Raw genomic sequence first — 138,355 nt, 5'->3', positions numbered from 1 at the left:
TGTCCGGTGCTGACCCGGGGCTGCCGCCGCAGGTCCCCGGTGTGTTCGGGGCTGTCGGTGCCCGGTGTGTCCGGTGCTGACCTGGGGCTGACTCGGGGCCGCCGGTTCTCGGTGTGTTCGGAGCTGCAGCCGCCGGTCCCCGGTGTGTGCGGAGGTGACGCGGGGCTGCCGGTGCCCGGTGCGTTCGGAGCTGGGGCTGCCGGTGCCCGGTGTGTCCGGCGCTGCCGGTTCCCGGTGCGTGTGGGGCTCCTGGTTCCCCGTGTGTCCGGCGTTGCCGGTTCCCGGTGTGTGCGGGACTCCTGGTTCTCGGTGTGTTCGGTGCTGCCGGTGCCCGGTGTGCCCGGCGCTGACCCGGCGCTGCCGCCGCAGGTCCCCGCTGCGTTCCCCGGTGCGCTCGCTCTCCTCCCGCGCCGCCTCCCGCGCCCTCGTGGCCGCCGTGGCCGCCGCTGCCCGGCGGGTGAGCGCCCGCTACGAGCGGTACCTGGAGAGGAGCTGGCCCCGCTTCTACCTCCTGCACAGCACCTTCAAAAACGGTCAGTGCCCAAAGGGGGACCCAAAATGGGGACCCAAAAAGAGGGGGCAGAAAGGGGGGGGTCTAAAAAAGGGGAGGCTCAAAGGGGGTCTAAAAAATTGGGGAACTGAAAGGGGGGTCCCAAAAATGGCGGGCTCAAAGGGGGTCCTGAAAGGGGAGGTTTCAAAAAGGAGGGGACCGAAAATGGGGGTCCCAAAAAGGGAGTGCTCAAATTGGGGTCCTAAAAATAGGGGGCTCAAAGGGGGTCCCGAAAAGGGGGGACTGAAAGGGGGAGTCCCAAAAATGGGGGGCTCAAAAGGGGGTCTGAAAAGGGGGAGCAGAAAGAGGGGCCCCAAAAAAGGGGATCTGAAAAGGGGGTGCTCAAAGGAAGGCCCCAAAAAAAAGGGGGTGGTCCCAAAAGGCAGGGTCCCAAAAGAGGGTCCTAAAAAGAAGGGGGGGTCCCAGAAATGAGGGTCCTGAAAGAGGGGGGCTGAAAAAGGGGGGGTCTAAAAAAGGAGGAACTGAAAGGGGGGTCCCAAAAATGGGGGGGGGGGGGGGGCTGAAAGAGGGTGGGGTGTTCCAAAAAGGGGTATCCCAAGAAAGAGGGGTGCTGATTTTTGGGTCCCAAATGGGGGGTCCGAGGGGGTGGGTCAAGAAAAGGGGGTGTGAAAAAGCCACTTTTTTTTTGGGGTGTTCTAAAAAGGGGTGTCCCAAGGGATGAGTGCTGAAAAAGGGGAGCACAAACATCTGGGTCCCAAATGGGGTCCTAGGGGGTGGGTCCAAAACAATGAATGGGTCTGAAAGAGGGTGGGATGTTCCAAAAAGGGGTATCTTTTCCAAAAAGGGGTCCCAGGGGGTGGGTCAGGAAAAGGGGGTGTGGAAAACCCACTATTTTGGGGGTGTTCTAAAAAGAGGTGTCCCAAGAAGTGGGGAGTTCAAACATGTGGTGGTCCAAAAAAGGGGGTTTGAAAGCTCCAAAAAGAGGTGTCCCAAGGAAAAGGGTTGCTGGTGGGGGAGTGTGAATGTCTGGGTCCCCAAAGAGGTCCCAGGTGTCAGAAGGAGGAGTTTTGGAGTGGGGCAGTGGCTGCAGCAGCCACCCCTGCCTGGGGGCTGTGCTCCTGAGGGAGCCCTGTCCCTGCAGGGGTGCAGGCGCTGTTCCTGGAGGTGCAGGAGATCAGGAGGATCAGGGCCAGGATGGCCCAGCTGCAGCTGAGCCCGCAGCAGCTCCCGTACAGGGACATGGAGCGCCTGCGCCAGGTCAGCTGGGACCCCTGCACCATCTCTGCTTCATCTCTGCTTCATCCCTGCTTCATCCCTGCTTCATCCCTGCTTCATCTCTGCTTCATCTCTGCTTCATCTCTGCACCATCTCTGCTTCATCTCAGCCTCATCTGCCCTCTGCCTCATCCCTGCCTCATCTCAGCCTCATCTCAGCCTCATCTCTGCTTCATCTCTGCTTCATCTCTGCTTCATCTCTGCTTCATCCCTGCTTCATCTCTGCTTCATCTCTGCTTCATCCCTGCTTCATCCCTGCTTCATCTCTGCTTCATCCCTGCTTCATCCCTGCTTCATCTCTGCTTCATCTCTGCTTCATCTCTGCTTCTTCTCTGCTTCTTCTGCCCTCAGCCTCATCCCTGCCTCATCCCTGCCTCATCTCAGCCTCATCTCAGCCTCATCTCAGCCTCATCTCTGCCTCATCTCCCCTCAGCCTCATCCCTGCCTCATCCCTGCCTCATCCCTGCCTCATCTCAGCCTCAGCTCAGCCTCATCTCAGCCTCATCTCAGCCTCATCTCTGCTTCATCTCTACCTCATCTCCCCTCAGCCTCATCCCTGCCTCATCCCTGCCTCATCCCTGCCTCATCCCTGCCTCATCCCTGCCTCATCCCTGCCTCATCCCTGCCTCATCCCTGCCTCATCCCTGCCTCATCCCTGCCTCATCCCTGCCTCATCCCTGCCTCATCCCTGCCTCATCCCTGCCTCATCCCTGCCTCATCCCTGCCTCATCCCTGCCTCCCCTCAGCCTCATCTCTGCCTCCCCTCAGCCTCATCTCTGCATCATCTCAGCCTCATCTCCCCTCAGCCTCATCCCTGCTTCATCTCTGCCTCATCTCCCCTCAGCCTCATCCCTGCCTCAGCTTCCTCTTGCCTCTCCTCTGTCGCATCTCTGCCTCCCCTCAGCCTCATCTCTGCCCCCTTTCTGCCCCACCTCTGCCTCCTCGCCCTTCTGCCCCATCCCTGCCCCATCCCTGCCCCATCCCTGCCCCATCCCTGCCCCATCCCTGCCCCATCCCTGCCCCATCCCTGCCCCATCCCTGCCCCATCCCTGCCCCATCCCTGCCCCATCCCTGCATCCCCTCTGCCCCATCTCTGCCTCACCTCCCCTCTGCTTCCCTTCTGCCTCATCTCTCCCTCATCTCCCTTCTGCCTCCTCAGCCTCACCTCCCCTCTGCCTTCTCTCTGCCCCACCTCAGCCTCATCAGCCTCCCCTCACCTTTGGCTCCTCTGTCTCAGCCCTCCCCTCTGCCCCATCTCTGCCTCATCCCTCCTCTGCCTCACCCCTGCCTCCCCTCTGCCCCATCTCTGCCTCATCCCTCCTCTGCCTCACCCATCTCACCCCTGCCTCCCCTCTGCCTCATCTCTGTGTCACCTCAGCCTCCCCTCTGACCCCTTTCTGCCTCCCCTCTGCCTCATCTCTGCTTCATCTCTGCCCCATCTTCCTCTCTACCCCATCTTCCCTCTGCCCCATCTCTGCCCCACCTCAGCCTCATTTCTGCTTTATCTCTGGCTCCCCTCTGCCCATCTCTGCCCTCTTTTTGCCTCCTCTCTGCCCCATTTCTGCCCCATCTTCCTTCTGCCCTCCCCTCAGCCTCATCTCTGCCTCATCTCCCCTCTCTCTCACTTGTGCCTCCCCTCACCTCTGGCTCCCCTGTCTCAGCCCTCAGCCCTCCCTCCTGCCCCATCCCTGCCCCATCTCAGTGTCACCTCAGCCCCATCTCAGCCCAATCTCTGCCTCATATCCCCTCAGCTTCATCCCTGCCTCCCCTGTGCCTCATCTCTGCTTCATCTCTGCCTCCCCTCAGCCCCATCTTTGCCTCATCTCACCTCAGCCTTCCCTCTGCCCCATCTCTCTCTGCCCCATCTCTCTCTGCCCCATCTCTCTCTGCCCCATCTCTGCCCCCTTTCTGCCTCATCTCTGCCTCATCTCTGTCTCATCTCCCCTCGGCCTCATCTCTGCCTCACTTCTGCCTCCCCTCACCTCTGGCTCCCCTCTCTCACCCCTCAGCCCCATCTGCCCCATCCCTGCCCCATCTCAGCCTCATCTCTGCCTCATGTCAGCCTCGCTCCCCTCAGCCCTCCCCTCAGCGTCATCTCTGCCTCCCTTTTTGCCTCCCTTTTTGCCTCCTCTCTGTCCCATGTCTGCCCCATCTCCCCTCAGCCTCATCTCAGCTTCCCCTCAGCCTCATCTCAGCCCCCTCTTTCTGCCCCCCATCTTTCTGCCCCCCATCTTTCTGCCCCCCATCTTTCTGCCCCCCATCTTTCTGCCCCCCCTTTCTGCCCCATCTCTGCCCCATCCCTGCCCCCTCTGCCTGCAGGCAGCGGCTCCAGCCCCTCTGGGTCCCCTTCCCTGCCCAAACCCAGGCACTGGCAGCTGCACCCAGCCCCCGGGGAGGGGGAATTTGGTTTTTTTGGGGTTTTTTGGAGGCGGGTGCTGACGCTGTCCCCCTGCCCCCGGGGCAGTTCCGCAGGGACGTGCTCAAGGCCATTCCCATCGGGATCATCGCCATCCCCCCCTTCGCCAACTTCCTGGTGCTGCTGCTCATGTGAGTACCTGAGCCCCAAATTTTGTGTCCCAATCCCCAAAGCTGGCGTTTTGAAAGGCAGGAATCTCTCACTGTAAGAACAAATCCCAAATTCCCTGCAGTTGGGGTTTTTAGGGGCAGAAATTGTCCTGATATGACTATCCAGCCCTGGGCTCCCCGAACCCCAAATTTTGTGTCCCAATCCCCAAAGCTGGCGTTTTGAAAGGCAGGAATCTCTCACTGTAAGAACAAATCCCAAATTCCCTGCAGTTGGGGATTTTAGGGGCAAGAATTGTCCTGATGTGAGTACCCAGCCCTTCCTGGGCTTGCTGAGCCCCAAATTTTGTGCAGTTGGGGTTTTTAGGGGCAGGAATTGTCCTGATGTGAACACCAGGGTGCCCTGAGCTCCACATTCCCTGCAGTTGGGGTTTTTAGGGGCAGGAATTGTCTTGGTGTGAGTACCCAGCCCTGGGCTCCATGACTCCCAGATTTTGTGTCCCAAACCCCAAAGCTGGTGTTTTTAAAGGCAGGAATCTCTCACTGTAAGAACAAATCCCAAATTCCCTGCAGTTGGGGTTTTTAGGTGCAGGAATTGTCCTGATGTGAGTACCCAGCCCTCCTGAGCCCCAAATTCCCTGCAGTTGGGGTTTTTAGGGGCAGGAATTGTCCTGATGTGAATACCCAACCTTCCCTGGGCTCACTGAGCCCCAAATTCCCTGCAGTTGGGGTTTTTAGAGGCAGGAATCTCTCACTGTAAGAACAAATATTGTGGGAAATCTAGGACTCCTGAGCAAGTAACCAATATGATCAAGCAGAAACCATTTATTGCTTACATTACAGACATTGTAATTACACACAATTACACTTCTGGATTGCTGCCTTTGTCTTGTTCCCTCATTTTCTGCCTGCATTTCTCAGATTGAAGTGATTGGTTACAGTCCAAGTGTTTCACAGCCCTCTGTTATCCAGTTCTTGTGGTCCTGGGATTCTGTTTCTCAGCATCTTCTTTCATCATTTAGCACAATTTGTGTTTTTAATATCTTAATATCTAGAGACACAGATCTTACAATCTCTGTTATCCACTTTTTGCTGTCCTGGTATTCAGTTTCTCAGCCTCTTCTTTTTAATGTAGCACCATTTGTGTTCTTAATATTTAATATCTCCATTATCCAGTCCTTGCAGACTTGGTATTCAGTTTCTCAGCCTCTTCTTTCTTGATTTACCATAATTTATGTTCTTAATATTTTAATATCTTAATATTTTAATATTTCTGTTATCCAGTTCTTGCTGTCCTGGTATTCAGTTTCTCAGCCTCTTCTTTTTAATTTAGCATAATCAATGTTCTTAATATCTTAATATCTCTGCTATCCAGTTCTTGCTGTCCTGGTATTCAGTTTCTCAGCCTCTTCTTTCATAATTTAGCACAAATTAAAAAAATTAAAACACAAATTATGTTCCAATGGCCTTGATGAGCTCAGTGCTGGATTGGCAATGCCAGCTCTGGGAGCTGAGTGCTGGATTCAGGAGGGTCTAGGAACTCCAAGGAAATCAAGGACACTCCAATTCCTGTGGCAGCTCCACTCACTGCCACTCCCAGCTCACATCCAGCCTCATTTCATGAGGAAAATTTCTGGATTAATGCAAATTCAGGGAGGGCAGAAATATCTCCAGATTAGAAAGAGCGAATCCCCCAGAATCCCCTGGAACCCCCTGCTCTGCCTTTTCCTCCCTGAATCCCCTCTCCTGCCTTTTCCCAGATATTTTCTTCCCTCACCAGCTCCTGATCAGGCACTTCTGGATGCCTGAGGAGGAGATTCAGGAGGGTCTAGGAACTCCAAGGAAATCAAGGACACTCCAATTCCTGTGGCAGCTCCACTCACTGCCACTCCCAGCCCATATCCAGCCTCATTTCATGAGGGAAACTTCTCCTGGATTAATGCAAATTCGAGGAGGGCAGAAATATTTCCAGATTAGAAAGAGCGAACCCCCTGGAAGCCCCTGGAGCTCCCTGGAACCCCCTGCTCTGCCTTTTCCTCCCTGAATCCCCTCTCCTGCCTTTTCCCAGATATTTTCTTCCCTCAGCAGCTCCTGATCAGGCACTTCTGGATGCCTGAGGAGGAGATTCAGGAGGGTCTAAAAACTCCAAGGAAATCAAGGACACTCGAATTCCTGTGGCAGCTCCACTCACTGCCACTCCCAGCCCACATCCAGCCTCATTTCATGAGGGAAACTTCTCCTGGATTAATGCAAATTCGAGGAGGGCAGAAATATCTCCAGATTAGAAAGAGCGAACCCCCTGGAAACCCCTGGAGCTCCCTGGAACCCCCTGGAAGCCCCTGGAGCCCCCTGGAACCCCCTGCTCTGCCTTTTCCTCCCTGAATCCCCTCTCCTGCCTCTCCCCAGGTATTTCTTCCCTCGGCAGCTCCTGATCAGACACTTCTGGACGCCCAGGCAGCAGCTGGAGTTCCTGGATGCCTACGACTGCCGCCGCAGGGCCTCGCACCTGGCCGTGCTGCGGGCACTGGCGCGGGCAGCGCGCTCCCTGCCCCAGGCACAGCCCCAGCAGCTCCTCCTGCAGCTCTGTGACCAGGTCTGTGCCCCCACCACTGCCACACTGCGTGTTCTGGTTTAAAGGAAAACCACGGAGAGACTCCTGGTCAGAAATAGGATTTATTAGGAAAAGGGGAAAAAACACAAAGTAGGTGCGATAATGCAAAAGAAGAACCGCTGACATAGTTACACCCAGGATGAACCCAAAATGGTCACAAGATGAACCCAAAATGGTCAAAAAATGAGCCCAAGATGAACCTAAAAATGGTCAAAAAATTAACCCAAAATGGTCACAAAATGGGCCCAAAATGGTCACAAAAGAAAAACCGCTGACAGAGTTAGTTACACCCAGGATGAACCCAAAATGGTCACCAGATGAACCCAAAATGGTCACAAAATGAACCCAAGATGAACCCAAAATGGTCAAAAAATGAGCCCAAGAGGAATCCAAAATGGTCAAAAAATGAACCCAAGATGAACCCAAAATGGTCAAAAAATGAACCCAAAATGGTCACAAAATGAGCCCAAAATGGTCACAAAAGAAAAACCATTGACAGAGTTACTTAAACCCAAGATGAACCAAAATGGTCGCAAAATGAACCCAAAATGGTCACAAAATGAACCTAAGATGAACCCAAAGGTTCACAAAATGAACCCAATGTGGTCAAAAAATGAACCCAAAATGGTCACAAAATGGACCAAAATGGTCAAAAATGAACCCAAGATGAACCAAAATGGTCACAAAATGAATGCCCGGTCACGGGGTCTCTCACTTTTATAAGTTTTGCTCTGTTTGCATATTGGAGTTAATTGTTCAATTACAGCTTTAGGTTATGAGGTCCCATTCTTCTTGGTTTTTTCTCCTCAATTCACCTTTATTTATGCTCCCATAAATTTATATTCCCATTCTTCTTGGTTTTTTCTCCTCAATTCACCTTTATTTATGCTCTTGGGCCTGAGATTTGGATTATTTGTCCTTGGTCCCCAGCTAGAGCAGGAATTGTTTTGTCTCCCTGCTCTGGCGAACAGAGCTCCCCATCCCATAATATGAAGCTCAGACCCATCCACTAAAGCAGCACAGAATGTGAAAAATGCCTCAAACCTGAGGCTTTGACCTGTCTGAGTGTCACCTGTGCTCTCCTGGGGCTCTTTCAGGTGCAGGGAGGTGCCCGGCCCCACCTGGCCCAGCTCCTGGCTGTGAGGAGTTTGTTCTCGGGCTCTCTGCTGGTGCTCAACAGGCTCCAGGTGGATCACGTGGTGAGTTCAGGTGTTCACCTGCTCAGGCGTGCCCCAAAACCAGCCCAGGGGCAGAGGGAAAGCTGCAGAGGTGCCCTGGGCTGGGTGGGATCTCCATGCCTGGGGGTATCTGGGGTCCTGGGCACTGTGGCAGCAGGTGAGGGGGGCTCAGGTGAGACCCCATCTGCAGCTGGGGGTGCCCCTGGCATTAGGAGGATGTGGAGCTGCTGGGAATGAATCCAGAGGGGGATTTGGGGAAGGAATTTCTCCCTGTGGAGGTGGGAAGGCACTGGGAGGGATTTCCCCATCCATGGAAGTGTTCTGGGATGGGTTGGAGCCAGGTGGGCAGGTGGAAGAGGCTGAATGGGCATTCAGGGGGTAATGGGATCATCTGAATGGGCTTCTGGTGGTCAGTCAGCTTCCAGAAGCTTCCATCTAACAATAGAACAGCATGGTCCAAAAAATGGTCAAAAATTGAACCCGAGATGAACTAAAATGATCAAAAAATGAACATGAGATGAGCAAAAATGGTCACAAAATGAACCCGAGATGAACCCAAAATGGTCACAAAATGAACCTGAGATGAGCCAAAATGGTCACAAAATGAGCCCAAGATGAACCAAAATGGTCACAAAATGAACTCGAGATGAACCAAAATGGTCACAAAGTGAACCCAAGATGAGCTGAAATGCTCAAAAAATGAACCCAAGATGAGCTAAAATGGTTACAAAATGAACCCAAAATGGTCACAAAATGAACCCAAGATGAACCAAAATGCTCAGAAAAGCACAGGGTGCTTTGTTTGGGTTTTTTGAAAGACGTGCTGCAAGCAGCAGGTTTAAAAAGAATATTTCACACTTTCTGCAGAGATTCACTGCAGTGTGGTAAAGGTACCAAAAACCAGCAAAAAATTGAGTGATATCAGAAGCTCACAACTTCATGGCAATTGTCTTGGTTTGAAAAGCCAGGTGTCTGCTGAGGAAGGCAGGAACCTCTCCTGGAATGGAAAATGGAAACCCTCTCACTCTGAATTGTTATAATTTTGAAATTAAGGGGCTCCCAGGCAAAGAGAGGGGAGCAGGAATAACAGTTCTTTATTAGGGAAGAAAATTAAAATTTAAAAAAAAATTAAAAATGAAATAAAATAAAATCAAAATTAAAATAAAATAAATTAAAAAAAAAACAAATTAAAATAAAATAAAATAAAATAAAATAAAATAAAATAAAAAGTGCAGTAATAGAAACCAACCCTGCCAGAGTGAGACCATGCCCTGCCCCCTGTGTGTCAGGGTGGTGGCACAGCCCCATCCCATGGGGGCTCAGCCCTCCTGCAGTGCCAGCTGTGGTTCTGCTGAGGCAGGGATCCTGCACAAGGGGGGAGTTTTCCTCTGCAGCTCCAGGGCTGCTGGAGATGGATGCTCCAGGTAATACCAACCTCAGCCCATCAGGTGTTTCAGGCAAAAAAAACCAGGAGAAAAGACAAAAAAAATTTGATTTAAATAACACCAGGGTGGGATCCAGGTGTAGCAGGTCCTGGCTCAGGTGACACCTGTGACAGTCTGGCCAATGCAGGGGGGCAGCACCACCCCAGAACTTCCCAGAACATTCTGGGAATGCAGTGGAGGAGAAAGCTGCTCCTCTGGGAATGCAGGGGGAAAGGCTGCTGGGGTGTCCCAAAACCTCAGATTGTATCCAGGTAGGAATGTTTGAAATCTCAGATTGTGTCCAGGTAGGAATGTTTGAAATCTCAGATTGTATCCAGGTAGGAATGTTTGAAATCTCAGATTGTATCCGGGTAGGAATGTTTGAAATCTCAGATTAGATCCAGGTGGGAATGTTTGAAATCTCAGATTGTGTCCAGGTAGGAATGTTTGAAATTTTAGATTGTGTCCAGGTAGGAATGTTTGAAACCTCAAATTAGATCCAGGCCAGAATGTGTGAAATCTCAGATTCTATCCAGGCAGGAATGTTTGAAAATTCAGATTATATCTGGGTAGGAATGTTTGAAACCTCAGATTGTATCCAGGTAGGGATGTTTGGCTCCTCCCCTGGGTGGAGCATCTCCCAGTGGGATGATGGAATTTTATCAGCCATGCAGGGACCCTCCCTGGCCCATTAACAGAAGGTAATTAATAATTAATGGCCCATGAACAGGAGATATCTCCCCGGAGGGAGGATTGGTTGTGGAAGACATAAAGAAAACTGCCCAATGAACAGAAGAGAACTCTCCTAGCTCTAACAGATATCTTCTGTTCATGGGCCATTAATTATTAATTACCTTCTGTTCATGGGCCAGGGAGGGTCCCTGCATGGCTGATAAGAATTACAGCATCCCATTGGGAGATGTGAGCCCAGGGGGAGGAGCCAAGCATTCCTACCTGGATACAATCTGAGATTTCAAACATTCCTGCCTGGATACAATCAGAGGTTTCAAACATTCCTACCTGGATACAATCTGAGGTTTGGGACACCCCAGCAGCCTTTTCCCCCTGCATTCCCAGAGGAGCAGCTTTCTCCTCCACTGCATTCCCAGAATGTTCTGGGAAGTTCTGGGGTGGTGCTGCCCCCCTGCATTGGCCAGACTGTCACAGGTGTCACCTGAGCCAGGACCTGCCACACCTGGATCCCACCCTGGTGTTATTTAAATCAAATCCTTGGCTTTTATTGTCTTTTTTCCTGGTTTGTTTTTTTTTTTTGCCTGAAACTCCTGATGGGCTGAGGTTGGTATTACCTGGAGCATCCATCTCCAGCCCCCCTGGAGCTTCAGAGCCTTGTGCAGGATCCCTGCCTCAGCAGAACCACAGCTGGCCCTGCAGCAGGGCTGAGCCACCACTGTGACACTCAAGTTTCTAAAATTTCGGATCTGAGCTTGCTGTATCAAAAGCAATCCCTGTGCTGTTCATCATTTAAAGGGAGGGTCGCAGAGATTTTATTTCAAATTCCCCCATCCACCTGGGGAAGGACACTGTGCTGGGTGGGAAGGTGAGTGAGGAGAGCTGCAGGCACCCACAGGTGCCCTCCTTGTCCTGCACAGAGCCAGGTATTACCTGGAGCACCCATCTCCAGCAGCCCTGGAGCTGCAGAGGAAAACTCCCCCCTTGTGCAGGATCCCTGCTCCAGCAGAACCACACCTGGCACTGCAGGAGGGCTGAGCCACTATTGTGACACTCAAGTTTCTAAAATTTCAGATCTGAGCTTGCTGTAGCCCTGTGCTGTCCATCCTTTAAAGGGAGGGTGGCAGAGACCTTGGGCATTGATTTTATTTCAAATTCCCCCATCCACCTGGGGAAGGACACCGTGCTGGGTGGGAAGGTGAGCAAAGAGAGCTGCAGGCACCCACAGGTGCCCTCCTTGTCGTGCACAGAGAGCCCTGAGCCAGGTATTACCTGGAGCACCCATCTCCAGCAGCCCTGGAGCTTCAGAGCCTTGTGCAGGATCCCTGCCTCAGCAGAACCACAGCTGGCACTGCAGCAGGGCTGAGCCACCAATGTGACACTCAAGTTTCTAAAATTTCGGATCTGAGCTTGCTGTATCAAAAGCAATCCCTGTGCTGTTGATCATTTAAAGGGAGGGTGGCAGAAATTTTATTTCAAATTCACTCCTCCACCTGAGGAAGGACACCGTGCTGGGTGGGAAGGTGAGTGAGGAGAGCTGCAGGCACCCACAGGTGCCCTCCTTGTCGTGCACAGAGCCAGGTACTACCTGGAGCATCCATCTCCAGCCCCCCTGGAGCTTCAGAGCCTTGTGCAGGATCCCTGCTCCAGCAGAACCACAGCTGGCCCTGCAGCAGGGCTGAGCCACCATTGTGGCACTCAAGTTTCTAAAATTTCGGATCTGAGCTTGCTGTATCAAAAGCAATCCCTGTGCTGTTCATCATTTAAAGGGAGGGTCACAGAGATTTTATTTCAAATTCCCCCATCCACCTGGGGAAGGACACTGTGCTGGGTGGGAAGGTGAGTGAGGAGAGCTGCAGGCACCCACAGGTGCCCCCCTTGTCGTGCACAGAGCCAGGTATTACCTGGAGCATCCATCTCCAGGACCCCTGGAGCTGCAGAGGAAAACTCCCCCCTTGTGCAGGATCCCTGCTCCAGCAGAACCACAGCTGGCACTGCAGCAGGGCTGAGCCACCTTTGTGGCACTCAATTTTCTAAAATTTCAGATCTGAGTTTGCTGTAGCCCTGTGCTGTCCATCCTTTAAAGGGAGGGTGGCAGAGACCTTGGGCATTGATTTTATTTCAAATTCCCCCATCCACCTGGGGAAGGACACCGTGCTGGGTGGGAAGGTGAGTGAGGAGAGCTGCAGGCACCCACAGGTGCCCTCCTTGTCGTGCACAGAGCCAGGTATTACCTGGAGCATCCATCTCCAGCAGCCCTGGAGCTTCAGAGCCTTGTGCAGGATCCCTGCCTCAGCAGAACCACAGCTGGCACTGCAGCAGGGCTGAGCCACCACTGTGGCACTCAAGTTTCTAAAATTTCGGATCTGAGCTTGCTGTATCAAAAGCAATCCCTGTGCTGTTCATCATTTAAAGCGAGGGTCGCAGAGATTTTATTTCAAATTCCCCCATCCACCTGGGGAAGGACACCGTGCTGGGTGGGAAGGTGAGTGAGGAGAGCTGCAGGCACCCACAGGTGCCCTCCTTGTCCTGCACAGAGCCAGGTACTACCTGGAGCATCCATCTCCAGGACCCCTGGAGCTGCAGAGGAAAACTCCCCCCTTGTGCAGGATCCCTGCTCCAGCAGAACCACAGCTGGCACTGCAGCAGGGCTGAGCCACCACTGTGACACTCCAGTTTCTAAAATTTCGGATCTGAGCTTGCTGTATCAAAAACAATCCCTGTGCTGTCCATCCTTTAAAGGGAGGGTGGCAGAAATTTTATTTCAAATTCACTCCTCCACCTGGGGAAGGACACCTTGCTGGGTGGGAAGGTGAGTGAGGAGAGCTGCAGGCACCCACAGGTGCCCTCCTTGTCGTGCACAGAGCCAGGTATTACCTGGAGCATCCATCTCCAGCACCCTTAGAGCTTCAGAGCCTTGTGCAGGATCCCTGCCTCAGCAGAACCACAGCTGGCACTGCAGCAGGGCTGAGCCACCATTGTGGCACTCAATTTTCTAAAATTTCAGATCTGAGCTTGCTGTAGCCCTGTGCTGTCCATCCTTTAAAGGGAGGGTGGCAGAGACCTTGGGCATTGATTTTATTTCAAATTCACTCCTGCACCTGGGGAAGGACACCGTGCTGGGTGGGAAGGTGAGCAAAGAGAGCTGCAGGCACCCACAGGTGCCCCCCTTGTCGTGCACAGAGAGCCCTGAGCCAGGTGCTGTTCCTGACCCCTCACCTGCCCGCCTTCCTCCTGCGGCGCCGCCTGCGCAGCCACGTCCTGGAGATCCAGCACCTGGACCATGCCCTGCTGCACCTGGGGCTGGCACAGCTCTCTGAGGAGGAGCTCCGAGCGGTGAGCGCGCCTCAGCACACCCGTGCCAGCCTTGGGGCACCCCAGGTGGCACCTGCAGGGCCTGGGGCACGAGGCTGATCCAGTCTGGGGAAGGGTTTTTGGTGCTGGGGTCACGCCTGGGGTGGGGAAGGGTCCTCACTTCTCTTCCTGTTGGTTTCTCTGGCCCCTTGAGATGGTAGTTCATGTTTGGGCTCAAGTTATTATTTATTATATTTATTATTCTTCTTTATTATTTCTTAAATTATTATTTCTCTATGATTTCTTCTTTATTATTTCAGTAAAACAGTCTCACTACTGTGAGTTCAGCAGAAAGGCACAAAATGGCCACCAATGTTTTGTTACAAGGTCTTTTAAGACTAAATGATCCAATTAAGAGCTGACTCCTGGATTATTTTCCCTTTTAACCCAAGAACTGATCCCATAGAACTGATCCCCTTTTGATACCTTGATAATTTCTCTTTTTTACCCAAGAACTGATCCCAAAGAACTGATCCTCAGGCCACGAGGTTGATCCCTTCTGGGGAAGGGTTTTTGGTGCTGGGGTCACACCTGGGGTGGGGAAGGGTTCCTCACTTCTCTTCCTGTGCACTTGAGATGGTAGTTCATGTTTGGGCTCAGGTTATTATTTATTATATTTATTATTATTGTTTATTATTTCTTAAATTACTTCTTAATTATTTCTTGTTTATTATTCCTTAAATTATGATTTCTTTATTATTTCTTGTTTATTATTCCTTAAATTATTATTTCTTTATTATTATTTCTTTATTATTATTTCTTTATAATTTCTTCTTTATTATTTCTTAAATTATTATTTCTCTATTATTTCTTCTTTATTATTCCTTAAATTATTATTTCTTTATTTTTTCAGTAAAACAGTCTCACTACTGTGAGTTCAGCAGCAAGGCACAAAATTGCCAACAATATTTTGTTACAAGGTCTTTTAAGGCTAAATGATCCAATTAAGAGCTGACACCTGGATTATTTTCCCTTTTAACCCAAGAACTCATCCCAAAGAACTGATCCACTTTTGATACCCGGATTATTTCCCCTTTTAACCCAAGAACTGATTCCCTTTTGACACCCGGATTATTTTCCCTTTTAATTCAATAACTGATTCCCTTTTGGCACCTGGATTATTTTCATTTTAACCCAAGAACTGATTCCCTTTTGACACCCGGATTATTTTCATTTTAACCCAAGAACTGATCCCCTTTTGGCACCTGGATTATTTTCATTTTTAACCCAATAACTGATCCCAAAGAGCCCCCAGTGCAGATTTTTCTGCCCAATTACAAAATCCCACCCAAACCCATGAAGAAGCAGCCCAGGATGCCACCCTGTGCCCTCCATCTTGCCCACTAAAAATCCCCAAACCTCAATTTCTCACCTACCCCGCTCTCTAGAATTTATTTCACATTTTTATGGGTTCCAGTCTAGCTTGAAGTTTAGGAAACTCTCCATGAGTGAGGGTCAAAGTCAGGGCAGCCCAGAGCAGACAGAGGAATATTCCCAGTGGGTTTCCACATCTCCCCCTCCCTCAGGGGTGCCTGGTGTCTGTGTGTCTGTCCCTGACCGTGTCTGTGTGTCCCCAGGCCTGTTTCCACATCTCCCCCTCCCTCAGGGGTGCTGGGTGTCTGTGTGTCTGTCCCTGACCGTGTCTGTGTGTCCCCAGGCCTGTTTCCACATCTCCCCCTCGCTCAGGGGTGCTGGGTGTCTGTGTGTCTGTCCCTGACCGTGTCTGTGTGTCCCCAGGCCTGTTTCCACATCTCCCCCTCCCTCAGGGGGTGCTGGTGGGTACCTGGTGTCTGTGTGTCCGTCCCTGACCGTGTCTGTGTGTCCCCAGGCCTGTTTCCACATCTCCCCCTCCCTCAGGGGGTGCTGGGTGTCTGTGTGTCCGTCCCTGACCGTGTCTGTGTGTCCCCAGGCCTGTTTCCACGTCTCCCCCTCCCTCAGGGGGTCCTGGTGGGTGCTGGGTGTCTGTGTGTCCGTCCCTGACCGTGTCTGTGTGTCCCCAGGCCTGTTTCCACATCTCCCCCTCCCTCAGGGGTGCTGGTGTCTGTGTGTCCGTCCCTGACCGTGTCTGTGCGTCCCCAGGCCTGTTTCCATGTTTCCACATCTCCCCCTCCCTCAGGGGTGCTGGTGTCTGTGTGTCCGTCCCTGACCGTGTCTGTGTGTCCCCAGGCCTGTTTCCATGTTTCCACATCTCCCCCTCCCTCAGGGGTGCTGGGTGTCTGTGTGTCCATCCCTGACCGTGTCTGTGTGTCCCCAGGCCTGTTTCCACGTCTCCCCCTCCCTCAGGGGGTCCTGGTGGGTGGTGCTGGTGTCTGTGTGTCCGTCCCTGACCGTGTCTGTGTGTCCCCAGGCCTGTTTCCACATCTCCCCCTCCCTCAGGGGGTGCTGGGTGTCTGTGTGTCCGTCCCTGACCGTGTCTGTGTGTCCCCAGGCCTGTTTCCACATCTCCCCCTCCCTCAGGGGGTCCTGGTGTCTGTGTGTCCGTCCCTGACCGTGTCTGTGTGTCCCCAGGCCTGTTTCCATGTTTCCACATCTCCCCCTCCCTCAGGGGGTGCTGGTGTCTGTGTGTCCGTCCCTGACCGTGTCTGTGTGTCCCCAGGCCTGTTTCCACGTCTCCCCCTCCCTCAGGGGGTGCTGGTGGGTGCTGGTGTCTGTGTGTCTGTCCCTGACCGTGTCTGTGTGTCCCCAGGCCTGTTTCCATGTTTCCACATCTCCCCCTCCCTCAGGGGGTGCTGGTGGGTGCCTGGTGTCTGTGTGTCCGTCCCTGACCGTGTCTGTGTGTCCCCAGGCCTGTTTCCACATCTCCCCCTCCCTGAGGGGGTGCTGGTGGGTGGTGCTGGTGTCTGTGTGTCCGTCCCTGACCGTGTCTGTGTGTCCCCAGGCCTGTTTCCACATCTCCCCCTCCCTCAGGGGTGCTGGTGTCTGTGTGTCTGTCCCTGACCGTGTCTGTGTGTCCCCAGGCCTGTTTCCACATCTCCCCCTCCCTGAGGGGTGCTGGTGTCTGTGTGTCCGTCCCTGACCGTGTCTGTGTGTCCCCAGGCCTGTTACCTGCGTGGGCTGAACTCCACTCACCTGGGCAGGGCCGAGTGCCAGGCGTGGCTGGAGCAGTGGCTCAGGCTCTCCTGTGAGCTCCAAGGTACCTCTGGGAGGGGGAGCACCCCAAAAACCTTCCCTGGGCACAGGAGTGGCACTGCTGGGCTGATTCGTCACCATCTGGGCTCACCCCCCTCGCCTGTGCAGAGTCTGTGCCCGTGCCCATCCCAGTGCCCATCCCAGTGCTCCCAGTGCCCATCCCAGTGCCCATCCCAGTGCTCCCAGTGCCCATCCCAGTGCCCATCCCAGTGCTCCCAGTGCCCATCCCAGTGCCCATCCCAGTGCCCACCCCAGTCATGCCCTGTGCCCATCCCAGTGCTCCCCAGTGCCCATCCCAGTGCCCATCCCAGTGCTCCCAGTGCCCATCCCAGTGCTCCCCAGTGACCCCCTGTGCCCATCCCAGTGCTCCCCTGTGCCCATCCCAGTGCCCATCCCAGTGCTCCCCAGTGCTCCCCAGTGACCCCCTGTGCCCATCCCAGTGCTCCCCAGTGCCCATCCCAGTGCTCCCCAGTGACGCCCTGTGCCCATCCCAGTGCCCATTCCAGTGCTCCCTTTGTGCCCATCCCAGTCCCCATTCCAGTGCTCCCTTTGTGCCCATCCCAGTGCTCCCAGTGCCCATCCCAGTGCCCATCCCAGTGCCCATCCCAGTGCTCCCCAGTGCTCCCCAGTGATGCCCTGTGCCCATCCCAGTGCTCCCCAGTGACCCCCTGTGCCCATCCCAGTCCCCATCCCAGTGCTCCCCCTGTGCCCAGTTCTCCCCCCATGCCCATCCCAGTGCTTCCAGTGCCCATCCCAGTCTCCATTCCAGTGCTTCCAGTGCCCATCCCAGTGCCCATCCCAGTGCCCATCCCAGTGCTCCCCCTTGTGCCTATCCCAGTGCTGGCCATGCCCATCCCATTGCTCCTTCCATGCCCAGCCCAGTGCCCCCAGTGCCCATCTCAGTGCCCCTCTGAGTGCTCCCCCAGTGCCCATCCCAGTTCTCCCCCATTTCCATCCCAGTGCTCCCCATTCCCATCCCAGTATTCCCCCTGTGCCCATCCCAGTCCTGCCCCAGTACCCATCCTAGTGCTCCCCATTCCTATCCCATCCCAGTGCCCATCCCAGTGCTCCCCATTCCCATCCCATCCCAGTGCCCATCCCAGTGCCCCCTCATGCCAATCCCAGTGCTCCCCATTCCCATCCCATCCCAGTGCCCATCCCAGTGCTCCCCAGTGCCCATCCCAGTGCTCCCAGTCTGCCAGGTTCCTATTTCAGTGCTGCCCAGTCCCCCCAGAATCCCCCAGTGCCCCCCACAGGGCTCCCAGTCCACCCAGAACCCCATCCATGCCCACCCCGGCCCCTCCAGTGCCCCCAGTGCCTGTGCCAGTCTCTCACGGTGCCCCCCAGTGCCACTCCCCTCCTAATCCCAGCTCCCCCAGTGCCCCCAGTGCCAGTCTCTGACGGTGTCCCAGTGTCCCCAGTGCCCCCAGTGCCCCCGGTGCCCCCAGTGCCAGTCTCTCAGGGTGTCCCCAGTGCCCCCAGTGCCAGTCTCTCACAGTGTCCTAGTGTCCCCAGTGCCAGTCTCTCAGGGTGTCCCCAGTGCCCCCAGTGCCAGTCTCTCACAGTGTCCCAGTGTCCCCAATGCCAGTCTCTCACGGTGCCCCCAGTGCCCCCAGTGTCCCCAGTGCCCCCAGTGCCAGTCTCTCAGGGTGTCCCAGTGTCCCCAATGCCAGTCTCTCACAGTGTCCTCAGTGCCCCCAGTGCCCCCAGTAGCAGTCTCTCACAGTGTCCCTGTGTCCCCAGTGCCCCCAGTGTCCCCAGTGCCAGTCTCTCACAGTGTCCCTGTGTCCCCAGTGCCCCCAGTGTCCCCAGTGCCAGTCTCTCACAGTGTCCCCAGTGCCCCCAGTGCCCCCAGTGTCCCCAGTGCCAGTCTCTCAGGGTGTCCCCAGTGCCCCCTGTGCCAGTCTCTCACAGTGCCGCCAGTGCCCCCTGTGCCAGTCTCTCACAGTGTCCCAGTGCCCCCAGTGCCAGTCTCTCAGGGTGTCCCCAGTGCCAGTCTCTCACAGTGCCGCCAGTGCCCCCTGTGCCAGTCTCTCACAGTGTCCCAGTGCCGCCGGTGCCAGTCTCTGACGGTGCCCCTGTGTCCCCAGTGCCAGTCTCTGACGGTGCCCCAGTGTCCCCAGTGCCCCCAGTGCCAGTCTCTCACAGTGCCCCCAGTGCCCCCAGTGCCAGTCTCTCAGGGTGTCCCCAGTGCCAGTCTCTCAGGGTGTCCCTGTGTCCCCAGTGCCAGTCTCTGACGGTGCCCCTGTGTCCCCAGTGTCCCCTGTGTCCCCAGTGCCAGTCTCTGACGGTGTCCCTGTGTCCCCGCAGCCTCGGAAGCCTCTCTGCTGGCGCACAGCATGGTCCTGCTGGCCCTGGACCCCCGCCAGCCCCCGAGGGACATCCCCGAGGGACACCCCGGGGGGTGACAGGTGGCACCTGTGTGTCCCCCCCTCAGCTGGTACTGCCACAGTGACTCAGTGACTGGGGGGGTGACAGGTGGCACCTGCGTGTGTCCCCCCACCCCAGCTGGTACTGCCACAGTGACCCTGGGGGTGACAGGTGGCACCTGTGTGTGTCCCACCCCAGCTGGTGCAGTGACAGTGCCCTGAGTGACCCAGGATGTGACAGGGTGGCACCTGTGTGTCCCCCCCAGCTGGCACTGCCACAGTGACTCAGTGACTCTCAGGGGGTGACAGGTGGCACCTGCGTGTCCCCCGCCCCCAGCCTGGGCTGTGCCCCCCTGTGCAGCCCCTGGCACAGCTGGCAGAGGTGGTGGCTTTGCTGGTCAGTAATTAACTGTGTCTTGTTAATTGTGGGGGGAGAGAGCGGCTCCCGGAGCTGGGGCTGTTCCTGTGGGACCTGCTGGAGGTTCCTGTGGGACCTTTTGGGTGTTCCCATGGGATTTTGTGGATGCTTCCCATGGGGTTTTTGGGAGGTTCCTGTGGGACCTTCTGGATGTTTGTGTGGAATCTGCTGGATGTTCCTGTGGGATCTGGTGAATGTTCTCATGGGATCTCCTGGACGTTCCTGTGGGGTCTGCTGGAGATGCCTGTGGGATATGTTGGATGTTCCCATGGGATCTGCTGGATGTTCCTGTGGGATCTGCTGGATGTTCCTGTGGAATTTGGTGGATTGCCATGGGATCTGCTGGATGTTCTTGTTGGATCTGCTGGAGGTTCCTGTGGGATCTCTTGGATGTTCCTCTGAGATCTTCGGGATGTTCCCATGGGATCTTCTGGGTGTTCCTGTGGGATTTGGTGGATGCTTCCTTTGGGATCTTCAGGATGTTCCTGTGGGATCATCTGGATGTTCCCGTGGAATTTGGTGGATTCCCATGGGATCTGCTGGATGCTCCTGTGGCATCTGCTGGAGGTTCCTGTGGGATGTGCTGGATGCTCCTGTGGGATCTGGTGCGTGTTCCTGTGAGATCTTCTGGATGTTTCCGTGGAATTTTGTGGATGATTCCCATGAGATCTTTGGGATGTTCCCATGAGATCTTCAGGATGTTCTTGTGGGATCTGCTGGAGGTTCCTGTGGGATCTGCTGGATGTTCCCGTGGAATTTGGTGGATGCTTCCTATGGGATCTACTGGATGTTCCTGTGGGATCTCCTGGATGTTCCTGTGGGATCTTTGGGATGTTCCCGTGGGATCTTTGGGATGTTCCCGTGGGATCTCCTGGATGTTCCCGTGGGATCTTTGGGATGTTCCTGTGGGATCTTTGGGATGTTCCTATGGGATCTCCTGGATGTTCCCGTGGGATCTCATGGATGTTCCTGTGGGATCTTTGGGATGTTCCTGTGGGATCTCCTGGATGTTCCCGTGGGATCTTTGGGATGTTCCTGTGGGATCTCCTGGATGTTCCCGTGGGATCTGCTGGCCCTGGCTCCCTCCTGGACACTTTTCCCGTTTCTTTTCTCCACTGAACTGTCTTTAAATGTCCCCGCCCTCCCTTGGGGGTTGAGCAGCACCCTGGAATTCCCACCGACCTCCCAGGCCCCTGTGGGATCTCCTGGGAGCCCTTTGGGATCTCCTGAGAGCCTTTTGGGCTTTCCTGGGATCCTTTTGGGATCTCCTGAGAACTGTTTTGGGGTTTCCTGAGAATCTTTTGGGGTTTCCTGGGAGAATTTGGGTTTCCTGAGATCCTTTTGGGGTTTCCTGAGAACCTTTTGGGGTTTCTTGAGAACTTTTTGAGGTCTCCTGAGAGCCTTTTGGGATCTCTTGAGAGCCTTTTGGGGTATCCTGAGAGAATTTGGGGGTTCCTGAGATCCTTTTTGGGTTCCCTGAGAGCCTTTTGCCATTTCCTGAGAACCTTTTGGGGTTTCCTGGGAGAATTTGGGTTTCCTGAGGTCCTTTTGGGGTTTCCTGAGAACTTTTTGAGGTCTCCTGAGAACCTTTTGGAATCTCCTGAGAGCCTTTTGGGATCTCTTGAGAGCCTTTTGGGGTCTCCTGGGAGCCTTTTGGGGTATCCTGAGAGAATTTGGGGTTTCCCGAGAGCCTTTTGGGATTTCCTGAGAACCTTTTGGGGTTTCCTGGGATCCTTTTGGTGTTTCCTGGGATCCTTTCGGGGTCTCCTGAGAACTTTTTTTGGGTTTCCTGGGATCCTTTTGGGGTTTCCTGGGATCCTTTTGGGGTTCTGGGGTGGCTGGAGCTGCCTCTGCTCCCCCCAGGGCTGGGCAGGGCCTTTTTGGGGTTCCCAGGGCTGCGCCCCCAAATTCATCCCCCTTGAAGCCCCTTTGTCCTTTCCCCCCTTCATTTCCCACTCCAGCAACTTTAGGGTTCAGCTTTGGGGCCGGAGAATTCCTGGGAATTGACCCCAAACTGGGGGAACTGGGGGCTCCAATGGCTTTGGGGGTGACCCCCCCCAAGAGGACACGGCCATGGGGACACCCCAAAAATTCCCTTTTTAAAGCATTTTTGGGATTTAAAGGGGTGGGAGCCACCCCCTTCCTCACCCTCCTGCTGGGTTTTGGGATTTTCAGAGCCCCCCCTTGAGAAATTCACTTTTCAGCCACAATTCAATCGAATTGAATCTTTTATTTTTATTTTTCCACCTCAATATTCTCCTTAAATTCTGCATTTTTGTGAATTTCAAAGCCCCATTTTCACCCACAATTCACATCTCATTTTACCTTTTTTTAAAATTTTCCACTTAAATATTGCCCTTAAATTCCACATTTTTGTGAATTTCAGAGCCACTCCTCGAGGAATTCACTTTTCAGCCACAATTCAATCGAATTGAATCTTTTATTTTTATTTTTCCACCTCAATATTCTCCTTAAATTCTGCATTTTTGTGAATTTCAAAGCCCCATTTTCACCCACAATTCACATCTCATTTTACCTTTTTTTAAAATTTTCCACTTAAATATTGCCCTTAAATTCCACATTTTTGTGAATTTCAGAGCCACTCCTCGAGGAATTCACTTTTCAGCCACAATTCAATCGAATTGAATCTTTTATTTTTATTTTTCCGCCTCAATATTCTCCTTAAATTCTGCATTTTTTGTGAATTTCAAAGCCCCATTTTCACCCACAATTCACGTCTCATTTTACCTTTTTTTAAATTTTTCCACTTAAATATTCCCCTTAAATTCCACATTTTTGTGAATTTCAGAGCCCCTCCCTCGAGGAATTCACTTTTCAGCCACAATTCAATCGAATTTAATCTTTTATTTTTATTTTTCCGCCTCAATATTCTCCTTAAATTCTGCATTTTTGTGAATTGAGAAATTCACTTTTCAGCCACAATTCACATCTAATTTTACCTTTTAAAAAAAAATTTTCCACTTAAATATTCCCCTTAAATTCCACATTTTTGTGAATTTCAGAGCCCCTCCCTTGAGGAATTCACTTTTCAGCCACAATTCAATCGAATTGAATCTTTTATTTTTATTTTTCCACCTCAATATTCTCCTTGAATTCCACATTTTTGTGAATTTCAAAGCCCCCCCCTTTGAGAAATTCACTTTTCAGCCACAATTCACATCTAATTTTACCTTTTTAAAAAAATTTTTCCACTTAAATATTGCCCTTAAATTCCACATTTCTGTGAATTTCAGAGCCTCCATCAAAGAATTCACATTTCACCCACAATTCACATCTAATTTTACCTTTTTTTTTTTGGTTTTTCATTAAATATTGCCCTTAAATTCCACATTTTTGTGAATTTCAAAGCCCCTTTGAGAAATTCACTTTTCAGCCACAATTCATGTCTCATTTTACCTTTTTTTAAATTTTTCCACTTAAATATTCCCCTTAAATTCCACATTTCTGTGAATTTCAGAGCCCCTCCCTCGAGGAATTCACTTTTCAGCCAGAATTCAATCAAATTTAATCTTTTATTTTTATTTTTCCGCCTCAATATTCTCCTTAAATTCTGCATTTTTGTGAATTGAGAAATTCACTTTTCAGCCACAATTCACGTCTCATTTTACCTTTTAAAAAAAAATTTTCCACTTAAATATTCCCCTTAAATTCCACATTTTTGTGAATTTCAGAGCCCCTCCATCAAAGAATTCACATTTCACCCACAATTCACATCTAATTTTACCTTTTTTTTTTGGTTTTTCATTAAATATTGCCCTTAAATTCCACATTTTTGTGAATTTCAAAGCCCCCCCTTGAGGAATTCACCCATTTTCACCCACAATTCACGTCTCATTTTAGCTTTTTTTAAATTTTTCCACTTAAATATTCCCCTTAAATTCCACAATTTTGTGAACTTCCGAGCCCCTCCCTCGAGGAATTCACTCTTCAGCCACAATTCACATCTAATTTTACCAATTTTTTTTCTTTTTCCACTTAAATATTCCCCTTAAATTCAGCATTTACCAATTTTTTTTCTTTTTCCACTTAAATATTCCCCTTAAATTCAGCATTTTTTTAGGAAAAATGAGCCCATTGTTAAATTGCCCATTATTTTTGGGCATGGTTGGGAAAAAAAATAAAATTGTAATATTGAAGAGAAGCTTTGTATTCACAAAATTTGGGAAAATAAAAATGAAAAATCCATTGGGGGGCTTGGAGGAATTTGAGGGGACATCTGGATTTAGGGGGAGACTCAAGGACCAGGATCTGGTGGATGAAGTCAAATAAAAATTATTTAAAAAATGGAAAAACGCCCTTGAAATGACTGAGATTTGGTAAAAGTGAATAAAATCTGGGAGTTCTGGGGGGTCACAGCTGGGGTCAGATTTGGGGTCACATCTGGGGTCACATCTGGGGTCACCCCCAGGCCAGGGTGGGGGAGCAGGGGATCTGTGGGGATCAAAAATACGGAAAATGGGGATTGTGACCCTCAGTCCTGTCACCCCTCAGTCCTGTGTCACCTCTGAGCTGTTTGTCACCTCTGTGCCCTGTGTCACTCTCACTTCTGTCACCTCCCAGCCTTGTGTCACCCCTGTGTCACCTGTGAGCTCTTTGTCACCCCTCAGTTCTGTGTCACGTCTGTGCCCTGTGTCACCTCCCAGCCCCGTGTCACCCCTCAGCTCTTTGTCACCCCTCAGTTCTGTGTCACCTCTCAGCCCCGTGTCCCCTCTCAGTCCTGTCACCCCTCACCCCGTGTCACCTGTGTCACCCCTCAGTTGTGTCACCTCCCAGCCCCGTGTCACCTCCCAGCCCCGTGTCACCCCTCAGTCCTCTGTCACTCCTTTGTCACCTCCTGGCCTTGTGTCACCCCTGTGTCACCTCTCAGCCCCGTGTCACCCCTCAGCTGTATCACTCTCACTTCTGTCACCTCCCAGCCCTGTGTCACCCCTGTGTCACCTGTGACACCCCTCAGTTCTGTGCCACCTCTGTGCCCTGCGTCACCTGTCTCAGTTCTGTCACCCCTCACCCCCGTGACACCCCTGTGTCACCTCAGCCCTGTCACCACATCCTGGGTGGTGGCACAGGGACAGTGCCAGCCCTGGGTGGTGGCACAGGGACAGTGCCAGCCATCGGGGGTGACAAAGGGACAGTGCCAGCTCTGGGGAGTGACACAGGGACAGTGCCAACTCTGAGGGATGGCACAGGGACAGTGCCAGCCCTGGGGACATGACACAGGGACAGTGCCAGCCATGGGGACATGACACAGGGACAGTGCCAGCCCTGGGTGGTGGCATAGGGACAGTGCCAGCCATGGGTGGTGGCACAGGGACAGTGCCAACTCTGGGGGGTGGCACAGGGACAGTGCCAGCTCTGGGGAGTGACACAGGGACAGTGCCAACTCTGAGGGATGGCACAGGGACAGTGCCAGCCCTGGGTGGTGGCACAGGGACAGTGCCAGCCTTGGGGACATGACACAGGGACAGTGCCAGCCTTGGGTGATGGCACAGGGACAGTGCCAGCTCTGGGTGATGACACAGGGACAGTGCCAGCCTTGGGTGGTGGCACAGGGACAGTGCCAGCTCTGGGGGGTGGCACAGGGACAGTGCCAGCCTTGGGGACATGACACAGGGACAGTGCCAGCCATGGGTGGTGGCACAGGGACAGTCCCCGGCCTCCAGGGCAGAGCCAAAGCTGCTGGAGGGAAACCAGAAAGTAAAACCGGAATTCTTTTCTTTCTCTGCTTTGCTTTCTTTATTCTATCTCTTAAAAACTGACAATAAAATTTTAAAAATTAAAGCCCCCAAACATCTTCAGCATCATTCCCCAAGCAAAAAAGTAAAAACCAGAATAAAAAGAAAAAAAACGAACAGATACAAAAAAATTCCCTCATCCACAAAACCATCTACACCCACCCCTAAAGCCCCTCCTAAATCAATCAAATTGAATTGGATTGAATTGAATTGAATTGAATTGAAATGAATTGAATTGAATTGAATCGAATCTAATGTAATGTAATGTAATCTAATCTAATATTAATCTAATCTAATCTAATATTAATCTAATCTAATATAATCTAATGTAATCTAATATTAATCTAATCTAATGAATGGAATGGAATGGAATCTAATCTAAAATCTAATCTAATCTAACCTAGTCTAGTCTAGTCTAATCTAATCTAATCTAACAAATATAATCTAATCTAGTCTAGCCTAGTCTAATCTATCTAAGCAATCTAATCTAGACTGTTTCTAGTCTAATTAATCTAATTAATCTAATCTAATCTAATCTAATCTAATTTAATCTCCCATCTCTAATAGAGCCGTAAAGGGGCCAGAGAGTCCCAATCCATGAAGTTTCCGGCCTCCTGCTCGCTGGGGATGCAGCTGGGCAGGTTCCCTCTCATCTCCTCGTGCCACGCGGCCTCCAGGAACGCCGTGGCCATCAGGGTTTCATCCAGGCCTGGTTTAGCAGGGCTGGGCTCAGCGAGGGCCTGGGGCCAGCCCCGTGCCCTGCTGGGGTGCAGGGGGAAGGTTCCAGGCTGCCCCAGAGCACAGAACTCCCCCTGCTCCGCGGGGGCATCCAGCAGCGCTTCCCACTCCGTGCTGCTCTTCAGCTCCGTCAGCTCGCCCGGCCCCTCCTGGCACCCCTGGGCACCGCTGGGCGCCCAGGGCGCCTCTGCCCAGGGCTGCTGGCTCTGCTGGGCCCCTCGCTGGCAGCTCTCAAACTCCTCGAACTCGCACAGCAGCCGCTGCAGCTCCGCGCCCACCTCGAGGCCGCCGCGGGGGACGGAGGCGGTGGCGGTGCCGGCGGGGCTGGGGACACACCGGGGGCCCTGCTGGGCTCTCCTGGAGGCTGGGACAGGATCTGGAAGGGCCCTGTGGGACAGAGCTGTGTCACCGTCGTGTTTGGTGAAAAATCCTCTTTGCCCAGGGTGCTTCTCCTGGGAAGCTGAGAAGGCTCAGAGAAAAAGGAAAACAATTCGGGTCTCATTTGCTTCTCCTGTGTTTTGCTGCTTTGGAATGTGGTTGGAGATTGTTCCTCCAACTACATCTGCAAACAGGTGATTGTTTCATTGGTTTCTGCTGTGGACATTGGACACTGTTTGCAGGTGATTGTTTCATTGGTTTCTGCTGTGAATTGTTTGGAATTAATGAATTAATGGCGCCAACTGGGGCCAAGATGTGTCGGACTCTGGAAGGAGTCACGAGATTTCATTATTATCTTGTTAAACCTTCTGTCTGTATCCTTTCTCTGTTATTTAGTGGAGTTTAATATAGCATTCCTTTATATAATATAAAATTATATATAATATAAAATTATATATAACATAAAATTCTATATAACATAAAATTATATATAACAAAATTATATAAAACATAAAATGACATATAACATAAAGTTATATATAACATAAAATTATATATATAAAATTGAGGAGAGAAACTTCTGGGCTTTTTTCCCTTTTTTAGGAGACAAAGGATAATTTTGTCACTCTGTCAACAGCAGGGCACATTCCTACACTCCAAAATTTCCCTTGAACTTTGAAACTTAGAGGGTGACCTGAGAGTTGTCTCTGTACAAGGATTAGCTTCAAGTTGTTAAACCAGTAAAATGAATATGCATGAACCTATTATGAGACCTTATGCATATGTACAACCAAGGGGGGATAAAAAAAATGTATATTATAATATATATAATATAAAATTATATATAACATAACATAACTATGAGCCTTCTAAGTACATGGAGTCAGATTCATTCCTTCCTGCCATGGGGGACCCCAGAAAATACCACATCTAATAATGACTTTCATTCCTAATAATGACTTTCTTTCCTAATAATGACTTTCATTCCTAATAATGACTTTCATTCCTAATAATGACGTTGTTTTCTTTCCTTGGCTCAGCTCCAGAGCCCCACTGAGGGGTGTTTTACCAGGAGCAAGGACCTCTTGCCCTAACTAAATTTTTTCTCTGTAAAGAGTTTTGTTATTTTGCCCTTTATTAAAACTTTTCTGTTTCCAATACTGCCACAAAAGCCATCCTGCTGATTTTTTCCATCTGAAATAGCTAAGCTATCTCAAACATCACCAAAATCTTATAAAATCTAGCTCGAAGAGACCCATATATCACTGGATTTGGGGTTTTTTCCCTCTTGCACCTAGCTCAGTTTACTCTATAGAGTTTTCTTATTTTGCTTTTATTAAAACTTTTCTGTTTCCAACACTGTCACAAAAGCCATCCTGCTGATTTTAACCATCTGAAATAGCTAAGCTACCTTGAACATGATACAAATCACCAAAATCTTATAAAATCCAGCTCAAAGAAACCCATATATCACTGGATTTGGTATTTCTCCCTCTTGCACCTAGTTTGGTGTACTCTATAGAGTTTTGTTATTTTGTCTTTTATTAAAACTTTTTATTACAACTTTTCTGTTTCCAACACCACCACAAAAGCCATCCTGCTGATTTTAACCATCTGAAATAGCTAAGCTACCTTGAACATGATACAAATCACCAAAATCTTATAAAATCCAGCTCAAAGAAACCCATATATCACTGGATTTGGTATTTCTCCCTCTTGCACCTAGTTTGGTGTACTCTATAGAGTTTTGTTATTTTGCTTTTATTACAACTTTTCTGTTTCCAACACCACCACAGAAGCCATCCTGCTGATTTTATCCATCTGAAATAGCTAAGCTATCTCAAACATGATACAAATCACCAAAATCTTATAAAATCCAGCTCGAAGAAACCCATATATCAGTGGATTTGGTTTTTTTTTTCTGCAAATCACCTGTGTCCTTTGAGGGTGCTGCTCTTGAGCCACTGGGCATATTGGGGGTGAAGCTTCCAGAAGGCTCCTCTGCCCGGCTCCCCCTTCTCACGGGGCACCTTGACAAAGCGCTTGTTGATGCACAGGTTGTGCCTGATGGAGCTCTGGAGGCAAAAAAAAAAGGAACAAACTTTTCAAATTTCAACATTTTAATAGTAATAAAATGGTTGTATAATGGTTGTATATAAAATAGTAATATAATTAGAGTAAGAAAAACTTGGACAATTAGGATTTAGGACAAGATGAGACAATAAAAACAAAGAGTTGTGGATGGTCTCAGTACCTTTTGCTGGGCAAAATAAGCCCAGAAAACAGAGGATTAACCCTTAAAAGCAACGGCCTGTTGCATATTCATACACCTCATGAATGATTCATAAATTCCATTCAAACTCAGGATTGGGCAGTGTCAGCTTCTTCCTCTGAATCCTGAGGTGTCTTCAGGGCTGAGCAAGGCGGGAATGTGAAAAATGCCAATCACTTGTTTTTAAAATTTTAAAAGTTTAATAGTAATAAGATAGTTATAAAAATAGCAATATAATTAGAGTCATAAAAATTTGGAAAATTATGATTAGGACAATATGAGACAATAAAAACAAAGAGTTACAGATGGTCTGGGGACCTTTTTCTGGGCAAAATAAACCCGAGAAAGGACCCACGTTAACAGAGAATTAACCCTTAAAAACAACAGCCTGTTGCATATTCATACACCTCGTGAATGATTCATAAATTCCATTCAAACTCAGGATTGGGCAGTGTCAGCTTCTTCCTCTGAATCCTGAGGTGTCTTCAGCACTGAGCAAGGCAGGAATGTGAAAAATGCCAATCAATTCTTATTAAAATCTTAAAAGTTTAATAGTAATGAAATGGTTATAAAAATAGTAATATAATCAAAGTAATAAAAATTTGGACAATTAGGATTGAGAACAATATGAGACAATAAAATGGATGGTTCAGGTACCTTTTTCTGGGCAAAATAAGCCTGTAAAATGACACACATTAATAGAGGATTAACCCTTAAAAGCAACAGCCTGTTGCATATTCATACACCTCATGAATGATTCATAAATTCCATTCAAACACAGGATTCTGGCTGGGCAGTGTCAGCGTCTTCCTCTTAATCCTGATGGCCAAGGTGGGAAGAACTCGATAGAAAAGCAATAAATTCTCTTTCTCTGAAAGATTCAGGTGTCCTGTGGCTGCTGCCTCGGTGGGAGTCCTCCCCAAAAAAAGAATCCTACATAGCATCATTTCTATTTTAATATTATGCTATAACGTAAAACTATATTTAACACACTACTTAAGAAAATTAATACAACACAACTTTCTAACATAACACATATAATATTCATTTGAATATTTGTGAAAAGCCAATCATAAAATGCACATTTTCCACAATATTTAACACACCACTTAAGAAAATTATTACAGCACAACTTTCTAACACAACACATACAATATTCATTTTAATATTTGTGGAAAGCCAATCACAAAATACGCATTTTTCACAATACTTAACACACTACTTAAGAAAATTAATACAACACAACTTTCTAACATAACACATAAAATATTAATTTCAATATCTGTGGAAAGCCAATCATAAAATGCACATTTTTCACATCCAGGACCGGGGGCTGTGCAGAGCCCTGGGTGGCCATCGAGGGCTCCAACATCCTGTCCCAGGTTATAAAGCAAATTGGATTCTGTTTTTCATCTGTATGGCAGTTGTCTCCTCCTCAATGGGCAGATTTCCTTATCTCTTTCACACCCACTCCTCCCTCCAGGGGGGACATCTGCTGATAAGGGGCCACTGAATGTCACTGCATGTCTGATAAGAATTATTGTTTATTATGATATTTTCTGAAAAATCCTCTTTGCCCAGGATTTTTCTCCTGAAAAGCTGAGAAGCCTCAGAAAATAATGAAAACAACAATTATCTGATTGCTTTGGAGATTTGGAGATCGTTTACCAACAGGTGCATGTTTGATTGGTTCCATGTGAATTGTTTTAATTTAATGACCAATCACAGCCAGCTGTGTCAGACTCTCTGAGTCAGGAGTTTTTATTATTCTTTCTTGTTAAGCCTTCTGGTGTATCCTTTCTCTATTTCTTTAGTATAGTTTTAATATAGCATTGTATAATGTAATGTAATGTAATGTAATATAATATAATATAATATAATATAATATAATATAATATAATATAATATAATATAATATAATATAATATAATATAATATAATATAATATAATATAATATAATATCAATGATATCATAAATATAATTTATATAATATAATAGCATAAATTCTATATAATAAAATACCATGATATTATGAAATATAACAATATAATATCATAATATATTATCATTATAAATCAGCCTTCTGAGAACAAGGAGTCAGATCCTCATCTCTCACCTCGTCCTGGGGACCTCACAAACACCACAAACTACAGCATCCCATTGGGAGATGCTCCACCCAGAGGGAGGAGCCAAGAATTCCTACCTGGAAAGAACCTGAGGTTTCAAACATTCCCACCTGGATACAATCTGAGGTTTCAAACATTCCTACCCAGATATAATCTGGAGATTCTGGAACACCAGCACAGCTTCTCCACTGGATTCCCAGAGGAGCAGCAGCTGCCTCTTCCACTGGATCCTCAGAGGAAGATTCCACCCTTTCCTACAGGATCCCTGCTCCAGCAGAACCACCCCTGACACTGCAGGAGGGCTGCAGCCACAATTCCAATGGGACTGATACCAACACCCTGACCCACAGGGTGTCAGGTTGGGTTCTGACTCTGGCAGTGTTGTTTTAGTTCACTGCATTGTTTATTTTATCCTTTTCTTTTCTTCCCTATTAAAGAACTGTTATTTCCTGCTCCCATATTTTTGCCTGAAAGCCCCTTAATTTAAATTTTATAACAATTCAGAGGAGTGGGGAGGGTTCACATTTTCCATTTCAGGGGTGGGTCCTGCCTTCCTTAGCAGAAACCTGTCTTTCCAAACCAAGAGAAACTGTTATTTCCTACTCACATATTTTTTTGCCTGAGAGCCCTTAACTTAAAATTTATAGTAATTTGGAGGGGGGGAGATTTAAATTCTCCATTTCAGGGGAGGGTCCTGCCTTCCTTCCTTAGCACACACTTGGCTTTCCAAACCAAGACAAACTGTTATTCCTGCTCCCATATTTTTAATAAAAAATTTATAGCAATTCGGCTGAGGGGAGGGTTTACATTCTCCATTTCAGGGGAGGTTCCTGCCTTCCTCAGCAGACACTTCCCAAACCCAGACACCTCCTCCTACCTGCCAGCTGGGGTGGGCACGGCGGAAATAGCAGAAATTATCGCTGATCCACTTGCAGATGGCAGCCAGGGTGAGCTTGGGCTGCTGGCTGGCTTCCATGGCCATGCAGATCAGGGTGGCATAGGAGTAGGGTGGCTTGACGTGGCTGTTTGTCCTGTAGTCGATGTCCCCTGGGGGTCCAGGCGGGGTCACAGCCCGGGGCAGGCTCGTGGTGACCAGGGAGGGCGCGGGCGAGCGCGGGATGTCGATGTAGTGGCAGAGCTCCTCGGAGGTCAGGGGAAAACCCGGGCTCTGGAAGTCCACCAGGCTCACCAGGTTCTCCCAGATGCTGCAGCGGTCCTCGGGGTCCTGGGAGATGGGGGCCAAGCCAAGGTGGGCGCCCGTGAGGTCGGCCAGCCACAGCAGGTCGGGCTGGGCACCGCGCCGCTCCTCCTGGCCGGAGCCCTGAGCTCTGGGCACGGGGCTGGAGCACACCATGGCTCACAGCGCTGGGTGGATGCTGCAGGAGACAAAGGGCAGAGTGAAATAAGAGATTTTTTCATGGCTCACAGTGCCGGGTGGATGCTGCAGGGGGAAGGGGCACTGTGACCGTGTTCACAGGGGTCTTATGGTGAGGGAAGAGATGAGGATCTGACTCCAAATTACAGAAGGCTGATTTATTATTTTATGATATATATTACATTAAAACTGTACTAAAAGAATAGAAGAAAGGATCTCATCAGAAGGCTGGCTAAGAATAGAATAGCAAAGAATGATAACAAAGGCTCTGTCTTGGACTCTCTCCGAGCCAGCTGGGCTGTGATTGGCCATTAATTACAAACAAGCACATGAGACCAATCACAGATCTATCTGTTGCATTCCACAGCAGCAGATAATCAATGTTTACATTTTGTTCCTGAGGCCTCTCAGCTTCTCAGGAAGAAAAAATCCTAAGGAAAGGATTTTTTATAAAAGTTATCTGCGACAGGGCACAGTGAAATAAGAGATTTTTCATGGCTCACACCACTGGGTGGATGCTGCAGGAGGTAAAGGGCACAGTGGATTAAGAGATTTTTTGTCGCAGACATCTTTTATGAAAAATCCTTTCTTTAGGATTTTTCCTCCTGAGAAGCTGAGAAGCCTCAGGAACAAAATGAAAACAATAATTATCTGCTGTTGTGGAATGCAACAGGTTGATCTTTGATTGGCCCATCTTAGATGTTTGTAATTAATGGCCAATCACAGCCCAGCTGGCTCGGACAGAGAGCCAAACCACAAGCCCTTGTTATTCATTCTTTGCTATTCTATTCTTAGCCAGCCTTCTGATCAAACCTTTTCTTCTAGTCATTTAGTATGGTTTTAATGTAATATATATCATAAAATAATAAATCAAATTTTCTGAAACATGGAGTCAGATCCTCATCTCTTCCCCAGTCCAAGAACCCCTGTGAACACGGTCACAATTTTTCATGGCTCACACTGCTGGGTGGATGCTGCAGGAGGAAGGGGCACAGTGGAATAAGAGATTTTTGGAGTTCACTTGTGTGACTGTGTTCACAGGAGTCTTAGGATGAGGGAAGAGATGAGGATCTGACTCCATGTTTCAGAAGGCTTGATTTATTATTTTATGATATATGTTACATTAAAACCATACTAAAAGAATAGAAGAAAGGATTTCATCAGAAGGCCAGCTAAGAATAGAATAATAAAGAAATTATAACAAAGGCTCTGTCTCAGACTCTGTCCGAGCCAGCTGGGCTGTGATTGGCCATTAATTACAAACATCCAACATGGACCAATCACAGATGCACCTGTTGCATTCCACAGCAGCAGATAATCATTGTTTACATTTTGTTCCTGAGGCTTCTCAGCTTCTCAGGAGGAAAAATCCTAAGGAAAGGATTTTTCATAAAAGATGCTTTTGACACACTTGAGTTAGCAATGTGAATTAAGTGTTTTAATTTTTAGCTTGTAGAATTATGTGTTGAGTTTTAACCGTTTTGCTTAAGTACTAAGGGCATAGGAAAATGCAAATTTCTGAAGCTTCTTGCATAAAGAGCAACACGGGGAGAAGACCAAGTGTCACTGACATATTTTATGAAAATCCTTTTGCTAGGATTTTTCTCCTGAGAAGCTGGGAAGCCTCAGAAATGAAATGTAAACAATAATTATCTGATGGCTGTGGAATGTGGTCTGGAGATGGTTTACCATCTTTGATTGGTCTCATGTGATTGTTTTTAATTAATGACCAATCACAGGTCCAGCTGTGTCAGACTCTGGTCAGTCACAAGATTTTATTATTCATTCCTTTCTAGCCTTCTGATGTCTCCTTTGTCTTTCTTTAGTATAGTTTTAATAGCATTCTATAGCATTTTTAATATAATATTATAATATATAATAATAGCATTTTTAATATAATATATATAATAAAATAATAAATCAGCCTTCTGAAACATGGAGTCAAGATTCTCATCTCTTCCCTCGTCCTGGGGACCTGCAAACACCACCACAACCAAGGGATGCAAGGAACCCAGATAAAGGGGCTGATAAAGGGGTGCCTCTGTCTCCAGGCTCATCAAGACCAACAGACGTACCCAGATCAGCACCAAGGGACCAAAAACACAAAGGAGAAAAGTTCAAAAGTTCAGTCATGAGGAAGACCACAATCTCCAGCCTCAGAGATTTCAAACATTTCTGCCTGGATAGAATCTGAGATTTCAAACATTCCTACCTGGATACAATCTGAGGTTTCAAACATTCCTACCCAGATACAATCTGAGGTTTGGGACACCCCCAACAAACTTTGCCCAGTGCATTCCCAGAGGAGCAGCTTTCTGCTGCCCTGCATTGCCAGAGGGAGCCCAGGCCCATCTCCAGCAGCCCTGGAGCTGCAGAGGAAAACTCCCCCCTTGTGCAGGATCCCTGCTCCAGCAGAACCACAGCTGGCACTGCAGGAGGGCTGAGCCCCCATGGGATGGGGCTGTGCCACCACCCTGACACACAGGGGAGCAGGGCCTGCTCTGACTCTGGCAGGGTTATTTTCTATTACTGCATTGTTTATTTTATTTTTATTTTCTTCCCCAATAAAGAACTGTTATTCCTGCTCCCATATCTTTGCCTGAGAGCCCCTTAATTTCAAAATCAAAATAATTCAGAAGGAGGAGGTTTCCATTTTCCATTTCAGGGGAGGCTCCTGCCTTCCTCAGCACACACCTGATTTTCAAACCAAGACTGGGTTGCTGCTGGGTTTTGGCTGACACGGCTGGGTCCAAGCCCCTCCTGGCTTTGGAGCTGTGGTGCCAAAACTCCAGCACCAGCTGGGGGTGGCTGGGGCAGCTGAGACATAAACTTTAAGGAATTTGGAGATTTTAGAGGAGCTAAGCTTTTAGTTAGAGATAAGCTTTGTTTGAGTTAATTTAAATAAATGGGTAGGCCATGATGAGGTTAAGAGTTAGTAGTTAATTAATAATTGATTGCTTGTCAGCACAATGTTTGGTTAGCTGGGTTTCTAATGGAGAATACAGAAACTGATAAATGGCTTTTAGGAACATCAGACAATTGTAGGGCTCCTCTGTTCTGAAACCAATTGAAGACGGGGAATGGGAGTTCTACCAAGGGTTCATTTGTCAGATTTGCATTGAAAGGGTAGAAAGGTCAGAACGAGGAAGACTTCATTTACTTCCTCATTTTGGGACCCCTCCCCATGAAAGGGACCCCATTTCAAGGGACAAACTGCACATGCTTAATGGCTTTTGAACTAATTACCATGCTTAATGGCTTTTGAACTAATTGCCATACAAAGAGGGGAATGGGATGTACCAGAGTTATGAATATGCATTTGTATTTTGGGTATTCAATATTTGTATAGTTAAAAGGACTCTGTGATCACCTGTAAATTGCAGTGGTATTTGGGAATTATCCTGCAATAAACATCCACTTTCTCACTCTAAACTGTTAGAGAGTTTTTGGATATTGGTACTAGATCAATATCAATATTGGGAATGGGATGTACCAAAGTTATGAATAAGTGTTTGTATTTTGGGTATTCAATACTTGTATTGAATTGATATCAATGGACCTCAAAATCCATAGATTTTGGATATCAAAATCCAGTGATCAATATCCATATTGGGAATGGGATGTACCAAAGTTATGAATATGTATTTGTATTTTGGGTATTCAATATTTGTACAGATAAAAGGACTCTCCAATCACCTGTAAATTGCAGTGGTATTTGGGAATTATCCTGCAATAAACATCCACTTTCTAACTCTAAACTGTCAGAGAGTTTTTGTCTGTCACAGTTGGATATCGGCACTAGATCAATATCCATATTTTTTAATAAATCAGTGGAGTCTATTTATTCTGTATATCGCTTCAAGAGGGTTGAGGTTCTGCGAGGTGCAGCCGCTGCCTGACACCCAAACAGGAGTTCCTGGAACACCTGGGGCCTGGCTGGGTGACACCTCTGGGTGTTGGACACGGAGCTGCCTGCCCTGGGGGGTTTTACAGCCCCGAGCCTCGGGAAATTCCCTCTAAGCCCCCTAAACCCACCAGGCTGGCACTGCCCAGCGAGGTTTTGGCAGGAAAGAAATCAGCATCCCCTCCCCGCCCTTAAACAACACAAACCCAGTCCTGCATCCCACAAGCGAGGTTGTTCCTCACAGGTAGCAGAAAGCTCCAACACCCCAACACATCGCAGGGTCCAACACCTCCACCCTAAAAACCTCATCCATCCCCCTATCCCGTCCCTGCCACCAATTTCCTCCCCTTTGCTGCCATTTGTTTGCCATCTCTCCCATCCCCTGGTCCCCAAAACCAACCCGTAGCAGGGAGCGACCCCAAGCCCAGCGTCCCTCCGAGCGAGCGGCAGCTTCAGCCTGCGGGGAGCGGGGATGCTGCGCTGGTTCCGGCTCCGGGCTGCAAATCCGGGATGTTGCCGTGGCTTTTGGGCCAGCAGAGAGACAGGGAGGGAGGGAGAGGGAGCGGCCGGAGGGCAGCAGCGGCCGCTGGCCCGGCGGAACCGGGGCGGAACCCGGGGCGCGCGGGGGACGCCGCCGTTTGGGGCGGGCGGCTCGCGGGCGGCTCCCGGGAACGGGCATTCACTCGCCCCGTGGCCAAACGGGCTCTCTGGATACTTGCCAGGCTCAGCGGAGCGGCGGCACCGAGCCCCGGTAGCGGGGGAGCCGCGGCATCCCCGGAGCGCTCCCTCCTCGCCCGTTCCTGCAGCCCCGGGAGAGGCGAGCGAGCCCGGCCGGGAGGGAGAGCGCGGAGCGTGGAAGGGCAGGAGCGCAGGAGAGACGGAAACCGGTGCGGGAAAGGAGGAGGAGAAAGAGCAGCGAGACCGGGAATGGTGCCCGGGGGTGCCGGGGGACCCGCGGTGCCCAGAGCGGGGCAGCGGCAGCGGCCCCGAAGGCGATGTCCAGCCCTGTGTCCAGCCCTGTGTCCTGCCCTGTGTCCTGCCCCCTGTCCTGCCCTCTGTCCTGCCCTCTGTCCTGCCCTGTGTCCTGCCCTCTGTCCTGCCCTCTGTCCTGCCCTGTGTCCTGCCCTGTGTCCAGCCCTGTGTCCTGCCCTGTGTCCTGCCCTGTGTCCTGCCCTCTGTCCTGCCCTGTGTCCTGCCCTCTATCCTGCCCTGTGTGTGTCCTGTGTCCTGCCCTGTGTCCTGCCCTCTGTCCTGTCCTCTGTCTTGCTCTCTGTCCTGCCCTCTGTCCTGCCCTCTGTCCTGCCCTGTGTGTGTCCTGTGTCCTGCCCTGTGTCCTGCCCTGTGTCCTGCCCCCTGTCCTGCCCTCTGTCCTGCCCTGTGTGTGTCCTGTGTCCTGCCCTCTGTCCTGCCCTCTGTCCTGCCCTCTGTCCTGCCCTGTGTCCTGCCCTCTGTCCTGCCCTCTGTCCTGCCCCCTGTCCTGTCCTCTGTCCTGCCCTGTGTGTGTCCTGTGTCCTGCCCTGTGTCCTGCCCTCTGTCCTGCCCTCTGTCCTGCCCTGTGTGTGTCCTGCCCTCTGTCCTGCCCTGTGCCTTCCCCTCTATCCTGCCCTCTGTATGACCCGCGCCGTGTCCTCCCCTGCGTCCTCCCGTGTCCTACCCTGTGTCCTGCCCTTTGTCCCATGCTGTGTCCTGCCCTGTGTGTGTCCTACTGTGTGTCCTGCCCTGTGTCCTCCCCTCTGTCCTGCTCTCTGTGTGTCCTGCTCTCTGTCCTTCCCTGTGTTCTCCCCTGTGTCCTGCCCCCTTGTCCTGCCCTGTGTCCTCCCCTCTGTCCTGCCCTCTGTCCTGCCCTCTGTGTGTCCTGGTCCCTGTCCTACCCTGTGTGTGTCCTGTGTGTTTCCTGTGTCCTCCCCTGTGTCCTGCCCCGTGTGTCCTACCCTGTGTCCTGCTCTGTGTCCCATGGTGTGCCCTGCCCTGTGTCCTGCCCTCTGTCCCATGCCGTGTCCTGCCATGTGTGTGTCCTGCCCCTCTGTCCTGCCCTGTGTCCCGCCTTGTGTCCCCCGCTCTGTCCTGCCCCTTGTCCTGCCCCCCAGGAGCACCTTCAGCCCTTTGGCTGCTCCCCGTGCCCCAACCCCGATTCTGGCTCCTCAAGCACCACCCACAGGCCTGAGGGTAAAGCTGGGGGGACAGGGGCGCGGGCAGAACCCCGAAATAAAGGGTTAAAGGGGTGTGCCCTGGTTGAAATCACAAAATCACAGCCAGGGGTTTGTAAGAGAAATCCCCCACTGACCCCTGGGTCACCCGCGAGTCTGGAATTCACTCGAAGGTTTGCAGGAGAAATGTTTAATACTAAAAATCCTCTCGTTTATGGACAGATTCGACACATTCTACTTGATTGGCTGACTAACAAAAACATCTTTTCACAAACAGTCCTTGAGAAGAGTAGAAAAACAGAATAGGAAAACACCTGATGTAAAAAAGCACAAAAAGGGAAGGGAAGGGAAGGGAAGGGAAGGGAAGGGAAGGGAAGGGAAGGGAAGGGAAGGGAAGGGAAGGGAAGGGAAGGGAAGGGAAGGGAAGGGAAGGGAAGGGAAGGGAAGGGAAGGGAAGGGAAGGGAAGGGAAGGGAAGGGAAGGGAAGGGAAGGGAAGGGAAGGGAAGGGAAGGGAAGGGAAGGGAAGGGAAGGGAAGGAAAGGAAAGGAAAGGAAAGGAAAGGAAAGGAAAGGAAAGGAAAGGAAAGGAAAGGAAAGGAAAGGAAAGGAAAGGAAAGGAAAGGAAAGGAAGGGAAAGGAAAGGAAAGGAAAGGAAAGGAAAGGAAAGGAAAGGAAAGGAAAGGAAAGGAAAGGAAAGGAAAGGGAAGGGAAGGAAAGGAAAGGGAAGGGAAGGAAAGGAAAGGGAAGGGAAGGGAAGGGAAGGAGCAGCCACACGGGGCCGCTGCGCCTTTGCAGAGGAGGCGAACGCGCCTCGCTCGTCTCTGAATCACCCAACGAGTGCGCCAAGGTGTCGGGTTAGGGTTGGGGTTGGGGTTGGGGTTCGATGTTTGGTCAGGGTTAGGGTTATGGTGAGGGATTGGGTTTGCTCTTGGCTTGGTCTTTTGTTTTACCTTTAGGGTTATTTGGGTTATTATTCAGGTTTAGGGATTTTTTTAGGATTATTGTTAGCATTGTATTTAGGGTTAGATTTTGGGTAAGACTTGGGGGTTTTTTGGATTACGTTTTTTTTAGCTTTAGGGTTATGGTTTTGGATTTGGTTTTTGCTTATAGGTTAGTGTTGGGTTGGGGTTAGGGTCACAGTTAGGACCAGGGTTGATTGTTTGGTCAAGGTTATGGTGAGGGATTGGTTTTGCTTTTGATTTGAGCTTTTGTTTTTGTTTTAGTGTTATTTGGGTTTGGAATAGGATTCAGGTTTAGGGATTTTGTTCGGATTATTGTTAGCATTGTATTTAGGGTTAGATTTTGGGTAAGACTTGGGGTCTTTTTCGAATTAGGGTTTTTTTAGCTTTAGAGTTATGTTTTTTGGATTTGGTTTCTGCTTATAGGTTAGTGTTGGGTTAGGGTTAGGGTCAGAGTTAGGATCAGGGTTGATTGTTTGGTCAAGGTTATGGTGAGGGATTGGTTTTGCTTTTGATTTGGGCTTTTGTTTTTGTTTTAGTGTTATTTGGGTTTGGAATAGGATTCACGTTTAGGGATTTTGTTAGTATTATTGTTAGCATTGTATTTAGGGTTTGATTTTGGGTAAAACTTAAGGATTTTTGGATTAGGGGGTTTTTTTTAGCTTTAGAGTTCTGTTTTGGGTTTGGTTTTTGCTTATAGGTGAGTGTTGGGCTAGGATCAGGGGTTGGGGTTGGTGTTATGATTAGGGTTAGGTCAGGGTTAGGGTTTAGGGATTGGGTTTGCTTTTGGTTTTTCTTTTACCTTTATTGTGTTTGGTTATTTGTGTTTGGTTTCGTATTCAGGTTTAGGGATTTTGTTAGGATTATTGTTAGCATTGTCTTTAGGGTTAGATTTTGGATCAGACTTGGGAGGGTTTTTTATTATAATTTTTTAGCTTTAGAGTTATGTTTTTTGGTTTGGTTTCTGCTTATGGGTTAGTGTTGAGTTAGGGTTTGGGTTAGGATTAGGGGTTGGGGTTAGGGTTCAGTGTTTGGTCAGGGTTATGGTGAGGGATTGGGTTTGCTTTTGATCTGGGCTTTTGTTTTTGCTTAAGTATTATTTGGGTTTGGAATAGGATTCAGGTTTAGGGATTTTGTTAGGATTATTGTTAACATTGTCTTTAGGGTTAGATTTTGGGGGAGACTTAGGGGTTTTTAAATGAGGGGATTTTTTACCTATAGAGTTATGTTTCTTGTTTGATTTCTGTTTATAGGTTATTGTTGGGTTAGGGTTAGAGTTAGGGTCAAAGTTAGGGTTCAATGTTTGGTCATGGTCATGGTTTCAGATTGGGTTTGCTCTTGATTTGGGCTTTTGTTTTACCTTTAGTGTTATTGCTTTGGGTTTGGGTTAGGATTCAGGTTTAGTAATTTTTTAGGATTATTGTTACCATTGTCTTTAGGGTTAGATTTTGGGTAAGACAGTTTTTTTAGATTAAGTGGTTTTTTGCATTAGGGTTTTTTTACCTTTATAATTATGGTTTTTGTTTAGTTTCTGCTTATAGGTTAGTGTTGGGTTAGGTTAAGGTTAGGGCTTTAGGGCTAAGGTATTATTTTTAGGGGATTTGGGTCCTGGCAGCTTTTTCTTGGAGCAATCCTTGAGCTATTGAATTTTGGAGCCGACATTTAAATTTCTGCCACGAGCTCCTGCAGAAGAATTACTGATCCTTTCCACATAATGAAATCATTTAGCCCCAGTGTTTCAGGTGCAGATTTGGGGCTGCCTGTTGTGTGTAACAACCAGCAAAACCCTTCTGTGCTGCCACCAGCACCTGGGCACCCACGCCAGCACCCAGCCCTGTCTTTACATAAGGGCCTCAGAGCCTCCTGACTTTTCCAAGCTGCAGATTACGGCACATGGCTGCCAGGGTGACTCCTTAAGCCCTAAAGCTGCTCCCTGAGGTAAGGCAGAGCATGAGGCTGCCAGGAGGTGTCACAGCAGGGTGAGGCCGCGGTGACCGCGCTGTGCCTGGCATCTGCACATTCAGCATCAGGACTCTGCTCTTCAGCATTGGCATCCTCATCAGGATCTGCACCTTCAGCACCAAGATCTGCACCTCCAGCACCAGGACCTTCATATTCAGTGCCAGAATATTCATATTCAGCACCAGGGTCTTTATATTGAGCATTAGTATATTTATATTCAGCACCAGAATATTCATATTCAGCAGCAGAATATTCATATTCAGCGCCAGAATATTCATATTTAGCACCAGCATTTTCATATTCAGCACCAGCATTTTTATTTACAGCACCAGGATCTTCATGTTCAACACCAATATCTTCATATTCAGTGCCAGAATATTCATATTCAGCACCAGGGTCTTTGTATTCAGCCTTAGTATATTTATATTCAGCACCAGCATTTTTATATACAGCACCAGGATCTTCATATTCAATACCAGTATCTTCATATTCAGTGCCAGAATATTCATATTTAGCACCAGCATTTTTATATTCAGCACTAGTATATTTATATTCAGCACTAGTATATTTATATTCAGCACCAGAGTTTTTATATTCAGCACCAGTATTTTTATATTCAGCACCAGGGTCTTCATATTCAGTGCCAGAATATTCATATTCAGCACCAGAATCTTTATATTCAGCATTAGTATATTTATATTCAGCATCAGGGTATTTATATTCCAGCACCAAAATCTTCATATTCAGCACCAAGGTCTTTATATTCAGCACCAAGATCTTCATATTCAGCACCAGCATTTTTATATTCAGCACCAGAATATTCATATTCAGCACTAGAATCTTTATATTCAGCACCAGTGTCTTTATATTTAGCACCAGGGCCTTTATATTCAGTGCCAGAACATTCATATTCAGCACCAGGATCTTCATATTCACTGCCAGAATAATCTTATTCAGCCCCAGTATCTTTATATTCAGCTCTAATATATTTATATTCAGCATCAGGATCTTCATATTCAGCACCAGCATTTTTATATTCAGCACCAGAATCTTCATATTCAGTTCCAGAATATTCATATTGAGCACCAGAATTTTTATATTCAGCACCAGAATATTCATATTCAGCACTAGAATCTTCATATTCAGCACCAGAATCTTCATATTCAGTGCCAGAATATTCATATTCAGCACCAGAATATTTATACTGAGCACACCAGCATTTTTATATTCAGCACCAGGGTCTTTATATTCAGCACCAGGGTCTTCGTATTGAGCACCAGAATCTTTATATTCAGCCCCAGGATTCCCAGCTTGTGCTTCCCAGCATGGAGGGAACAGCTGGAATCCTTCCTCTGATCCATATTTTTCATATATTTCACATATTTTCATGTGTGTAGCAAAGTGCCCTCTGCCCTCTCCCACGATTTGCCTTGGCACCAAATTCCTGCCTTTTTGGCAAGAAAACAGCAGATCCAGGGACTGGGAATGCCCTCTCAGAGTCCAGCTGGTCCTTGAACTTCAGGAAACACATAAAAATCTCCCTCAACACACAGCAACAACAAAAAAAACCCTTTAAAGCTGAAGAGAACAGTCAGGCTTCATGTGGAATTTAGGAAAAACAATTTTTGCCAGTCTTGGGCCGAGAGCTTTGGAATTCATTCCCAGGGGGGCAGGAGGGATGGAAACTCCAAGGCAGCTTCAAGGGGAAATCACAGAGTTTGTTGAATGCACGAGTACATTTCAGATGTCCAAGCCCTTGACTGGAGCATGTTAGAAATGACCAGGCCAATATTCAAGCAGCAATCAATTTATTAATTAACATGGCAAAGTGTGAGCAATACACGCTGGGTACAGTGGGGGAATTTTCCCTCCAACTGCACACCGATAATTGAGGGTTACAGGTATTTATAGGGGTGCTCATCAGCTTTCTCAGCGGTTTCTATCCCAATTTTTACTTCACAATTCTATACACTACTTTGATTTAGTTTTTCTCAGGATGTATCCCAAAAGGAGCATCCCCAGATGGTGGTGGTCCAGTTTCCAAAAGAAGAAAGATGAATCCCAACTGGTGAAGTCCAGTTTGCTATAAATGAGAAGCTTGACTAGACCAATATTCAAGCAGCAATCAATTTATTAATTAACATGGTAAACTGTGAGCAATACAGTGCTGGGTAAAGTGGGGGAAGTTTTCCCTCCAACTGCACACCCATAGTTGAGGCTTACAGGTATTTATAGGGGCACTCATCAGCTTTCTCAGCAGTTTCTATCCCAATTTTTACTCATCAGCAGTTTCTATTCCCAATTTTTACATCACAATTCTATACACTATTGTGATTTAGTTTTTCTCAGGATGTATCCCAAAAAGGAGCATCCCAGATGGTGATGGTCCAGTTTCCAAAAGAAGAAAGATGAATCCCATCTGGTGAAGTCCAGTTTGTTATAAATAAGAAGCTTGACCAGGCCAATATTCAAGCAGCAATCAATTTTTTAATTAACATGGTAAAGTGTGAGCAATACACTCTGTGTAAAGTGGGGGAAGTTTTCTCTCCAACTGCACACCCATAGTTGAGGTTTACAGGTATTTATAGGGGCACTCATCAGCTTTCTCAGCAGTTTCTATTCCAAATTTTTTACATCACAATTCTATACACTATTGTGATTTAGTTTTTCTCAGGATGTATCCCAAAAAGGAGGATCCCAGATGGTGATGGTCCAGTTTCCAAAAGAAGAAAGACAAATCCCATCTGGTGAGGTCCAGCTCCCCAGATGTGGGTCCACCTTTTAATTGCAAGGACTATAAATCTCATAGCAGTGATGTTGGTTGAAACTATAAATCCTTGAGGTGATGTTCATCTTCCTTTCTCAAGCTGCTTTTGTTAAGGCCTGAGATAAGCAAGTTTCCTTTATATATATTCCAAAGCTATAGTTTCAAGGATACAAGCAATATTCTAAAATTACACTTCAAAAGGTTATTATTGCAGAGCTCTTTAAGGATTAACTATAAGCAAAGAGCAACATCCTTTAATTCAAATGTTCCTAAATCAACCAATTGCAAACAAAGGCTCAAAGGGTTTCTTCCATGCTTTACTTTCCTCAGGAATTATTAGAATTCAAAACTGTCCCATTGTTGTTGTCCAGGTATATCACAATCACAAATCCACACGTTGCCTGTGTGTACCTGACATGAAACACAGCTTTGTATTTCACAAGCAGAATGATCTGCTCAGCCAATTCCCGGAATTCCCAGAATTACCTGCTCAGCCAATTCCCCGAATTCCCAGAATTACCTGCTCAGCCAATTCACCTGGCTAGAAAGTCAGGTGCAAGGAGTTTTTCTGGGCTTCCAGCTGAGCCTGTGGGGCTGCTCAGGCTGTATAAAAATATAAAAATACAGCCCAGGGCTCTCAGCAGCTCCTCAGCTAAAGACACTAAATCCCGTCCTGATCCTGCTCAGGATGGATGCAGCCATTTAAAGCAACAATTTAATTTAAGATCTCTTGGGTAGCTGAGCCCCACGTCAACGTGCAGGTTGTCACAGCTTTGGTGCCAAAAAGCCACCTCAGGCACAGGGCACAAACCTGGTTTTTCCCTGCAGAGGGGACACAGGGACATTCCAGGGATGCCCAGGGAGTTTTTCCTCCTGGTTGTGGCCAGGATGCTGCCCAGCTGAGGAGGGAGCCACGGGAAAGAGCTGAACACCCCCAGGGAGGATCCAGGTGAGAGGAATTTCCCTCCATGCTTGGGAACATCTGAGGGGAGGGGAATTTGGAATTTTCCTCCTTTCATGGCACCCATTAATGAATTAATTAATTAATTGATGGCTTCTGCTAAGAAGGGAGAGGGTTTGATGCCGGAATTCTGTGTCCTGGGGGAGCCAGAAGCTGCTGTATTCAGAGATTGAAAATTAAATTTAATGGAATTCAGAGATTAAAAATTAAATTAAATTAAATTCCTCATTAATAGAATTCAGAGATTGCAAATTACAAACTGTAGTGGAGGAATAAATTCCTCATTCATGGCATTCAGAGATTAAAAATTAAATTAAATTAAATTCCTCATTAATGGCATTCAGAGATTAAAAATTAAATTAAATTAAATTCCTCATTCATGGAATTCAGAGATTGCAAATTACAAACTGTAGCGGAGGAATAACTTCCTCATTAATGGAATTCAGAGATTAAAAATTAAATTAAATTAAATTCCTCATTCATGGAATACAGAGATTGCAAATTACAAACTGTAGTGGAGGAATAAATTCCTCATTCATGGCATTCAGAGATTAAAAATTAAATTAAATGCCTCATTAATGGCATTCCGATATTAAAAATTAAATTAAATTAAATTCCTCATTAATGGCATTCAGAGATTAAAAATTAAATTCCTCATTAATGGAATTCAGAGATTGCAAATTACAAACTGTAGTGGAGGAATAAATTCCTCATTAATGGAATTCAGAGATTAAAAATTAAATTAAATTCCTCATTAATGGAATACAGAGATTGCAAATTACAAACTGTAGTGGAGGAATAACTTCCTCATTAATGGAATTCAGAGATTAAAAATTAAATTAAATTAAATTCCTCATTCATGGAATTCAGAGATTGAAAATACAAACTGTAGCAGAAGAATAAATTCCTCATTCGTGGAATTCAGAGATAAGAAAAGCTGGCTTAGAAATGCCACGGAATAGGACAGGCATTGCTGGGAAGGAAATGGAGCTAAAATCAGGGTTCAAAGGGTGCAAATCAGATCAGATATTTTGGACAAACAGAACCATAAAAGATGCATTTTAGTAGGAGCCACAAGGGGTAATTTTACATAATTAGCTTTAAGGCATCTACACCATGGTGTGGCCAAAGCTGACAGGCCAAGAAATGCTAATAATGTATTGTAATTAAGAAATAATTAGCTTCTAATTGTGATGGCATTAATTGTAACATCTGTATTGTCCCACCCTTCGCATGGCACTGAAAATGGAATTAAAAATTTTTTAAAACACCTCTCAGTGACCCCACCTCTGGCTCAGCAAGGGGTTTAATCCAACAGGGTGTCCCCCTGTTTTTCCCACTGTGCCATGGGGGCTGCTCCTTTCTGAGGGTGTCACAGCACCCAGACACCCCCATGGAAGAGGGGACAGGGGAACGGGGATGGACCCTGGGCTGTGCTGGAGGCAGGTGAGGATCCCCAGCAGGATCAGGGACCCCAGAACGAGGGGAGAGATGAGAAAACTCCAAGTTTTCAGAAGGCTGATTTATTATTATATTATATTACATTACATAACATTACATTATATTATATTGTATTAGATTGCATTGTATTACATTACATTATATTACATTATGTTATATTGTATTGCATTATATTAGTTATATTATCATATCATATTTATATGATATTATATCATATTTATATTATATTATATTACATTACATTATATTATATATTATATAATATATAATATATATAATAATTATTATATAATTATATAATTGTATAATAATTATTATATAATATATAATATATATTACAATATAATATAATATAATATAATATAATAATATATTATATAATTATATAAATATAATTATATAAAATATAATTATATATAATATATTATATGACATATAAAATATGTATATTATTATATATACTAAATATGTAAATACATATACATATCATATTATATCATATTACATTAAAATTATACACTAAAACTATAGTACAGAAAGAGAAAGGAGACATCAGAGGGCCAGATAAGAATCATAATAAAAACCTGTGACTGACAGAGAGTCTGACACAGCTGGACTGTGATTTGCCACTAATAAAAACAATTCACATGCTGGCTAAACAATTCTCCAAATCACATTCCAGAGCAGCAAAACGTGGAGCAGCTGAAGCTTCCCAGCTCCTCAGGAGAAAAAATCCTGGCAAAGGGACTTTTCATAAAATATCCTGGTTATTGGGATAATTACCAGTATTGCTGGATGGGGCTTGCCTGAACTTGTCTGGCTCTTGCTGCTTGACCAAAAGGCGGCAGCTGTGGTGACTTCACTTCAGAGACACTTTTGGGTAGCTGGATGTGTGGGGTTTTCACCCCAGAGACACTTTTGGCTGGCTGGATGTTGCAGCTGGGCCCTAGAGACAATTCCAGGCATGCAGGAGCTCAGGTTTCCCTCTGCTGGAGAAGCTTTCAGGCCATGGTGAAGGAAAGGAGTCGGTTCTGCTGGAGGGTTTGGATCCAGAGCTTTATTCTGGCCTCTGAATGCAGCACCAGCTCCAACAGAACTCCCTGAGCCCGTGGCTGCTGCTCCTTTGAACCCGGGGAGAGGGACAGGGAAGGGGCAGGGAGCCCCCAACCAGGCACAGGAGGGGAGGGACAAAGGGACAAAGGACACCTGGGTGGCCCAATGTCCTCCAGGGGTGGAAAGCATCTTTTGAATTTTGACAATCACTCAATGCCCTCTGGAATTCCAGGATTGACAGAGAGTGCTGGGAGGGACTGTCTGTCAAAATAGACCCAAACCAAAATGGAGCCAAACCAAAATGGAGCCAAACCAAAATGGAGCCAAACCAAAATAGACACAAACCAAAATAGACTCAAACCAAAATGGAGCCAAACCAAAGTAGAGCCAAACCAAAGTAGAGCCAAACCAAAATAAACCCAAACCAAAACGGACCCCAACCAAAATGGACCCCAACCAAAATGGACCCCAACCAAAATGGACCCAAACCAAAATGGACCCCAACCAAAGTAGAGCGAAACCAAAACGGACCCCAACCAAAATAGACCCAGACCAAAATGGACCCAGACCAAAATTACCCAAACCAAAATAGACCCAAACCAAAATAGACCCAAACCAAAATAAACCCAAATCAAAATAGACCCAAACCAAGGGAGGGGAAAGGAGGGGGAGGGAGAGGTGACTGACACACCTGGGGAAGAAATCTTCAGGGAGAAACCCGAGGTATCTGAGGCAAACCATGGCATCACAGCTGGTGCCACCCCCTCTGTGCCTGCACAGGGCAGTGACAGCCCCGAGTGCCCCCTCGGCCACCCGGGCAGGGCTGGGCCGGATGACAGATGCCTGCAGTGGAGCAGAACCTGCTGCAGCTCCCAGTGCCAGCCTGGATGCCTCTGACCCGGAGCTGCACTATGAGGAGGAGGAGGAGGAGGAAGAGGGAACATCCTCAGGATCCTCAGAGCCCTCGGACAGCAGCAGCATCTTCTCTGATGACTCAGTGTACCCCTGCTACGAGGCGTCCCCCGAGGCTGGTGGGGATGGGTTCCTCAGCCTCTACCAGTGCTGTGCCAGGAATGATGCCAAGCTGGTGTGGGAGAGGCTGGAGCGTGGGGTGAGCCGGAGTGAGGCCACGGAGCTGGACATCAACGGGAGGGTGAGCACCTGGGCAGGGTGGGGTGGGATCCTGCAGGGCTGGACCAGGGTCCTCAGGGAAATCCTGAAGGCCGGGGGCTGCCAGAGCAGGTAGGGCAGGAGGGTGGGGTGGATCTCCTGGGATTGATCCAAACTGTGGAGCAGAATGTGGATTTTCAGGCAAATCCTGAAGGCTGGGGGTTGCTGAAGCAGGTGGGGCAGGAGGGTGGGATGGGTGGGATGGGTCTCCTGGGATTGATCCAATCCTTGGGGCAGAACGAGGATTTTCCAGGAGCAGGCAAATCCTGAAGGCTGAAGGTTGCTAAAGTAGGTGGGGCAGGAAGGTGGGATGGATCTCCTGGGATTGATCCATACCTTGGAGAAAATGAGGATTCTCCAGGAGCAGGCAAATCCTGAAGCCTGTGGGTTGCTAGAGCAGGTAGGACAGGAAGGTGGGATGGATCTCCTGGATTGATCCAATCCTTGGAGCAGAATGAAGATTTTCCAGGAACAGACAAATCCTGAAGGCTGGGGGCTGCTAGAGCAGGTAGGATAGGAAGGTGGGATGGATCTCTTGGATTGATCCAATCCTTGGGGCAGAACAAGGATTTTCCAGGAACAGACAAATCCTGAAGGCTGGGGGCTGCTAGAGCAGGTAGGGCAGGAGGGTGGGATGGATCTCTTGGATTGATCCAATCCTTGGGGCAGAACAAGGATTTTCCAGGAACAGACAAATCCTGGAGGCCGGGGGCTGCTAGAGCAGGTAGGGCAGGAGGGTGGGATGGATCTCTTGGATTGATCCAATCCTTGGGGCAGAACGAGGATTTTCCAGGAACAGACAAATCCTGAAGGCCAGGGGCTGCTAGAGCAGGTAGGATAGGAAGGTGGGATGGATCTCTTGGATTGATCCAATCCTTGGAGCTGAATGAGGATTTTTCCAAGAGCAGACAAATCCTCAAGGCTGGGGGTTGCCAAAACAGGTGGGGCAGGAGGGTGGGAGAGGCCTGGGTGGGATGGGTCTCCTGGATTGATCCAATCCTTGGAGCTGAATGAAGATTTTCAGGCAAATCCTGAAGGCTGGGGGTTGCTGAAGCAGGTGGGGCAGGAGGGTGGGATGAATCTCCTGAGATTGATCCAATCCTTGGAGCAGAACGAGGGTTTTCAAGGAGCAGGCAAATCCTGGAGGCTGGGGGTTGCAAGGGGGCAGGAAGGTGGGATGGATCTCCTGGGATTGATCCAAACCTTGGAGCAGAATGAGGATTTTCCAGGAGCAGACAAATCCTCAAGGCTGGGGGTTGCCAAAACAGGTGGGGCAGGAGGGTGGGAGAGGCCTGGGTGGGATGGATCTCTTGGATTGATCCAATCCTTGGGGCAGAACGAGGATTTTCCAGGAACAGACAAATCCTGAAGGCTGGGGGCTGCTAGAGCAGGTAGGATAGGAAGGTGGGATGGATCTCTTGGATTGATCCAATCCTTGGGGCAGAACAAGGATTTTCCAGGAACAGACAAATCCTGAAGGCTGGGGGCTGCTAGAGCAGGTAGGATAGGAAGGTGGGATGGATCTCTTGGATTGATCCAATCCTTGGAGCTGAATGAGGATTTTTCCAAGAGCAGGCAAATCCTGAAGGCTAAAGCAGGTGGGGCAGGAGGATCTCCTGGGATGGATCTCCTGGGATTGATCCAGACCTTGGAGCAGAACCTTGTCTTTCCTCCCATCCTGCTCCAGCCTGGTTTGGGTGGGGGACAGTTTGGAATGGCCGTGGGATGCCCGTGGTGCTGAGTGCTGCTCCCTCTCCAGAACGCGCTGATGGTCGCCTGCTGCAAGGGCTTTGTGGACATCGTGCCCCTGCTGCAGAAGTGTCCCTACATCAACATCAACCAGCAGGACAACGATGGCAACACGGCCCTCATGATGGCTGCCCAGGCAGGTCAGCACTGTGCCCAGCCTTGGCACAGGCAGCACCCTCAGGAAGGGATGGGATCCCCTGGGCTTCCCCCAAAAACCCCAAAAGGGTTTTTTTTCCTGTCGTGAAAGCCGTGCTCCCAAGGGATGTGTGACATCAGCTACATTTGGGGTTCAGCTCTGCTTTAAAAATGATGAGGAAATGGAGATTCCTGCAGTGGTGCTGGGGCGAGTGGCAGAGCTGGGCTGGAGCTGTCCCTTGTGCCCCCGGAGCCACAGGGATTTATTTACCTGGCTAAAGGCTCCGAGCCCAAACCTCCAGCCTGGCTCCCTCCCCTTGATTTATGAGGAGGGGAAGGAGAAGGGTCTCAAAGTGGGGATCACCCTTGATCCCCATTGTATCCTTGCTAGAATTCATAATTTTCTGGGTTTTTTCCCATTTTTGGAGTCTTTCCTGTGTTCTCCACTAAAGCAGCTGGTTCATCATTGGTGTTCCCTCCATGCCCAACCCAAAATAAACCCAAAAATGGACCCCACCCCAAACAGACCCAAGCCAAAATGGAGCCAAACCAAAGTAGACCCAAACCAAAATTGACCCAAACCAAAATGGACCCAAACAAAATTGGACCCAAACCAAAATTGAGCCAAGTCAAAATGGAGCCAAACCAAAATTAACCCAAACCAAAATGGACCCAAAACAAAACAGACCCAAAACAAATAGACCCAAACCAAAATAAGCTCAAACCAAAACAGACCAAAACCAAAATAAACCCAAATCAAAATGGACCCAAACCAAAATGGACCCAAACCAAAATAGACTCAAACCAAAATGGACCCAAACCAAAGTGGAGCCAAACCAAAGTAGACCCAAAGCAAAATAGACCCAAACCAAAATGGACCCAAACCAAAATGGACCCAAACCAAAATAGACCCAAACCAAAATGGACCCAAACCAAAGTGGAGCCAAACCAAAGCAGACCCAAAGCAAAACAGACCCAAACCAAAATGGACCCAAACAGACCCAAACCCTTTCAATCCTGACCCCTCCAATCCCCCACACCTGCACCCCCACGGAATGCAGCTGCTGAATTCTCTGTCCAGCCGTGGTCCCCGGGTAACTGTGGGAACTCTAACACAGCTCCTCTCTGGCTCTTAAGGACACATCACCATTGTCAACTACCTCCTGAATTACTACCCTGCCCTGGAGGTGGACCAGAGGGACCCACGGGGGCTGACGGCGCTGATGAAGGCGGCGGTGCAGGGGCGGGAGGACTGCGTCACCGCCCTGCTCCTGGCAGGTGAGCGTCCCCAGAGACCCTGGGGGTGGCAATCACATCTCCTCTGGGACCCCTGGGGGTGGCAATCACATCTCCTCTGTGATGGGACCCTTGGTGTGGCAATCACATCTTCTCTGGAACCTTAGTGTGCTAATGACATCTCTGAGACCCTGGGTGTGCTAATCACATCTCCTCATGGACCCTGTGTCTCGGTTTGGAAAGCCAGGTGCCTGCTAAGGAAGGCAGGAGCCTCCCCAGAAATGGAGAATGTAAACCCTCCCCACCCCTCCAAATTACTATAAATTTGAAATTAAGGGGCTCTCAAGCAAAAAATATGGGAGCAGGAAATAACAGTTTGTCTTGGTTTAGAAAGACAGGTGCCTGTTAAGGCAGGAGCCTCCCCTGAAATGGAAAATGTAAACCCCCTCCCTCTGAATTGTTATAAATTTTATATTAAGGGGCTCTCAGGCAAAAATATGGGAGGCAGGAAATAACAGTTCTTTAATAGGGAAGAAAAGAAAAGGATAAAATAAGCAATGCAGTGAACTAAAACAACACTGCCAGAGTCAGAACCCAACCTGACACCCTGTGGGTCAGGGTGTTGGTATCAGTCCCGTTGGAATTGTGGCTCAGCCCTCCTGCAGTGTCAGGGGTGGTTCTGCTGGAGCAGGGATCCTGTAGGAAAGGGTGGAATCTTCCTCTGAGGATCCAGTGGAAGAGGCAGTTGCTCCTCTGGGAATCCAGTGGAGAAGCTGTGCTGGTGTTCCAGAATCTCCAGATTCTATCTGGGTAGGAATGTTTGAAATCTCAGATTGTATCCAGGTAGGAATGTTTGAAAGCTCAGATTGTATCTGGGTAGGAATGTTTGAAATCTCAGATTCTATCCAGGTAGGAATGTTTGAAATCTCAGATTGTATCCGGGTAGGAATGCTTGGCTCCTCCCTCTGGGCTCTCATCTCCCAATGGGATGCTGTAGTTCTTATCAGCCATGCAGGGACATTCCATAGCTGCTATCAGCAGATGTCCCCCCAGAGGGAGGAGTGATTGTGAGCACTCCGAGAGAGATAAGGAAAAACTGCCCACTGGACAAAAGACAACTGCCATACAGTTGGTAATAGAGTACATCTTGCCTTGCAATCTGGAAAACCCTGGGTGTGCTAATCACATTTCTGGCACCCTTGGTGTGCTAATCACATCTCCTCTGGGACCCTGGGGGTGGCAATCACATCTCTGGGACTCTTGGTGTGGCAATCACATCTCTGGGACCCTGGGTGTGCCAATCACATCTCTGGCACCCTTGGTGTGCTAATCACATCTCTGGGACTCTTGGTGTGGCAATCACATCTCTGGGACTCTTGGTGTGGCAATCACGCCTCCTCTGGGGTGCTGAGTGTGCTCTCTGCTGTCCCCAGGAGCTGACCTGCAGGCTGTGGATGCCGTCAAGGGGAAGACAGCCAGGGAATGGGCGACCTTCACCGGCCGCTTTGAGACCACGGTGCGCATCCGGAGCCTCCTGCGCCGCCCGCGCGCCGAGCAGTTCACGGCCCACTACCGGCCCGAGTGGCCAGCGCTGGCCGAGCTGGTGGCCAAAGCCCTGAGCCCCAAATCCAGGAGCAAGAGGCTCTCGGAGAAGATCAGATCCATCTTCACCTTCAACATCCCGCGGAACCCCGAGGAGGACGGCGTGCTGGACCACATGGTGAGGATGACCACGGCCCTGGGCAGCCCCTTCGTGGCCACCGCCTGCCAAACCGTGTGCCCCGACAGCCCGCCCGAGGTGGGCAAGCGCCGGCTCTCGGTGCAGGAGATCCTCGGGCAGCACGTGGTGGATCCAGATGAGGAATCAGAGCTGTCCTCAAGGCCCAGCACGGGGGGATCCTCCTGTAATGGTCAGGTTGTGTCCGAGCTCCGACTGCCGCCGCCGCCACCCAGGCGGTTCCTGAGCTTCTTGCCGCGGTGGCTGCGCCGGGGGAACAGCGTCCTCCCCTGGGAGCCCGTGCCCAAAATCAAGGTCAGCAAAGCTTCTGGGTCATCCACTGGGGAGAGGAAACCACGTGTGAAGGATAAGCACCTGCTGCAGCCACCACAATGGAGGTACAAGGTGCTGAAGGAGGAGAAGAAAGCGGCTGAGGAGGCCAAGAAAGGGGAGAAGGAGAAGGAGAAGGAGAAGAAGAAGAAGAGGAAGAAGAAAAAGAAAGGCTAAGGAGGGAGGTGGTGGTGGGGTGGGGACAAGGTTCTTGTTGTCCCCTTTTTTGCTGATTTTTCTGGCACGGGGGGGTTTTGTTCCCGGTGGATGGGAATGGAATATCCCAAAGGTTCCCAGGCCCCTGCCTGGCCTCTCGTCCTCTCCACCCCAAGGGTGGCCACCCTAGCATGGGACATGTCGTGCTGGGCACTGATGTCCAGAGACCCTGAAGCTCCAGGAATGCCAGGGAGTGGGACTGTGGCGCAAGTCCTTCCTATTTTTCCTTTTTTTTTTTTTTTTCCTTTTATTTATTTTCTTTTCTTTTTTTTTTTTTTGCCTCTCTGATTTTCCCAAGCTCTCGATGCATTGGAATGTGGCTGAGCAAATTAAAATGGAAGTGGTTGCCATGTTAACAGGATTGCTTCCGTGAATAAAGCTCAGGGCTGCTGTGGGGCTGGCAGGAATTCTCCCCCTCTGCTGCCAGCGTCCCCTGGCTGCTCTGTCCCCTCCTCAGTGACATTCCCCACTCCTGTGTGTCCCTGGACACACCAAGGCTCAGCACAGGGAGCAGCTCCGTGCTGTGGAAGGAGAACCAGCTGCAGGCACAGGCTGGAAACACTCGGGATGTTCCTGGGCTCCATCCCAGCTGCTCCCAAAGCTCCAATGCTGCCAAGCAGCAGCAGCAGGGCGCTGGTTGTAGGAGCAATGGGGTTAGCACAGTCGGGATGGAGATGAGAGATCTCTGAAGCCAGGTGCTGGAACTTGGGGTTTATTGCAAAGGGACAAGAGCAGGGCCCTGCTGGGAGCTGCCAGGCACAGCTGGAGCAGGACTGAGAGAAGAGAGGGGGAGAGAGGATGAGAGGGTGAGAGCATAAAAGCATAAGAGAGTAAAAGGGGTAAGAGAGTAAAAGGCAAGGGCAAGAAGTTCCTGTTACAATACAATAAATCTTCTTCTGTGTTGAATATTCTGATTCTCACTAACCAATCCAGTACAATACACAAATCCCTACAGCATTTCCATACAGCCTATAAGAATCATTACATTACCATACTGGGTTACATTTTAAACCCTACAAACTCCTCTTTGGGCCCCTTCTGCCAAGCTGTAGGGTCTGCTCTGCCCCTTGGGCCTGTCTGCAAGCAGAGGGTGTTGTTCCATCAAAAGGGGATCACCTTCAGCAGCCACACCATTGTTTTCCTGTTGTTCAGTAACTGAGGGATCTCAAAGCTTGCTTTCATTTCAATCTCGCTTATAGTTTCTATATTCTCAAAATCAATCATATTTACAAGGCTTTCCTGTTTCATCTCCCCCAACACTTCACCTGTCTGTCTGTGTGTCTGTCTGTCCATGATCCCTCCTGGCTCACCTAAACTTGCTTTCATTCCAATCTCGCTTATAGTTTCTATATTCTCAAAACCTTTTGCCAGACAATCATATTTATAAGGCTTTCCTGCTTCATCTTCCCCAACACTGGTGTTCCCAGGTTTTTCAAGATATTTCAAGATCACCTCAAGCCCAGCTCCACCCCAGGGTGCAGGAACGTGAGGCTGAGCTGCTGGCTCCTACACCATGGGCAGAGCTTGACCCTGGCAGGGCAGCAGGCAGTGCCACAGTGCTCAGACCAAAAGCCACCCATAAATAAATAATAATAAATAACAAATAAATAATCCTTGGCCAGGTGTGGAACCCCCTCCTGTCGCTGTAGGACACGAAAAAACACAAGCACACACCGCTGCTCTCAAGGTGAAGGAAAAGGGAAGTTTATTTTCTGACTCTAACATTTATAGTTTTCCAAGAGTGACAGTGGATTGGAGGGTGACAGTGCCACCTCTCCAATGACACTGGTCAAACCAACAGCCCATCAACTTTTTCCTCCTCCATAAAGGAATGCAAAACAATGAGTTATTTACAGAAAGTGTGTGAGAAAGTTCATTACAAGAATGTCAACCTCAGAAGGTTTAGAAAATCTTAAAAAACCAAGGTGACATCCTCCCTGCAACACCCCCTTTTTTGGGGGGAACAGGAGTCCACACTCCCCCTTTGAGGCTGCAGCTCTGTCAGAACCCAGGAAATTCCTCTGTTTGCTCTGGAGGGCTCAGAGACCTTGGCACAGAGCCCAAGACCCCTGGGCCTTTGATTTAACCCTTGGAAAAAACAATTAACAACCTTTACATGAAGAATTACAAGTCAAAAGAGTTTAAGTAGATTAATAGTTAGTTTGTCACGGGGTGAAAAATAGATTTTTGAGGTTTTTAGAATGGGGGCTCGGGGTCCCAAGATGGAGGAATTTGGGTGTGCCTTGTCCTTCTTTCTCCTTCCTCCTAGCCTCAATCTTCTGGGTGGTGTTGGCACTTTTAGATTGGTTTAGAGTAGAAGCTCACTGTCTAACATAGGTGATAGGTACTGGGAATTATTGTAAATAATGTACAGGTAGTTTTTAGTATAAAAAGACAACACTGCCTCTGAGGCCTCAGATCAAAATGCAGCGCTCTCCTGGGAGTCAGAGTGTGTCACAGAATCACAGAATCCCAGAATGAATCACAGAATCACAGAATCACAGAATCACAGAATCAATCACAGATTCAATCACAGAATCAATCACAGAATCACAGAATCAATCACAGAATCAATCACAGATTCAATCCCAGAATCCCAGAATCACAGAATGAATCACAGAATGAATCACAGAATCACAGAATGATGAGGTTGGAAGAGATCTCCAAGATCATCGAGTCCAACCTGTGCCCTAACACCTCACCCAGACTGTAGCACCAAGTGCCTGTCCAGTATATTTTTAAACACATGTGTCAGCACAGAAAGTCTAAAATCCTCAGCAACCAGAGCTCCAACATCTGCTCTTTGGGCCAGCCCAACCTCAGCCCCCACTTCTCCCTCCAGCTCCACCCCAAGCCCCATCCCTGCCTTTCTGCCTGCTGGATTTTGGCAGAAAAGTGAAATCACACACTTCTAATCAACTGCACAGCCATAATCTCAGTGCTAGCAATCAATTTTGGAATTCTTCTCCACGGCCTCAGGTCAAAATGCAGCGCTCTCCTGGCAGTCAGTGTGTCAGCACAGAAAGTCTAAAATCCTTCAGCATCCAGAACTCCAACATCTGCCAGCTGTTTCCCTGGCACGGTGCCCCTCTCCAGCATTTCCAAAGAGGTGGCAGGACCTGATTTTCCTCCCCGCTGTCGTTGCACCCCCAGCCCGATTTCATCCCGAACCCGTCCGGATCCTCCCGGAGCGCCGGGGGCACCGCGGCGGCGGAGCTTTGAGTCTGGCCAGCCCTATCAGCCGAGATCTCGGAAGTTCAAACAAACAAAAGCACAAAACCAGGATAAAACAGGCAGGACCTTCAGCGGTGACTTTGCCCGTGCTGGAGCCCGGGGGGAAGTGGGCAGTTTCCATCTGATAGGAGGAAAACGATGCCTGCAGACTCCTTATCTCCGTGACCATCTTTGCTCCACCAGGCGGCTCGCAGCGATCCGGCCCGGCCGGATTTTGGCCCCTCCCGGGGTTATTCCTGGGTGGAATAACCTGGATGGAATTCCTGTTCTTGCAGCCCTTCCATGGGAGCAGACACTGGGCATCCTGCTTGCAAGCAGCTCTCCAGCAAGGTTGAACATGGACCAGGAATGTTCCTTGGTGGCCAACAAGGCCAACAGCGTCCTGGCCTAGATCAGGAATGGTGTGGGCAGCAGGAGCAGGGAGGTCATTCTGCCCCTGAAGAATTGTGGGGCCAGCAGGAGCAGGGAGGTCCTTCCATGGGAGCAGACACAGGGAATCCTGCTCCAGCAAGGGTGAATATGAGCCAGCAATGTGCCTTGGTGGCCAAGAAGGCCAATGGCATCCTGGCCTGGATCAGGAATGGTGTGGACAGCAGGAGCAGGGAGGTCCTTCCATGGGAGCAGACACGGGGCATCCTGCTTGCAGGCAGCTCTGCAGCAAGGTTGAACATGAACCATCAATGTTCCTTGGTGACCAACAAGGCCAACAGCATCCTGGCCTGGATCAGGAATGGTGTGGGCAGCAGGGAGGTCATTCTGCCCCTGAAGAATTGTGGGGCCAGCAGGACCAAGGCAGTGATTCTTCCCTTGTACTTGGCACTGGTGAGGCCAAACCTTGGGTGCTGTGTCCAGTTCTTGCCCCTCAGTTTGGGAAGGTCGTTGAGATGCTTGAGAACATCCAGAGGAGGCAACGAGGCTGGTGAGGGGCTTGGGACACAAACCCTGTGAGGAATGTTTGAAGGAACTGGGGGTGTTTAGCCTGGAGAGGAGGAGGCTTAGGGGTGACCTCATTGCTCCTGAAGGGAGGTTGTAGCCAGGTGGGGCTGGTTTCTCCCACTAGGCAGCACTGACAGAAACACAGGACACGGTCTCCAGCTATGTCAGGGAAGGGATAGGTTGGATATTAGGAGGAAATTTTTCACCAAAAGAATAATAAAGCACTGGAATGCTCTTCCCAGGGAGGAGGTGGAATCACCATCTCTGGATGTGGTTAAAAAAAGCCTGGACAGGCACTTGGTGCTGTAGTCTGGGTGAGGTGTTAGGGCACAGGTTGGACTCAATGATTTTGGAGATCTCTTCCAACCTCATGAATCTGTGATTCTGTGATTGATTCTGGGATTCTGTGATTCTGTGATTGATTCTGGGATTCTGTGATTCTGTGATTCTGTGATTGATTCTGGGATTCTGTGATTCTGTGACACACTCTGCCAGGAGAGCGCTGCATTTTTGACCTGAGACCATGGAGAAGGCTTCCAAAATTGATTGGTAGCACTGAGATTACGGCTGTGCAGTTGATTAGAAGTGTGTAACTTCACTTTTCTGCCAAAATCCAGCAGGCAGAAAGGCAGGGATGGCACTGGAAGTAGAAGTGGGGGACTGAGATTAGGGGAGCCCAAAGAGCAGATATTGGAGCTCTGGATCCTGAAGGATTTTAGACTTTCTATGCTGACACCCTCTGACTCAAGGAGAGCGCTGCATTTTGACCTGAGGCCATGGAAAAGGCTTCCAAAATTGATTGATTTTGGAATCACTGCGGTGATTTTGGTAGCACTGAGGTCATGGCTGTGCAGTTAATTAGAAGTGTGTGATTTCACTTTTCTGCCAAAATCCAGAAGGCAGAAAGGCAGGGATGGGGCTTGGGGTGGAGCTGGAGGGAGAAGTGGGGGCTGAGGTTGGGCTGGCCCAAAGAGCAGATGTTGGAGCTCTGGATGCTGAGGATTTTAGACTTTCTGTGCTGACACGTGTGTTTGAAAATATACTGGACAGGCACTCGGTGCTACAGTCTGGGTGAGGTGTTAGGGCACAGGTTGGACTCGATGATCTTGGAGATCTCTTCCAACCTCATGATTCTGTGATTCTGTGATTGATTCTGTGATTGATTCTGTGATTCTGTGATTCTGTGATTCATTCTGTGATTCTGTGATTCTGTGACACACACTGACTCCCAGGAGAGAGCTGCATTTTGACCTGAGGCCTCAGTGGCAGTGTTGTGTTTTTATACTAAAAACTACGTGTACATTATTTACAATAATTCCCAATATCCATCACCTATGTTAGACAGTGAGCTTCTACTCTAAACCAATCTAAAAGTGCCAACACCACCCAGAAGATGGAGGCTAGGAGGAAGGAGAAAGAAGGACAAGGCACACCCAAATTCCTCCATCTTGGGACCCTGAGCCCCCATTCTAAAAACCTCAAAAATCTATTTTTCACCCCATGACAAACTAACTATTAGTGTACTTAAACTCTTTTGACTTGTCATTCTTCATGTAAAGGTTGTTAATTGTTTTTTCCATGGGTTAAATCAAAGGCCCAGGGGTCTTGGGCTCTGTGCCAAGGTCTCTGAGCCCTCCAGAGCAACCAGAGGAATTTCCTGGGTTCTGACAGAGCTTCAGCCTCAAAGGGGGAGTGTGGACTCGTGTTCCCCCCCAAAAAGGGTGCGGTGCAGGGAGGGGGCTCCTTGGGGTGGTGCTGGAGGGAGAAGTGGGAGGCTGAGATTGGGGCGAGCAGCCCTGAAAGTGGCAAAACGGGAAGCGGAGCTTCCTCTGCCCGCGGTCCCGCGTGCTCCGGGCGAGCGGGAAGTGCCCGGCCCCGGCCGTGGGAACGGCCCCGGTGGCGGTGTCCCAGTGCCAGGGACAGCGGGGACAGCGGGGATGGGCCCTGGGGACACCCGGGGACAACAGGGACAGCGGGGACAGCGGGGATGGGCCCTGGGGACAGCCGGGACGGCCCCTGGGGACAGCGGGGACGGGCCCTGGGGACAGCGGGGACAGCGGCCATGAGCCCTGAGGACACCCGGGGACAGCGGGGATGGGCCCTGAGGACAGCAGGGACAACGGGGATGGGCCCTGGGGACAGCGGGGACAGCGGGGATGGGCCCTGGGGACAGCGGGGACAGTGGGGACGGGTCCTGGGGACAGTGGGGACAGCGGCCGTGTGCCCTGGGGACACCCGGGGACAGCGGGGATGGGCCCCAGGGACAGTGGGGATGGGTTCTGGGGACAGCGGGGATGGGCCCTGAGGACAGCGGAGACGGGCCCTGGGGACAGCGGGGACAGCAGGGATGTGTCCCAGGGACAGCAGGGATGTGTCCCAGGGACAGCGGGGATGTGCCCTGGGGACAGCGGGGATGTGTCCCAGGGACAGCAGGGACAGCAGGGACAGCAGGGATGTGTCCCAGGGACAGTAGGGATGTGTCCCAGGGACAGCGGGGATGTGCCCCGGGGACAGCGGGGACAGCAGGGATGTGTCCCAGGGACAGCAGGGATGTGTCCCGGGGACAGCAGGGATGTGCCCCGGGGACAGCAGGGATGGGTCCCAGGGACAGCAGGGATGGGTCCCAGGGACAGCAGGGATGGGTCCCAGGGACAGCGGGGATGGGTCCCAGGGACAGCAGGGATGTGCCCCAGGGACAGCGGGGATGGGCCCCAGGGACAGCGGGGATGGGCCCTGGGGACAGCGGGGACAGCAGGGATGTGTCCCAGGGACAGCGGGGATGGGTCCCAGGGACAGCAGGGATGGGTCCCAGGGACAGCAGGGACAGCAGGGATGTGTCCCAGGGACAGCAGGGATGTGTTCCAGGGACAGCGGGGATGGGTCCCAGGGACAGCAGGGACAGCAGGGATGGGCCCTGAGGACAGCGGGGACAGCAGGGATGTGTCCCAGGGACAGCAGGGACAGCAGAGATGGGTCCCAGGGACAGCAGGGATGTGTCCTGGGGACAGCAGGGATGTGTCCCAGGGACAGCAGAGATGGGTCCCAGGGACAGCGGGGATGGGCCAGCCCAAGGCTCTGAGTGGGACCCCTTGGCCACCGTGCCCTGCTCTGTGCCCTGCACACCCCCCGGCACGCCCTTGTGGGAAATGCTGCTCACTTCCAACATTTAAATCAATTTGTTCCAATATTTATCAAAAATGCAGCCGCAGACTGAATAGAGAAAATTTTACAGATCGGGAGCAGCAGAGGTTTTCCCCATCATGTGCTCATCCACACAATGGAGGTTTCACCTTTTCACTCTTTAGTTCCCCCAAAGTTTTTTTCCTTTCCTGTCCAGTGGTGGAGTTTAAAGCCTTAAATCCTGATTGGAGATCAGCTGTTGCCATAGTAATGAGCTGACCCTCCCAAATATCCCAATCCCAGGCCCCCCAATAGCAACACAAAGGATAAAACATAAATATATAAATATTCATCTAAATATATATTTTTAATATATTTAAATATATATATCTATATAATATATAAAAATCTATAAAACTTCTCTTAAAATATAAATATAAATATAAATATAAATATAAATATAAATATAAATATAAATATAAATATAAATATAAATATAAATAATATTTACATATATTTATGAGAGTCAGCCATCCCATTACTCATCTATCACACCCTGATCCTGCATTACACCCCAGGGTAAAATCCTCTCTTGCCCTCCTGATGCCTTTTTGGGCTACCTAAAACCAGACAGCAGACAAAACTAAAGGAATAAAAAATTATTATATTCATAGAAGGCCCTAAAGGCACATTTTGGTACAAAAAGGACAATGGGTCATGGGTTTTAATTCTTTTATAAGTTTGGTCCATTTTTGGGTATAGTCCCTGGTGAGGAGGCTTAGTGTGCCTGAAATGTACCTGAAGGCCTTCAAGAAATAAATAAGCAAATAACCAAATAAATAATACATAAATAAATATTAAATTAATAGATAGATGATAGATAGATAGATAGATAGATAGATAGATAGATAGATAGATAGATAGATAGATAGATAGATAGATTTTAAAAACCCCTGCTTTTTATTCCCTTTATTTTGTCTGGTCTCAGTTTTTAGGTGTAGTCCATGAGGGGGACTTAGTCTGCCTGAAATGTACCTGAAGGCCTTCAATAAATAAATAAACAAATAACCAAATTAATAATAAATAAATAAATAATAAATAGATAGATAGATAGATAGATGAATAATACATAAATAAATAAATAATACATAAATAAATAAATTTTAAAAACATAGATAGATAATTAATAAATAAATAAATAAATAAATAAATAACTGCTTTTTATTCCCTTTATTTTGTCTGGCCTCAGTTTTTAGGTGTAGTCCCTGAGGGGGACTTAGTCTACCTGAAATGTACTTGAAGGCCTTCAATAAATAAATTTTAAAAACCCCAAATAAATAAATAAATAATAGATAGATAGATAGATAGATAGATAGATAGATAGATGAATAATAAATAAATAAATAAATAAATAAATAAATACTAAATATAGATAGATAATAAATAAATAAATAAATAAATAACTGCTTTTTATTCCCTTTATTTTGTCTGGCCTCAGTTTTTAGGTGTAGTCCCTGAGGGGGACTTAGTCTACCTGAAATATACTTGAAGGCCTTCAATAAATAAATTTTTAAAACCCCAAATAAATAAATAAATAATAGATAGATAGATAGATAGATAGATAATACATAAATAAATAAAAAATAATAAATAAATAGATAGATAGATAATACATCAATAAGTAAATAATGAATAAATAAATAGATAGATAAATAAATAATAAATAAATAAATAAATAAATAAATAAATAAATAAATAACTGCTTTTTATTCCCTTAATTTTGTCCAGCCTCTGTTTTTAGGCCTCCCAAGAAAGGCCTCATTCAGCACTGCACCCTGGAATTTCTGGGAATAACCGGCCTGGAATAGCCAGGGAGGGGCGGCCAAGCAGGCCAAGGCCATTCCCACAGCACCTCTCTAGAACCTTCCATCCCCACCCGAGCAAGCTGTGCTCCTGCTGAGCACCTGGGGGATGATGATGGGGGTGAAGTCCTGACGGCCACCTCCGTGCCGTGGGGTGGAATTTGCCGTAAAAAGTGGGAAATTGGGGTGGGAAAATGCTCGGGGAGGGAGTCAAGGGAGCCAGGATGGAGCTGGGGCCCGGTGAGCGGGAGGAAGGGAGGCTGCTGGTGGCTGTGTGCTCAGCAATAGGAAATGCTTTATTAGCTGGGAGTGGTGGAGACAAGCCAGGCAGGAAGAGGCAGTAATAAGAAACATTTTTTTGACTTCTCCCACATCCAGACCGCAGAGCAGCTGCCAAACGGCTGCGTTGGACAGAGGGGGTGGCCAAGCCGGGGCCCCTGCGGGCAGGGGAAGGGTGACAATCGTGACAATCCCTGCCCCAGCGGGACGGGCACGGCCGTGGGTGGCAGCATGGCTGGCGGGAAGGGAGCAGATCCATGAAGATCCTCGGAGCTGGGGCTCAGGAGCGAAGCTGAGGCGGATCCAGGAGCGGGAGCGTGCCTGGGAGAGGCCCCCAGGGCCGGGCAGTGCCAGGGGATCCCACCGGACCTGGGTGCTGGAGGTGAGTGGGGGAGAGCCAGGTGCTCATGGGGTCGGGGATTCCCTCCTGGCTGACCCCAAAATCAGGGTTTGGCCTCGTTTCCTTTGTGTTCTGTGGGGTTGTGGTGCTGACATCAGGGTTAGAGAGGATGGAACTGGGTTCCTCATGGGGTTGGGGCTGCCCCAAGCTCAGGGCTTCACCCCCAAAATCAGGGTTTGGCCCCGTTTCCTTTGTGTTCTGTGGGGTTGTGATGCTGACATCAGGGTTAGAGAAGATGGAATTGGGTTCCTCATGGGGTTGGGGCTGCCCCCAGCTCAGGGCTTCCCTCCTGGCTGACCCCCAAAATCAGGGTTTGGCCCCGTTTCCTTTGTGTTCTGTGGGGTTGTGATGTTGATATCAGGGTTAGAGAGGCTGGAATTGGGGCCAGGGTCTCACCTCAGTGTGGTGGCAGCAGGATCTGTGCCCGGGTCCTTGCTAAAGATATAATAAAAATAATGTATTGAAATAATTTACTGAAATAATAAAAAAACGCAGCAGAAAGGTTGGGATCAACAAGGGCTGGGCAGTGCCAGGGGGTCCCACAGGACCTGGGTGCTGGAGGTGAGTGGGGAAGAGGGGCTGGGGCTGCCCCAAGCTCAGGGCTTCACCCCCAAAATCAGGATTTGGCCCCGTTTCCTTTGTGTTCTGTGGGGTTGTGGTGTTGATATCATGGTTAAAGAGGATGGAATTAGGGCCAGGAGCACAAATCAGGGCTCACATCAGTGTGGTGGCAGCATGTTCTATGCCCAGGTCCTTGCTAAAGAGCTGAAATAATAAAAATTTGCTGCTGGAAGGCTGAGATTGACATGGGAAATTGGGAGTTTGGATGTATTTTGAAAAGATGTGGGGAAAAAGGAGGGAAATCAGGGTTTGGCCCCGTTTCCTTTGTGTTCTATGGGGTTGTGGTGCTGACATCAGGGTTAGAGAGGATGGAATTGGGTTCCTCATGGGGTTGGGGCTGCCCCAAGCTCAGGGCTTCACCCCCAAAATCAGGGTTTGGCCCCGTTTCCTTTGTGTTCTGTGGGGTTGTGGTGCTGATATCAGGGTTAGAGAGGATGGAATTGGGGCCAGGGGCACGAATCAGTGTGGTGGCAACAAGATCTGTCCCCAAGTCCTTGGGGTGCTGACATCAGGGTTAGAGAGGATGGAATTGGGTTCCTCATGGGGTTGGGGCTGCCCCCAGCTCAGGGCTTCCCTCCTGGCTGACCCCAAAATCAGGGTTTGGCCCCGTTTCCTTTGTGTTCTGTGGGGTTGTGGTGTTGATATCAGGGTTAGAGAGGCTGGAATTGGGGCCAGGGGCTCACCTCAGTGTGGTGGCAGCAGGATCTGTGCCCAGGTCCTTCCTAAAGAGCTGAAATAATAAGAAACTGCATCAGAAAGGCTGGGACTGACATGGGAAATGGGGAATTTGGGTGTATTTTGAAAAGAAGTGGGGAAAAGGAGGGAAATCAGGATTTGGCCCCGTTTCCTTTGTGTTCTATGGGGTTGTGGTGCTGACATCAGGGTTAGAGAGGATGGAATTAGGGCCAGGAGCACAAATCAGGGCTCACCTCAGTGTGGTGGCAGCAAGATCTGTGCCCAGGTCCTTGCTAAAGAGCTGAAATAATAAAAAAACTGCAGCAGGAAGGCTGGGATTGACATGGGAAATGTGGAATTTGGGTGTATTTTGAAAAAAAAGTGGGGGAAAAGGAGGGAAAGTTGACAGCTCTGCTATCAGGGGCTGCATGAATTTGCCACCTCAGGGCTCCCCTGCTGCACAGCCAAATCCCAGGCCTCTCATTAAAATTATTAATGTATAAAATCACTTTTCTGCCAAAAAACAGCAGGCAGGAAGGCGGGGATGGAGGGAGAAGTGGAAGGCTGAGATTGGGGTGGCCCAAAACGGGAAGAGAAAGGCAAGAAAGACCCAAATGGTCACTTAAAGAGGCTCCATCTCCCTAAACCAAGCTGGGGAGAGCCCCAACCTGGAGCTCCTTCCCACTGGAGCCCTCTGAGAACCTGAGCAGGTTTGGCTGCTCCCTGGAGTAGGTTTTGCTGTTCCTTTGATTGGGTTCTGCTCTCCTGAGTGGATTTTGCTCTTTTGAGTGGGTTTTGCTGCTCTCTTGAGTGGGTTTTGCTGCTTTCTTTGTGTGGTACACATTCATGGAGTGGAAATTCTCCTTCCCCAGGGTTTGCTCCAGACCCTCAAGGTGGGAAATTCTCCTTCCCCAGGGTTTGTTGCAGATCCTCAAACTGGGAAATTCTCCTTCCCCTGGGTTTGCTGCAGACCATCAAGGTGGGAAATTCTCCTTCCCCAGGGATTGCTCCAGACACTAAAACTGGGAAATTCTCCTTGCCCTGGGTTTGTTCCAGACCCTGGAAATGGGAAATTCTCATTCCCCAGGGTTTGCTCCAGACCCTGGAACTGGGAAATTCTCATTCCCCAGGGTTTGCTCCAGACCCTCAAACTGGAAATTTCCCTTCCCCAGGGTTTGCTCCAGACCCCGGAAATGGGAAATTCTCCTTCCCCTGGGTTTGTTCCAGACCCTCAAACTGGGAAATTCTCCTTCCCCAGGGTTTGCTCCAGACCCTGAAACTGGGAAATTCTCCTTCCCCTGGGTTTGTTCCAGATCCTCAAACTGGAAATTTCCCTTCCCCAGGGTTTGCTGCAGACCCTCAAACTGGGAAATTCTCATTCCCCAGGGTTTGCTCCAGACCCTGGAAATGGGAAATTCTCCTTCCCCAGAGTTTGCTCCAGACCCTTAAACTGGGAAATTCTCCTTGCTCTGGGTTTGCTCCAGACCCTGGAGCTGGGAAATTTCCCTTCCCCAGGGTTTGCTCCAGACCCTCAAACTGGAGATTTCCCTTCCCCAGGGATTGCTCCAGACCCTGGAGCTGCAGCACAGCTCCCTTCCAGCACCCATGTCCCATCCCAGAGGTTTCCCCTGGGTTTTTTTTTCCTTCTCCTGATGCTACAACTCCCAGAGAATATAAACCAGCACTCAGGCAAGCAGGGTGAGATGCTCTGGGTGCCCATGAGCTGCAGTTCCTGATGAGAAAAGAGGAAGGAAGGGACAGGGATGGGAATGCCAGGACTGGTTTGTGCCTTTCCTGGGATGTTTTTCCTGTGGGATGCCAGGGACAGCTCTGGATTAAGGTTTGCTCTCAATAACAACAACAATCCATGGGATGTTTGGTGCACAGCAGAGTTTGGGTGAGGCCCTGCCTGCTTTGTGTTTGATGGCAAATATCCTGCAGCTGTCTCATGCTTCAGGATTTTGGGGAAGTGGCTCCAGGGAGGGAATTCACCACCTGGGAGGCTCAGCTTCCCTTTTAAATCACACATCCTGCAGCTCTCAGGCCTGCAAGAAATGTGGTGCTGGTGAGGAATCAGCAGCCCAGCTCCAGAGGGGCTGAATTTTAAAATAAAGCAGATCCTAGCCCAGCTCCAGAGGGGCTGAGTTTTAAACTAAAGCTGATTCTAGCCCAGCTCTGGGAGAGTGGGAGAGTTGGGAATTTAAAATAAAGCAGATCCTAGCCCAGCTCCAGAGGGGCTGAGTTTTAAAATAAAGCAGATCCTAACCCAGCTTTGGGAGAGTTGGGATTTTAAAATAAAACTGATCCTAGCCCAGCTCTGGGTGAATTGGGATTTTAAAATAAAGCAGATCCTAGCCCAGCTCTGGGTGAGTTGGGAATTTAAAATAAAACTGATCCTAGCCCAGCTCTGGGTGAATTGGGATTTTAAAATAAAGCTGATTCTAGCCCAGCTCTGGGAGAGTTGGGATTTTAAAATAAAGCAGATCCTAGCCCAGCTCTGGGTGAGTTGGGAATTTAAAATAAAGCTGAACCGAGCCCAGCTCCAGAGGAGTTGAGTTTTAAAATAAAGCAGATCCTAGCCCAGCTCTGGGAGAGTTGGGATTTTAAAATAAAGCTGATCCTAACCCAGCTCTGGGAGAGTTGGGATTTTAAAATAAAGCTGATCCTAACCCAGCTCTGAGGAAGTTGGAATTTTAAAATAAAGCAGATCTTAGCCCAGCTCTGGGAGAGTTGGGATTTTAAAATAAAGCAGATCCTAACCGAGCCCCAGAGCGGTTGAGTTTTAAAATAATGCAGATCCTAGCCCAGTTCTGGGGCAGTTGGGATTTTAAAACAAAGCTGATCCTAGCCCAGCTCTGGGGGAGTTGGGAATTTAAAATAAAGCTGATCCTAGACCTAGGATCGGCTATCCTGAAATAAAGCTGATCCTAGCTCCAGAGGGGTTGAGTTTTAAAATAAAGCAGATCCTAACCCAGCTTTGGGAGAGTTGGGAATTTAAAACAAAGCAGATCCTAGCCCAGCTCTGGGGGAGTTGGGATTTTAAAACAAAGCAGATCCTAGCCCAGCTCCAGAGGAGTTGAGTTTTAAAATAAAGCTGATCCTAGCCCAGCTCTGGGGGAGTTGGGAATTTAAAATAAAGCTGATCCTAGCCCAGCTCTGGGGGAGTTGGGAATTTAAAATAAAGCTGATCCTAGCCCAGCTCTAGAGGGGTTGAGTTTTAAAATAAAGCTGATCCTAGCCCAGTTCTTGGGGAGCTGAGATTTTAAAACAAAGCTGATCCTAGCCCAGCTGTGGGTGAGTTGGGAATTTAAAACAAAGCAGATCCTAGCCCAGCTCTGGGGGAGCTGAGATTTTAAAACAAAGCAGATCCTAGCCCAGCTCTGGGGGAGTTGGGATTTTAAACCAAAGCAGATCCTAGCCCAGTTCTTGGGGAGCTGAGATTTTAAAACAAAGCAGATTCTAGCCCAGCTGTGGGAGAGTTGGGAATTTAAAATAAAGCAGATCCTAGCCCAGCTCTGGGTGAGTTGGAAATTTAAAATAAAGCTGATCCTAGCCCAGCTGTGGGAGAGTTGGGATTTTAAACCAAAGCTGATCCTAGCCCAGCTCTGGGGGAATGGGGATTTTAAACCAAAGCTGATCCTAGCCCAGCTCTGGGGGAATGGGGATTTTAAACCAAAGCAGATCCTAGCCCAGCTCTGGGTGAGTTGGGAATTTAAACCAAAGCTGATCCTAGTCCAGCTCTGGGGGAATTGGGAATTTAAACCAAAGCAGATCCTAGCCCATCTCTGGGGGAATTGGGATTTTAAACCAAAGCAGATCCTAGCCCAGCTCTGGGAGAGTTGGGATTTTAAACCAAAGCAGATCCTAGCCCAGCTCTGGGGGAGCTGAGATTTTAAACCAAAGCAGATCCTAGCCCAGCTCTGGGTGAGTTGGGATTTTAAACCAAAGCAGATCCTAGCCCAGCTCTGGGGGAGTTGGGAATTTAAACCAAAGCTGAACCTGGCCCAGACAGGCTCGGGTGGATCAGCTGGCATCACTCCCCCACCAAGGACCTGCCCTCCATTCCCAGCACCCAGGATTTTCTCACTGATCTTCCCACTCTTTCCTCCCCTCGAGCCACAACCGAGTGAGTTATTTTGGGGAGGAAAAGGCCGATTTCAGCAGGGCTGGGGCCTGCCGGGGTCAGCCACGTCCGCGTGTGCCGGCCTTGCGTGACTGCGCTTCCCCATCAAGGGCAGGATCTAAACAATCTTGATTCCTGTCCCAGCAGCCCTGGGCTGGGCTCTTCAATTGCAGGAAACGGAGCCTTTTGCCATGTTTATGTCGGGAACACGAAGAATGAGCTGAGGAGGGGCCGGGGTTGTGAGGCTGGGGGGGATGGCCGTGTTTGCCTTGGCACAAATGGCTCTTTCACAAAGAGAAAAATAAAAAAAAAAATATAAAAAGGAAGATTAAAAATAGCCAAACTTCCCTCCCCCAAAGGCTCAGCAAGGAATTTTTGGCTGTCCCAGCACCTCTGTTTGTGTCATTGATAAGCTGTGCACATAAAAGCAGCCCCAGGAGGGAGACCCGGCTCGTGGTGTGGGGGATTTGGGCTCCATCCCACAGGAAGGTTTTCCCAAATTTGGGATCCCCAGCGGTGCTGTGGCATCAGCAGGGCTGTGTTTTTATGGAGCAGGAACCCTGGGAGCAGCAGGGAGTTATTGTATTTGTGGGGTGCCTCGATGTTGGGAGGAATGAGGAATCTGACTCCATGTCCTCAGGAGGCTAATTTATTATTTTATGATAATATATTTATGATACTATATTATGTATCAGAAGGCTAATTTATTAAGATATGATATGATATGATATGATATTATTATTTTATGATACTATATTATATTAAAGAATTCTCAGCGGTCTCTGTATTTGTGGGGTGCCTCGACGTTGGGAGGAATGAGGAATCTGAGTCCATGTTCTTAGGAGGCTAATTTATTATTTTATGATACTATATTATATAATATTATATTAATACATGTATTATTTTATGATACTATATTATATTATAATGTTTATTATTTTATGATACTATATTATATTATATTAATATATTTATTATTTTATGATACTATATTATATTATATTATATTATATTATATTATATTATATTATATTATATTATTTATTATTTAATGATACTATATTATACTGGGGTCTCTGTCGTTTTGGCTGACCCCAAGATGTGTCAGAGAGTTTCTTTTCTCAGCCTGGCAACAGAAAAAGGAGTCAGGGTTTTTTTGTTCTGGTTTTCAAGGTTGTTTATTTTCTGTTATTTATGACATTTTTTCCTTGGCTTGCTGAGCAGGTCAGTCAGTGGCACACTGCCCACCTTCAGGGCAGTGTCATCTTTTATACTAAAAACTACGTGTACTTTATTTACAATTATTTTCCAATACTTATCACTTATGTTAGACAGTGTTTTCCTACTCTAAACTAATTTAAAAGTGCCACCATCACTTAGAAATTGGAGGCTAGGAAGAAGGAGAAAGAAGGATAAGGCACACCTAAATTCCTTTATCTTGGGACCTCAAGCCCCCATTCTAAAAACCTCAAAATTGTACTTTTCACCCTGTGACAAACTAACTATCATTTTATTTCAACTTTTGTGGCTTGTAATTCCTCATATAGGTTGGTCATTTTTTCCATGGGCCAAAATCAAAGGCACAGGGGTCTTGGGCTCTGTGCCAGGGACTCTGAGCCATCCAGGGCAGCCAGAGGGATGTCCTGGATTCTGACAAAGAATATTAAACTAAACTATACTAAAAAATACAGAAAGGATACTTACAGAATGTTAAAAAGATAATAATGAAAACTCATGACTCTTTCCAGAGTCTGACACAGCTTGGCCCTGATTGGCCAAAGAGTCAAAACAACTCACAGCAGAATCCAATGAAACAATCTCCAAACACATTCCAAAGGATGTGAAGCACCCTTGGAAGCGTATTTGGCACGGAGGAATGATGAATCTGACTCCATGTCCTCAGAAGGCTGATTTATTATTTTATGATACTGTATTATATTAAAGAATGCTTTACTAACTATACTAAAGAATAAAAGATACTTACAAAATGCTAAAAAGATAATAATGAAAACTTGTGACTCTTTCCAGAGTCTCGACACAGCTTGACACTGATTGGCCAATAAGTAAAAACAATTCACACCAGAATCCAATGGAACAATCACCTGTGGGTAAACAATCTCCAAACACATTCCACATGAGCAAAACACAGGAGAAGCAAATGAGCTGAGAATTGTTTTCCTTTTCTCTGAGGCTCCTCAGCTTCCCAGGAGAAAAATCCTGGGTGAAGGGATTTTTTCAGAGAATGTGAATGCCACAGGAAAGGCCCTTTTTAAAATAGAATTAAAAGTTCTTTGTGCTGCCTGGAGAATGGTTCCAGCCTGGGAAGTGTCACCTCAGCTGAAGGAAAAGGAATCAGAGTGGGCATGGAGGGCTTGGGAAGGTCCTGGAGGGGCTGGGTGGTGTCTGATGTTCGTGTCCTGGACCCCCGTGGCAGGGAGGAATGATGGATCTGACTCCATGTTCTCAGAAGGCTGATTTATTACTTTATTATATTACTTATTATTTATGTATTTATTATTAAATTATTTATTTATTACTTTATTATATTAAAGAACATTAAACTATGCTATACTAAAGAATCCAGAAAGGATACTTACAGAATGCTAAAAAGATAATAATGAAAACTCGTGACTCTCTCCAGAGTCCTGACATTGATTGGCCAAAGAGTCAAAACAATTCACATCAGAATCCAATGGAACAATCACCTGTGGGTAAACAATCTCCAAACACATTCCACATGAGCAAAACACAGGAGAAGCAAATAAGCTGAGAATTGTTTTACTTTGTCTCTGAGGCTCCTCAGCTTCCCAGGAGGAAAATCCTGGGCAAAGGGATTTTCCAGAGAATGTGAATTTAACAGGCGGTGCCGGTGTGGGGACCACTGGGAGAAAGGAAGGAGCTTTGGGCTGCATGGACATGGCAAGGACCTGGTTCCAGCACATTCCTGAGCTCTGTGGGGCCACAAGTGGCACCCACATCATGCCAGGGAGGTCCCCCGAGCTTGGGAGGGATCTGTTCTCAGGAAGGGCCGTGCCCAGGATGTCCGGAGCCAAACACATCTTACCTCACTCTGTCCGTGCCTGAATTCTGCAATGCCCATCCCTTCCCAAAGCCCCCAGGGTTGGGGATGGGCTCTGGGGGTGCAGGGGCTGCTCTGACCCCCCTCTCTCTCCCCAGGATGACGCCGTGTGGGGCTGGTGGCCGGGTGGTGCTGGCGCTGATGACCCTGTCCTTCAGCTTTGCAGCCGGTGAGTGCCAATGGGGCTGGTGACAGCGGGTTAAAATAAACCCTCGGCTTTTTGGGAGCATCTCTGCTCAAAATAAAAGCCAGGGAGGAAGCTGGGCTCCTCAGGGACTGTGGTGAGCCATCCCCCAGAGAGGATCCCAGCTTAATTAATTGTGGTTGATCAAGTGTGTTGCTGTCACCAGAGGGGAGGTGGGGAAATGTCGCTGTCGAGGCGGTCACGACACAAAGCAGAGACCACGAGCAGTCTCAGATGGCAACTCTTTATTATTGAACATGGCTGGCTTTTTGTACACTTTTCAATTGTTTATGCTTTTTCTACGTTAATTATTGGCTACAATCAGTCACCATAACACTATCGGTGAAAAGTTACAGTGACTTCAAATAACTTCCTAAAAATCCTTCGTCCAGCTGCAAAGTTCTCTTATCTTTCTTCAGTTCTTCACTTCTTTCAGTCTTCTTGGTCACAGCCTTAGAGAGAGCTCCTTATCAGCTTCTTGCTTCTCAGCTTCTTCTCACTCTTTTAGCTAACAGGCCTGCTGTTAGCCCCTTCCCCAGGGAAAGGCTGGTACCACATACTAAAAATCTGCATTTTCCCAGGGCTGGTGGTGATGATGATGATGGTGTTGGTGGGAAGCAGGAGGAGCTGCTCAGCATCCCAGGGGGGCACCAGGTGCCCTGGGGACTGGGTGCTCTTGCAGGGAGGTCCAGGTTAACGTGGCTGTGCCAGGGAGGAGCAGCAGAGCTCGCTGGGGGGATGAGTCTCCATCCACCAGGTCCCTGTCCAGCCCATGGGGCCACCTGGAAGAGCCTAAATGAGGGATGTGGGACTCCAGGCAGCTCTCCAAAATGCAGTTTGTTTTATCTAAGAGGTCACAGCTGTCCAGGGTCATGGGTGACAGAGCCTGTGCCCACAGCTGTCAGCTCCAGCTAGGCCTGGACACCCTTTGGTTTCGGTTACATTGCATTTTATACTTTTCTTTTGGTTCCAATGCATTTTATACTTTTCTTTTGGTTCCAATGCATTTTATACTGTTCTTTACTGAGCATCTTAATACAGTAGAACCAATCTATACCTTTACTTTTATATACAGCCTATCATAACTACTGTAATTACCATATTCATGTTACTCTTCTCCAATCACTAAAAGTTAGTGCATTACCGTTTAAGCTAGGAGTTGTTTTTCAGTTTTCTTGCAGTGGAAAATTCTGAGACATTTTTTCTACTTGCCACATTTGCTGCCTTGTTTGCCTGTGCTCTCTTTCTGCTTAGTAAAAACATCTTCTTGTTTGGGGTGGGTTTATCCTTTGCTCTAAGCCATAAAAACCCCTCTAATTAACCCACCCTTTGCCTCCTTAGTTATCCAGTGAGACTGGCTCAGCAATTCTTTTCTTCTATATCAAAACTTGCTTCCATCTCTATTCTTTCACCAGACTCAACATTTGAAAATCTTTCTGCTAAGCACACATATCTGTGAGACTTTCTTGTCAAACTTTCATCCTTCCCAACAGCCACCAAGCCCAAACCAGCCCCAGCAGCACCCCACAGCACCAGGCAGCCTTTGGGCAGGGGGACAGGGAGTGCAGGATGGCCACCAGAGCCACCCCCTCGCTGTCCCCTCGCTGTCCCCTCACCACCGGATGTCTGGCTGCCCTCACGCTGAACTCCCTGATTCCAGGAGGGATATTTTCTGTGCAAAAGGGCAGAGCTAAATTAGGAATTTGGGAGCGTGGCTGCCATCTGAGCCACCATGGCACGGGAAAGCAACTTCAGGGAAGTCAGGAGAAACTCCAGGAAAGACCCTGGGTTTGGCACCCAGATCCCAAAACACCCACTGGGAAGGCACAGGCTGCGTTTGGGGCTTTTGATCTCGCCCCGGGCTCCCATAGGTGCCCCATGTGCTCTGGGATTTTGTGGGCAGGATGTGACCCTGTTTGTTGTGAATCCCCTGGGATTTTGTGGGCAGGATGTGACCCTGTTTGTTGTGAATCCCCTGGGATTTTGTGGGCAGGATGTGACCCTGTGTGTGGTAATCCAGTGCATCCCAGTTAATCCCAGCTGCTGGGCTGGATCTATCCCAGGCAGGCACAGCCCATCCCATGGAGCCTCTTGGGGCACAGGAGACCCCCAGGTTCAGGGCTGGGATTTGGAGCCCAACTGGGAGCAGGAGATTTTCTGGGAGGTACCAGGATGAGTTGAGCACCCACAGCAGCCTTCCCCTCCTTCTCTGATGGTCCCAAGCCACTCATTCTCCTAATTTGGAGCCTATAGGAGAATGTCCCTGTCCCCAAAGCCACCAGAGCTCCCGGGTGGGCAGTGGGGTGACCCATTGTCCCCTCCTGGTGCCCGCAGAGGAGCTGCTGTGTGCCTGTGACGTGCCCCACTGCAGCCAGCCCAACTGCACGGGCCAGGTGTGCTTCGTCAGCAAGAGGAAGGAGGAGGGCACCATCACCCAGCACCGGGGATGCTTCTCCCAGAACATTCTGGAACACTGCCACACGCCCGTCACGGAGCAGTACGGCATGAGGTGCTGCAACTTCCACATGTGCAACGCCCAGCTGGAGATCTTCCTGCAAGGTACAGGGGACAGGGGATGAGCTGCCCACGGGGCTGGGGATGTGGTTGGGTCCCCAGGATGAAGGAGGAATTGATGAATCTGACACCATGTTCTTAGAAGGTTAATTTATTATTGTAATAATATAATATAATATAATATAATATAATATAATATAATATAATATAATATAATATAATATAATATAATATAATATAATATAATATAATATAATATAATATAATATAATATATATGGTGTGGTATGATACCATATGATATGATATGATATGATATACTAATATGTAATATCATGTAATGTAATGTAATATAATATATAATGTAATAAATATGATATTATATATATCATATATATATATAAAATAAAATATATAATAAGAAAATAAATAATAAATAATAGTTAAAGAAATTATATTATATATTATATTATATTATATTATATTATATTATATTATATTATATTATATTATATTATATTATATTATATTATATTATATTATATTATATTTATTATCCTCCCAGGTCACCCTCACCTTTCCACCCCTCGTTTTGTATTTGCAGGGAGGAATGATGAATCTGACTCCATGTTCTCAGAAGGCTAATTTATTACTTTATTATACTATATTATATTAAAGAATACTGTACTAACTAAAGAATACAGAAAGGATATTTACAGAATGCTAAAAATCTAGTAATGAAAACTCATGTTGAGATTTCTCAAACTCAAAACTCTCTCCAGAGTCTCAACACAGCTCGGCCCTGATTGGCCAAAGAGTCAAAACAATTCACATCAGAAACCCAATCAAACAATCACCTGTGGGTAAACAATGTCCAAACACATTCCACATGAGCACAACACAGGAGAAGCAAATGAGATCAGAATTGTTTTCCTTTTCTCTGAGGCTCCCCAGCTTCTCAGGAGATAAATCCTGAGCAAAAAAAATTCTTTCAGAGAATGTGAATGCCACAGGAAAGGCCCTTTTTAAAATAGAATTTAAAGTTCTTTGTGCTGCCTGGAGAATGGTTCCAGCTCGGGAAGTGTCACCTCAGCTGAGTGAAACAGGGAATCAGAGTGGGCATGGAGGGCTTGGGAAGGTCCTGGAGGGGCTGGGTGGTGTCTGATGTTCGTGTCCTGGACCCCTGTGGCAGGGAGGAATGATGGATCTGACTCCATGTTCTCACAAGGCTAATTTATTATTTTATGATACGTTATTATATTAAAGAACATTAAACTATACTATACTAAAGAATAGAGAAAGGATACTTACAGAATGCTAAAAAGATAATGAAAACTTGTGACTCTCTCCAGAGTCCTGACACAGCTTGGCCCTGATTGGCCAAAGAGTCAAAACAATTCACACCAGAATCCAATGAAACAACCTCCAAACACATTCCACATGAGCAAAACACAGGAGAATCAAATGAGATCAGAGTTGTTTTCCTTTTCTCTGAGGCTCCCCAGCTTCCCAGGAGATAAATCCTGGGCGGAGGGATTTTTTTCAGAGAATGTGAATGCCACACCCTCGTTTCCCCCACCCAGGAGAAGATGCCCTGGTAACGACGCCTTCCCTACCCAACCTCCTCCTGATGATCTTCGTCCCGCTGCTCTCCCTCCTCGTCCTCGCGGCGCTCACGGCGCTCTTCTGCTGGAAGGTGGCCCAGCAGCGCCACAAGCACAGCGACTTTGGTGACACAGACCTCATGCTGAAGGCGTCCATGATGGGAGACAGCACCTTAGAGGTGGGTGAGCCCTGTGAGGGACCCCGAATGTCCCCAAGGTGTGTGTGGGGATGGCCACCAGGCTGACCCCATGGTCACCATGTTTGTGCAGGACCTGCTCAACGACGACTGCACCACGGGCAGCGGTTCTGGGCTGCCTTTCCTTGTCCAGAGGACGGTGGCTCGGCAGGTCACCCTCATGGAGTGTGTGGGTAAGGAGAGGAGGCTGTGATTTATTAAAAAATATGGATATTAAAAAATGTGGATTATTTAAAAATATGGATATTGATCTAGTGTCGATATCCAACTGTGATGGACAAAAACTCTCTAACAGTTTAGAGTTGGAAAGTGGATGTTTATTGTGGGATAACTCCCAAAAACACACTGCAATTTACAGGTGATCACAGAGTCCTTCTGTTTATACAAGTATTGAATACCCAAAATACAAACACATATTGATAACTTTGGTACATCCCATTCCCAACATGGATATTGATCTAACACCAATATCCAAAAACTCTCTAAGAGTTTGGAGTTAGAAAGTGGATATTTATTGTGGCATAACTCCCACATATACACTGCAATTTACAGGTGATTACAGAGTCCTTTTTTCTGTGCAAGTATTGAATACCAAAAATACATATACATATTCATAACTTTGGTACATCCCATTCCAAACATGGATATTGATCTAGTACCAATATCCAACTGTGATGGACAAAATCTCTCTAACAGTCTAAAGTTAGAAAGTGTATGTTTATTTGGGGATAATTCCTTAAAACACACTGCAATTTACAGTTGATTACAGAGTCCTTTTATCTATTCAAGTATTGAATACCCAAAATACAAACACATGTTGATAACTTTGGTACATCCCATTCCCAATATGGATATTGAGCTATGGATTTTGATATCCATAGATATCAATTCAATACAAGTATTGAATACCCAAAATACAAATACAAATTCATAACTCTGGTACATCCCATTCCCCGCCCCATATGGTAATTAGTTCAAAAGCCATTAAGCATGGTAATTAGTTCAAAAGCCATTAAGCATGTGCAGTTTGTTCCTTGAAATGGGGTCCCTTTCATGGGGAGGGGTCCCAAAATGAGGAAGTAAATGAAGTCTTCCTCATTCTGACCTTTCTACCCTTTCAATGCAAATCTGACAAATGAACCCTTGGTAGAACTCCCATTCCCCGTCTTCAATTGGTTTCAGAACAGAGGAGCCCTACAATTGTCTGATGTTCCTAAAAGCCATTTATCAGTTTCTATATTCTCCATTAGAAACCCAGCTAACCAAACATTGTGCTGACAAGCAATCAATTATTAATTAACTACTAACTCTTAACTTCATCAAGGCCTGCCCATTTATTTCAATTAACTCAAACAAAGCTTATCTCTAACTAAAAGCTTAGCTTCTGTAAAATCTCCAAATTCCTTAAAGTTTATGTCTCAGCTGCCCCAGCCACCCCCAGCTGGTGCTGGAGTTTTGGCACCACAGCTCCAAAGCCAGGAGGGGCTTGGACCCAGCCGTGTCAGCCAAAACCCAGCAGCAACCCAGTCTTGGTTTGAAAATCAGGTGTGTGCTGAGGAAGGCAGGAGCCTCCCCTGAAATGGAAAATGGAAACCTCCTCCTTCTGAATTATTTTGATTTTGAAATTAAGGGGCTCTCAGGAAAAGATATTGGAGCAGGAATAACGGTTCTTTATTAGGGAAGAAAATAAAAATAAAATAAACAATGCAGTAATACAAAATAACACTGCCAGAGTGAGACCATGCCCTGTCCCCCTGTGTGTCAGGGGGGTGGCACAGCCCCATCCCATGGGGGCTCAGCCCTCCTGCAGTGCCAGCTGTGGTTCTGCTGGAGCAGGGATCCTGCACAAGGGGGGAGTTTCCTCTGCAGCTCCAGGGCTGCTGGAGGTGGGCCTGGGCTCCCTCTGGCAATGCAGGGCAGCAGAAAGCTGCTCCTCTGGGAATGCAGGGGAAAAAGCTGTCCTGGTGTCCCAAAACCTCAGATTGTATCCAGGCAGGAATGTTTGAAACCTCAGATTGTATCCAGGTAGGAATGTTTGAAATCTCAGATTCTATCCAGGCAGGAATGTTTGGCTCCTCCCCCTGGGCAGAGCACCTCCCAGTGGGATGATGGAATTTTATCAGCCATGCAGGGACATTCAATGGCCCATGAACAGAAGATAATTATTAATTAATGGCCCTTTAACAGAAGATATCTCCTGGGGGGGAGGGTTGGCTGTGGAAGAGATAAAGAAAACTGCCCAAACAACAGAAGATAACTGACCAATTAATAGAGGATAACTGCCCAATTAACAGAGGATAACTGCCCAATTAACAGAAGATAACTACCCAATTAACAGGAGTTAACAGCCCAATTAACAGATGTTAACTGCCCCACCTCTGACAGATGGCAATAGAATTCACACTTATCTTGCAATTTAGGACAAACCCCAAGTTCTTCCCCTTTCCTGCTGCCTGGGGAGGGAAGGAGCAGCTGGGTGGGTGAGGAGATGCTGGCCAAGGACCCCCGAGCTGCTCCAGGGCTCTCCCACACGGGACCCAGGTGCTCCCAGCGGGTCCTGGGGGCACTGGGTGAGGCGATGCCATGGCTGTGGCAGGTAAAGGGCGCTATGGCGAGGTGTGGCGGGGCGTGTGGCACGGCGAGAGCGTGGCCGTCAAGATCTTCTCCTCGCGGGACGAGCAGTCGTGGTTCCGCGAGACGGAGATCTACAACACCGTCCTGCTGCGGCACGACAACATCCTGGGTGAGCCAGGAGGGCTGGGAACAGCGGGCACCTGCGGGGGTGGGTCCCTGATCCCAGGTGTTTCACAGGGTCCCTGATCCCAAATGATTTCCAGGGCCTGTGTCCCCAGGTGTTTCTCCCTGACCCTGATCCCAGATGTTTCCCCAGAGTCCCTGATCCCAGATGTTTCCCAGGTTCCCCAATCCCAGGTGTTTCCCAGGGTCCCAGGTGTTTCCCAGGTGTTTCCCAGGTTCCCCAATCCCAGGTGTTTCCCAGGTTCCCAGGTATTTTCCCAGGTGTTTCCCATGGTCCTAGGTGGTTCCCAGGGTCTGTGTCTCCAGGTGTTTCCCAGGTTCCCTGATCCCAGGTGTTTCCCAGCATCCCAGATGTTTCTCAGGGTCCCAGGTGTTTCTCAGGGTCCATGATGCCAGGTGTTTCCCAGGATCCCAGGTGTTTCCCAGGTTCCCTGATCCCAGGTGTTTTCCAGGGTCTGTGCCCCCAGGCATTTCTCAGGGTCTCTGATCCCAGGGTCCCCGGTGTTTCTTCCGGTCCCTGATCCCAGGTGTTTCCCAGGTGTTTTCCAGGTGTTTCCCAGGTGTTTCCCAGGGTCCCTGATCCCAGGTGTTTCCCAGGATCTGTGATCCCAACTGTGTCCCAGGGTCCCTGATTCCAGGTCTTTCCCAGAGCCTGTGTCCCCAGCTGTTTCCCAGTTGTTTCCCAGGTTCCCTGATCCCAGGTGTTTCCCATGATCCCAGGTGTTTCCCAGGTTCCCTGACCCCAGGTATTTCCCAGCTGCTCCCCAGCTGTTCCCTGACCCCAGCTGTTCCCCAGCTGTTCCCCAGGTTCCCTGACCCCAGGTATTTCCCAGCTGTTCCCCAGCTGTTCCCCAGCTGTTCCCTGACTCCAGCTGTTCCCCAGCTGTTTCCCAGGTTCCCTGACCCCAGCTGTTCCCCAGCTGCTCCCCAGCTGTTCCCTGACCCCAGCTGTTTCTCCCTGGCCAGGTTTCATCGCCTCTGACATGACCTCCAGGAACTCGAGCACGCAGCTCTGGCTCATCACGCACTACCACGAGAACGGCTCCCTCTACGACTTCCTGCAGAGGACAGCCCTGGACGTGGACACCTGCCTGGGCCTGGCCTCCTCCATCATCTGCGGCCTCGTCCACCTCCACGTGGAGATTTTTGGCACTCAGGGCAAACCTGCCATCGCCCACCGGGACCTGAAGAGCAGGAACATCCTGGTGAAAAGCAACCGGCAGTGCTGCATCGCAGACCTGGGTGAGATGGAGGGGTGGAGGGTGGTACCCCCAAAAATCAGGTACCCCAGGGATGAGGAATCCAGGGGTGTGGTACCCCAGGGATGAGGTACCCCAGGGATGAGGAATCCAGGGGTGTGGTACCCCAGGGATGAAGTACCCCAAGGATAGGGTACCCCAGGGATGAGTTTCTCCAGGGATGGGGTACCCCAGGGATGAGACACCCCAAGAATGAGGAAGCCAGGGGTGTGGTACCCCAGGGACAAGGAGCCCAGGGATGTGGTGCCCCAGGGATGAGGTACCCTGAGCATGAGGCATCCAGGGATGAGGCACCCCAAGAATGAGGTACCCCGGGTCTGTGATACCCCAACAATGAAGAATCCAGGGATGAGGTACCCCAGGGATGAGGTACCCCAGGGATGGGGTACCCCAGGGATGGGGTACCCCAGGGATGGGGTACCCCAGTGGTGAGGTATCCAGGGATGAGGTACTCCAAGGATGTGGCATTTAGGGGTATGAAATCCCAGGGTGGTGATACCCAGGGCTGCAGCACCCAAGGATGCCCTGGGGATGTGGTACCCCAGTGATGGGGCATCTCAGGCATGAGGAATCCAGGGGTGTGGTACCCCCAGTGATGAGATACTCCAGTGATGAGGTACCTCAAGAATGAGGTACCCTGGGGGTGTGGTACCCCGAGGATGTGGTGCCCCAGGGATGAGGAATCCAGGGATGAGGTATCCCAAGGATGAGTTTCCCCGGGGATGAGATACCCCAAGAATGAGGTACCCTGGGGGTGTGGTATCCCAGGGATAAGGTATCCTAGGGGTGTGATACCCCAGTGATGAGGTACCCCCAAGAATGAGATACCCCAGGGATGTGGTACCCCAGGGATGAGGAATCCAGGGATGAGGTACCCCAGGGATGAGGTATCCCAAGGATGAGTTTCCCCAGTGATGAGGTACCCCCAAGAATGAGGTACCCCAGGGATGTGGTACCCCAGGGATGAAGAATCCAGGGGTGTGGTACTCCAGGAATGTGGTACCCCAGAGATGAGGTACCCCAAATATGAGGTACCCCAGGGATGAGGAATCCAGGGACATGGTACCCCAGGGATGAGGTACCCTGAGCATGAGGTATCCAGGCATGAGGCACCCCAAGAATGAGGAATCCCCAGGGCTGTGGTACCCCAGGGATGAGGTGCCCCAATGATGTGGTGCCCTAGGGATGAGGCACCCCAGGGATGAGGTACCCCCAGGGATGAGGTACCCCCAGGGATGAGGCACCCCAGGGATTAAATACCCCAGAGATGAGGTACCCCGGGGGTGTAGAACCCCAGGGCCATGGTGCTCCAGGGCTGTGGAACCCCACAGATGTGATGCTCCGGGAATGTGGTACCCCGGGGATGGAACATTCCAGGGATGTGATGCTCTGGGAATGTGGTACCCCGGGGATGGAACATTCCAGGGATGAGGTGCCCCGGGGTGATGGTGCCACAAGGATGTAGCATCCTGGGGTTTTGGGACCTCAGGGATGCTGAGCCCCATGGATGCAGCACCAGCACGGCACTGCTCGGGGTCGTTATCCCAGCATTTTATAGCTGGGATTAATGACCTTAAAAATCATCCTAAATGCCTCTATGACCTGTGCCGCCAGGGCTGGCCGTCATGCACTCCCAGGGCAGCGATTACCTGGACATTGGCAACAACCCCCGCGTGGGCACCAAGCGCTACATGGCCCCGGAGGTGCTGAGCGAGCAGATCCGCACCGACTGCTTCGAGTCCTACAAGAAAACGGACATCTGGGCCTACGGGCTGGTGCTCTGGGAGATCACCCGGAGAACGGTGGTGAACGGTGAGCAGCTCCCGGCCCCGGCTCCTCCTCCGTTCCCTCCTTCTCTCCTCTTTTTTTTTTTTTTCTTTTTTTTTTTTTCCCCTCTTTTCCTTCGCCCAGAAGATTAGCTGTAAATTATAAACACTGTAATCTAGTGTCAGCACCCGGCTCCCTGATTAAAGGGCCCATTAGGCTCAATCAGTGCTTTGTTTGTTCAGCGCTGATTAGAAAACAAGCGGCTTCAAGCGCTGCCTGGAAAGCGGCCACGGCCGGGACCTCCGGCCGCCGGGTTTGGCTCGGGAAATCGGGACTGGGACAAGGGCAAGGGTCCCCCCGAGCTGGGGATGAACGGAATTGGGGCAGCCTGGCCAGCGCTGCTCCTCACGGCAAAGTCCATTTAAATGTTAATTAAATGGTGGGCGCTGGCGGATGGGGTGGGAGGGTCCCCCCAGGCGCAGTCTGGCCGGGATAATCTCATTTATGTCCCCAGGGCTCCCTCGGATGACACATTTACTCCGAATCACCCCAGCCTTGCGTAGGAATGACCTTCAACCGGCTGGGTTTAACCCTTCCAGCACCCCTCACTCTCCGGGGCATCGGGGATGGGGGGAACCCCAGGGGACCCTGAGGTTTTGGGGTGCAGGAGCTGCTGGGGGCTCGGGGCTTCGCAGAGCCATGAAATCCCTCTGGGACACGGACATATGCAAGAATTAAACCGAGATTAGCTGGGCCAGCTGGCAGGCTGGCCACCAGGTGCTGAGGGGAGGTGGCCACAGTGCCGAGGGCTGCTGTGGGTGATGATTCTCGTGGTGGGGCTGGTGCTGGAGCCGCCGGTGACACCAGAGCCAGCACCCCCTGTGCCCAGGAGAGGCACAGCCCAGGGGCTGATGCTGCAGGGAGCAGCTCCAGGGACCCTGCAGCAGCCCATGATTGAAAGCTGGGAATCCTTGAGAAAAGTCTCATCAGCTCTTGGAGAGCTATTTCACACCCAAGATAGCTCAGCTACCTCAGGTGGCATAAAATCAGCAGGGTGGCTTCTGTGGTGGTGTTGGAAACAGAAAAAATTTCATAAAAGGCAAAATAACAAAGCTCTTTATAGAGAAAAACCGAGCTGGATGCAACAGGGAAAAAGCCAAACTCCACTGATGTAAGGGTCTCCCTGAGCCAGGTCTCATCAGCTCTTGGAGATCCACACACCCAAGGTAGCTCAGCTACCTCAGAAGGCATAAAAACAGCAGGATGGCTTCTGTGCTGGTGTTAGAAACAAAAAGGTTTTAATAAAAGGCAAAGTAATAAAACTCTTTATAGAGAAAACGTGAGCTGGGTGCAAGAGAGAAAAAAACCAAACTCCACTGATGTAAGGGTCTCCTTGAGCCAGGTCTCATCAGCTCTTGGAGATGTATTTCACACCCAAGATAGCTCAGCTACCTCAGAAGGCATAAAATCAGCAGGATGGCTTCTGTGGTGGTGTTGGAAACAGAAAAGTTTTCATAAAAGGCAAAATAACAAATCTCTCTATACAGAAAACTCAAGGTTTTTGCTCCTGGTAAAGCACCCCACAAAAGCAATCAGTTCCTTTGTTCTCTTCTTTTTCTAATGAATTGCTCAGGTGGGACTTTTTGGCTCCTGTCCCATTGGCTCTCCTTAAGTTTGAGGTGAATCCCTCAGGTCCTATGAGGTGTCTTCTTTGCTGATTGAGGAAAGAAACTTCTGGGCTTTTTTCCTTTTTAAGGAGACCAAGGACAGTTTGGTCACTCTGTCAACAGGGGGCACATTCCTACACCCAACATTTGAAAAAGTTGTACGTTTATTGCAGTGAGGGTGAGGATGGGGGTGAGGATGAGGATGAAGGTGAGGATGAGGATGAAGATGAGTTTGAGGATGAGGGTGAGGATGGAGGATGAGAATGAGGGTCAGGATGGAGAGTGAAGATGGGGATGAGGATGAGGATGGGGGTGAGGATGTAGGTGAGGGTGAGGGGTGAGGATGAGGATGAGGATGAAGATGAGTGTGAGGATGGAGGGTGAGGATGAGGATGATGGTGAGGATGAGGGTGAGGATGAGGATGAAGACGAGAGTGAGGATGGGGGTGAGGATGAGGATGAGGATGACGGTGACGATGAGTGTGAGGATGAGGATGAGGGTCAGGATGGAGGATGAAGATGAGGATGGAGGTGAGGGTGAGGATGATGGTGACGATGACTGAGGGTGAGGATGAGGATGAGGGTGAGTGTGAGGATGAGGATGAGGATGAGGGGTGAGGATGAGGGGTGAGGATGAGGATGGAAGATGAAGATGATTGTGAGGATGAGGGTGAGGATGATGGTGAGGATGAGGATGGAGGGTGAGGATGAGGATGAGGATGGAGGGTGAGGATGAGGATGAGGATGATGGTGAGGATGGAGGATGACGGTGAGGATGAGTGTGAGGATGGAGGATGAGGATGATGGTGAGGATGAGGATGGAGGATGAGGATGACGGTGAGGATGAGGATGGAGGATGAGGATGACGGTGAGGATGAGGATGGAGGATGAGGATGACGGTGAGGATGAGGATGGAGGATGACGGTGAGGATGAGTGTGAGGATGAGGATGAGGGGTGAGGATGGAGGATGAGGATGACGGTGAGGATGGAGGATGAGGATGGAGGATGGAGGATGACGGTGAAGATGAGGATGGAGGATGAGGATGACAGTGAGCATGATGGTGAGGATGAGTGTGAGGGTGAGGATGAGGATGAGGATGGAGGATGACGGTGAGGATGAGGGTGAGGATGGAGGATGAGTGTGAGGATGAGGATGGAGTGTGAGGATGAGGATGGCGTTAACCCTCGCTGTCCCCCTGTCCCACAGGCATTGTTGAGGAGTACCGGCCGCCCTTCTTCGACGCCGTGCCCAGCGACCCCAGCTTCGAGGACATGAAGAAGGTGGTGTGTGTGGACCAGCAGACCCCCGTGATCCCCAACCGCCTCTTCTCCGACTCGGTGAGCCCCACCCATTGCTACCTGTGGGGAAAAAATATGTATTTTATTATTCTCTATCCATAAATATTCAATTTATTATTATATGTGTTATGTCAGAAATTTTTGCTGTGTTAATTTTCTTAAGTAGTGTGTTAAATATAGTTTTAGGTTATAAGATAATGTTAAAATAGAAAGTGAAAAATGCCAATCACTTGTTTTTAAAAATTTTAAAGTTTAGTAGTAATAAAATGGGCCAAAAATTCCAAATTGTCCAAATTATTATTACTCTAATTCTATGACTATTTTTATAGTAATGTTTCATTACTATAGTAATAGTATATTTTTATTACTATATTAATTATTACTATTAGTATAAATTATATATGTTAATTATATATAATTTATACCAATAGTATAAATAGTATAAAATTTATATATAATATAATAATTATACATTATATATTAATTATTACTATTAGTATATATAAATAGTAACTTTTTATTACTATATTAAATATTACTATTTATTAGTAATATTTTATTACTATATAAATAGTAATAGAATTAGAGTAATAATAATTTGGACAGTTTGGATTGAGGACAATATGAGACAATAAAAACAAAGAGTTACAGACAGTCCGGGTACCTTTTCTGGGCAAAATAAACCCGAAAAAGGCCCCACGTTAACAGAGGATTAACCCTTAAAAACAACAGCCTGTTACATATTCATGCACCTCATACATGATGCATAAATTCCATTCAAACACAGGATTCTGCCTGGGCAGTGTCAGCTGCTTCCTCTGAATCCTAGTGGCATCGTCCTGCCCAAACAAGGCAAGAAGAAGTTCATTTCTCCTGATAATGGAGCAATAAATTCTCTTTCTCTGTAAGATTTGGGTGTCCTGTGGCTGCTATCTCACTGCAAGTCCTTCCTTTAGAAAAAGAAATATCCTACACAGCATAGTTTCTATTTTAAAATTATCTTATAACCTAAAACTATATTTAACACAGTATTTAAGAGAATTAATACAGCATCACTTTCTAACACAACACATATCATATTCAATTTAATATTTGCAAAAAGCCAATCATAAAATACACATTTTTCACAAAACTATGCTATGCAAGATACGTTTTTTTAAAGAAAGGACTCACACCGAGATAGCAGCCACAGGACACCTGAATCTTTCAGAGAAAGAGAATTTATTGCTCCATTATCAGGAGAAACAAAACTTCTTCCCTCTGAAGACACCATCAGGATTCAGAGGAAGAAGCTGTCACTGCCCAGACAGAATCCTGTGTTTGAATGGAATTTATGCATCATGGATGAGGTGTATGAATATGCAACAGGCTGATGCTTTTAAGGGTTAATCCTCTGTTAACGTGGGGCCTTTTTTGGGGTTATTTTGCCCAGAAAAGGTACCTGGACTGTCTGTAACTCTTTGTTTCTGTTGTCTCATATTGTCCTAATCCAAATTGTCCAAATTACTATTACTCTAATTATCTTACTATTTTTATAACCATTTCATTACTATGAAACTTTTAAAATTTTAATAACAAGTGATTGGCATTTTTCACATTCCCGCCTCGATCAGTGCTGAAGACACCTCAGGATTCAGAGGAAGAAGCTGACACTGCCCAGCCAGAATCCTGTGTTTGAATGGAATTTATGCATCATGCATGAGGTGTATGAATATGCAACAGGCCATTGCTTTTAAGGGTGAATCTTCTGTTAATGTGGGTCCTTTTCGGGCTTATGCTTCCCAGAAAAGGTACCCAGACATCCATAATTCTTTAATATAATTAGAGTAATAATAATTTGCAGAATTTGGATTAGGACAATATGAGACAATAAAAACAAAGAGTTATATTTTTATATATATATATATATATATATATATATATATATATATATATATATATATAGTTATATTTATGTTTAAAAATATATATTGAAATAAAATAGGTTAAATAAAATATATTTTAAAATATATATTTAAATACATGAAATATATTTATGTGTTTATATATACATATATATATAAAATATATAGTTAATGTATATAGTTATATATATAATATATATTTATTACATTATATTATATATACGTAATATATATAATATAATGTAATAAATATATATAATATATATAACTATATATATTTTATATATAGTTATATTCAAATATATTTAAATGTAACTATATATATTTATTTATATTTATATATAAACTATATATATTTAAAATATAGTTATATTTATAACTATATATATTTACTATTATATATGTACTATATATATTATAGTATATATATAATATATAATATATAATATATATAATATATACATTATATTATATATAATATTATAATATATTATATATTATATATGATAATATTCTATTATTATAATATATAATATATACTATATAATATATAGTATATATATATAGTATATATATATACTATAATTTACTATTATATATATATATATACTATATAACTATTTTTAGAACCATTTTATTACTATTAAATTTTTTAAATTTTACAACCAAATGATTGGCGTTTTTCACACTGCCCATCAAACCCTTACATTTATCCCTGTTTCTGTGCCTCCCCCTCAGGTTCTGTCGGCGCTGGCGAGGATCATGAAGGAGTGCTGGTACCAGAGCCCCTCGGCTCGTCTCACCGCCCTGCGCATTAAAAAGACCTTGAAGAAGCTCAGCAATTCCGCCGAGAAGCCAAAACTGGAGCAGTGAGCGCCGGGAACCGGACACCGGAGCCGCAGACGGGCGGCACCGGGGACGGGGTGGCTCCGCTCGCACAGGGGATTCGCTCGCAGCTCCTGCCTCTCCCGCTCCTCCTTTGAGATGGTTGAATTTGGAAACACGAAAAAAAAAAGTAGAAAAAAAAAAAACACCAAAGGAGGAATCTTCCACCCGGTCTTAAAAATATCCCTGGATCCGTCATCCGACACCGGCGCGACGGGGATGGCAGCTGGTCCCTATCCCGAGGGGCACGGATGGCAGAACCACCCTCAGCCTGAGGGGCACCGATGGCAGAACCACCCCCAGCCCTGGGAGAACCCATCCCGAGGGGCACCAAGGGCAGAATCACCCCAAACCCTGGGGGCACCCACCCTGAGGGGCATCGAGGGCAGAACCACCCCCAGCTCTCAGGACACCAATGGCAGAACCACCCTCAGCCTGAGGGGCACGGATGGCAGAACCACCCCCGGCCCTGGGAGAACCCATCCCGAGGAGCACGAATGGCAGAACCACCCCAGGCCTGAGGGGCACCCACCCTGAGGGGCATCGATGGCAAAACCGCCCCCAGCCCTGGGAGAACCCATCCCGAGGGGCATCGATGGCAAAACAACCCCCAGCCCGAGTAGCACGGACGGCAGAACCACCCCCAGCTCTCAGGGCACCAAGGGCAGAACCACCCCCGGCCCTCGGAGCACCTACCCCGAGGGGCACCAAGGGCAGAACCACCCCCAGCCCTGGGGGCACCCATCCTGAGGGGCACGGATGGCAGAACCACCCCCACCCTGAGGGGCACCGATGGCAAAACAACCCCTAGCTCGAGTAGCACAGATGGCAGAACCACCCCCAGCCCTGGGAGAACCCATCCCGAGGAGCATCGATGGCAAAACAACCCCAGCCCGAGTAGCACGGACGGCAGAACCACCCCCAGCTCTCAGGGCACGGATGGCAGAACCACCCCCGGCCCTCGGAGCACCTACCCCGAGGGGCACCAAGGGCAGAACCACCCCCAGCCCTGGGGGCACCCATCCTGAGGGGCACGGATGGCAGAACCACACCCAGCCCTGAGAGAACCCACCCTGAGGGGCACCAAGGGCAGAACCACCCCCAGCCCTCAGGACACCAATGGCAGAACCACCCTCAACCTGAGGGACACCGATGGCAGAACCACCCTCAGCCTGAGGGGCACCCACCCTGAGGGGCATCGATGGCAAAACCGCCCCCAGCCCTGGGAGAACCCATCCCGAGGGGCACCGATGGCAAAACCGCCTCCAGCTCTCAGGGCACGGATGGCAGAACCACCCCCAGCTCTCAAGACACCAATGGCAGAACCACCCCCTGCCCTGGGAGAACTCACCCCGAGGGGCATCGAGGGCAGAACCACCCCCAGCTCTGGGGGCACTGTAGGCAGAACCACCCCCAGCCCTCAAAGCACCCACCCCGAGGGGCACCGATGGCAAAACCACCCCCAGCCCGAGGGAGACCCACCCTGAGGGGCATCGAGAGCAGAACCACCCCCAGCCCCAGGGGCACCCACCCCGAGGGGCACCAAGGCCAGAACCACCCCCAGCCTGAGGGACACCAAGGGCAGAACCACCCCCAGCCCCAGGGGCACCCACCCAGCGCCGGCTCCATCCGGGCGGAGCTGCCCGGACCCGCCCGGCCGGCCCTGGCAGGAATTCCCCCGCAGGGCCGCAGTGCCCGCTAGAGGAGGGATGGGTTTCGCTGGCAAAGGTTGGCACAAGGGCAGCACCCCCCTGGATCTGCACCCTGGATTGTGGGGATCCCAAAAAATGAGGAGCTGCCGGCGTCCAGAGTGGTCTGAGCGTCAGGATGATCCTTCCAGCCCCGAGGGGACAGATCACAAAGGCATTTAGGATGATTTTTAAGGTCATCAATTCCAGCAGCCAGCACCCCCCTTGCCAAAGAAGTGGCCTCTTTGCTCTTCGCCAATATTTTGGTGTTTTTCTGAGGTGTTTTGGTTCGGCCATCTTCATCCCCCGTTGCTCCTCACCATCCCAAAATCCACCCCATGCTTGGAGATGTTTGGACATGACCAGGATGGGACGTTCAGCAGAACCAGCTTTGCCACATAACTATTTAATGATTAAGATTTAATATATTTAATAAAGTGTAAAGCTATTTTATCACCTAAGAGCTGCCCAAGCTCCCACGCTGGGCACTGGGGGCACCATGGCAGGATGGGCACTGGGCACTCCTGGCTCAATTTAGGGCTTCAGCTCCAAAGTGTTCCCAGCACATCACAGCTGCCACCTTGGTCTGTGCCCAGTTAGAGACTGGGAGGAACTGGGCAGCTGCTGCTGGGCATGGCATGAGGGTATGGAGGGGCTTGGGTGCCTTAATCTGGGCTTGGGGTGCTCAGCCTGGGGTTTGGGGTGCCCTGCTCTGGGTTTGGGGTGCTCAGCCTAGGGTTTGGGGTGCCCTACTCAGGGTTTGGGGTGCCCTATTCAGGGTTTGGGGTGCTCAGCCCATGGTTTGGGGTGCCCTATTCAGGGTTTGGGGTGCTCAGCCCATGGTTTGGGGTGCCCTACTCAGGGTTTGGGGTGCTCAGCCTGGGGCTTGGGGTGCCCTACTCAGGATTTGGGGTGCCCTACTCAGGGTTTGGGGTGTCAGTCTGTGGTTTGGGGTGCCCTACTCAGGGTTTGGGGTGCCCTACTCAGGGTTTGGGGTGCTCAGTCTGTGGTTTGGGGTATTTACCCAGGGTTTGGGGTGCTCAGCCCATGGTTTGGGGTGCCCTACTCAGGGTTTGGGGTGTCAGTCTGTGGTTTGGGGTGCCCCAACCAGAGTTTGGAGTGCTCAGCCTGGGGCTTGGGGTGCCCTACCCAGGGTTTGGGATGCCCTACCCAGGGTTTGGGGTGCTCAGCCCATGGTTTGGGGTGCTCTACCAGGGTTTGGGGTGCTCAGAGGGTGGTTTAGGGTGTTCTATCAGGGTTTGGGGTGCTCAGAGGGTGGTTTGGGGTGCCCTAACCAGAGTTTGGGATGCTGAGCCTGTGGTTTGGGGTGTTCTACCAGGGTTTGGGGTGCCCTGCCCAGGTCTGGGATGCCCAGCCCAGGGTGGCTCAGTGCCTGCCTGCCCCAACACAGCACACACGCACACTCACACATCAAGCACATACAAATCATGCTTGCACACACAGCCTGCACACCTGCACACACATCACACACATCTGCACACACACCCTGCACACCTGCACACACAGATCATGCTTGCACACACAACCTGCATTCCTGCACACACACCTACACACATATCCTGCACACCTACACACACACTGTGCACACAAATCATGTTTGAACAAACACATCACACATTTGCACACACATCAGACATGGATGCACACATGAACAATGCCTGAGCACACACATTATACACTGTGCACACACATCAGACACAAACAACACGGGAATACACCAATCACACATGTGCACACACATAATGTTTGAACACACTAAACACACATGTGCACACACACCAGACATGGCTGCACAAACAAACAGCGCCTGAACACACACATCACACACTGTGCACACACATCAGACATGGCTGAACAATGCCTGAACACACACATCACACAGTACACACACACGTCATGTTTGAATCACACACTGTGCACACACATAATGTTTGAACACACCAATCACACACGTGCACACACATCAGACACGGCTGCACACACAAACAATGCCTGAACACACCAATCACACACTGTGCACACACATTACACACAGCTGCACACATGAACAATGCTTGAACACACACATCACACAGTACACACATATGTCATGTTTGAATCACACACTGTGCACACACACCAGACACAAACAACACCTGAACACATACATCGTACACTATGCACACACGGCATGTTTTGAATACATGCTATACATATTTATATACAATATATTCATGTTTGAATACATCATACACTGTGCACACAAATCATGTTTGGACACACCAATCACACATGTGCACACACATCATACACAAAAATCACACTCACATATCACACACTTATCACACCTGTATCACACATGTATCTCACCCATATCACACCCATATATCACACTTATCATACACTTCTCTAATGCATATCTTACACACTTATTTCACACATACCTCACACATCACACACATAAATCTCACACACTTATCACATCCATCTCACCCATATCACACAATTATCTCACACATATCTTACACACTTATCACACCCATATCATACTCATATCACACATATCTTACACACTTATCACACCCATATCATACTCATATCACACATCTTACACTTATCCCATACGTATCTCACACATATTTACACACTTACCACACCCGTATCTCTCCCATATCACACACTCATCTCACGCATACCTTACACGCTTATTACACCCATATCATACACATCTCACACATATCTCACACTTATCACACACGTATCTCACCCTTATCTCCCCCTTATCTCCCCTCCCCAGCCTGGGGTCCCCTCCCGCTGTCCCCCCTCCCCTCCCGAGTGCGCACGCGCGGGTTCGCCCCGCCCCCTCCGCTTTAGCCCCGCCCCGGCCCCGCCCCCGCTCCCCCTCCCTCCGGCGCTGCGGCCGCTCCGCTCCGAGGCCGCGGCGCGTCCCCGCCATGGCCGCCCGGGCCCCCCGCTTCCCTCCGGCCCCTCCCGCCGCCCGCCGCTCCCTGCCGATCCCCGCCGCCCTCCTGCCCGTCCTGCTCCTGCTCGTGGCCGGCCCGCTCGGCGGGGCCCGCGGTGAGTGAGCGGCCGCGCCGGACCCGGCCCGCACCGGGCACAACATGGCGGCGCCCCCGCCCCCGCCGTGAGGGGAACGGGGAGGACCGGGGAGGGGTCGTGAGGGGGAGCGAGGAACGATGGAGGGAAGCGAGAGGGAGGCGATGTGGGGAGCTGAGGGCAGCGGGGAGGAAGGGCCGGGGCCTGCCCGAGCCTGGGGGCGGCTGTGGGGCGGGCGGGTGTGGGGTGAGGCCCTGGGGAGGTTTTAGGGTGAGGGAAAGGGGGTGAGAGATGGCTGGGGGTGTGAGGAGGCCCTGAGGAGTTTGGGGGCGGGGAGACTCAGGGGTGGGTGTTCCAGGGTGGTGGATCATGGGGTGGGGGAGGCGAGAGGCTTGGAGGTGCCTGGAGGTGCCCCCAAGGCTGCGAGGAGGCTCCTGAGCGGTTCGGGGCGTGGATAGGTGTGGGTGGTTCAGGGTGACAAGAAAGATTTGGGGGTGGGATCTATGGGGTTAGAGGGTCTGGTAGAAACGGGGATTCTTTAGGCATCAAGGACGTGTGTTGGATGTTTGGGGCTCGCAGGTGGGGTGCGGATAGGGGTGGGTGTTTCAGGGTGAAGGGAAGGATTTGGGGTGAGATCTATGGGGTTAGGGGTTCTGGAAGCAGGGGGGACTCTGAAGGCATCAAGGACGTGTGTTGGGTGTTTGGGAGGTGTGGATAGGTGTGGGTGTTTCAGGGTGAAGGATTTGGGGTGAGATCTATGGGGTTAAGGGTTCTTAAATCAGGGGGGACTCTGAAGGCATCAGGAAGATATGTTGGGGTGTTTGGGGCACTCAGGGGCTCGCAGGTGGGGCATGGATAGGTGTGGGTGTTTCAGGGTTAAGGGAAGGATTTGGGGTGGGATCTATGGGGTTAGGGGTTCTGGAAGCAGGGGGGACTCTGAAGGCATCAAGGACGTGTGTTGAGTGTTTGGGGGGCATGGATAGATGTGGATGTTTCAGGGTGAAGGATTTGGGGTGAGATCTATGGGGTTAAGGGTTCAGGGGGGACTCCGAAGGCATCAAGGACGTGTGTTGGGTGTTTGGGAGGTGTGGATAGGTGTGGGTGTTTCAGGGTGAAGGATTTGGGGGTGAAATCCATGGGGTTAGGGGTTCTTAAATCAGGGGGGACTCTGAAGGCATCAAGGACGTGTGTTGGGTGTTTGGGGCCTCACAGGGGGTGTGGATAGGTGTGGGTGTTTCAGGGTGAAAATCCATGGGGTTAGGGGTTCTTAAATCGGGGGGACTTTGAAGGCATCAAGGACGTGTGTTGGGTGTTGGGGGGTGTGGATTGGGGTGGGTGTTTCAGGGTGAAGGATTTGGGGTGGGATCTATGGGGTTAAGGGTTCTGGAAGCAGGGGGGACTCTTGACAGCATCAAGGACGTGTGTTGGGTGTTTGGGGGCTCACAGGGCTGTGTGGTTTGTGTGAACCAGAGCTGGTCTGGGGCTTTGTGGGGTGGGGATGTGTTGGGGAGAGGCAGTTGGGGCTGGGGGTGGCTCCCAGTGCTGGGGGTCCTGCAGTGCCAGGGGATGCTCTGAAGAGGCCTGGGCTCCCCTTGGGAGGAGATTTGGGAGCCTTCAGCCTCAGGTTTTGGGAGCCAATGATGGAGATTGGGATTTATGGGTTTCACAGAGGATAGGCTTGGGGGTCTCAGAGGTGTTTTCTGGGCTTGTCACAGAGATGTGGATCAGCCCAAGGTGGGAAGTGCCACCGTGTTGTCGTGGAATTTCTGGAGTTTGTGGCCTCTTCCCCACTGTCCTGTGGCCCATGCTGGGGTGAACTTGGCAGCCCCCTGTGCCCCAGAGGTGTGGCTGTACCATCCAGCCCTCTGCAATCTGCACTCTGGGCTTTTAAGGAACCTTTCCATACCCTGTGTGGGCTTTTAAGGAAACCTTTCCATACCTGAGCTTCTGGAGCAGCTGTAAATATTTGTTTGGAAGGAGGTGAGGGAAGATGAACTCTTTGTGTCTCTTGTTTGTTCCATGTTGATCCTTTTCCTTTCCCTGGTCCTGCTGCTCATGGGGCAAGAGTGAGAGGTCTCAGCTCTGGGGTCGGGAGGAGCAGGAGGCTCCTTTGGGCTTTTAAGGGAACCTTTCCATGCCTTGTTTGGGCTTTTAAGGAAACCTTTCCATACCCTGAGCTTCTGGAGCAGCTGTAAATATTTGTTTGGAAGGAGATGAGGGAGGAAGAGCTCTTTGTGTTTCGGTTGTTTGCTCTGTGTTGATCCTTTTCCTTTCCCTGGTTCTGCTGTTCATGGGGGAAGAGTGAGAGGTCTCAGCTCTGGGCTTGGGAGGAGCAGGAGGCTCCTTTGGGCTTTTAAGGGAACCTTTCCATACTCTGTTTGGGTTTTTAAGGAAACCTTTCCATACCCTGTTTGGGTTTTTAAGGGAACCTTTCCATACCCTGTTTGGGTTTTTAAGGAACCTTTCCATACCCTGTGTGGGCTTTTAAGGGAACCTTTCCATACCCTGTGTGGGCTTTTAAGGAAACCTTTCCATACCCTGAGCTTCTGGAGCAGCTGTAAATATTTGTTTGGAAGGAGGTGAGGGAGGAAGAACTCTTTGTGTCTCTTGTTTGCTCTGTGTTGATCCTTTTCCTTTCCCTGGTCCTGCTGCTCATGGAGGAAGAGTGAGAGCTCTCAGCTCTGGGCTTGGGAGGAGCAGGAGGCTCCTTTGGGCTTTTAAGGGAACCTTTCCATACCCTGTGTGGGCTTTTAAGGGAACCTTTCCATACCTGAGCTTCTGGAGCAGCTGTAAATATTTGTTTAGAAGGAGGTGAGGGAAGATGAACTCTTTGTCTCTTGTTTGTTCCGTGTTGATCCTTTTCCTTTCCCTGGTCCTGCTGCTCGTGGGGGAAGAGTGAGAGGTCTCAGCTCTGGGCTTGGGAGGAGCAGGAGGCTCCTTTGGGCTTTTAAGGGAACCTTTCCATACCCTGTTTGGGCTTTTAGGGAAATCTTTCCATACCCTGTTTGGGCTTTTAAGGAAACCTTTCCATACCCTGAGCTTCTGGAGCAGCTGTAAATATTTGTTTGGAAGGAGGTGAGGGAAGATGAACTCTTTGTGTTTTGGTTGTTTGCTCTGTGTTGATCCTTTTCCTTTCCCTGGTCCTGCTGCTCATGGGGGAAGAGTGAGAGCTCTTAGCTCTGGGGTTGGGAGGAGCAGGAGGATTCTGCTGCAGGTTTGGGACAAACAGAGGATCTCAACTCCAGTTTTAGGAAGGAAATTGATTTGGGATGAACTGGAGGAAAGATTTTCCCAGAGGAAACCCTTGAGTGAACATCTCTGGGGACAGAGCATGGGCTGGTGGCCACTCTGGTGTTCAGGGCTTCCCAGAGCAGCCCAGCTCTGTGGCCATGGAGTTGATCACTGTTGTGGAACTCAGGGACCTGTTCTGACACGTTCCACTCTGGAATATTTTTCTCCTCCCCAACCTCTCACCGTTTGTGCTCTGCATTCCCACCTGACGGTCGAGGGTAATAACTCTGTGTGTGTGTGTGTGTGTGTGTGCAGATCTGGGCTTGTTAGAGCACACAAAATGGCTTCAGACCTCACCTGGGCAGCAGGTGAGGCTTTACCTGGGAGTTTCTGGAATTTGGGGATAGAAAGGAGCTGTTGGGAGGAGAGCAGCTGTGATTTGGTGGAACCCCAGCCTTACAAGGCTGTTTCAGCTCCTCTGTGCTGAGTGGCAGAGCAGGATCAGATCAGACTCGTGGCACGGCTCTTTTCAGGCTTTCACTTAGCTAAAAACTGCTGTTTATTAAAAAAAATCCTAATTAATAAACAGGAAAAGCCCAATTGACTGTCCAAATCCCCTGGAAACTCGGCGACTCGCGGTGCCTTTGATTTTGGCCTCTACGAGTGCTGATTGTTTCCGCTTTGATTCAGTGCAAGGTGTGAGCTCAGCCTGGGCTGGAGGGAGCTGCACTCATGGAATGAGGCACAGGGATCACCCTGGGAATTGTTCCCTGCTCCAGCAGCCACCGTGCGCCTTTGGAATGCAGGGGCTGCCCTCGCTATTGTGCTTCATAGCAGAGATTTAACAGCTACTTATTTCGGGAAAGGCTGGGGAAAAAAAAACATCTGAATTTCTGCAGGGCTGGAGAGGCAGGAATCTCTGTTCCTGTGCACACAACAGTCCCTTGGTGCCTTCTCAAAAAAAAAAAAAACCAAAAAAAAAGGGAAATAATCAAGGAAAATCATCTTAAAAAAAAAAAAAAGGAAAAATAATATTTAAAAAAAGAAAGGAAAATAATCAAGGAAAATAATATTGAAAAAAAAGGGAAATAATCAAGGAAAATCATCTTTAAAAAATAAGGAAAATAATAAAGAAAAAGAATATTTAAAAAAAGGAAAATAATAAAGGAAAATAAATAATCTTTAAAAAAACAAGGAAAATAATCAATCTGAAAAAAAAAGGAAAATAATCTTAAAAAAAGGGAAATAATCAAGGAAAATCATCTTAAAAAAAAGGAAAATAATCTTAAGAAAAAAGGGAAATAATCAAGGAAAATAATCTTAAAAAAAAAGGAAAATAATCTTAAGAAAAAAGGGAAATAATTAAGGAAAATAATCTTACAAAAAAAGGAAAATAATCTTAAGAAAAAAGGGAAATAATCAAGGAAAATAATCTTAAAAAAAGGGAAATAATCAAGGAAAATAATCTTAAAAAAAGAAAAAGGGAAATAATTAAGGAAAATAATCTTTAGAAAAAAGGGAAAAAAAGGGAAATAATCAAGGAAAATAATCTTAAAAAAAGAAAGGGAAATAATCAAGGAAAATAATCTTTAAAAAAAGGAAAATAATCTTAAAAAAAAAAAGGGAAATAATCAAGGAAAATAATCTTAAAAATAAAAATGGGAAAATAATCTTAAAAAAAAGAAAGGAAAATAATCAAGGAAAATAGTCTTAAAGAAGGAAAGGAAAGGAAAATAATCTTAAAGAAAACAAGGAAAATAATCAATCTTTAAAAAAAAAAAAAAGGAAAATAATCAAGGCTCCTTTGCAGAGGGGTGTTGCAGGTCGGCTTTGCTTGAAATAAATCAAAAACCCCCCCTGGGGGAATAATTTTGGGGCAGCAGATTTTATTATTAACACCACCTGCTTCAAATATTTACCCAGTTAAATCAGGCAAGCTCTGCTTGAGATCCCCAAGTTCTATCCTACAACTTTCCAAGAAAGCCTTTCCCTGACTGGAAATTACAACCAGTGTCCAACAAACATTCTTGAACTCGTCCAGCTCCTTGGCCAGACAGCTTGGGTTGGTTTTTGCTTTTGTGATTTGTTGATTTTTTGGGGTTTTTTTGTCCTTTTCCCTGCCAGCAGCGGATGCTCCGGAAGCGGCCGTTGCGAAAGGAGCCCGGGCCAACGTCAGCTCTGTCAGCAGCAAGCAAAGTTCACTGGGTGGTGACAGGGGGAATGTGTCCTGCCCTGGGCACAGCAGGCAGCAATTGCTTCTCTGGTTTATAGAGATGAAATTCTGGCTGAAAACTCCTTATTTAAGCTCCTGGTTCTCAGCTACCTTGTGCTTCTCACTGTTTATTTCTTTTTATTTCAGTAGAAAAAACAGAGCCTTGCCTGTATTTTAAATCTTGATAAAGTCTTGCTGCTTTTTGTGGCCTTCTTGGGAGCGTGGATTGCTGGGTGTGGGAATGTTGACCACATATTAAACAATTTCCACTCTGGAAAAGCCTGAGAAAAGCCAGGATGGGTCTGAAGTGTTGTTGCTAAACGTGGGCATCAGGTGTGCAGGGTGTGTGTGGTCTCTTGGCTCCTAAATTGGTTTCCTGACCAGTTAAAACACAAAATAGCTGAGCCCAGAGAGGGAGTGGGGAGCTGTGTGTCCTGTGCTGGGTGTAAGAGCAACAGCAGAAACATCAATTAACTTCATCACCTTCTAATTAACCCCTTAATGATGAGGCTCCTGTCACTTCCTAAGTGTTGTTGCTAAAGGGGGGCATCAGGTGTGTAGGGTGTTCTTCCCCCCAGCACCAGTCTGTGTGGTCTCTTGGCTCCTAAACTGCTTTCCTGACCAGTTAAAACACAAAATAGCTGAGCCCAGAGAGGGAATGGGGAGCTCTGTGTGTCCTGTGCTGGGTGTAAGAGCAACAGCAGAAACATCGAGGCTTCTTCTAATTAACCCTTTAATGATGAGCTCCTGTCACTTCCTAAGTTTTGTTGCTAAATGTGGGCATCAGGTGTGCAGGGTGTGTGTGGTCTCTTGGCTCTAAATTGGTTTCCTGACAAGCTAAAACACAAAATAGCTGAGCCCAGAGAGGGAATGGGGAGCTGTGTGTCCCCAGAGCAACAGCAGAAACATCAAGGCTTCTTCTAATTAACCCTTTAATGATGAGGCTCCTGTCACTTCCTAAGTGTTGTTGCTAAAGGGGGGCATCAGATGTGCAGGGTGTTCTTCCCCCCAGCACCAGTCTGTGTGGTCTCTTGGCTCCTAAATTGGTTTCCTGACCAGTTAAAACACAAAATAGCTGAGCCCAGAGAGGGAATGGGGAGCTCTGTGTCCTGTGCTGGGTGTAAGAGCAGCAGCAGAAACATCAAGGCTTCTTCTAATTAACCCTTAATGATGAGGCTCCTGTCACTTCCTAAGTGTTGTTGCTAAAGGGGGACATCAGGTGTGCAGGGTGTTCTTCCCCCCAGCACCAGTCTGTGTGGTCTCTTGGCTCTAAACTGCTTTCCTGACCAGTTAAAACACAAAATAGCTGAGCCCAGAGAGGGAGTGGGGAGCTGTGTGTCCCCAGAGCAGCAGCAGAAACATCAAGGCTTCTTCTAATTAACCCTTTAATGATGAGGCTCCTGTCACTTCCTAAGTGTGGTTGCTAAACGTGGGCATCAGGTGTGCAGGGTGTGTGTGGTCTCTTGGCTCTAAACTGCTTTCCTGACAAGCTAAAACACAAAATAGCTGAGCCCAGAGAGGGAATGGGGAGCTGTGTGTCCCCAGAGCAACAGCAGAAACATCGAGGCTTCTTCTAATTAACCCCTTAATGATGAGGCTCCTGTCAATTCCTAAGTGTTGTTGGTAAAGGTGGACATCAGGTGTGCAGGGTGTTCTTCCCCAGCACCAGTCTGTGTGGTCTCTTGGCTCCTAAATTGGTTTCCTGACCAGTTAAAACATAAAATAGCTGAGCCCAGAGAGGGAATGGGGAGCTCTGTGTCCTGTGCTGGGTGTAAGAGCAACAGCAGAAACGTCAATTAACTTCATCAACTTCTAATTAACCCCTTAATGATGAGGCTCCTGTCAATTCCTAAGTGTGGTTGCTAAACGTGGGCATCAGGTGTGCAGGGTGTGTGTGGTCTCTTGGCTCTAAACTGCTTTCCTGACAAGCTAAAACACAAAATAGCTGAGCCCAGAGAGGGAATGGGGAGCTCTGTGTCCTGTGCTGGGTGTAAGAGCAACAGCAGAAACATCAATTAACTTCATCAACTTCTAATTAACCCCTTAATGATGAGGCTCCTGTCACTTCCTAGGTGTTGTTGCTAAACGTGGGCATCAGGTGTGCAGGGTGTGTGTGGTCTCTTGGCTCTAAGCTGCTTTCCTGACCAGTTAAAACATAAAATAGCTGAGCCCAGAGAGGGAATGGGGAGCTGTGTGTCCCCAGAGCAACAGCAGAAACATTGAGGCTTCTTCTAATTAACCTCTTAATGATGAGGCTCCTGTCAATTCCTTATTTACAATTCATTCAGAAGCTCTTTTGTGCTCCTGGAGTAGATGCAGGGAAAGTTCTGCACTTTAAAGCCACATTCTTCCTGCCTCCTTTATTATTTTTTTTAATTCTTTTTTCCATTTCGTGGGTTTTTCTTGTCAGCCCTGCTGCCTTCACGTCAGGTCCAGCCTGTGCCAGGGGACTGCAGCCAGCTCAAAGAAGTTGAAACTCTTCCTTCCAACTTGAAATATCCCAGGATAATGCTTAGTTTCTGGATGCCTTGCTTTAAAGTGCTTTGTTTTTTTCATAGTGCTTTGCAGCTGATTTTAACTCTGTTTTGTGCAGCAGCAGTGGGTCAGTAAATACCATAAGCAGCAAAGAGAAAAGTTTTGGTTCCAAACAGGAGGAGAAATTGGAAGGGAAATGAGAAGTGGGGAAGGTGCTTGAGGTGGTGGTGCTGTACCTGTGGAAGGGCTCCTTTCCTCAGCTCCTCAGTGAGGAATGGGCAGGGACAGCATCCAGAGCTGGCCTAACACTGGGTTTGGAGGCACTGAGTGGAGCTGAGCTGGCTCTGGGGTTTGGAGGGGACACCTGGGGAGCCACTTTGGACTGGAGTTTATCCCAGCAAGGGGTGGAGGATCCCACTGGGGACACCAAGCAGGTGAATATGAGTGTGAAGGGCCAGCAGGGTGATCAGAGGGATGATGGAGCACCTTGAGGTGAGGAAAGGATGGGAGAATTGGGATTGTCCAGCCTGCAGAACAGAAGCTTTGGCCTGACCTGATTGTGGCCTTTGTAGTATTTGAAGGGAGTCTGCAAAGAAAAAAGAAGAGGGGGAGAATCTTTGCAAGGAGCTCCAGGACAAGAGGGAATGGTTTCCCAGTGCCAGAGGGCAGGGCCAGGTGAGGTTTTGGCAAGAAATTCCTCCCTGGGAGGGTGGGGAGGCCCTGGCACAGGACACCCAGAGGAGCTGGGGCTGCCCCTTCTGTGGAAGTGTCCAAGGCCAGGTTGGAGGGGGCTTGGAGCCACCTGAGAGAGTGGAAAATGTCCCTGCTGATGGCAGTGGGGTGGAACAAAATGAGCTTTAAGGTCCCTTCCAACCCAAGGCATTCCAGGATTCCATGAGAATATAATGGAATAATAATATTCCATGAGAATATAATGGAATAATAATATTCCATGAGAATATAATGGAATAATAACATTCCATGAGAATATCATGGAATAATAATATTCCATGAGAATATAATGGAATAATAACATTCCATGAGAATATAATGGAATAATAACATTCCATGAGAATATAATGGAATAATAATATTCCATGAGAATAAAATGGAATAATAATATTCCATGAGAATAACATTCCATGAGAATATAATGGAATGATAATATAATGGAATAATAATATTCCATGAGAATATAATGGAATTATAATATAATGGAATGATAATATAATGGAATAATAATATTCCATGAGAATATCATGGAATGATAATATAATGGAATAATAATATTCCATGAGAATATAATGGAATAATAATATTCCATGAGAATATAGTGGAATAATAATATTCCATGAGAATATAATGGAATAATAACATTCCATGAGAATAACATTCCATGATAATATAATGGAATAATAATATTCCATGAGAGTATAATGGAATGATAATATAATGGAATGATAATATTCCATGAGAATATCATGGAATGATAATATAATGGAATAATAATATTCCATGAGAATATCATGGAATAATAACATTCCATGAGATTATAATGGAATAATAACATAATGGAATAATAACATTCCATGAGAATATAATGGAATAACAATATTCCATGAGAATATAATGGAATAATAACATTCCATGAGAATAAAATGGAATAATAACATTCCATGAGAATATAATGGAATAATAATATTCTATGAGAATATAATGGAATGATAATATTCCATGAGAATATAATGGAATAATAATATAATGGAATAATAATATTCCATGAGAATATCATGGAATAATAACATTGCATGAGAATATAATGGAATAATAACATTGCATGAGAATATAATGGAATAATAATATTCCATGAGAATATAGTGGAATAATAATATTCCATGAGAATATAATGGAATAATAACATTCCATGAGAATAACATTCCATGATAATATAATGGAATAATAATATTCCATGAGAATATAATGGAATAATAACATTCCATGAGAATATAATGGAATGATAATATAATGGAATAATAACATTCCATGAGAATATAATGGAATGATAATATAATGGAATAATAACATTCCATGAGAATATAATGGAGAGCAAATCTTGATTCTTTCAGTCCTTCATCCCAGGGCTCAGTGTCCCTCATCATTGCCTCTGGAGGGGTTCTGGCTGTTTCCCTGGATCTCTGCTCCTTTATCCAGCTGGACAAGGAGCACACAGGCACTGCTGGGCACACCTGGGCTCCCTCAGCATGAATTCCTGACCCTGTGGCATCCAGGTTGCTCTTTTTTATTTTGGCCCAGCACACAGGCAGACACTGCCAGGTATTTCTTTCTTCCAAGCATGTTTACACACGTCCCTCTTCATTAAAGCATCCAAAGAAGCTCCCAAACCAATTGTTGCCCATTTCTGTTGCTGAAATTATTCTGCTGCAGCATGAAACTGCTGCTCCCAGAGTGGGGCTCATTAAGTTTGGTGCTGCACAAAGACAAAATCAACTGTTCCCTCAAAGTCAGGGGAATCATTCTTTCAGCCTCAATTCAAATTGTTGAAAAACAAAAAAAAAATCTGTTTGTCTGGTAAATACATGGGTGGTTATTGGCAATTTTATCAATGATCATCTTCAGGTTAATGATCCTCATCCATATTGATCAGGGAGAGTTCAGCCCTGAGCAAATGGCATCTTCCTTAGGCACAGCTTTGGGAGATGCTGGAAAATGTATTCCTAAAGGTGGTTAACACCATGGCAGGAGATTCTGCTGGGAAACTTTCCCCTGTCTTGCTGCAGAGACATCTTGACACATGCAACTCTGGGTGAGAATAAATCCCTGCAAAATGAGCTGGGAGAGTTGCTGGGAAAGGAGGAGAAATGTTCTGTGCCTGTCAGAGCTCAGTGTTTGAGCCTCCCTGGAGCACAGAGCTCGAATCTACAGCCCCCCACCTGTTTGTTTGGATCCATTTTGGGAATACAGGTTCTTTTCATGGAGGGGGGGTTAGGAGGGAGAGAGCCAGCCCTTGGTTTTTTCCTTTTTTCTGTGGTTGATACAGGGGGATTTGGACACCTCTGTGCCCCAGGATCCTTTCAGAGCTGTAACCCAGGAACCTCATGGGGAGCAGAAGGAGTCAAACCCTGGGCTGGGATAGTCAGGGATTGAGGAGAGGTCACTCAACACTGCCAATAAATAAATAATTTTGTTATTGTCAGTGCTGAGTGACCTCTCAGGTTTTGGTGAACAGCAGTGAGGCCCAGCCTTGGATATCAAATCCCAGCAAGGTTTGCTCCAACCTGCTCCATCCCTCCAGTGAGAACAAAGCTTTTCAAGCTTGTTTGGATCCATTTTGGGAATACAGGTTGTTTTCATAGGGTTAGGGTTAGGAGGGAGAGACCAATCCCAGTGGTTTTTTTCCTTTTTTCTGTGGTTGATGCAGGGGGATTTGGACACCTCTGTGCTCCAGGATCCTTTCAGAGCTGGGGCTGTAACCTGGGAACCTCATGGGGAGCAGAAGCAGCTCTTGGGCTTGAAGGAATCACACCCTGGGCTGGGATAGTCAGGGATTGAGGAGAGGTCACTCAACACTGCCAATAAATAAATTTTTTGTTGTTATTGTCAGTGCTGAGTGACCTCTCAGGTTTTGGTGAACAGCAGTGAGGCCCAGCCTCAGATTGAACCACAGCAAGGTTTACTCCAACCTGCTCCATCCCTCCAGTAAGAACAAAGCTTTTCAAGCTTGTTTGGATCCATTTTGGGAATACAGGTTGTTTTAATGGGGGGGTTTGGAGGGAGAGAGCCAGCCCTTGGTTTTTTCCTTTTTTCTGTGGTTGATGCAGGGGGATTTGGACACCTCTGTGCCCCAGGACCCTTTCAGAGCTGTAACCTGGGAGCCTCATGGGGAGCAGAAGGAGTCAAACCTTGGGCTGGGATAGTCAAGGGTTGAGGAGAGGTCACTCAACACTGCCAATAAATAATATATTTTTGTTTATTGTCAGTGCTGAGTGACTTCTCAGGTTTTGGTGAACAGCAGTGAGGCCCAGCCTCAGATTGAACCACAGCAAGGTTTGCTCCATCCCTCCAGTGAGAACAAAGCTTTTCAAGCTTGTTTGGATACATTTTGGGAATACAGGTTGTTTTAATGGGGGGGTTAGGAGGGAGAGAGCCAGCCCTTGGTTTTTTCCTCTTTTCTGTGGTTGATGCAGGGGGATATGGACACCTCTGTGCCCCAGGACCCTTTCAGAGCTGGAACCCAGGAACCTCATGGGGAGCAGAAGGAGTCAAACCTTGGGCTGGGATAGTCAAGGATTGAGGAGAGGTCACTCAACACTGCCAATAAATAATATATTTTTGTTTATTGTCAGTACTGAGTGACTTCTCAGGTTTTGGTGAACAGCAGTGAGGCCCAGCCTTGGATATCAAATCCCAGCAAGGTTTGCTCCATCCCTCCAGTGAGAACAAAGCTTTTCAAGCTTGTTTGGATGCATTTTGGGAATCCAGGTTGTTTTAATGGGGTTAGGGTTAGGGTTAGGAGAGAGAGACCAATCCCAGTGGTTTTTTTCCTTTTTTCTGTGGTTGATACAGGGGGATTTGGACACCTCTGTGCCCCAGGACCCTTTCAGAGCTGTAACCTGGGAGCCTCATGGGGAGCAGAAGGAGTCAAACCCTGGGCTGGGATAGTCAAGGATTGAGGAGAGGTCACTCAACACTGCCAATAAATAAATAATTTTTGTTATTGTCAGTGCTGAGTGACCTCTCAGGTTTTGATGAACAGCAGTGAGGCCCAGCCTCAGATTGAACCACAGCAAGGTTTGCTCCATCCCCCCAGTGAGAACAAAGCTTTTCATGTTTGTTTGGATGCATTTTGGGAATACAGGTTATTTTAATGGGGGGTTTGGAAGGAGAGAGCCAGCCCTTGGTTTTTTCCTCTTTTCTGGTTGATGCAGGGGGATTTGGCCACCTCTGTGCTCCAGGACCCTTTCAGAGCTGGAACCCAGGAACCTCATGGGGAGCAGAAGGAATCAAACCCTGGGCTGGGATAGTCAGGGATTGAGGAGAGGTCACTCAACATTGCCAATAAATAATATTTTTTGTTGTTGTTGTCAATACTGAGTGACCTCTCAGGTTTTGATGAACAGCAGTGAGGCCCAGCCTCGCATCAAATCCCAGCAAGGTTTGCTCCATCCCTCCAGTGAGAACAAAGCTTTTCAAGCTTGTTTGGATGCATTTTGGGAATCCAGGTTGTTTTAATGGGGTTAGGGTTAGGGTTAGGAGAGAGAGACCAATCCCAGTGGTTTTTTTCCTCTTTTCTGTGGTTGATGCAGGGGGATATGGACACCTCTGTGCCCCAGGACCCTTTCAGAGCTGGAACCCAGGAAACTCATGGGGAGCAGAAGGAGTCAAACCCTGGGCTGGGCTGGTCAAGGATTGAGGAGAGGTCACTCAACACTGCCAATAAATAATATATTTTTGTTTATTGTCAGTACTGAGTGATTTCTCAGGTTTTGATGAACAGCAGTGAGGCCCAGCCTTGGATATCAAATCCCAGCAAGGTTTGCTCCATCCCTCCAGTGAGAACAAAGCTTTTCCTGCACAGGCTCTGCAGCTGAACCTTGGGCTTGTTCAGGCCGTGTCTCTGAAGGGCTGGGCTGGGCTCTGGGTGCTGGGTTTGGAGCAGGCCCAGCTCCAGCTCCAGCTCCTGCTCCTTGCCCGCAGCCGCATCGGGGGGAATGCAGCGCCCTGGCTCTGGGAACTGCTCCTTGTTTCCCTTCACCCCATCCATTTCCTTCAGCCCAGGCAGGTTTTTTATTAAGCAGATTATATGTTTGGCTCAAGAGGAGCTTTTCTTCCCCAAGGAAAAAAAGAATTCTGTTGGCATGAAAAGTCCTTTTATCCATTCCTGTCTCCTGCTTTGCCCTGGCTGCTCTCAGAGCACCTTGGAGATACCAGTGGGGGGCTCTGCTTCCCTTCTGTCCCCCACCCAAAGGCAATCAACAGTTTGCTTTTCCCTGGCTTCTGAGAAGTTTCTGATAGAAGAATTTGCCTTTCTGTTGAAGCAAACTGGAGTTACTGGAGCCACATGAGTTGCTCTGGAATTCTCCTCTTTGCCAGGAGCTTCCCAGTGAGCCCTGGTGCAGACAGGCCTTTCCTCCCTGGCACACACAGAAAAATTGCAGAGTTCCTGCCTGCAGCTTGAAGGTTCTGGCCAACAATACCTGGAAAACCCCTCAAGGGTCTCTGCTGAGAGGTGGAGAGAAGGACAGTGTGTGCTGAAGGCTCCATTCTCTTTGTTCCAGCTGCTCTCTAACCGTGGGGATTTTTGAGGTGCAAACATAAGAATTCAAGTTAAAAAAGAGCATTTGTCTCAGAGGGGGGTGAAGCTGTCTCAGGGTGAGGAGAAGCCGTGGGGCATCCCCCTCCTTTAGCAGGAAATTTTGGCTTTCTGCAGACAACAGATAAGGATCTCACTGTCTCCAAGCTGGGGCTCTGGTATCATACCTTGCAGGTAAACTGATTTTTTTTTGTTGTTGTTTTTTAATCCTACAAATGAGACTGAGCAGACATGACCTGCTTCTCTGCTTTCCCTCTCAGTTTCAGGCCAGATAATTCACTCAGAAGTTTACAAAACCAGTTTTAGTAGTGCATTGAAGTGTTTTGTTTGCTTTGTAGCTTCTGGAAGCAAAACTGCCATAGCCTAAATCTTGGAATTGAGACCTCAAAAATGAGTCTAACAGGAACAAAGTTCAGTTTTGTTGTATCTAAATCAAACTGAAAAGAACCTACACAGTGAAATGTGTGTGGGTTAAATGTTTTTAATTTGTACCTCGAGCTTTTGATAAGTAATAAGGGAGATGCTTTAAAAGACCATTTCCTTTTAAGTAGACATGAAGGCAGGAATGTGCCCTGGGTGCTCTTTGCCATCTTAGATTTTCATAAAATCTCCTTTATCACCAACCTTTGTTCCCCCAAGTGTGTGTATTTTTCAGAATTGTCTTTTCTGCACTCTGCTGACCATGGGAAAACACTGATCTTGGAGCTGTTTGAAGTGCATGTTACTGGAGGGGTTTTTGCCTTTCATTTCAACATTTCCTCTCAAAATCTTCAGAATTTATGGATATTCTCCACCCTTCTCAACACAGATCAGCCTGCCCTGTCCCTTTTCTGTCCTGTGTCCCTTTGCTGAGCACCTGGTAGGAAGCTCCATTTGCTCATGATTATTTTCAAAGGTCTCTCACTCCACAGCTCCTCAGCTTTTGATCACAGAGTTACAGAACCATGAAATACCTGAACTGGAAAGGGCCCACCAGGACCATCCAGTCCAATTCCTGCTCTTGTGGAGACATCCCAAAAATCCAAATCCTGAGCTCCTGGCAGCTTCAGGAGCCTGGGCAGTGCCCAGCACCCTCTGGGGGCAGAACCTTTCCCTGTACCCATCCTAAACCTCTCCTGAGCCAGCTCCAGCCCTTCCCTTTGCTCTCAGCACTGGCTTTTCACTGCAGCTTTGAATCTGTTGGTTCCAAACTAACCAGCACCCACATTGAGCCTGTCTGAAACAGCTCACAGCAGCAGCTGGAAAAGGAGGAGCAGAGTCCAGAGAGAATTAAGTGAATAGTAATGCAATTAAGGCTGATTGATTTACCCAGCTCTCTGGGATAAGGGCTAATGGGTGTCTTCCTCCTAAAGGAACCCTGAGGAAATCAGGACCAGCTTGTTTTTCATTAAGCTTAGGGTAACATGGCCCCACACACAAGCATTGAGGGTGATTTTGTGTGTGACTTTACACTGAGAGGATTTAGATCAGCTTGGGCAGGGTTAACTGTGGCACTTGGATCTTTTCAAACCCTTCTTCACACCCTCCCTACCTGAAAGCCCATTTCTGCAGCAGGTAAGGACACGTTTTGGATTCCCTCTGGGAAGTCTGGGAGAGCTGATGAAAGCTGCTGAAAACCCAGCTTGCTGCTAAACAAGCCCCACCCTTCTTCTTGACATTGTTGGATTCCTCTTTGTTCCCAAGGATGGCAAGGCCTGAGGATTTGCTTACAGTTTTTCAGGCAGCTTGAGAAAAGTACAATGACAGCTGGGAGGTGGAAAAATGTGGGAATCTGCCTCAGAGTTTCTCCTTCTCTTTATCCAAATAATCTTTGTGGAGAGCAGGCAAAAAGCCAGGAATTTATTTGACCCAAGGTAGTGTCTCAGATCAGGAAAGCAGTTATTAAATAAGTGGCTGATCTAGCTGGGCGTGCACGCTTGGCTCGTGCACTCAGCTGGGATTGGGTTTGCTTTGGCCTCTGCCAGCTGCTCATCCCTGGCCAGCAGGGAGCCTGCACACTCAGCCCAGGTGCAATCAGGTCAGTCAGTTGGAGGAATTGTTGATTTTTGGGTTGAGTCTGACCTGAGGTTGGGCTGGGAGAGGATCTCGGTCAGATCTCGCTCAGATCTCGCCCAGTTTGCAGGCATGACTTGCTTGGGTCAGGGCTGGTGGTCCCTGGCCTACCCAGATTAAGCAGCTCCAGGGAGCCTGGACACTCAGCCCAGGTGCAATCAGGTCAGTCAGTTGGAGGAATTGTTGATTTTTGGGTTGGGTCTGACCCAAGGTGGGGCTGGGAGAGGATCTCAGTCAGATCTCGCTCAGATCTCACCCATTTTGCAGGCATGACTTGGGTCAGGGCTGGTGGTCCCTGGCCTACCCAGATTAAGCAGCTCCAGGGAGCCTGGATGCTCAGCCCAGGTGGAATCAGGTTTGAGGAATTGTTGGGTTTGGGTTGAGTCTGACCCGAGATTGGGCTGGGAGAGGATCTCAGTCAGATCTCGCCCAGATCTCGCCCAGATCTCACCTGGATCTCACCCAGTTTGCAGGAATGATTTGGGTCAGGGCTGGTGGTCCCTGGTCAGCCCAGATTAGGCAGCTCCAGGGAGCCTGGACACTCAGCCCAGGTGGAATCAGGTTTGAGGAATTGTTGGGTTTGGGTTGAGTCTGACCCAAGGTGGGGCTGGGAGAGGATCTCACCCAGATCTCGCCCAGTTTGCAGGCATGACTTGCTTGGGTCATGGCTGGTGGTCCCTGGCCAGCCCAGATTAAGCAGCTCCAGGGAGCCTGGACACTCAGCCCAGGTGCAATCAGGTCAGTCAGTTGGAGGAATTGTTGATTTTTGGGTTGGGTCTGACCCAAGGCGGGGCTGGGAGAGGATCTCAGTCGGATTTCGCTCAGATCTCACCCAGTTTGCAGGCATGACTTGCTTGGGTCAGGGCTGGTGGTCCCTGGCCTACCCAGATTAAGCAGCTCCAGGGAGCCTGGACACTCAGCCCAGGTGCAATCAGGTTTGAGGAATTGTTGATTTTTGTGTTGAGTCTGACCCAAGATTGGGCTGGGAGAGGATCTCAGTCAGATCTCGCCCGGATCTTGCCCGGTTTGCAGGAATGATTTGGGTCATGGCTGGTGGTCCCTGGCCAGCCCAGATTAGGCAGCTTTGAGGAGCCTGGACACTCAGCCCAGGTGCAATCAGGTTTGAGGAATTGTTGATTTTTGTGTTGAGTCTCACCCGAGGTGGGGCTGGGAGAGGATCTCAGTCGGATCTCGCCCAGATCTCACCCAGATCTCGCCCAGTTTGCAGGCATGACTTGGGTCATGGCTGGTGGTCCCTGGCCTACCCAGATTGGCAGCTCCAGGGAGCCTGCACACTCAGCCCAGGTGCAATCAGGTCAGTCAGTTGGAGGAATTGTTGATTTTTGGGTTGGGTCTGACCCGAGGTGGGGCTGGGAGAGGATCTCAGTCGGATCTCACCCGGATCTCGCCCAGATCTCACCTGGATCTCACCCAGTTTGCAGGAATGATTTGGGTCAGGGCTGGTGGTCCCTGGTCAGCCCAGATTAAGCAGCTCCAGGGAGCCTGGATGCTCAGCCCAGGTGGAATCAGGTTTGAGGAATTGTTGGGTTTGGGTTGAGTCTGACCTGAAGTGGGGCTGGGAGAGGATCTCAGTCGGATCTCGCCCGGATCTCGCCCAGATCTCGCCCAGATCTCACCCAGTTTGCAGGAATGATTTGGGTCAGGGCTGGTGGTCCCTGGCCTGCCCAGATTAGGCAGCTCCAGGGAGCCTGGACACTCAGCCCAGGTGCAATCAGGTTTGAGGAATTGTTGGGTTTGGGTTGGGTCTGACCCGAGGTGGGGCTGGGAAAGGATCTCAGTCAGATCTCACCTGGATCTCGCCCAGTTTGCAGGAATGATTTGGGTCATGGCTGGTGGTCCCTGGCCTGCCCAGATTAGGCAGCTCCAGGGAGCCTGCACACTCAGCCCAGGTGCAATCAGGTCAGTCAATTGGAGGAATTGTTGGGTTTGGATTGAGTCAGTTGCAGGAATTGTTGGGTTTGGGTTGAGTCTGACCTGAGGTTGGGCTGGGAGAGGATCTCGGTCGGATCTCGCCCGGTTTGCAGGCATGACTTGGGTCATGGCTGGTGGTGATTGCAACAGGGGCAGGCAAAGGGCTGCCTGGACAGGCACCTCCTGGAAAGGCTCCTCTGCCTCCACAGTCTGTTTCATGCTGAAATTGGATTCTTGCAGGTCTGGAATACTGGGTATGACTTGTGCTGTTTGCAGAGCCGGTTCTTCCAGAGCTTGAGAGCGGCTCTTGAAATGGAGAATTTAAAGAAGGTTTCCTCTCCTTCCAGCTTTTGCTCTCTGTGGGTTTTAAGGGGTTGATCTTGTTTTGATTTCAGCTTTGACATGTCTGTGCTCTGACTGCAAACAAGCCAACTCCACGTGTGAGACGGACGGGGCCTGCATGGTCTCGGTCTTCAACCTGGATGGTGTCAAACACCACGTTCGGACCTGCATTCCTGAGGCAAAATTGATTCCTGCTGGGAAACCCTTCTATTGTCTGAGTTCAGAGGATCTGCGTAATACTCACTGCTGCTACTCCGATTTTTGCAACAAAATTGATTTAATGGTTCCCAGTGGTAAGTAGAGAGTGAGATAAATCATGTGTTTGAAGTGGGAGGAGAGGAGCTGTCTGTTTGGGATTGGGAATTTGGAGTTCTCAGCCCTGTTTTCACTTCTTTCCTTCAGTTGCTGCTCTGGGTTTATTTCCTTCATCTGTAAAGTGGAAATAACAAACTATTTCAAATTCAAATGGGAATGTGTGTTTTCCCTTTGTCACTGAGCTGGCCCTGCCTTTATCAGCTGGTGTTGCTTCCCTTCCAAGACTCCAAATCTTTTCAGTGCTGAGCACAAGTAGAGGAGAATTGCAGAACTCAGAGCAAAGTGTGTGGGGAGGAAGGTGCCTGTGTTCAGAGCACATGCAGGGGAAGCAGCCCTGCCTCTGAGTGAGGGTGTGGGAAACTTCTGCTTCTCATTCCTGGGACAGAGAGGGCATGTGGTGCTTCCTCACACCTCCTACTTTCTGTTTTGGGCTAGTTTTTAGTGGGGGCTGGGAAGACTGCAGAGCCATTTTCCTTGGGAGCAGTGGGGAGGTCTCACCTGTGCTCAGAACAACAAAGAATTGTCTTCAGGTACAAGTTCACTGATTGTTGCAGGGCAAAAGGGAAAGAGGGAGCAGGGAGCCCTGGCCACCAGGTTGAGTTCAAATGGGAGGTGAACTGCAGAGTGTTCTGGAAAATCAGCCCAGAACACACGCCTGTCTAAGAGAGTGAATGAACAGCCCATAATCCCTGATCCCACAAAACTTTTTTTGGGGTTTCAACTGCATTTTTCCTGCTTGATGATCAGCCCCAGGCTAAATGTCCCCAGGCTAAAATTGTCCAGGCTCTGAGAGAGCAGCAAACCACTCCAAAGTCCTCAAAGCACTGATCATTTTCTCCAAATATCTGTTTGTTTTCCTCCTGCCAAGGACACCTGAAGGACAACGAGCCCCCGTCGAGCTGGGGGCCGGTGGAGCTGGTGGCCGTGATTGCCGGGCCCGTGTTCCTCGTGTTTGTTGTCATGATCATCGTGGTCTTCGTGTTCCACCACCACCAACGGGTCTATCACAACCGCCAGAGGCTGGACATGGAAGATCCTTCTTGTGAAATGTGCCTTTCCAAGGACAAGACCTTGCAAGATCTGGTCTATGATCTCTCCACCTCCGGCTCTGGCTCAGGTATTGCGAGATGCTGGGATGTGATCGCTGGGAATTTGCACTTGGCTCCTTGGGCTGGTGGTTGCCACAGCTTTGCTGCCTCAGAGCCTGTTCAGGGGGTTTGTCATGAGGAACTTGAAGGGATGTTTAAATTCAGTCTCATGTCTGTTCAGGTAGGAGCAAATTTAACTATTGCTCCTACCTGAACAGACATGAGACTGTTAAATTCTTCCTTAATTTAAGGAGGAATTCCTTAAATTAAGGAGGAATTCCTTAAATTAAGGAGGAATTTAACTAGGAATTAAATTAAGGAATTTAACTAGGAATTCCTCCTAGTTAAATTCCTCCTTAACTGCAAGAGCAAAGAGCTGCATTTGTTCCCAGTTGAGCCTTGGAACAGGATGTGGGTTGGAAACAGCCATTAACTGCTAACCTGTGTGTTGTTGGATGTCACCTGCATCAAAGCTGCAGGAAAATGGAGAAGATCCCAGCAGATCAACATTTTATGGTGCAGATAGTGCATTTGCACAGCTCATTTCATCCCAAAGAGCCCTTGGGTCTTCCCAGGTGGATGATGTGCAGTGTTTGCTTCTGTAGCACTTGAAAGGAGTCCCCAGAATAGATGGAAAGTCACAGTTTAGTGGTGGCTTTGAACTAGGAATGTAGTTGGGTTAAAGAATATAAGGAATTCTGCAGCAGATGGAAACTGCAGGAAAATCCACAGAGGCAGAGAATGTCACAACCTGAGATTTGACCAGGGAATAAACCTTCAGCAGCACATCTGCTGCTAAATATAAAATATTTGGGATCTTTTCTATGTATACTGTGGGCAGGTGAGCTCAGTGCTTTCTGTAAGCAATGGCAGTGATGTTGGAACTCCTTTCTTAAGATAAATTTGAGGGGATTTCTGCTTTTTAGCAGCAACTGACTTCAAGTTCCATTCTTTGCATATTGAGGCTGCAGTTCTTTCATCTGTGGTGGAACAGAACTTCCCCAACTGCTGCTCCTTGCTGGATCTCTGCTTCACAGCAAAATTCAGATGCTGCCCAAGCAGTGGCACATCCCACACAGGAGCTGCCACCATTCCCTGGTTTGGGTCTTGCTCAGGCTCCCAGTTGTTATCAAATGTGGATCCTGCTGGGTTTGAGGACATTTTTCAGCCTCTGGGATTTCAGGAGCTTTTTTGCCACCACAGTGTAGGAATGTGCCCCCTGTTGACAGAGTGACCAAACTGTCCTTGGTCTCCTTAAAAAGGAAAAAAGCCCAGAAGTTTCTTTCCTCAATCAGCAAAGAAGGCACCTCATAGGACCTGAGGGATTCACCTCAAACTTAAGGAGAGCCAATGGGACAGGAGCCAAAAAGTCCCACCTGAGCAATTCATTAGAAAAAGAAGAGAACAAAGGAACTGATTGCTTTTGTGGGGTGCTTTACCAGGAGCAAAAACCTCGAGTTTTCTGTATAGAGAGATTTGTTATTTTGCCTTTTATGAAAACTTTTCTGTTTCCAGCACCACCACAGAAGCCATCCTGCTGATTTTATGCCTTCTGAGGTAGCTGAGCTGTCTTGGATGTGAAACAGATCTCCAAGAGCTCAGGGAGACCCTTACATCAGTGGAGTTTGGGTTTTTTCCCCTCTTGCACCCAGCTCGGGTTTTCTCTTTAAAGAGCTTTGTTATTTTGCCTTTTATTAAATTTTTTCTGTTTCCAACACCACCACAGAAGCCATCCTGCTGATTTTATGTCATCTAAGGGTAGCTGAGCTACCTTGGATGTGAAATACATCTCCAAGAGCTTATAAGACCTGGCTCAGGGAGACCCTTATATCAGTGGAGTTTGGCTTTTTTCCCTCTTGCACCCAGCTCGGGTTTTCTCTATAAAGATTTTTGTTATTTTGCCTTGCATTAAAACTTTTCTGTTTCCAGCATTACCACAGAAGCCACCCTGCTGATTTTATGCCATCTGAGGTAGCTGAGCTATCTTGGGTGTGAAACAGATCTCCAGGAGCTCAAGGAGACCCTTACATCAGTGGAGTTTGGTTTTTTCCCCCGTTGCACGTGGCTCAGTTTTTCTCTATAAAGAGCTTTGTTATTTTGCCTTTTATTAAAACTTTTCTGTTTCCAACACTACCACAGAAGCCATCCTGCTGATTTTATGCCTTCTGAGGTAGCTGAGCTATCTTGGGTGTGTGGATCTCCAAGAGCTGATGAGACCTGGCTCAAAGAGACCCTTATAGCAGTGGAGTTTGGTTTTTTCCCCTCTTCCACCTGGCTTGGTTTTTCTCTGTAAAGAGCTTTGTTATTTTGCCTTTTATTTAAAATCTTCTGTTTCCAGCACCACCACAGAAGCCATCCTGCTGATTTTATCCATCTGAGGTAGCTGAGCTATCTTGGGTGTGTGGCTCTCCAAGAGCTGATGAGACCTGGCTCAAAGAGACCCTTATAGCAGTGGAGTTTGGCTTTTTTCCCTCTTGCACCCAGCTCGGGTTTTCTCTATAAAGATTTTTGTTATTTTGCCTTGTATTAAAACTTTTCTGTTTCCAGCATTACCACAGAAGCCATCCTGCTGATTTTATGCCATCTGAGGTAGCTGAGCTATCTTGGGTGTGAAACAGATCTCCAAGAGCTGATGAGACCTGACTCAAGGAGACCCTTACATCAGTGGAGTTTGGTTTTTTCCCCTCTTGCACCCAGCTTGGATTTTCTCTGTAGAGTTGTGTTATTTTGCCTTTTATTAATTTTTTTCTGTTTCCAGCACCACCACAGAAGCCATCCTGATGATTTTATGCCTTCTGAGGTAGCTGAGCTATCTTGGGTGTGAAACAGATCTCCAGGAGCTCAAGGAGACCCTTACATCAGTGGAGTTTGGTTTTTTCCCCCTGTTGCACGTGCCTCAGTTTTTCTCCATAAAGAGCTTTGTTATTTTGCCTTTTATGAAAATTTTTCTGTTTCCAGCACCACCACAGAAGCCATCCTGCTGATTTTCTGCCATCTGAGGTAGCTGAGCTACCTTGGGTGTGAAACAGATCTCCAGGAGCTTCTGAGACCTGCCTTAGATCACCCCAGGGACTGATTCCTCCCTTTCCTTGTCCCCAGGCCTGCCTCTGTTCGTCCAGCGCACGGTGGCTCGCACCATTGTCCTCCAGGAGATCATTGGCAAAGGCCGCTTTGGGGAGGTGTGGCGGGGCAGGTGGCGTGGTGGGGACGTGGCTGTGAAGATTTTCTCATCACGTGAGGAGCGCTCCTGGTTCAGGGAGGCAGAGATTTACCAAACTGTGATGCTGAGGCACGAGAACATCCTGGGATTCATTGCTGCAGATAACAAAGGTAAGAGGTGCCTCAAGCCTAGAGCAGAGGCTTCACCACTGTGCTGCCAGTGCCTCACCACCCTTTCCAAGGAGTTTTCTCTAATTTCCAATCTAAACCTTCCCTGGTGTGACTTTAGGCCGTTTCCTCTGGTCCTGTTGCTTGTTAGCCCACCTGGCTCCATCCTCCTGTCAAGTTGATCAGAGTGAGAGGGTGGCTCCTGAGCCTCCTTTCCTTCAGGATGAGCCCTCCAGCTCCATCAGATGCTTCTTAGAAGTCATCCCCACCCTTCCCCATCTCCATTGCTCATCTCTGGTCACATTTCAGCACCTCCATCCCCATGTCAGAAGTTGAACAGCATGAGAAGGTCCCCCCTGAGCCTCCTTTTCTTCAGGTTGAGAAGAAAAGCTCCCTCATTGCTCCCTCATTGCTCTTCACAAGTTATCCATTCCCTTCCCCAGCTCTACTGCCCATCTCTGGTCACATTCCAGCATCTCCATCCTCCTGTCAAGTTGATCAGTGTGAGAGGGTTCCCCCTGAGCCTCCTTTTCTTCAGGTTGAGCCCTCCAGCTCCCCCAGCTGCTCTTCAGAATTATCCACTCCCTTCCCCAGCTCCATTGCCCATCTCTGGTCACATTCCAGCACCTCCATCCCCATGTCAGAAGTTGAACAGCATGAGAAGGTCCCCCCTGAGCCTCCTTTTCTTCAGGTTGAGAAGAAAAGCTCCCTCATTGCTCTTCACAAGTTATCCATTCCCTTCCCCAGCTCCATTGCCCACCTCTGGTCACATTCCAGCACCTCCATCTCCTGTCAAGAAGTTGATCAGAGTGAGAGCTCCTGCCCTGAGCCTCCTTTTCTTCAGGTTGAGCCCTCCAGCTCCCTCAGCTGCTCTTCAGAATTATCCACTCCCTTCCCCAGCTCCATTGCCCATCCCTGGTCACATTCCAGCACCTCCATCCTCCTGTCAGAAGTTGAACAGCATGAGAAGGTTCCCCCTGAGCCTCCTTTTCTTCTGTTGAGCCCTCCAGCTCCCTCAGCTACTCTTCAGAATTATGCACTCCCTTCCCCAACTCCATTGCCCATCTCTGGTCACATTCCAGCACCTCCATCCCCATGTCAGAAGTTGAGCAGCATGAGAAGGTCCCCCCTGAGCCTCCTTTTCTTCAGGTTGAGAAGAAAAGCTCCCTCATTGCTCCCTCATTGCTCTTCACAAGTTATCCATTCCCTTCCCCAGCTCCACTGCCCACCTCTGGTCACATTCCAGCACCTCCATCTCCTGTCAAGAAGTTGATCAGAGTGAGAGCTCCTGCCCTGAGCCTCCTTTTCTTCAGGTTGAGCCCTCCAGCTCCCTCAGCTACTCTTCAGAATTATCCACTTCCTTCCCCAGCTCCATTGCCCATCCCTGGTCACATTCCAGCACCTCCATCCTCCTGTCAGAAGTTGAACAGCATGAGAAGGTCCCCTCTGAGCCTCCTTTTCTTCTGTTGAGCCCTCCAGCTCCCTCAGCTGCTCTTCAGAATTATCCCCACCCTTCCCCAGCTCCATTGCCCATCTCTGGTCACCTTCCAGCTCATCTTTCCTGTCATGGGGGACTAAAGCTGATTCAGTCATTTTCTCTGGGCCTCTATACTGCCCAAAACTACTCCAGGCTTCGAGCAGTTTCCTCACCAGTGCCTGGCACAGGAGGAAAATCCCTGCTCTGCTCCTGCTGGCCACGCTATGGCTGATTTGAGCCATTTCTTCCTTGCCCCTGTCGAGCTGCAGCCTTACCCAGAAGCTCTGCTCTGTCCCAAAAACCTGTGGGATGCTCAGTGGCCATCCCTGCTCTGGATCTGCCTGAGTTGCATCTCTTCCCTGTTGCAGATAACGGGACATGGACTCAGCTGTGGCTGGTCTCTGACTACCACGAGCACGGCTCCCTCTTTGATTACCTGAACCGCTACACGGTGACCATCGAGGGCATGATCAAGCTGGCCCTGTCTGCTGCCAGTGGGCTGGCCCACCTGCACATGGAGATCGTGGGCACTCAGGGTAAAAACTCAATGGGGAAATCGGGAATTCTTGAGGGGAGGATAAAGCTGGATTGCTGAAGGGAGCTTGGGGTGGTGTTCACAGGGGTTTTTGGATGAGGGAAGAGATGAGGATCTGACTCCGTGTTTCAGAAGGCCGATTTATTATTTTATGATATATATTATATTAAAACTATACTAAAAGAATAGAAGAAAGGGTTTCATCAGAAGGCTGGCTAAGAATAGAATAGCAAAGAATGATAACAAAGGTTTGTGGCTCAGGCTCTCTGTCCGAGCCAGCTGGGCTGTGATTGGCCATTAATTACAAACATCCAACATGGGCCAATCCCAGATGCACCTGTTGCATTCCACAGCAGCAGATAACCATTGGTTACATTTTGTTCCTGAGGCCTCTCAGCTTCTCAGGAGGAAAAATCCTCAGGAAAGGATTTTCCATAAAAGATGTCTGTGACAGGAGCTGATGTGCTGTGCAGCAAACCCTGCCTGAGTCAGCCCAGCTTCAGCTGGTGGTTATGGAGCAGAAATAGAGCGATTGCTTTGGCTGGCTGTGAAGTGGGTTAACCCAGGAGTTATATCACCATTTCACATCCCATCCTAAAATTGGCACTGCCTGGGTGGGATGTGAGCACAGGCAGAAGCAGAATCACAAACTCCTGACGTCTGCACCTATGCTGGGATGTGGAGTTTACATCCCTCTTGAGGCCTCTGCGTGCCACTGCATCAGTGGCGCCTCCAAAACACAGAATCACAGAATTAGAGAGTCACAGAATCAATCTCAGAATTACAGAATCACAGAATCAATCACAGAATCAATCTCAGAATCACAGAATAATGAGGTTGGAAGAGATCTCTAAGATCATCGAGTCCAACCTATGCCCTAACACCTCACCCAGACTGCAGCACCAAATGCCATGTCCTGTCTTTTTTTAAACACATCCAGGGATGGTGATTGTACCACCTCCCTGGGAAGAGCATTCCAGTACAATTGGAGCTTTTCCCTGCTCTGTTCCATATGAATCTAAACAGGAAAAAGTGTTGCAACCGCGGGTTTAATGCCCTGAAATCCGGTTCTGCCTCTGTGCCAGTTCAACAAATGGATTTCCCCAGCTTGACCCTTGTGACCGTGTTCAGAGGGGTCTGAGGGTGAGGGAAGAGATGAGGATCTGACTCCGTGTTTCAGAAGGCTTGATTAATTATTTTATGATATATATTATATTAAAACTATACTAAAGGAATAGAAGAAAGGATTTCATCAGAAGGCTGGCTAAGAATAGAAAAAAAAAGAATGAATAACAAAGGCTTGTGGCTCGGACAGAGAGTCTGAGCCAGCTGGGCTGTGATTGGCCATTAATTAGAAACAACCACATGAGACCAATCAGATGCACCTGTTGCATTCCACAGCAGCAGATAATTATTATTTACATTTCATTTCTGAGGCCTCTCAGCTTCTCAGGAGCAAAATTCCTAAGGAAAGGATTTTCCATAAAAGTTGTCTATGACAGACCCTTGGTGCTTTTTCTTTTGCTCTGCTAGGAAAACCTGGGATTGCTCACAGAGACCTGAAATCCAAGAATATTTTGGTGAAGAAAAATGGCACCTGTGCCATCGCTGACCTCGGCCTGGCTGTCCGGCACGACTCCGTCACCGACACCATCGACATCGCCCCGAACCAAAGGGTTGGAACCAAACGGTAGGGAAATGCATTGGGGTGGCTGGAAATGCCTGAACTGCAGGTTGAGCACTGGGGGAAGGAATTCTCTGGATTTAGCATTTCCCAGTGTCTTGCAGCATCAGTTTTGTGCCCAAATTCATGCCAGAGGGATGTTCCAGGTGAAGGCATTTGGGTGGCTGGAAATGCTTGAACTGCAGGTTGAGCACTGGGGGAAGGAATTCTCTGGATTTAGCATTTCCTGGTGTCTTGCAGCATCAGTTTTGTGCCCAAATTGATGCCAAAGGGATGTTCCAGGTGAAGGCATTTGGGTAGCTGGAAATGCTTGAGCTGCAGGTTGAGCATTGGGGGAATTCTGAATTTAGCATTTCCCGGTGTCTTGCAGCATGAAATGCCTGAACTCTGGGTAGAGCACTGGGAGAAGGAATTCTCTGAATTTAGCATTTCCCAGTGTCTCTCAGCATCAGTTTTGTGCCCATGTTGATGCCAAAGGGATGTTGCAGGTGAAGGCATTTGGGTAGCTGGAAATGCTTGAGCTGCAGGTTGAGCACTGGGGGAATTCTGAATTTAGCATTTCCCAGTGTCTTGCAGCATCAGTTTTATGCCCGTGTTGATGCCAAAGGGATGTTGCAGGTGAAGGCATTTGGGTGGCTGGAAATGCCTGAGCTGCAGGTTGAACACTGGAAGAATTCTCTGGATTTAGCATTTCCTGGTGTCTTGCAGCATCACTTTTGTGCCTGAGTTGATGCCAGAGGGATGTTGCAGGTGTCACCACACTGGGAGGTGTGGGCCAGCCATGTAAACCTGGCACAGGAGCTCATTGAATGCATGACAACAAACTTGGCCTCACTAAAGCCTTTGGGACTTTCTGGTGGGAGCCTGATGTAGTTTTGGGACATTTCTGCCTCTTTTCCCAGCTTGCTGTTGTTCTTGAGTTATTTTTTTCACTCTCTTAGATCACAGGGCCCAGTTCTGTTCTGATGCCAAGCAGAGCTTTTTCTGCTGGGAAGTGCTGTGTGGGAAAACTGATCATTTACTGTCTTCCAGAAAATTCCCTCTCAGAATGGAAATGTTTTTCATTTCTCTGTGCAGATACATGGCCCCAGAAGTCTTGGATGAAACCATCAACATGAAACATTTTGATTCATTTAAATGTGCTGATATCTATGCCTTGGGCTTGGTCTACTGGGAGATTGCCCGAAGGTGCAATGCAGGAGGTAAATGTCCTGTCCTTTGTGTGCCTGGGCCAGTGGCCATGCTTGCTCCTGGCTCTCCTCCAAACCTGGGGCTTCCATGGATCAGGAGGAGGGAGGTTTGATCAGGTTTGGGAGGTTTGAGGGAGAGCAGGGCTGTGGGAGGACATGTCCCCATGTCACCAAGGGAGGTAACAGAAGTGACTCATGACTGCTGCTAAGCCCAGCCAGTGTTTTGGGTCAAGGGTGGTGGTGCTCCAGGGGTGGCTGATGTTCCTTTGGATGGGTTTTCAGGCAGTGGTGGTGCTGGTTGGTGGGGGACTCCCCCAGATCAGTGTAAATGTCTTGGCACGTGCAGCTGCAGCATCATCCCACGTGTGGCAGTGGAGATTCAGTGACCCTGGCGCCTTGCTGGGAGGTGTTGATCCCAGCCTGCTGACTCTGTTCCAGTTTAGGCAGCTGCATTTTATTTCCCTGAATTTTTCTTGTTAGCTCCAATTCCAAATTCTTCATTTCTGTTCTAAATAACTGCAAAGTGTTGACGCATCTCAGCAGTGAGTCATGGGCCCAAACCTCCATCTGTCTGTCTTTAGCAAGCACAGTGGCCATGGTCCCTGTTCCCAGGAATTTGATTTTTCCCTGCTCTGCCTTTCAGGTATCCATGAGGAGTATCAGCTTCCCTACTATGACCTTGTACCCTCTGATCCTTCCATTGAGGAGATGAGGAAGGTTGTGTGTGACCAGAAATTACGGCCAAACATCCCAAACTGGTGGCAGAGCTATGAGGTGAGGTCTGCTTTCATCTCCATGGAAAGGCTGAGAGAACTGGGATTGTCCAGCCTGGAGGACAGAAGCTTTGGGCTGACCTGATTGTGGCCTTGCAGTATTTGGAGGAAGTCTGCAAGAAAAAGGAGGGGAGAATCTTTCCAAGGAGTTCCAGTGCCAGAGAGCAGGGTTAGGTGGGATATTGGGAAGAAATTCTTCCCTGTGAGGATGGTGAGGCCCTGGCACAGGATGCCCAGAGAAGCTGGGGCTGCCTCTTCCCTGCAAGAGTCCAAGGTTGGATGAGGCTGGGAGCAGCCTGGGATAGTGGCAGCTGTCCATGCCCATGGCAGGGCATGGAATGAGATGGACTTGAGGGTCTCTTCCAACTCAAACCATTCCATGACTCCCCCAGGATAAGGTAACAAGTTTTGTGAGATGTGCTCTGATTCTGGGGGATGTGGAGGCTGTGTCAGTGCCCAGGCAGAGCAGCAGCCTGGCAGGCCCAGGTGGGCTCAGGGGAAGAGCAGAGCACTGACATTTGCTGTTGTTTCTTGGCCAGGCACTACGGGTGATGGGCAAGATGATGCGAGAGTGCTGGTACGCCAACGGAGCGGCTCGGCTCACTGCCCTCCGCATCAAGAAAACCCTCTCCCAGCTCAGTGTCCAGGAAGATGTGAAAATTTAGGCTCTGAGCCTCAACAGGAGCAAATTGCACAGGAGCTGCTGTGCTAGAGTAGACATGTGATGGAGGCCTACCTCGTGTTTCAGCCCAACCTACTGCTACAACCAGACAGCGGGACCTGCAGGCTGCTAGGCAGGGGGACGGAGCCTACGGAACCGCTCTCTTCCCTGCTTGGGTATGAAACAATATCCAAAACCTTTTGTGATCACCTCCTGAGAGCGTGGAGACTTGAGAGGGACTTCACCTGAGGGATCTCAGCCATGATCCTAACTCTTTGTTCCTTTAAAGGAAATCCCTGTAAAGTTCAGTGTGCGTTGAGCACCCGTTGGTGGGGTCGGAGCCGGCCCTGGCTGCTCGGGGAAGGGGAAGGGAAGGGAAGGTTTTTCTTGCCGTACTCACGAGGATTTTTCCAGGGACTGGCACGTTCATGCAGAAAAAGCAAAACAAATGGTGCTCTCTTCCAAGAGGCTGAGCCAGAACAGTTGATCAGCTTCACAACAGCCGTTCTCTCCCTCCTTTTCTTAAGCTTGAAAAAGTCCAGCTCGGCGCCCTGACGGCCGTCGGGGCCGCCCCGGCGTGTGCATGCGCGAGGCGCGCGTGTCCCTGTGCCTCCGTGCCTGGTCATCTCCTCCGTAGCCGTGCGCTGTCTCTGCCTGTGGGTGCCTCATCTCTGTCCGTGCTTCCTGTGCATGTGCAACTCTCGAGTGTCCCCTTTGTGAGCTGTTTGCTGGTGCTCTCCGTGCTGAGTCGTGAGCCTCGTGGAGCTTGGACAGGCGGCTGCAGAGCGGATCCCCGGCTCCCCGATGGGCGCCGCCACCACGGCCCATCCGGTTGCCTCACTGCCACCCCTTCCCTTTTTTTTAAGATGAAACAAATAAGGAACTGAGAATCACTCCTGGAATCCAGGGTTTTTTTGTCTTGAGCCCCTGGGGTTGTGTGAGGTGGAGCAGGCGCTGTGGGGGAGTGCAGGACTCAGTTCCCAACTTCACCATCCAGGCAGATTCTGTGGCCAGCAGGAGCAGGGGGATCATTGTGCCCCTGTACTTGGCACTGGTGAGGCTGCACCTTTCCCTTTTTTTAAGATGAAACAAATAAGGAACTGAGAATCACTCCTGGAATCCAGGGTTTTTTTGTCTTGAGCCCCTGGGGTTGTGTGAGGTGGAGCAGGCGCTGTGGGGGAGTGCAGGACTCAGTTCCCAGCTCCAACACCCAGGCAGATTCCTGGGGGCCTGGTGATGCAGCAGGACAGGCTGGGGACAGAGTGGCTGCACAGTGGCCTGGCTGGACATGAGCCAGCAGCATGCCCAGGTGGCCAAGCCCAATAGCTCCTGGCCTGGATCAGGAATGGTGTGGCCAGCAGGAGCAGGGGGATCATTCTTCTCTGTACTTGGCACTGGTGAGGCTGCACCTTTCCCTTTTTTTAAGATGAAACAAGTAAGGAACTGAGAATCACTCCTGGAATCCAGGTTTTTTTTTGTCTTGAGCCCCTGGGGTTTGTAATTCTGGGTAGAGGGGATTAAGTTGTGTCAGAGGTGGAGCAGGTGCCTTGGGGGAATGCAGGACTCAGTTCCCAACTCCAGCATCCAGGCAGATTTCTTGGGGCCTGGTGATGCAGCAGGACAGGCTGGGGACAGAGTGGCCTGGCTGAACATGAGCCAGCAGCGTGCCCAGGTGGCCAAGAAAGCCAATGGCATCCTGGCCTGGATCAGGAATGGTGTGGCCAGCAGGAGCAGGGGGATCATTGTGCCCCTGTACTTGGCACTGGTGAGGCTGCACCTTTCCCTTTTTTTAAGATGAAACAAGTAAGGAACTGAGAATCACTCCTGGAATCCAGGTTTTTCTTTTGTCTTGAGCCCCTGGGGTTGTGTGAGGTGGAGCAGGTGCCATGGGGGAGTGCAGGACTCAGTTCCCAACTCCAACACCCAGGCAGATTCCTGGGGGCCTGGTGATGCAGCAGGACAGGCTGGGGACAGAGTGGCTGCACAGTGGCCTGGCTGAACATGAGGCAGCAGCGTGCCCAGGTGGCCAAGCCCAATAGCTCCTGGCCTGGATCAGGAATGGTGTGGCCAGCAGGAGCAGGGGGATCATTGTGCTCCTGTACTTGACATTGGTGAGGCTGCACCTTTCCCTTTTTTTAAGATGAAACAAGTAAGGAACTGAGAATCACTCCTGGAATCCAGGTGTTTCTTTTTTTTGTCTTGAGCCCCTGGGGTTTGTAATTCTGGGTAGAGGGGAGTGAGTTGTGTCAGAGGTGGAGCAGGTGCCATGGAGGAATGCAGGACTCAGTTCCCAGCTCCAACACCCAGGCAGATTTCTGGGGGCCTGGTGATGCAGCAGGACAGGCTGGGGACAGAGTGGCTGCACAGTGGCCTGGCTGAACATGAGGCAGCAGCGTGCCCAGGTGGCCAAGAAAGCCAATGGCTCCTGGCCTGGATCAGGAATTTTGTGGCCAGCAGGAGCAGGGGGATCATTCTTCTCTGTACTTGACCCTGGTGAGGCTGCACCTCGAGTTCTGTGTCCAGCTCTGGCCCCTCAGTTTGGGAAGGAGGCAAAGAGGCAAAGAGGGGCTGGGAACACAAACCCTGAGGGAGCTGGGGGTGCTCAGATGGAGAAAAGGAGGCTCAGGGGTGATTTTATCCCTCTCTACAACTCCCTGAAAGGTGGCTGTGCTCAGGTAGGGGTTGGGCTCTGCCCCCAGGCAACACTGACAGAAGAGAGCACAGCCTTAAGCTGCCCATGGGGAAGTTTAGGTTGGACATCAGAAAGAAATTCTTCACTGAAAGAGTGAGTGGGTGCTGGAATCATCTGCCCAGGGGGGTGCAGGAGTCACTGAACATCTTTAAAAAATCACTGGGCATGGTTCAGCTGATGAGGAGGTGTTGGGTTAGGTCATAGGTTGCCCTTGATGATCTCAAAGGTCTTTTCCAGCCTGGCTCATTCTGTGATCTCAGTTCTGGGGATCCTCCCAGAGGGGCTGGGCAGGATCTGACAGCAGGTTGGGAATCAACATCCATCTTTTTAATCTAGGTGTATAAATATCTCCTAATGTGGAAGTGGCTGTGTCTCAGTGTGGGGTGGGGGGATCTGCATGGGTTTTCTTTTGATTCAAGGCCGAATCCAGGTGAGGGAGAGGTGGGTGACTACAGAGACTCTGGAAGTGAGGGCTGTGGCTGCCCTGATGGCTTTGGCAGTCAGGAAGATCTGTGCTGTGGAGGTCAGGTCAGTGTCTGCAGTAGAGAACTCTGAAGCCATAACTTTTAACTGGAGTGGTTTTGATTATTATTTTTTTAATTATTATTGTTGTTATTATTATTATTATTATTATTGCTGTTGTTGTTGTTTTCTGGGAGGGTCTGGATTTTAACTTTTTTGAATATTGGTAATTCTTTCTAAGAGCAGAAAAACAATCTCTAATTATTACCTCTTGACCTGTTGGTTTGTAAAGAAATCACTGCAAAAAAAAAAAAAAAAAGGAAAAAAAAAACCAAAATGCACAGCTCGATTTACACTGGAACTGTTTCTACTCTGACCTTGCTCCTGCTCTCAAAGGTGAGGTTTCATCTCTGCTCTGGCTGCCAGGGTTGTCTTTATTTCAGTCCCTCTGTTCTTGCTGTCTGTGTCCCTGTCCGTGTGTCCCTCTCCCCGATTCCCCGTGTGTCCATGACCTTGTACAAAGTGAGGAGCGTGGGTTGTGTGGGTTTGGAAGCATTTTAGGAGCTGTTTTGCACCCCCAAAGGAGATTTTGGCAGCGTGGATCTGCCCTGGGAGCAGGGCTGGGGGTCCCCTGTCCCCTCCCAGCTTGTCCTGAGTCACATCTCAGCCAGAGCTTCCCATGCACATCCCTTAAACCTGCATTGAGCAGCCAAGGGGGGCATTGCAAGCCCTAAATGTCAGTTTAACCCAGCTAAACCTGGACTAAGAAGCTGAGGGGGGCACTAAATGGCAGTTTACCCCGGTTAAACCTGGACTTAAAAGCCAAGGGGGGCGCTTGCAAGCCCTAAATGTTGGTTTAACCCAGTTAAACCTGGACTTAAAAGCCAAGGGGGATGCTTGCAAGCCCTCAGTGCAGGTTTAGCCCAGTTAAACCTGGACTTAGAAGCTGAGAGGAGCACCTAAATGTCAGTTTAACCCAGTTAAACCTGGACTAAGAAGCTGAGGGGGGCACTAAATGTCAGTTTAACCCAGTTAAACCCGGACTTGGAAGCCCTCAATGCAGATTTAGCCCAATTAAACCTGGACTTGGAAGCCCTCAGTGCAGGTTTAGCCCAGTTAGACCTGGACTTGGAAGCCCTAAATGTCAGTTTAACCCAGTTAAATCTGGATTTGGAAGCCCTCAATGTAGGTTTAGCTCAGTTAAACCTGGATTTGGAAGCCCTAAATGTCAGTTTAACCCAGTTATATCTGGATTTGGAAGCCCTCAGTGCAGGTTTAGCCCAGTTAAACCTGGACTTGCAAGCCCTCAGTGCAGGTTTAGCTCAGTTAAACCTGGATTTGGAAGCCCTAAATGTAGGTTTAGCTCAGTTAAACCTGGACTTGGAGGAAGCCCTAAATGTCAGTTTACCCCGGTTAAACCTGGACTTGGAAGCCCTCAATGCAGGTTTAGCTCAGTTAAACCCGCACTTGGAAGCCCTCAATGTCAGTTTAGCCCAGTTAAACCTGGACTTAGAAGCCAAGGGGGATCTTGCAAGCCCTCAATGCAGGTTTAGCCCAGTTAAACCCGCACTTGCAAGCCCTCAATGTCAGTTTAGCCCAGCTAAACCTGGACTTAGGAGCCGAGGGGGCCCTGAGGACTCCCAGGCCGGTGGAACAGCCCGAGGGTGGCAGCTGGGGCGGGCAGGAGGGGCCAGGCCCAGCTCAGGCTCCCCCTGGCGCTCCCATCCCGCTGCCCACAGCTCTGCACTCGCACTGCACTCGCCCCCTCCAACTGTAGCCACACTGCACCTGCCTCAGCTCCGAACCAAGCCGGGCTCAGGAACAGATCAGGCGAGGAGGGCAAGGCCCCTTCCCGCAGGATTTTAGGGGAAATCTTCAGCAGAGATGGGGAAAAGCCAGCGGGAAGGAGCTAACGCTGACCATGTAGCATTTCCACAGCACTTTGTTCATGCATCGTCGGTGCCCGGGGGCGCCAGTGCTCGCCGAGCTGTCGGAGCACAGGGAGGGGGAATCGCTGCCAAGCCTCCAAAACCTTGCAGCAGCTCTGGGGGGAAAAAAAAAGGAGCAAAAAGTGCATTCCAGGCAGTTCCATGCAGGATTAGGACGGGGGGTCCATCAGCGGTACGTGGCTGCAGGACAGAACTCTTGGTACTTCTCTGCCCCTTTTTTGATTTGTTTGGTTTTGTACATTTTTCTTAGCAAAAGGACTGTATGAAAATAGCCACTTAGCCACTTTACCTCTTCAGTATGCAAATGTACATACGGTGTAAGATAGGAAATCTTTTGTTTAATATAAAAAACCAGGCTGTCGATTTCTGCTGTACATTATTAAAAGTTTGTTTTATTCATGTGAGGTGTTGCAATCTCCGTTCACTGGGGAGGGGTGGGAATTGCAGGGCACAGCTCAGTCCCTCACAACTGAAATAATCTTTTTAGGAATCCTGGGCAAAACATTTTTAATGTTGAATATTCCCATTTTTAGTGGATATGAAGCTTCCAACAGCCACCAAGCAGTCGGGAAGTGCCACCAGCATAGTGGAGGTGACACAAAGAGGTGGCAGGGGGGGTTTTCCACCCAGCTGAACTTGGAGCTCCCACTCAGGGACAGACACAGAGCAGGAAGGGTCACAGAGAATAAATAAATTTGGAGATTCATGCCTGGAGATCCCCTCAGAGCATCCCTGGGGCTGTGCTGGGTACAGTGGGCACCTCCCTGCAGCATCCCCGAGTCTCCACAGCTCCAAGGAAAGAGAAATCCCACAGCAAACCACAAAATCCTGTTTGCTCCGAGGGTAAATGGTGCTGCATCAACTGTCCCTACTAATTCCTTAATTAGAGCCTCCTGCAGATGAGTTGTGAGCGGATCAAGGGGAAAATCTGGGGTCCCCCCGGGCTCAGACAAGGTGGGGAGGGGGAGGCACCATCTGGGCTCGTCCTTCTCGTGCCCATCTTTGTCTGAAGCTCCTGCTGTGGTCCCCAGGAAAATCCAGCCCCATCCTGCAAACGTGGGCAGCACTGAGATCAGAATATTGGGAATTTTAAAGCAAAATGAGTCTGCTCCTCCAGAGATGGAATGGGAAAACAGTCTGGGGTGGCTGCAGCTCAGGGGCCGAGCCATGACCACATTTTGGGCACAAAATGGGGTTTTCCTCATCATTCCCGGTGGTTTGGGGACTCGGGGTCGGTGATGGGCTCAGTCCCATCCTTTCCCCAGCACTTCCAACCCAGAGCAGTTCTGCTCCTGCAGCAAATTTGTCTCTTGGTAACCCCAGGCCGGGCTGTGGGCGGGAGGTTTGGGTGGAACGCCAGCGGGGATTGTTACGATCTTCATTTTTTTTGGCAAATTTTAAACAAACATTTGGGCAAAGCTCTCGACTCCAGCTGGAAAATTCCCTCTGCCTCTCGCCGGGGCTCAGCCGGAGCCGCGCGTTGTGTCCGCAGCAGCCACCGCGGCCGCCTCCGGGAATTGTTCTTCCCTCCGTGTCCCAGCGCAGCTCAGACCCTGCAGGAGCGGCTTAAACCCCGCTGGGAGCCGGCCCGGGGGCTGCGGCCGCCCCTGTCCCAGCTCCTGCCTCCCATTAAATCCCAAATGCGGATTTGGTGGCAGCTGGCGGGGAGCAGCAGAGCCCGGCATTGCTTCTGCTCCCGGAAACCTCCCCGGTTTCTCCCCAAATCATCCCTGCGGTGATCCCTGCATCCCTGCTTGGTTCCCCACGGTGCTTCCCGTGATAATTCCCAGCAGCATCGCACCCTGCACCCTCAGGGCAGCGCCCCAAGGAGCACCTGGACCTCCACGCTGAGCCCCGCGGTGTCCCTGAGGATGTGCCCAGGACCCTCCCCCCAGACCCCCACGCTGGACAACCGAGGGATCCCCGTGCAGAGCTTCATGAAGGGCCCTCCCTCTGGACCCCCGCGGGATCCCCAAACAGGGACCCGAATTGTTCTGTCCTGATGGACCCCACCCAAGGGGCCCCTGCGTGGGACCTCCATGGGGTTCCTGAGCAGGACCCTCACACTTAAACCCCCACTGTTCCTCCATGGGGTCCCTGAGCAGGACCCTCACACCAGACCCCCCCCCCACTGGACCCCCATGGGGTTCCCAAGCTGGATCCCCCCACTTAAACCCCCACTGGACCCCCATGGGGTCCCCCGAGCAGGACCCCCCCACACTGGACCCTCCACTATTCCCCCATGGGGACCCTGAGCAGGACCCCCCCCCCCCCCCAATGACCCCTATGGGATCCCCAAGCAGGACCCCCCCCCCATTGGACCCTCCACTATTCCCCCACGGGGTCCCCGAGCAGGACCCCCCCAGTGTTCCTCTATGGGGTCCCTGATCAGGACCCCCCCACTGGACCTCAATGGAGTCCCCGAGTGGGACCCTCACATCGGACCCCCCCCCACTGGACCCCCATGGAGTCCCTGAGCAGGACCCCCCCCACTGGACCCCCCCCCCCCCATGACCCCTATGGGATCCCCAAGCAGGACTCCCCCCCCCCATTGGACCCTCCACTATTCCCCCATGGGGTCCCCGAGCAGAACCCCCCCACTGTTCCTCCATGGGGGTCACCGAGCAGGACCCCCCTCACTGGACCCTCCACTGTTCCTCTATGGGGTCCCTGATCAGGACCCTCATACTGGACCCCCCCCGGACCCCCCTCACTGGACCCCGTTGGGGTCCCCTCACAGGACCCTCACCCCAGACCCCCCTGAACTCCACGTGGTCCCGATCCGTGCCCGGGGAGCTGCCGGTCCCAGCCGGACCCTGAGCGTGGCTTATCTCCAAAGCCGCGCTTTAACGCCCAAGTGGGTGGGTCCGGCCCCAAAAGGGGCGCGTCCCGCCGTGTCCCCGCCCCCAGGGTCCATATAGCGGCTCCCGGGACGGCCCGGCCCGGCCATGACCCTGCGGCGGCGGCGGCGGCGGCGGCTCCGGCCGAAGGACGATGCGGCACCGGCGGCGGCCCCGGAGAGCCCCGGGCCCGCCGAGTTGTACCGAGCGCTGGCGGCGGCCGGCGGGACCCTGCCCCGTGTGCGCAAGGTAAGGGCTGCGGGGGGAGCCGCCCCGGTGCCCCCGGTTGTGCACCGGGACCGCGGGCGGTAACGGGGAGAGCGGGGCTGCGCCGTGTCCCTGTCCCGCCCGGCCGCCGGTGGCTGCGCCCCGCGGATCCGCTCCGGTGTCTCCTCCTGGGCTCTCATCGTGCCCCGGGGGCCCGCCCGAGCTTCCCTCATGTCCCCGTCCCGCCCGAGCTTCCCTCGCGTCCCCATCCCGCTCCGAGCTTCCCTCGCGTCCCCATCCCGCCCGAGCTTCCCTCGTGTCCCCATCCCGCTCCGAGCTTCCCTCATGTCCCCGTCCCGCCCGAGCTTCCCTCGCGTCCCCATCCCGCTCCGAGCTTCCCTCGTGTCCCCATCCCGCTCCGAGCTTCCCTCGTGTCCCCATCCCGCTCCGAGCTTCCCTCGTGTCCCCATCCCGCCCGAGCTTCCCTCGTGTCCCCATCCCGCTCCGGTTCCCTCGTGTCCCCATCCCGCTCCGGTTCCCTCGTGTCCCCATCCCGCTCCGGTTCCCTCGTGTCCCCATCCCGCTCCGAGCTTCCCTCGCGTCCCCATCCCTCTCCGGTGTCCCGATGGCCGCCCCCAGCCTCTTGTGCTGCCCCAGCATCTCCTCCCCCCTGTCCCATCCTCCTGCAGCATCTTCCCGGTGTCCCCGTCCCCGCTCGCTCCGTGTTGTCCCCCCAAGCGTCACATCCTGTCCCGGATCCTGCTCACGTCCTGCCCTGGGCTTATCCCTGTACCCCCACCCTTGTTCCCCCCGAGCCCCCACATCAAGGTCCCTCCTCACCTTCCCTCAGGAATCTTCCCTGTGCCCCTTCCCAGTGTCCCCAAGCCCCACATCCTGTCCTGGTCCCTCTCAGTGTCCCGCCCTGCAGCTTTTAGGGTGCAGGGCCAGACCCTGACCCCACTGTTTGTGGCTCTGTCACTGGGACGGGAGTGACCCCACTGGGACAGGAGTGACCCCACTGGGACGGGAGTGACCCCACAGCCCCCCTGGACTCTGTCCCGTGAGAAGGGCAAGGGATTGGCCACAGGGTACCCCAGGACCGGGTTCTGATTTAGGGAGGGTAAGGGACAGGTCCCAGAGTACCCCAGGTCTGATTTAGGGAGGGTAAGGGACAGGTCCCAGAGTACCCCAGGTGTGATTTAAGGGGGGGGTAAGGGACAGGTCACAGTTTCCTGGGTCTGATTTGGGGACAGTATGGGACAGAGTACCCTGGGTCTGATTTAGGGAGTTTAAGGGGCAGGTCACAGTGTGCCCCAGGTCTCATTTAGGGACAGGTCTCAGGGTACCCTGAGTCTGATTTAGGGACAGTAAGGGACAGGTCCCAGAATACCCCAGGTCTGATTTAGGGAGGGTAAGGGGCAGATCACAGGGTCTGGTGTAGGGACAGTAGGGGACAGGTCATAGAGGGCTCTGGGTCTGATTTAGGGACAGTAAAGAGCAGAGTACCCTGGGTCTGATTTAGGTGAGGGACAGGTCACAGAGTACCCCAGGGCCGATTTAGGAAGGGTAAGGGACAGGTTACAGAGCTCCCCAGGTCTGGTTTAGGGACAGTAAGGGACAGAGTACCCTGGGTCTGGTTTAGGGACAGGTCCCAGAGTACCCTGGGTCTGGTTTAGGGACAGCAGGGGACAGGTCCCAGAGCTCCCCAGGTCTGGTTTAGGGACAGTAAGGGACAGGTCCCAGAGCTCCCCAGGTCTGGTTTAAGGACAGTAAGGGACAGGTCCCAGAGCTCCCCAGGTCTGGTTTAGGGACAGTAAGGGACAGGTCCCAGAGCTCCCCAGGTCTGGTTTGGAGAGCACAGGGCCCCTGGAAAGGCTCCTCTGTGGTGACGCTGGGCCCGACCCCGCCCTGAGGCTCCCCCCGGCCCCGTGGCGCTTCCTGAGCGTTGGGGGAAGCGAGAGCGGGGCCGACATCCGGAGCAGAAGTGGCTGCGCTGCCACAGCCCAGACGCGCACGGTGGCCTGGCCAGCAAGGCCACCACCACCAGACATGTCCCTGAGGGGTCCAGGGTGTCCCTTCCCGTCCCTGTGGTGACGTGGGGCCCAGCGTGACAGGCAACAACTTTTCCATTCCTGCTGGTTTTGTGCCTGTGGGTGCAGTTAGGGAGGGCGGTCGTTATCTGGTGACACCAGCAGGGCTGGTGACACCCATGTGGCAGGGCTGGTGACACCCATGTGGCAGGCAGAGCACAGAGGGAACCGCTGCCACCAAGCTGTGCCATTTGCCACCCTCAAGGGACAGCTTTTGGTGACACTGCCTGCGCTGCACTGGGGCTGCCGGAGCCCAGCAGCCCCAGAGGGGCATTTGGGGACAGCCCTGTCCCCTCCTGAGGGTCCTGCCAGTTCCTCCACCCGCCCACGCCTCTGCTCCTGCCACAACAGCGACATTGTCTGGGCTGGGGGGGGGTGGATTTTGCACAAAAACCCCGATTTTGTGGCCACAACAGGGCCCCTCTGTGCCGGGGCCCCTGGGAGCGCGGCGTGGGGTGGGCGCGGTGGGGCTGACGTCAAAGCGTGGGGCGAGCCCGGGGCACTCTGAGGGTGCCTTTGAGCCCTGATCAAAGCCCTGTTATGCCCAGGGGGCACCCGGGTGCTGGTGCTGGCTTGGCACGGTGCTGTCCTGGTGGTGGCTGTCCCTGCAGGAGGTGGGGGATGTCCCCTCGGGCGTCCCCTCGGGCTGATGGCTCTTCCTTTGTCACAGGACACAGGGTTCAAGTGGGCATCCCCGAGCCAGTCCCCGGAGGAGCACAGGTAGGGACAGGGGGCACGGGAGTGGGGCTGGGGTCCCTGTCCCAGGGGGTGGGAGCTTGGCCTTGGGGACATTGTTCCACTCTGGATACCCTGGGAGGGCTGGAAATGAGGGGATTTTATAGGGGAGGTGAGAGCAGCCATGGGGTCACAGCTCAGACACCCCCAGACCCTGCCTGGCACCCACAGGATTCTGACAAAGGCAGACGGGGGGGTGTGAATCCCATCTCAGGCAGAGGTGTCCTGTCCTTGGGGACCCCAAAGCAGCATCCTGGGGTGTGCACAGGCAGTTTTGGGTGTGCCTGGGGTCCCTGTCCCAGGGGGCTGGAGCTTGGCCTTGGGGACATTGTTCCACTCTGGATACCCCAGGAGGGCTGGAAATGAGGGGGATTTTATGGGGGAGGTGAGAGCAGCCATGGGGTCACAGCTCAGACACCCCCAGGCCCCGTGGGGTCCTGGGACCCACAGGATTCTGGCCAAGGCAAACTGGGGGGCAGAGTGGGGTGAATCCCATCTCAGGCAGAGGTGTCCTGTCCTTGGGGACCCCAAAGCAGCATTCTGAGGTTTGCACAGGCAGTTTTGTGCCCTGTGTTCCCCAGGAGGGTGGTGATGATGCTGGAGTGGGGCTGGGGTCCCTGTTCCATGGAGCTTGGCCTTGGGGACATTGTTCCACTCTGGATACCCTGGGAAGGAAATGAAGGGGATTTTATAGGGGAGGTGAGAGCAGCCATGGGGGCACAGCTCAGACACCCCCAGACCCTGTGTATGTCCTGCCTGGCCCCCAAAGGCAAACTGGGGGGCAGAGTGGGGTGAATCCCATCTCAGGCATTTTGAGGACCCCAAAGCAGCATTCTGAGGTTTGCACAGGCGGTTTTGGCCGTGCCTGGTGCCCTGATCCCTGTGTCCCCCAGGAGGGTGGTGATGCTGGAGAAGAAGGCAGAGGAGTCCTTTGGCTTCGAGATCCAGGTGGGTGCTGAGCTGAGCTGAGCCTGGCCCTGCTCCCCACCCTTCCTCCCCACACCTTGCTTTGCATGAGGGTATTTTTAAGTTGTCTCTGAGCTGGGGGTTATTTTTAGAGGTGACAGAGTCACCAAACCTCCCCAGGCTGTGCTGCTGGGGGGGCACCTTGGGGTGCAGCCATCAGGCCAAGCCCCCCCGGCAGCAATCAAACACTGCATGGCTGCTCCTGAGGGGGGTCCCTGGGGGTCGGGGTGCCCCCATGGCCCTCACCAGACCCCTCATTGCAGACCTATGGGCTGCACCACCAGGACAGGAACAGCGTGGAGATGTTCACCTTCGTGTGCCGCGTGCACGACGGGAGCCCGGCCGAGGCCGCGGGGCTCAAGGCTGGTGAGCGCATCCTGGGGGGAGCCAGGAGCCTTTGGGGGGGCCCCCAGAAGAGGGGAGCAGCCCCCCCTGAACCCCTGCTCACCCTGTGCTCCAGGGGACACCATCACGGGCGTGAACGGGCTCAACGTGGAGGGAATCCGGCACCGGGAGATCGTGGAGATCATCAAGAGCTCAGGAAACGTTCTCCGGTGAGCTGGGGGGCTCAGGGGGGGCTCGGGGGGCTGCAGCCCCCCACTGCTGACAGCTGCTGCCCCACAGGCTCGACACTCTCTATGGCACATCCATCAGGAGGGCTGAGCTGGAGGCCCGGCTGCAGTACCTGAAGGTGAGCAGGGGCTGCCAGGAGGGCTGGGGACCCCTCAGCAGGGTCCTGGGGACCCCTCAGCAGGGTCCTGACCCCCTCAGCAGGGTCCTGGGGACCCCTCAGCAGCGTCCTGACCCCCTCACCCTCCCCACAGCAAACCCTCTATGAGAAATGGGGGGAGTTTCGCTCGCTGATGGTGCAGGAGCAGCGGCTGGTGCGGGGTGAGTGGGGGTCAGGGGGTTGGTGGGAGGGGGTTTTGGGGCACACCCCAGCCCCTCTGACACCCCCGTGTCCCCATCAGGTGTGGTGGCCAAGGACCCCAGCATCTACGACACGCTGGAGTCCATCCGCTGGTGCCTGCAGGGGGAGGGACTGCCGGGGGGCTCCTCCCGCGCCAGCGGCAGCGATGATTCCCTGTACCAGACCTGCGTCTTCGCCTCCTCCAGCTCCCTGGATGGCGACAGGGACGGCGACAAGGACAAGGATGAGGACAGCGGGGGTCCCGCGCCCCCTCCACCACGTCCCCGACCCGCTCTGGGTCGCAGCTCCAGCCTCAAGTGTGCGGGGGGCCCGGGGGCTGCGGGGAGGCTTTGGGCCCGGGCCGGGGACCCCGGGGACGGAGCCGCCGCCGCCCCCCGCAAGAACCGGCACAGCAGCTTCCGCCAGCGGCTGCTCAAGTTCATCCCGGGGCTCAACCGGGCGCTGGAGGAGGAGGAGAGTCACCTCTAAGCCCGGGCCCTCCAGGACTATTTATTTATTTATTGCAAGGGGCTTCATTCCCTCTGCCACCCCCCCCATCGCTGGGGGGCTGCAGGAAGGAGCTTTGGGGTTCTGGTTTGGGGCTCTGGTTTGGGGTTCTGGTTTCGGGTTCTGGTTTGGCTCCCCCACCCCCGGGCTGTGGGGATCGTGACGCTGAGGGACGGACACAGCACCGAGGGACAGACGTGAGGACCCTCCTGGAGCAGCTCACGGAGCTCTGGGGAGGGGGGAGCACCGGGGGAGCCCCGAATTCCCCAGGCTGGGGGGGCCTGGGGGTCCTGCCCTGCTCTGCCCCCCTCCCCGGGCTGTTGTACCTCGCCAATACAGAGAGGATTTGCAGCGATGTGTGGCCGTGAATGAGGGGGGACAGAGCCCCCTGGGGGGCTGGGGGCTGCAGCTCCCCCCCAGCCCCACGCTGTCCCCTTGGGGTGACCAACTGATGTCACCTTGGCCGTGATTGAGCTGCCGGGGACCCCCCCGTGTCCCCCCGCCCGCTGCAGCCCCGGTGCCTTCGGCCACGTCCCGGCGCTGCGGGGCCCCGGCCAGGCCCTTCCTGCCCCGTTTCCTCCGGCAGCCGGCGGGAAGCGAGTCCCACCCCGAGCCCTTCCTCCTGCAAGGGACACGGTGCCCGCACAGGATGGGCACTGGGGTGCCCCCCAAACCTGCCTCGGTGCCCCCCAGAGCCGCTGAAGGAGTTGGGGGACACAAAGCACCCCCAGAGCTGGGGGGGCTGCTACAACACCGGTGTGTGCACCGAGAGCCCCCAGCCCTCTGCTGTGCCTCAGTTTCCCTTCTGCTGTGCCTCAGTTTCCCTTCTGCTGTGCCTCAGTTTCCCCTCTGGCCGGGCTGTTTGGGGACCCCAACTCTCCCTGTGCCCCCCAGGGGAGCCTGTGGAGATCTGGGGGTGACAACTGTGTGTGCCACATCTCTGTGGAGATCTGGGGGTGACAACTGTGTGTGCCACATCTCTGTGGAGATCTGGGGGTGACAACTGTGTGTGCCACATCTCTGTGGAGATCTGGGGGTGACAACTGTGTGTGCCACATCTCTGTGGAGATCTGGGGGTGACAACTGTGTGTGCCACGTGCCATGGAGCGGGGTTGGGGGGATCGGCCGGCCCCCCCCCCCACACTCTCCTGCCTTGTCCCCGTTCCAGGACAGCTCCGTGCTGGACATTTATGGCCTGGCTCCCGCAGCCCCGGCGGCTCACGGCGTCCCTCCCGCGTGCTGCCAGGCATCCCGGAGCATCCCGTTCCTGTCACAGCCACCACGGGACCCCCCCCCCGTCCCCCTTGTGGCAGCTGCCACCCCACGCTGAGCTTTTTATAGCCCCGACCTGGGGCTGCGTGTGCCCGGAAAGGGGCAGGTGGCCGTGGGACAGCCGGGGTCACGCGTGGCAGCGGCTGAGCGGGGCAGGGCAGGGCCGGGGCACCGGGCACGCCCCGGAGCAGGCTGTCATTACCGATAAATATAGGCCCGGGCACGGAGCCAGCCGTGGGCAGCGGCCGGGCACGGGCACCCTGCACGCCCCTGCCCACCCTGGTGCCACCATCGTGTCCCCGCCTGGGGCTCGGGGTGCATCCCTGGGGATCCCTGGATCTCCCCGCACCCCCGTGGCCTTGTCGGGGTGGTTGGGCTCGGGTTTCCTCCCCCGGAGCCGCCGCAGTCCCCGCGGCCTCTCCCGGGGTACAGCTAATCCCGGCTGCGGGGGCTGCCGGTGTCACCCTCCGGGAACGCCGCCACCGAGCGAGGGATGGGGGGGCTGCAACCCGCGGCCCCCGGTGGCGTTTGGGACCCCCGACAGCTCCGGGACCCTCCTGTCTGACCTGTCCCGAGGGCTCGGGGCCGTATCCCCGGGCTGGCACCGGCTGTGACCTCGTCGGGTCCCGCCGGGCCCGGGGGATCCCTCTGGGGGCGTCCCCGGTGCTGCCGCGGGATCCCCAAGACGTCAGTGACCGATGTGACGTCAGCGGGCAGGTGTGACGTCACGGAACCCCGTCGGGGGCGGGCGACAGCGAGAAGCGGGGCCGGAGCGAGGGAACGGGCGAGCGCCCGGTCCCGGGCCGCCACCTCCGGTAACCCCGGGCCGCCACCTCCGGTACCCCCGGGCCGCCACCTCCGGTACCCCCGGGCCGCCTCCTCCGGTACCCCCGTGCTCCCTCCGGACCCCTCTGCCGGGCTGCCCCCGCCCCCGGGGCTGCTCACGGGGCCGGGGGTTTCGTGAGGCCAGGCAGGGTCCCGGTACCGGAGGTCCTGGCAGCACTCCCGGTACCGGCTGTGGCTCTCGGGGCACGGGGCACCGGCCGCAGCCCCCCGGTGGGACCGTGCCGCTGCAGGGGCGCTAACGGGGCAGCGCT

The 138,355-nt window shown here is 49.9% G+C and overlaps 6 protein-coding genes and 2 long non-coding RNA genes across 16 annotated transcripts in view; 5 read left to right on the top strand and 3 right to left on the bottom strand.

Moving 5' to 3' along the window:
* The window catches only part of LETMD1 (LETM1 domain containing 1), a 20,272-nt gene extending 940 nt beyond the window's left edge, over positions 1-19,332 (top strand). The window contains exons 2-10 of one of the 4 annotated variants that reach the window (XM_077192630.1): positions 370-533; positions 1,653-1,768; positions 4,250-4,332; positions 6,715-6,901; positions 8,017-8,118; positions 13,395-13,547; positions 16,602-16,698; positions 19,005-19,126; positions 19,198-19,332. In XM_077192630.1, the coding sequence (XP_077048745.1) occupies positions 370-533; positions 1,653-1,768; positions 4,250-4,332; positions 6,715-6,901; positions 8,017-8,118; positions 13,395-13,547; positions 16,602-16,698; positions 19,005-19,102 (1,000 nt within the window). In that variant the 3' untranslated portion in view covers positions 19,103-19,126; positions 19,198-19,332. Of the gene's footprint in view, positions 1-369; positions 534-1,652; positions 1,769-4,249; positions 4,333-6,714; positions 6,902-8,016; positions 8,119-13,394; positions 13,548-16,601; positions 16,699-19,004 lie in introns of all 4 variants that reach the window. The other 3 variants (XM_077192631.1, XM_077192629.1, XM_077192632.1) reach the window with 3 other exon arrangements.
* Positions 14,355-14,829, bottom strand: LOC143696444 (uncharacterized). The gene is made up of 2 exons (XR_013185859.1): positions 14,725-14,829; positions 14,355-14,678 (listed from the first exon to the last, which is right to left on the bottom strand). It is a non-coding gene; the product is annotated as an uncharacterized LOC143696444 (long non-coding RNA).
* Positions 19,333-22,451: 3,119 nt separating the features above from the next.
* LOC143696445 (uncharacterized) lies at positions 22,452-23,620 on the bottom strand. Its single transcript, XR_013185860.1, has 2 exons — positions 23,508-23,620; positions 22,452-22,672 (listed from the first exon to the last, which is right to left on the bottom strand). It is a non-coding gene; the product is annotated as an uncharacterized LOC143696445 (long non-coding RNA).
* Positions 23,621-25,791: 2,171 nt separating this feature from the next.
* LOC129130545 (forkhead box protein J1-like) lies at positions 25,792-36,908 on the bottom strand. The gene is made up of 4 exons (XM_054649047.2): positions 36,430-36,908; positions 31,628-32,126; positions 28,283-28,425; positions 25,792-26,359 (listed from the first exon to the last, which is right to left on the bottom strand). The coding sequence occupies exons 2-4, from the start codon at positions 32,102-32,104 to the stop codon at positions 25,795-25,797; spliced, it is 1,185 nt and encodes a 394-aa protein (XP_054505022.2). The 5' UTR covers positions 32,105-32,126; positions 36,430-36,908; the 3' UTR covers positions 25,792-25,794.
* Positions 36,909-48,171: 11,263 nt separating this feature from the next.
* On the top strand, positions 48,172-53,853 carry ANKRD33 (ankyrin repeat domain 33). The gene is made up of 4 exons (XM_054649337.2): positions 48,172-48,492; positions 50,269-50,398; positions 51,531-51,671; positions 53,063-53,853. The coding sequence occupies exons 1-4, from the start codon at positions 48,172-48,174 to the stop codon at positions 53,851-53,853; spliced, it is 1,383 nt and encodes a 460-aa protein (XP_054505312.2).
* Positions 53,854-63,417: 9,564 nt separating this feature from the next.
* Positions 63,418-90,407, top strand: ACVRL1 (activin A receptor like type 1). 2 transcript variants are annotated; one of them, XM_054649333.2, is made up of 10 exons: positions 63,418-63,705; positions 72,320-72,390; positions 74,740-74,964; positions 76,502-76,701; positions 76,793-76,892; positions 79,316-79,462; positions 80,443-80,718; positions 82,350-82,547; positions 85,378-85,508; positions 88,112-90,407. In XM_054649333.2, exons 2-10 carry the CDS (start codon positions 72,321-72,323, stop codon positions 88,244-88,246), a joined length of 1,482 nt encoding a protein of 493 aa, XP_054505308.2. In that variant the 5' UTR covers positions 63,418-63,705; position 72,320; the 3' UTR covers positions 88,247-90,407. The 2 variants fall into 2 exon arrangements, with proteins under 2 accessions (XP_054505308.2, XP_077048727.1); XM_077192612.1 differs by lacking the exon at positions 63,418-63,705 and adding an exon at positions 64,249-64,284.
* A 2,421-nt stretch (positions 90,408-92,828) lies between these two features.
* Positions 92,829-128,130, top strand: ACVR1B (activin A receptor type 1B). Of its 3 annotated transcripts, none has more exons than XR_013185853.1 (10): positions 92,829-93,024; positions 111,632-111,871; positions 112,762-113,010; positions 116,081-116,311; positions 118,154-118,321; positions 119,854-120,010; positions 121,082-121,206; positions 121,838-121,968; positions 122,507-124,300; positions 124,651-128,130. XR_013185853.1 is itself a non-coding variant. In XM_054649329.2 (9 exons), the coding sequence occupies exons 1-9, from the start codon at positions 92,901-92,903 to the stop codon at positions 122,630-122,632; spliced, it is 1,551 nt and encodes a 516-aa protein (XP_054505304.2). In that variant the 5' UTR covers positions 92,829-92,900; the 3' UTR covers positions 122,633-128,130. The 3 variants fall into 3 exon arrangements, 1 of the variants encoding a protein (XP_054505304.2); XR_013185854.1 differs by having other exon boundaries at positions 122,507-127,097; positions 127,330-128,130; XM_054649329.2 differs by having other exon boundaries at positions 122,507-128,130.
* Positions 128,131-130,662: 2,532 nt separating this feature from the next.
* On the top strand, positions 130,663-136,337 carry TAMALIN (trafficking regulator and scaffold protein tamalin). Of its 3 annotated transcripts, none has more exons than XM_054649349.2 (8): positions 130,663-130,820; positions 133,539-133,588; positions 134,497-134,551; positions 134,854-134,935; positions 135,030-135,123; positions 135,194-135,260; positions 135,394-135,460; positions 135,541-136,337. In XM_054649349.2, exons 1-8 carry the CDS (start codon positions 130,680-130,682, stop codon positions 135,966-135,968), a joined length of 984 nt encoding a protein of 327 aa, XP_054505324.1. In that variant the 5' UTR covers positions 130,663-130,679; the 3' UTR covers positions 135,969-136,337. The 3 variants fall into 3 exon arrangements, with proteins under 3 accessions (XP_054505324.1, XP_054505323.1, XP_054505327.2); XM_054649348.2 differs by having other exon boundaries at positions 134,833-134,935; XM_054649352.2 differs by lacking the exon at positions 130,663-130,820 and having other exon boundaries at positions 133,545-133,588; positions 134,453-134,551; positions 134,833-134,935.
* Positions 136,338-138,355: the final 2,018 nt, after the last annotated feature.

Source organism: Agelaius phoeniceus, chromosome 35 (genome assembly GCF_051311805.1).
Source record: "Agelaius phoeniceus isolate bAgePho1 chromosome 35, bAgePho1.hap1, whole genome shotgun sequence".
Taxonomy (NCBI): Eukaryota; Metazoa; Chordata; class Aves; order Passeriformes; family Icteridae; genus Agelaius; species Agelaius phoeniceus.
The sequence above is the reverse complement of the archived record's forward strand: the minus strand, read 5'-3'. Positions and strand labels throughout refer to the sequence as shown.

Bases quoted from the DNA above. Each gene is read 5' to 3' on its own strand.
- LOC129130545 (XM_054649047.2), bottom strand. From the start codon at position 32,104: ATGGTGTGCTCCAGCCCCGTGCCCAGAGCTCAGGGCTCCGGCCAGGAG. The intron at 28,426-31,627 runs GTAGGAGGAGGT...TTTTGCCTCCAG, and splicing joins GTGCCCACCCCAGCTGGCAG to AGCTCCATCAGGCACAACCT. The intron at 26,360-28,282 runs GTGATTTGCAGA...TCTGTCCCACAG, and splicing joins AGCACCCTCAAAGGACACAG to GGCCCTTCCAGATCCTGTCC.
- ANKRD33 (XM_054649337.2), top strand. From the start codon at position 48,172: ATGACAGATGCCTGCAGTGGAGCAGAACCTGCTGCAGCTCCCAGTGCC. The intron at 50,399-51,530 runs GTCAGCACTGTG...CTGGCTCTTAAG, and splicing joins CATGATGGCTGCCCAGGCAG to GACACATCACCATTGTCAAC. The intron at 51,672-53,062 runs GTGAGCGTCCCC...TGCTGTCCCCAG, and splicing joins CACCGCCCTGCTCCTGGCAG to GAGCTGACCTGCAGGCTGTG.
- ACVRL1 (XM_054649333.2), top strand. From the start codon at position 72,321: ATGACGCCGTGTGGGGCTGGTGGCCGGGTGGTGCTGGCGCTGATGACC. The intron at 72,391-74,739 runs GTGAGTGCCAAT...TGGTGCCCGCAG, and splicing joins GTCCTTCAGCTTTGCAGCCG to AGGAGCTGCTGTGTGCCTGT. The intron at 80,719-82,349 runs GTGAGATGGAGG...CTGTGCCGCCAG, and splicing joins GTGCTGCATCGCAGACCTGG to GGCTGGCCGTCATGCACTCC.
- ACVR1B (XM_054649329.2), top strand. From the start codon at position 92,901: ATGGCCGCCCGGGCCCCCCGCTTCCCTCCGGCCCCTCCCGCCGCCCGC. The intron at 111,872-112,761 runs GTAAGTAGAGAG...CCTCCTGCCAAG, and splicing joins TGATTTAATGGTTCCCAGTG to GACACCTGAAGGACAACGAG. The intron at 121,207-121,837 runs GTAAATGTCCTG...TCTGCCTTTCAG, and splicing joins CCGAAGGTGCAATGCAGGAG to GTATCCATGAGGAGTATCAG.
- TAMALIN (XM_054649348.2), top strand. From the start codon at position 130,680: ATGACCCTGCGGCGGCGGCGGCGGCGGCGGCTCCGGCCGAAGGACGAT. The intron at 130,821-133,538 runs GTAAGGGCTGCG...CCTTTGTCACAG, and splicing joins CCCTGCCCCGTGTGCGCAAG to GACACAGGGTTCAAGTGGGC. The intron at 134,936-135,029 runs GTGAGCGCATCC...CCTGTGCTCCAG, and splicing joins GGCCGCGGGGCTCAAGGCTG to GGGACACCATCACGGGCGTG.